Source organism: Cupressus sempervirens, chromosome 4 (assembly GCF_028749045.1).
Source record: "Cupressus sempervirens isolate cs-2001-9-10 chromosome 4, ASM2874904v1, whole genome shotgun sequence".
In the NCBI taxonomy this organism is placed as follows: Eukaryota; Viridiplantae; Streptophyta; class Pinopsida; order Cupressales; family Cupressaceae; genus Cupressus; species Cupressus sempervirens.
In genome coordinates this window covers 865577765-865721943 of record NC_143121.1, presented here as the reverse complement: position 1 = coordinate 865721943, position 144179 = coordinate 865577765, and the positions used below count along the sequence as shown (strand labels likewise).

At 36.9% G+C, this 144179-nt stretch overlaps 1 protein-coding gene across 1 annotated transcript; it reads left to right on the top strand.

Moving 5' to 3' along the window:
* The first annotated feature begins 36180 nt into the window (after positions 1-36180).
* On the top strand, positions 36181-121938 carry LOC149564159 (cyclin-dependent kinase-activating kinase assembly factor-related / CDK-activating kinase assembly factor-like protein). Its single transcript, XM_089827221.1, has 5 exons — positions 36181-36467; positions 77302-77375; positions 77791-77894; positions 81041-81109; positions 121267-121938. The coding sequence occupies exons 1-5, from the start codon at positions 36400-36402 to the stop codon at positions 121510-121512; spliced, it is 561 nt and encodes a 186-aa protein (XP_089683347.1). The 5' UTR covers positions 36181-36399; the 3' UTR covers positions 121513-121938.
* The last annotated feature ends 22241 nt before the right edge of the window (positions 121939-144179 follow it).

Here is a 144179-nt window from a genome sequence, read left to right as displayed (position 1 = left end):
AGAAATCTTGAATATTCCTTTAGAGGTATGAATCTTACTCTTAAAACTTGACTTTTTCATTTTTCCTAACTGACATTGTTTGCAGATTACATTGTTAGGTTTCTTCAACTTAGGCAAACCTCTAACTCTTCTCATGTTACTAATACTAACCAAGTTATCAAAATTAACATGACATAACCTCTTGTGCTATAGTCACACATCATCAAATTCTACAACTAAACAAGTAGCATCCTCCATATCAAGATAGAATAGATTACCTCTAGTTTGATTGCCTTTTCCAATTAGTTTTCCTTCAGTGTCATATATCTTAGCAATCTTGTTCTCAAATTCAACCTTACAACCTGAACTATTTAGTTGTGACACACTCAACAAATTATAGTTAAGTCCTTCAACATAATAATCATTGTCACATAAAATCCTTTCTATGAGTTTGATAGAACCTTTTCCTTTTATCAGACAAGGTGCATCATTACCAAACCTTACACTATTTCCATCATAATAATTCAAGGTAATGAACTTAGTTTTATCTCCAGTCATGTGATGTGAACACCCACTATCAATGATCTATTTTCCATTCTTGTTCACACAAGACACTAGTATAGTTGTGTCATCCTCATTCGAATCATCTTTCATTGCAACATACACCACTTCATCATCATGATCATTGAATCCATCTTTAGTTTCCTCTTCAACAATATAGCAAGACTTCTTGCCTTTTTCTTTGTAGTCTTTGTTGTCTTCATCTCTTCTACTTTTGTACTTATCTCCACCTTTTTAATTCTTCTTCTCTGGACATCTAGCAACAATATGACCAACCTCATTGCAATTAAAACATATGATAGATAACTTACCTTTGAATTTTCCTTTACCTTTGTGAAATCTCCTTGCTAGTACTGCTTCGAGTCGTTCTACATCCTCCTCATCTATATCACTATTACTGGAAACATATTTTTCCTTTGTCTTCTTCTTTTCATTAAATTTCTTCAATAACAACTTGGCTTTGAAATTAGATTCAACATTTCATATTTGAATTATCAAAATTAAATAGATCAAAAGTAGTGAGCCTACCTACCAGACACTCGAGAGTTTGATTAGAACATGGTACACATTTCAATTCTTTTATTGCAAAAACTCTAATAGTATAGATGGGTAGCAGTGTTCTAAAAAAAAATTCTTAGTACAGTCCCATCATCTATCTTACCAGTAGCTCCTCTTATTGCATTAACAACATCCTTTATCCTAGAGTAGTATTGAGCAACATTCTCACCTTCTTGCATTCTTATATCATCTAACTTACCTGTAAGATTTTCATATTTGCTTCTCAAAACATTTGGATCACCTCCATAGATGGTGTGTAGAGCATCCTACATTTTCTTTGCACTGTCATAACCCTTGATATTATCGAACTTGGCATAACTTGAGAAGAGGTGATCTCCAACATTGCCTAGTTGTGTTCTTTTTCCTTTTTCAAATCTTCTGTAATTAGGGCTCCAACAGAATCAACATGCTATATAGCTATGATAGATTTTGCATGATATCCAAGAACTCCTAGGTGTGGCTTCATCATAATTTTCTATGCAGGAAATTTATCTCTATTAAGCTTGGGTACCTCTCTTTTTGACATCTTGATCTTTTTCTTTTAGTACCTTCAAACTAATCCTCTTAAGCAGATGGCTCTGATACCAATTGTTGGAATTCTTTAGAACAACTGAGAGGGGGGCTGAATCAGTTATCCAAGGTCTAGATGTACACATAAAAAATTTCACATCTTAGTGAACCCATATCCATAAAACATATTCATCATGCATGCATCCATTAGATCATACAATCACTCAAACTTTCTAGTTTACTATCAAATCAACTTTGCAGAAATGTAAGCATGAAACATAATAGATTCAATAACACATTTGACACAATAATTTTATGTAGATACCCAATTTGGGAAAAACCACCAGTAACATGCTACTCATTCTCACTCTTTTGAAGTGATGGCATGTGAAAGGCCAACCTTGTTAAAGATTGCAATGCACACTGTTAAATGTGACCTAGTTAAAGGATTTTAATTATGTTGTTAGGAGTGAACCTTATTAGAGGACTTTAGATCATTCACTTGGAATGTCACCCAGTTAAAAGATTTACAAATGACTGTTAGGTCAACCTTAATCCAAAGGATTTACCCTAGACTAGTACAATGATTAGAAAGTAACAATAAGGCTTGATCTAATAACATCTTACAACACATTTGTACATTATAGATCTTTGTTTTTAGTCCTCCATTTTGCTTGGCTTTCTCACACTTTAGCTCTGATAAATTGTTCATCCTTCAAGAATCCATACCCTTAAGCCTTCTTTCTTTTCTTTCCAATAGTAATCTCTTCTCTTTGGTCACTAAATGAAGCAATACCCTAGACTCATTGTCTTCCTTAGGTTCTCGCACATGACAACCTTTGCTTCTAACCAGCCATCTCTATAAATAAAAAATTTAGATCTTTTTTATTCATCCTCTATCATCTATTTTAGGGTTAGGTAGGATTAGGTAGGATTCAATGAATCTACCAATATTTTCATTTTATTTCCTTCTACAAAATAAATCCTCTTTTAATTTACCTCAAAATGGTTCATCTTGAATTTTGTGCCACTAGCTCATCAAAGCTTATCTTCCACATGGTTCACACAATCCAATAAATCAAACTTGTCAAAATTCTCTTACTTTTGATGCTCAACACATACTATGATGCTCGACATCCACTATCAAATCACTCAGCACAAACTAAAGTTTACTGGTGCTCGACATCAACTAAACTTTACTTAGCTAACATTGTATCACTCGGCATACAGTGAAATTTGACTAATTTGGGCTCCAACTAATTTTTTGATTGGCTTACACTAATTTTTCTTGACACCTACAATATATATTGTTAAGCTTGGCAAACACAATTCATTTTTCTTGTTCTTTTAAACTTAATCAATGTATCCATCCTTTGCAACCTTAAGTAGATAATCAATACACTATAACTTCATTGTCTTAACTGATTCTTATACTCCTTTTCCATATCAAAACTCAACCTTTCCTTTAGGTGATATTGTTACCTCATTTTATCAAATCCTCTTCATTAATCAAAAAATGATAGTACTCAAATCATCTAAGCAACTGTCTTACCAGTAAGTAGTAGGTTTGACATTAGTGACAAAAAAATGATTGAAATGTATTCTCATACTTGTATCAATCAGTTTTCAACATATACCAATCCAAATCATTACCTTCTAGAGTCAGCTACAATACCAAATTCAATAATCTTCACCAGGTTGGCTCACTACTGAAACTTAGGTTCTGAAGACTGCTTGGGTGATATTCTGACACTCGGCAATAGTGTTAACTCAGCAAGCTCTGGTACTAGGTTGACACTAGTACATGGTCCATATTGATCACTCAGGAGTAGCACAAACTTGGCTAGTACTTGGTGACTCAGTGAACATTGAAGAACTTAGTAGACACTAAAGGGCTTGTTTGATACTGCAACTCGATCAACACTACCTTCATTCTACTTCATTTATACTACTAGCTCAGTAGTTACTGATAAGATCAATTAACTCTAAAGAGATCGATTAACACTACTTCCTACATGGTTTACACTGATGAGCTCGATAGACTCTGTGAAGCTTGGCAGACTCTACTATTTATATGTGAGGCTCGGTAGCAAATGTAAAACTCGGTATACACTGCTATTTGTATCTGAGACTCGATGATGCAAGAAGTTTCAATCCAATCTAAAAATATGCATAATCTTCTATCAGTCTTTATTAACATGGATTAGGGGCTCTCAGTCTTCCTATAATAATAACAATACTTTTTCTAACTATCTTTCTCTAGACATACCATATCGGTTCCTTCAAAATATAATTCAATTTAACATTCTTCCATTTTGGACAGACTCTTACTCAAAGATGCATAACTTTTGAACTAGATTAAAATATCTCAATTGATCTGGTGAAGATGGGCATAATTAGCATTGGAAACATATCCAATTTTGAAGGAAATCCAATGGTTCATTTGAGAGATATGTGTCTCATATTGAGACCATTTTTTTGTCATACATACAACCAAAAATAATAACAACACTTTCCATTAACAAAACCATCTACAGATTACAAAGATGTGGCTCTCTAGCTGCCACCAGAGATCCATTTGGAAAATCTATCTATTCACTCTATTCTCTACTATTCTATTCCTATTGATTCTCTCTATATCTCTCTTATTTCAATCATGTCTATTTAATAGACCATGTTTTGTGGTTACAAACCTTTCAATGACTCTATGACCATTTGTATTCCCATGTTTGGAATCTTGATTACAATTATTATGAAATATCTTTCTCAATACAATAATGTAGATTAATAATCCTATGATCTTTAAAAATAACATAATGATTTAATCTGAATTCTTTGGTGGAGGTGGTGCCCTGCACTACTCAGTAGCAATTGTAAAGCTCAGTAGCAATGGAATCAATCAATCTAATTAATTATTTAGTCACTAACTAACAAATGATTTGACCATAAGGTCAACAATATCTCCCTTTGGCATTAGTAACAAAAACACTTATCATACCAAAATTCTAAATACTCAAAAATATAAGTCAAAACTCCCCCTATCAATATGCTTTAGTCTACAACTCAGTTTTGACTGTTGGAATTGTTGCTTAGTAGACTCTAACTCTATTTTTTTATTTTTCAAATTCATTTTTGTAGCTTTGTTGTACATATTTTCTTCTTCCTCCTTATATATATTTCCTTATGGTATACATTTCCCCCTTGATTTTGACACACAATGGAAAAAAATGCATATTTACAAGGTAACACAAAAATGTGAAAAGAAATCACTATGTATCTTCAAAATTATGGACATGGTTTTGTCCCAATTCTCTTGTAAAACTTTGGAAGCATGCAAAGCTATATGCACTTCAGATAATAATTCCATCATGTGATCAGCAATTGAGAAGTTATTGTCATGGATTAATGTTTTTGCATTACATACATGTTGGGAATTATCAAACTCTAAATCACTGCTAGTGTAGCCCTAATTCTAGCTTCTTCCCTCAACAATTATGCCTACAAGTCTATTAGATACTTGATTTTTACAAAATATGTAGAACTGGTGCAAGGGTCAAGTGACAACTGGTGTGCACTTGCCTTCAAATCAGTATCTATCTATGACAACTTATCCTTTATTTCCTTGTTGAAACTGGTAGTATCACTTAACAAATAAAGAAACAACATTCTTTATAGAATTCTCAAAAGAAATAAGAATTTTGGACAATTCTACTTGATCAATGGAAATCTTTTGTGCCACTTTCTCCAAAACATTATTGTTAAACTTCTTTTCTTCCCTCTGCAATAGTTTTTCATGTCCGCTCAATTATTTATTAAACTTGTGAATTAGGTCAACAAGTTTATCCAAAATGGGTTGCTTCTCATCAACCTCTATACTAAGTGCATCAATAAATATACCTTTAATGTCTTCAAGCACTTGATTTTTCTTCTTTCTTTCTTCTCTAAGCTTCCGTTGTTTTTCCCTTTTCTTCTATAGCTCTCTTAGACTGTCCATTTGATCAGGAATTAGATTGGAGAGATCTCAATCTAGTATAACTATGTCCCCCTCTAGATCAATCTTTTCATTTGAGGCTTCTACCTATTTATCTTTTTCAATCCGAATAGTAGAAGGACTAATTTCCTTTCCTTTACTCAAATCTTCAGTGCTTGGTTGAGGCTTAACCTAACTATCATTGCAATTATTGTTGAAACACTCAATGTAGAAATAATATTTCTCAATTGAGAAATAGTAGTAATAGAAATAAAACTTAATATTCCTTGTTGAGACTCTATTTGGCCTGTTTTTGAGAAGACTGGAGCATGTTGCTCAGTAGATGAAGTCGTGGAAACAACACTCATCATTGCACTCGGTAAAATTTCTCCAATAGTTAATTGGGTTCTTGATGGAACAATGTTTACCTCAATTGACTTGGTAGCAATCTTCTCTAAGCCAGATGGGACTAAGGCTTTGCTCAGAGAGAGTGGGAGGGAGGTCATTACCTCTATTGTTATCTTCTCAAGATCTAAGGCTTGAATGATATGTATTTTAGGAAGATCTCCACTTTTTGCTTGATCCTCCTTATCCTCTTCATCATCTTCTTCTACATTATCTATTTCATCAACTTCATCATCAACTTTCTCCTCATCATCATTTTCATCATTTATTTGTACAACCTCCTCGGTAGGCTTTATCTCATGTAATCCATAGATTTTTTCCAATTAGTTGTAGTGTATTGTACAACTTATTCTATATCATTTGACAAAATTAGGAATGCATTGAACTTAGGGGTATACTTTTGTTCATTCTTGGTCAATGCTTCCTTGACTTCCTTGTCTATCAAATTTGGCATAACCTTTCCCAAGGTTTGCTCCCTGATGTCTAAGATAACACTTACTACATTCTCCCATCTAGGTGCAACTGCCTTCAATATAACATCTAGAACTTGAGCAATTAGCTCACTTAGAGAATACTTCCATTTGGTCATTTTTTCCACTCAGGCATCTTCTATTTGCTTCTTCTCTTCCATTCTCCTAGTATCATACTTAAGAGACTTAAAGTAAGTCATACCTCCACCTTCTAAGAGTCTTTTCAATATTTATTCCAAGGTAGGGTTAAACCTTTTAAAGGTAACTTGCTTCTCTTCTTCATCTTCCTCTTCTTCATTCTACAATTTGAGCTTCTTTCTAGATTTTCTAGGTCTTCTTATGAATACTACAAGGGAGGATCTTATAGGCCTTGTGATTGTTACCTTTCCTTTCTTCTTGGGAGGTTCTTCTTCTTTTGGTTCTTCTTCTTATGCATGTTCCTCTTCTCCTTCCTCTTTTTCTATGTCATCTCCCTTTCCTTCTTTCAGCAAAAGAGGGGAGCTAGATTTCATGCTTCCCTTCTGGATTTTCTCAACCTTCTTTCTTCCTCTCTTGAGGGCTTGACAAAGCTTGAATTCCAAAGAAATATTGGCCTTAGCTTCTCATAAGTACCAAAGTATGGTGCCTTAGGGTCCACTGGCTCATTGACAAGATCCTCAATTATGTCTCTTGTATCATCACTATTCACCTCATATCCAAGAGGTTTCACCCATGCTTTTCTTGGCCTGACTACCTGTATATGCACATTGTCACAATCCACAAGGAAACATATATCTTGTTCATAGTCATCAACTAGTTGTTTAGGTATCTTGAATCCGCTCTGTATTCTCTCCTTGAATGTTTCAAAATATGCATCCATGATACCCTCAAAATTTTATCTCATTACAACTATAAACTAATTTATCTGATATACAACAGGTATATCCTTCTTCCATACCACAGTTCCCTTGGAAGGAAAGAATTTTTTAACATAAAAGAATAGGCAGGTCAAGAGTGATCCAAACTTACAAGGATTATTCTTTGATGCTCAAATTCTCTTCATGTTTTTCCTTAGCTGATTCAATTGTAACTCGGCAAGGTCAAATGACAGATTATTCTTGACCACTTTGAATACTAGGTCAACAGCTTCACAAGGAACACTATTAAGTTGGCTAGAATTGTAGATTTTGTGAGCGATCACATGTATCTCAAACTTAATTTCCTTGTTTATTATACCATTCAACTTCGTTCCTTTGTCATCCCACTCGGCAAGTGTCTTTTTTGCTAGTTCAACCCAACCTAGGGTTTTTGTGGTTTCACCTTGCTGGTCATAGGTAAACTTGTAATCCTATGTATCATCTTCTTTGTGATCTAAATAGGTTTATCAAGCCATAGTTTCATGTCATGACTCGGCTAAGAATAAAACTAATCCACTTTCCTTGAAATTCCCTCGGTATGTGCAAGATATGGGTCAAACCCTTTGTTTCCAAATGCTTGTGGTCAAGTTTCAAATTTTCATCCACACACAGTGCTTCATATGCCTGGTTTAACTCTAGGGTTCCTGATTCCTAAATTGAACAATGATAAAATGACTAGATGTCATGAATTAGGAGTACCTTTGGAGGGATTTGAGATTGTGCTCCAATTGGGTCAAGTTCTTCCGTAATCGTTGGACACAATTTGAATGCTAGGGCTTCTTGTTCAACACCTTAGACCAAGATTTTTGAACCTTTCTTCACCTTGTTGCTAGAGGAAGATTCCATTTCGCTTGGTGATGCAAGGATAAAACTTTGACAAACCTTATATGAATCACTCTGGGGCTCAAGAATGCTCTTCACTCTTTGCTCTAAAATTTGCGATGAAACAATAACCTTAGATTTCTTTCTTTTAAACAAATTTTGTCTTAAAGTCACCATTAAAGCACCATACAATAGTTAGCTGGGTGACAACCTTTCCAACTCAATAGATTCCTTCAAAATTGGTAAGGTCTTCAAGTCATAAAAGTCTTCAACTTGGTAGAGTATCCAACTCGGTTGAGTCTCCAACTCATCATTTGCATCATAGTTTGGTTAGATCATGCAACCAAACTTAGCTCGGTAAGGTCTTGTAACCTGACCTTTCTTAGTAAGGTCTTGCAACCTGACCTGCTTGGTAAGGTCTAAGACATTACTTCAACTATCTTCTTGACTCACTGATCCCAGTGCATCTGAAATGTTGATTTATATCTTCTTGCTTGCTAACTAGAACTGGTAAATGTATTCTTTTGAATCACAGTTCTAGTAATCTCCATTGATAACTAGTTTGAAATGGTTGAGTCACCAAACTCATTGACTTGGGTGTCAACATTTTTAGGACTCTAACTTACACTCTTAGGAGATTTCCTTATCCATTTCTGCCTTATTTGACTTCTGATATTGTCAACTCTTTCTTTCTTTTCATCTTCAACTCTACCTTGCTTCATACAGTTATTGGCAAGATGTTCAAGTTTTGTGCATACAAAACATCTCTTTGTAAGTTATCTCTTCCTCATGTGATTTCTTATACAATTTCCTACAATGTTCCCATACTCACCACAATAGTGACATCTTCACCATGTATCATAATCCCAACCAAATATAGCTTTGGCAATTTGCATTGATGGGTTCCATTTCTTGGTCTTGCATTCTAAAGATTTGTGCCCTTGTTTTTTGTAATTGAAACACTTTCCTCTAAACTTAGATTTCTTTATGCATTTAATTGCACTATGTCCTAGTTTGTTACAATTGTAACACTATCCACTGCACCTTTATTTACCATTTCTCCAACACTTGTTTGATGTATGTCATGTCTTTCCACATTGATTACAAGTGGGCCTTTTTTTCTTGAGCTCCTTGCTGAGATGATTCACCTTCATCTATATAGCCTAATCTTACTTTTCCTTTGTGCCTGAATTGAATTTTCTCATTCAATTGATTCATGCTTTCTTGAGATTTCATCATCCTTTCATTAATTTGTCTTTTTATATTGAGATCATTCTACAATCTCTCATTCTTTATCCTCTAGTTGATAAGCTCTTGATTTGCATCGTTGCTTTGATCAATCAAATCTTCTTGCTGAAGAGATAGTTGATGAATTTCATTGTCCTTTTCATCTATCTTTTCAATTAGTAGTCTCTTCTCTTCTTTTAACATCTTCTTTTGCTCCATGTTTTCACACATTCTAACTAACTAAATTTGTTGCTCTCTTTTCAATTTTCTGACTTCTTCATGTAGAGTGAGATTCTTCTCAAGTAGGTCTTTGATTGTTGCATTAGCTTCATCTAAACTTCTATCTTGGTAATGTCTTCAATTCTCTCTTCTATTTAGAGATTGTTATTTAGTTGTGTTGCAAGATCTTTTATTCTTTTCAAGGATTGAGAGAGTTGCTCCTTCATTTTCTTCAATTGATCCATGGACAATTGTAGATCCAACTTTTCATTCTCAATAGCTTTCTCTAGTCTATACACTTCCATTGCATCTAATATTTTCTCAAGCTACTAAACTTTTGATGTGAGAACCAAAGCTCTAATACCAATTGTTGGAAATGTAGTATAGACTAGGTGATTGATGGGGGGATGAATCATGAACCAAGAAAATTTATACTTTAATTCACCAATTAAACATTCACAATATAATCTCATCTAATTGCATGCATGAAAGACTAAAATAAATAAAACATTCATAACACTTGACACAATATTTGGTAACTCAAGAAAGTAAAATTGGGGTAGGGATGATACATACAAGCTTTAGTACTACAATATAAGTTAGCTTGTTAAAGCTTACAATTGATCACTTCTGGTGATCTACCCTATTAGGAGCAATAAGGACTATTAGGTCCACCTTGTGAAAGGATTTATATAATACAATTAAGTATGCACTTGGTTAGGGGATTTTACACAAGACTGTTAAGTCCACCTTGTTAGAGGATTTGACTGATGCACCTATTAGGATGAATTAGTGGCTAATCTTTGATTTGTAACTAGGTATTTTGAATGAGATTCCTTTAATGTAAACTGATCACCTTGTTGTTATAGATAAGACTCTGCTCTTCCTTATACCACTTGTATCCTTCTTCTAATTCTCACTCATGCTTCTTCTTACTTGTTATTTTCTTTTTCTTTTTATATGACAAGATGTATGACATATATACCAATCCAAATCATTACCTTCTAGAGTTGGCTACAATATTGAATTCAATAATTCACCAAGTTGGCTCATTGCTGAAACTCTAGTTCTGAAGACCAATTAGGTAATGTTCTAACACTCAAAAACATTATCAACTTAGCAAGCTCTTGCACTTGGTTGACACTGGTGCATGGTCCACATTGATCACTCGAGAGTAGCATGAACTTGGTTAGCACTTGGTGACTCAACAAACATTGAAGAACTCGGTAGACACTGAAGGGCTCAGTTGACAATGCAACTTGGTCAATACTACCTTCATTCTACTTTGTTAACATTTCCAATGTGGTAGACATTGATAAGCTCAGTTAACACTACATAGCTTGGTTAACACTACTTCCTACATGGTTTACACTGATGATCTCGATAGGCTTTGCAAAGCTTGGCAAACTCTACTATATGTATGTGAGGCTCGTAGCAATTGTAAAGCTCGGTGTATACTGCTATTTGTATGTGAGGCTTGGTAGCAACTATAAATCTTAGTAGAAATGTAATCAATCAATTTTATTAAGTGTTTAGTCACTAACTGACAAATGATTTGACCATAAGGTCAACATTGTACTCAAGATCTCTCTCCCATGCCTCATGAACCTTGGGATCATGATATCCTTATATACAATTATTGTCCCTCATTTCAAAAGAGATAGGTCTTGTTTAACTATAGGAAGGTTCATGATTTTTTCTTGGAAAAGTTATGTTTTTAAATGGTTGGTATAGTAGAGAAAAGGATTTCATTGGAAGCCTTACAATTGATCCAAATCTATGGTAGTTTGTTCATTCAATTTTCCAAGTTCACATACCTTGGGATAGGTGGTTTTGATGAAGATCCCCTAAGAGTACCTAGATTTTCAATGGACTTATTTGTAACAGCTAAAATTTGTAGGAAACTTCTTGTTGTAACAAAGAAGTTTCTACCTGAAGATAAATTGGATAATTTATTTCCTATGAAGCTTGGTATACTTTTATGCAAAAGTTTAGAAAATTTTATAAATATTTGGGGTGATTTGTGTGGTTTTGATTTTAAGTTTTATCACATGAGGAAGGCATTCAAAAATAAATAATTCACCAAAAAATTCTTGGAGGAAAAAGATCAATTCACACCCTTACCTCACCTAGAGAATTAGTGGGAAGACTACTTGAGCAAAAGAAAGGTTCAAAGGAGAGACAAATCTAGAATGTTATTGTCACAAGTCTCTACTTTCCAATTGAAATTAAAAATTAAAGGATTTTAAGAGGACAATTTGGAGGTTGTTGAACTTTAGTACCTGAAACAACAAGAAATACCCTTACTTCAATTTGATTGGTCAGAATTGGACAAATATGAAATAGTATGGAGGATTGGAAATGTCATTGAATGCACCAAAACCTGGCTTCAATATAAAAATAAGAAGGGCATGCCTTAGGTTCAATCTGAGGACAAATTCCAAGAATTTCCTTCCTCCCCTAATCCTAATATTATCTTTTTCATTAGTTCTACAAGTGATAGGAAGAGTTCAAAACTAGTAGCCAGAGACCTAGCTAAAGAATTAGCCTATTGTGCAGAGGAAAAGGTTGAAGACCAAGTTCAAGAAACAAGACAAAATGACATCTTTAGAACAAGTTCATGTAGGTCTTGATACCAAAAAAGAACATAGCATAGGTTTAATGGATAATGAGAAATAGGTACAATCAACCTTAGACAATATTTCATAGGTTCTTGACTCCCTAAATATGCCATAAAAGGACACAGGAAAGGTTGAACCCTCTTCATCAAAACCAAATTAGATCATGAACTCAATAAGAAAGAAGACAAGCCTTGTACCAGTCTTTGTACCTGTGAAAGATATGGTCAATAAATACATGCTAAAACTCCAAAGCCTAAAAGGATGAAGAGTGATGCTTGGTTAGTTGTAGATGTCAATATAGGGGAGATCATAACTATGGTTTCTTTATGTAAACCTAAAGATGGTTCTACAGACCTGAGCATTGAAGACTTTAAAATCACAAAGATTGGCATCAGTGTACTGAATCGAGGAACCAAATAACATTGGTTAGAATAGTCTTCTCAACATATGATAGCTCAATCTCACTAAGATGCGAAGGAGAAAAAAGGAGTTCAAATAGATAATTAGCATGATGGAAGAGTACATGAACTCTTTGGGTGGTTGTGGTGCTCTACCCCTAGTTTAAGCTCCAAAGAACTTTGAAGCCACTTTGGAAAATATCAAGAAGTTGTTGAATCAAGTCTATCATGGTAAGGCCATAACAATAGCTATGAATAAATACATGGATGGTGTAATTAAGAAAGGAAAAGAGTTCCTTTAGTAGTGTGATATAGTAATTAATGATGTTGATTCTCTATTAAGAGTTGTTCAAACACAACTCTCAACTTGGGAAGCATAAGAGAGAAGGTGGTTTGTTGTTGTTACACAAATCTCAAACATGGAGGAGTATGGTGTAGGAAAGTTCCTGACAAAGTATCCTCTTAAGACAATAGGTATCAATGTGCTATACATAATCAAAAGGAATATAAGTTGGAGGTTTTTAGTTTATAAGTCAGCTATCACTAAGGTATAGGGCATTGAAATAGAGATCAAAGGCATGTACATTAGTTTTATCAAAGACATGTCAATTGTTAGTCTTAATAGTGTATCCCATTGTAATAAAGGGAACATTGACATTGAGCCTCTGATAAAGTCTTCTGTAGAGGACTTGAAAGTTATCAAGGAAGTGACCAACTCTATGGTTGTATATCTCTCAAAGGTGGCATAGATCAAAGCTATGCTAGTCCTTTGCATAAAGCACCTGCTAGACTACATAGAGAAAGTCATCAGGATGAAATGGGATGAAGACATGTGGAAAATGTGATTACTAAGATATACTTATAAATTTTTACCCTTAAGGATTAAAAATCTCTAGTAATAATGAGATTTTCTCCCCTAGACACCTTCTACAAGATTATTAGGGTCTTGCGCTCCAAAAAGGCCGTATAACAGATTTTGTAAAAATGAGGATTTAGGAGGGTTTGAAGGACTGCCTGTTGTCCTCTTGTTTCAAACACCTTCCACAACTCACAAAAACTTTTCCTCTTGTACATATCACCTTTACATCCTACCCTTCATCCTCTCCAAAGGGAAAGTCTTGATCTTACTCTCATTGCTCATGGGAACAAATTCTTTGTTGCTTGCTCCTAGCCGGGCATTGCCTAGCTCACCTAGGGCTTTGTCAAAAAAATGCTTGCACACATTTTCTAGGCCCTTACTTGAAATATGTTACACATTAGGGTCTATAGTCTTGGAATCCAAATGGCCATGGAAATCCCATAGTGAAAACAAAAGCTATAGCCCGTTCATTGCTGAGAACTCAAAATCAGATAGCAAATTGTTACTTTTAAAGAAATTTACTAAAACCTTCCAAAATGTGATAACAGATCTAATCTAATGCATGGATAATGGAGAATATACAAGATAAAACATTTTAAACATGCAAAAAAAATGACAGTAAAAATGTGATTTGCTACCAAACAACACCAAAAACCAATAAAAAATGCATAAAAATCAGTCATAGTTTGTTGTAGCAGTACAATGCTATATAAAACAATGACTTCCAACCCTTGGTTCGGGTTTTTCCAACCTTAAATAGGCTATCCCATGGTTTATGGGTTGAATTAGGGCATTTTTAGTCACTTAAACAAGTTAACTTGCTTTCTAACAAAAGTTGCTCAGTACTTTTACACAAGTGACCAACAACTTAGCAATTTTTATTTCTTTTTTTTTGCTCTTTCTGCAATTCCTTCACCAAGACCATTGTTGGGTCTTCCCAAGGCATTCTTGGGCTTCAAACTCCCCCCAATGCACCATTCCAACATTTTAGGAACACCCTATGCACCTAGGAAGCAAAACATCACAACATGATGATACATTGCCAATCACCTAGACCAAGAGCCTAAACTAGAGCAAAACACACCAAATGAGTTATAAACTCTTATTCTATCTACATACTTCTTAGAAGAAGTTCATCAGACCAAAATTTGATATGGTGGGAGCCTTGACAGGTTGTTCTTGCACCATACTCCCCCTCAACAAAAACTAAGGCACTTTGGGGTCAAGAAGAGTTGGATCAATGTCAAACTTCTTGAATGCCCTTCCTCAACCCTGGTAGCTTTAGATTTAGGTTGATCCTTCCATTTGATCAGGTGTTCCATATACACTTGATGTCGTGTAGTTTTCTTCACCTTGGATTCCAATACTTTCTCTGCTTTGGCTAATTTTTTCTTGGGCATTGCATTAGTGTCAAGGTCTTGTAGGACCCTTGGTGGAGTTGCACTTTGTTGATTGACTTCTCCCTTAAATATGATTAGGTTTGCAACATTGAACACTAGTAAGATAGCTAGGTATGATGGCAAGTCCACTTTGTACCCATTCTCTCCATACTTAGCTAGAACCTTGCATGGGCCAACACTTCACATTTGGAGCTTAGTGGGCATACCTTGTTGCATTCTGGATTTGTTAAGGTGGACTATAACATAGTCCCCAATCTGAAACTGTACTTCCTTCCTCTTCTCATCCATTTTGGACTTGAGCCTTTGAGTAGACTCCAACATAGTTTTCTTCACTTGTTCTTGAACCTCTTTGATAGTTTGGGTAAAATCTTCAACTTGTCCACTTTATAGCTCCATAGGACCTAAATCTCTCAACTCATTCACTCCTCTAGCATGTCTTCCATACACTATCTCAAAAGGACTCATTCCTGTGGTTTTGTTAACACTATCATTATAAGCATATTCAGCCTGAGATATAAAAAGATCCCAAGTCTTCCCATATTCCTTTGTTAAGTACCTTAGCAAGTTACCAAGCACCCTATTGATGACCTCAGTTTGACCATCAGTTTGAGGATGGTATGCTGAACTAAAAGAAAGATTAGTTCCCAGCCTTTTCCATAAGGTTTGCCAAAAATGACCCATGAACTTGCTATCCCTATCAGACACAATACTCAAAGCAAGTCCATGAATCTGAGCTATCTCCTTAAAGAAGAGATGTGCTACATAACTTGCATCATGAGTAGTCTTACATGGAATAAAATGACTCATTTTAGAGAACCTGTCTACCACAACATAAATGATGTCCATACCTAATTTTTTTTTGGGAATTCCAACCACAAAATCCATACTTACACATTCCCAAGGCCTATTTGTAACTGGAAAGGGTTGATAGAGTCTTACATTGCTTGAGCTCCCTTTAGCTCTTTGACATATTCCACGTTGCTCAACATATCTTCGTACATCCCTTGCTAACTTAGGCCAAAAGAAGTATCTCTATACCAACTCAAATGTCTTGTTTATACCAAAATTTCCACTCAAGCTGTCATTATGCTTCTCTTGAATTAGATTTTCCCTCATGGATCCCTTAGGTATGCATAGCTGATTACCTTTAAATAACAATCCATTTTGAAGGTATAATCTGCAAAATCACTATGAAAATGATTCTCAAACTCTAGGCACACTTTGTAGGCTTGGGAGAAGTCTTCATCCTCTTCATACAAGTCTTTAAAACCTTCTATTCCAATGCTTTTCAGCCGCACTTCTTGGACAGTCAAAACTTTCCTACTCAAGGCATTTGCTACCTTGTTGAGTTGTCCCTTCTTGTGTTTGATTGTGAATGTAAAAGATTATAGATACTCCATCCACTTCAAATGTCTATTACTAAGATTCTCTTGAGTGTTTATATAACTCAAAGTCTGATTATCTGTAAAGACAACAAATTCTTTGGGTAGGAGGTAATTTCTCCACTTCTTGAGAGATTGTACTAATGCATACAACTCCAAGACATAAGTTGAATATTTCTTCTTTGCCTCATTGAGTTTCTCACTGAAGAATGCCACAGGTCTTCCTTCTTGACTGAAGACACCCCCTACTACTATATTACTTGCATCACATTCAAGAGTGAATAATTTATCAAAAGTAGGTAAGATTAAAATGGGTTTTATAGCTAACTCTTGTTTCAATGTTTGAAATTCTTTCTCTGCTACCTTAGTCCATTTGAACTTTTTTTTCAGCCCTCCTTTGATGGTGTCTAATATCAGTGCACAAATCCCACTGAAGTTCCTCACAAACTTTTTATAAAATTGTGCCAGGCCATGAAAACTTCTCACTTCAATCCCTGTTCTAGGAGTAGACCAATCCAAGATTGCCTCCACTTTGGTTGGGTCCATTATCAGATTAACCTTGGACACTACAAAGCCCAAATAAACCAATTCTTGCTACATAAATACACACTTTTCCAGATTAATGGCTAGTTGCTCTTCTTGGAGTCTCTTTAGGACCAACCTTACATGTTCCAAGTGCTCCTCTTTTGTCTTGCTATAGATGAGTATATCATCTAGATACACAACCACAAATCTTCCTATGAAGTCCTTCAAGACCTCATTCGTTAATCTCATGAAAGTGCTTGGGGCATTTTTGAGCCCAAATGGCATTACAAGCCATTTATACAACCCATCTATGGTTTTAAAAGCGGTCTTCCATTAATCACCCTCCTTGATTCTAATTTGGTGATAACCACTACTTAAATCCAACTTAGTAAAGTTCATAGCACCTCCTAAACAATCCATCAAGTCCTCTATTCTTGGAATAGGGAATCTATACCTGATAGTGATTCAGTTAATAGCCCTTAAATCTATACAAAGCCTCCATTTTCCTCCTTTCTTTGCTGCTAAGACCATTGGGACTGCACATGGACTAATGCTCTTCTTAATCAACCCTTGATCCAATAATTCTTGCACTTGTCTTGCCACTTCCTTATTCTAATTCGGAGTAAGCTTATAAGCTACTTTGTTAGGCAAAGAAGCACCGAGTACAAATTAATTTGATGGTTGATTGCTCTTTTAGGTGGTAGTACTGTCGGTGTACCATCTAAAATAATATCTTTGAAATCATCAAGAATTTGTTGCACTTCAAGAGGTATTGGCTGCAACTTCGTATCTTCTTCCTTTGGTTTCACCATAATTGCACATCCTATGGTTTCCTCACCCTGTAAAGCTTGCAAGAAATCTTTACCACTACTAAGTAATACACTAGGTGTCTTAGAGGCTTCCCCTTCATTCTCTATTATGGACTAAATTTTGAAAGTCCTTTCATCTTTCTTGAAAGAGATGGCATTTTCTTCTCCATCATAGATCACCTTCCTATCAAATTGCCATGGTTGACCCAATAGAAGATGGCATGCATCCATGGGTAAGACATCACAAAGTACTTTGTCTTTATAGGCTCTAATAGAAAACTCAACCCATGTCTACTCATTAAGAAGTACACCAACCAAGTCACCTTATGGGGATTTTCATGGGGGACCTTTGTAAGTTTCAGCTTCTTTGCTACCTCCTCTAATATAATGTTATTTGTAGATCCTGAATCCACTATAACCTTGCAAGCTTTGCCTTGAATCTTGCATTTGACTCTAAAAAGAGCCCTTCTCTACTTGGGTTCACACTGATTGGACTGCCTTATAATACCTTACTAATAATCAAATTCTCACCCATTTTTTATTCTAATTTGTTGACTTTATTAGTACATGAGTTGCTACTATCTTCTTGGGCATAAGCTACCCACTTCTCACTATTTGAGGCTGATGGCTTATCAGAACACCTGTAGGCTGGGTGTCCAAGTTGTCCACATTGATAACATTTCATGGTGGCAAAGTAGGAGTTGCTTCTTCCTGCTCCTCTCCCTCTATTACTTTGAGATCCTCTTCCTCTACCAAAAGATTCCCTTGTGCTGGTTTCAGAACTTTGTTCCAAGCGTTTGCTCTCCCTTGGGTTTCTTGGAAGTACGGTCCTACTTTCTTTTTCCTTTCTCTTCCACCTTTAGGGCCATTTGATAGCATTGGTGAACTATTTTAGGAGTGACAAGGCTCATATCTTCTTGGATAGACCATTTGAGTCCATTTAGATATCTTGCCAACTTGATACTTTCATCTTCCACCACTTTAGACCTCAAGCATAACTTCTAGAGTTCTTCAGTATAAGAATGCACATCCATGTCTTTTTGCCTTAGATTTTGTCTCCTCCTATGCAGCTATATTTTATAGTCTTTAGTAATGTAGGCTTGTTTGATTTTAGCCACCATTCCCTTCCAAGTAGCAATAGGACCTTTTCTTTCTTTTTCCCTCTCTATTTGTACAAATTTCCACCCAGTTAGAGTAGTACCTCTCAACCTCAACGTCACCACCTTGACCTTCTAAGAATCAAAGACACCATCACATTCAAATTGGTTCTACATTCCTTAAATCCATTCCATGATGAGATTAGGATACATCTTGCCATTGAATAGAGGAATGCCTTCTAAGGCTTTGTTGTTTATTGCCTTGATTGCCTTCAAGAAAGGCTCTTCTGATAAAATAGATTCTGGTATTGGAGTTTCTTCTTCCAACTCAATGTCTTTCTCTTTGGCCTCCTTCTCTTCTTTCTTCTCTATCTTGTCCTTAACTTTATTAGCTGTGTCTTGGACCTCGCTCAACAACTGTTCAAGCTATGCCAATCTTTCTCTCAAAGACCTGTTGTCCTCTTCTTGCTCTTCTACATTTCTTTCTTGTTCGTTAACCTTCTTGGCCAATTCAACATTGGTTACCATTATATTAGAATCATTGGATTCACTAGGTGACAATATTCACCTTGCTTTTCACTTGCTTTGTCCCACAACTTTACAAGCTTTGATACCAATATGATGGGGTAGGCTAGGATAGACTAGCTAGTCTATGCTTCTCACCCAATAATAAGATCTTGGTGTTTTCTCTAAACCTATGTGGTCTATAGGATCTCTTTCTACTTATAACATCCCTTGACCTTTCCCAACCTCCTCACCAAGTTAATTGATCCAAACTTGCAATGTCATTCCCTTACTCTTCTAGGAACGCTATCCCTCCAAAGGTTTTATAGGTCTACTAGGGTACCAAAACACTCCCCAGTCCAACCAAGGTTTCCATGATGTCTTAATATGTTCTTAGAACATTTTCACTATGCTTGAATGGATAACAACAATGGGTTTGTACCCAATTTCAAGATTTCTTCACAAAAAGGCTACTAAAAGAGCCCCAAATTAGGCCTCCACCCAAATTTGTAGGGTTTATAACTTTTTACCCTTAAGGATTCAAAATCTCTAGTAATAAGGACATTTTCTCCCATAGACACATTCTACAAGATTATTAGGGTCTTGGGCTCCAAAAAGGTCATACAATATATTTTGTAAAAATGAGGATTTAGGAGGGTTTGAAGGACTGCCTGTTGTCCTCTTGTTTTGAATGCCTTCCACAACTCACACAAACTTCTCCTCTTGTACATAGTACCTTTACATACTCCTATTCATCCTCTCCAAAGGGAAATTCTTGATCTTACTCCCATTGCTCATGATAACAAATTCTTTGATGCTTGGTCCTTGTCGGACATTGCCTAGCTCGCCTAGGGCTCTGTCAAACAAATGCTTGCACACATTTTTTGGGCCCTTTCTTTCAATATGTTACACATTAGGGTCTATATTCTTGTAATCCACATGGCCATGGAAATCCCATGGTGGAAACAAGAGCTACAACTCGTTCATTGCTGAGAATTCAAAATCGGACAACAAACTGTTACTTTTAAAGAAATTTACTAAAACCTTTCCAAAACGTTATTATAGATCTAATCTAATGCATGAATAATGGATAATATATAAGATAAATACTAGAACATGCAAAAAAATGATAGTAAAAATGTGATTTTCTGCCAAACAACACCAAAAACTAGTAAAAATGTATAAAAATCAGTCATAGTTTGCTATACAAAACAATGACTTCCAACCCTTGGTTCGGGTTTTTCCAACCTTAAATAGGCTATCCCATTGTGTATGGGTTGAGTTAGGGCATTTTTAGCCACTTTAACAAGTTAACTTGCTTTCTAACAAAAGTTGCTTAGTACTTTTACACAAGTGACTAGCAACTTAGCAAATTTTTTTTTTGCTCTTTTTGTAATTCCTTCACCAAGACCATTGTTGGGTCTTCCTAAGGCATTCTTGGGCTTCAAACTTCCCCCAATACACCATTCCAACATTTTAGGAACACCCTATGAACCTAGGAAGCAAAACATCACAACATGACAATACATTGCCAAACACTTAGACCAAGAGCCTAAACTAGAGCAAAACACACCAAATGAGTTAGAAACTCTTATTCTATCTACATATATCGTGAGCCCAAATTTAAGGATATATGATTATTTGAATAACATATTATACAATGATAATAATTAAGAATAATAATGAATAGATAATAAAAAATATTATAATTACATTATGAAACCAAAGAAGATTATTATATATCTAAATATTATCACATTTGGATATACATATTATTAATAACTAATGATAATAAATTGATTAATAAATTAATCAATATAATGTATATATTAAAAGACATAAGAATTAATATAAATGTTAATACAATATGGTATTATATTTACATAACATATATTTAAATATGTTATAATAACATGCAATATTATATAACTATTTAATAATAACATAAATTGATATTTGGTTAAATACCTTAATTATGTAATCTATATACATATATCATTTAATATTAATACAATTAATTGAGATTGATTTGATTATAAAATTGATTGATTTATCAAATACATTAAATACTTTTCAAATTAGATATATCTCTTATAAACTATACTCACCCATATTCAAGCTGCGACCCTTCATAAATATGTAAACAACGTATGTTAAAGCAATCAGGGGCCACGTCACATCAACCGTGCCCTTCCAAATAGGTACTTATAAGAGTGAAGATAGAGTCGACAAGGGATGGATGAAAAATAGCAAGTCAAAAGGCAATTTGCAGAAGGAAGATTAAGGAAGGGCAACCAATCACATTCAAGAAATTACCATTGCATACGTACTCCATCAAAATATGTAACAAGGTCAATCCACTAGATCACATTGGATACAAAGGACGTGGGATAGAAGGAACGAACAACACGAAATAGAGAGAGATAGCATGGTCGAAGCTATTGACAAACATTGAATGCAAAATATACCAAGTCAGAGTGAACAACGGGTACAAACACGTTAAGTCAAATAGTACATGGGTGATATCGTCGCAACAGAATAACATAGAGGATCGGCCGCGTTGGATAATATGTGGGTACTAAGTGACATTCAGAAAGGGCACTCAAATTCTGTATAAGGGAGTATCAACATACGATACGTGTTCATAGCATGCAATCAAATAGTAAAAACGTGAATGGAAAATATTAATATAATAAAGATAACTTACCAATAAAAGAAGGAATAGAGAATTAAGTTTAGAGGATTGAATCACCAATTAAGAAAAGGGGTCATTAAGCTATAAATAAGTGAAGATAGGCTATTAGAAGAGATCTCCTAAAATCAAATATATTTTTACCCCATATACCAATTTGTTATCTCATGCATATATACATATAGTTCAAGCAATTGGAAGAGAAGAGAAATTTAAGGTATATTAAAAAAAAGGGTCATTACATTTGGTATCAGAGCTTAAATCTTGCCATCTTGTGCAGTTTTTAATTGAACTACTCATTGCTTTTGTGCTTGGTATTACACCAAAATCCTAGTATCAGCAAGAGCCAAGAGTAACAGCTCGGGTCACATCAAAACACCTAATGGTAGTTACAATTATGCTGCTCTATTTCATCAGTTGTGCGGACTACTTCCTTTCAATTAGACCTTTAATATGAAATAACAATAATAGAAAACAAACACAATACACATGAAGCCGGTGAACATGATTGATTCCACAATGTTATAACCTAATGACACATAAAAAATGACAATAATTGTCATGAAGGAATTATTTTTGTTCCAATGCTTGACAGTAAACAATAGGAAGTTGTAGGTGAACCAATCAATCAGACATCACAATTGAAGAGTCAATGAGAATAAGAGACCTCCACAATACAGCCCTTGCAGGTCACAGATAATGAGAACATGGTTTAGCATAACAAAACAGTTCTCAAGTCAATTACAAATAATAGATCCTAAAGCTACTAAAGCATTAACAAGGTGGATATCAAGAGAACAAAAGAATCTCAAATACCAACCGTTTGACACATTGATGAATATAGACTCATGTACCTGACAACGCTCTCTATAGCATTCAACCATCCATCAAACTTTATGTCAATAATGATTGGAAATACTTTAGTCCACCATTATAACAATGGAACAATGGTTCCACAAGTGACCTTACTTGACTTGAATTTTTTTTTTTGGCTAGAATCAATACTAGGGCAACAGAAAAAAAAAAACCATAGTTTGTTTTGAGGACAACAATCTGCAAAGCATCTATTTCTACTTTAGATGGGCTTTTACAATGGAGATGTAAGCTCAGATTTCATATTTACTTCAAAAATCCACACTTCTATGTCCAATAGGGGCTTTGATCTTGATGCCACAAGTATTGGAGCTACGTTTTTAATCAAAAATAGGATTTTAATAAGTGAATAAATACATAACGGCCTTTGCAAATCACATTACAAGCCAAGCACTATTGTTTTTGACTAAAGACTAGTTTTAAACCTCAAATCGTGAGTCTAAAATGATACTATTTCCATAGTCACCGGCTTTTGATGGCCAAAAACACATTGTTGGGGTTTCTTTTGAGTATAGGCGAGCTTTCTAGAAGCCAAAACAAACCAAAATGGTGCCCTTTGAACAATCACAGACTTTGGAAAGCCACGTACAAAGAAAAAAGAGCCTTTGGATACGTTTAGTACATAAAAATGATGCCTTCTACAGCCAAGGGTAGGTCTTTGATTGTATATTACATATTAAAGTCTATAGTTTTGCTCTTGCAAGCCAATGACATGCTTTAAAAAAAGACTTCCCAATTCCATACGGGCTTTGTAATTTGTTTTACAAGTTAAAAACTATCATTTTAGAAAAAATGATGGGCGTCACCATTACATATGCAAGTCAAAGATGCTCTTTTAATAGCAGTAGAGTTATTGGTATGCTGAAATTTGATAACTTGCCATGTGTTTAAGACATTGGACATCCCGTGGAAGGATTAGAGAAGCCATCATACACAGCCATTATATAGAAGGCGAAGATCCCTTAAGAGGTGATACCTGATTCTAGAAAGGTAGGTAAGATGTTTAATATGTTATTTAAAACGTGTTATTTAAATTCTTTTGATATTATCATCATATATATATGTTAAGGTTCTCATATTATTAATATGTTAATATATATGATAGACATTTAAATATGAGAACATAAGTATATGAAAATCTAATGGAATATATATATGTCTAAATTAATATAGATTTAAGGAATTTAGTGATCATAAATATGAAACTATTTAATTCGGAGGAAATATAGCATTTGTATAATAATGAAATAGATATGGAATTCTACATATATTAGAATACATGGGATGTTAATATCATCTATCTGTGTGTAGATATCAATATATAAACATGAAAATTAGATATTATATCTAATGTTATTAGAAGTTACTCACATATGTAGTATATATAGATTTTGTGAATTCATAATTAGAAATTATTAATGGAAATGATGAAAAAGTAAAGTTTATATTATATTATATAGTAAAGTGTGGATTGGAATACAATAATATTTATGACTCTATAATAGATCACTCTCATTCTCTATTAGTAAATTCTACGTGAAGAAAGTGGAGCTATTATCATTTAAATCTCTACAATTTTTTGTGAATTTATAATACATAGATTTAACCAATTTTAATAAGCCATTGTATTCTTGAGTAGATGACAAGTTGTCGATGCTTAAGAATAGCTGTGTTGATGTTGGACTTCATTTTTATGAGTCTAATATTATAAGTTGTATTAGCTATCTACTTGATATCTTAGGGATTGTCCATGAGATGTTAAGCTTCCATTATAGGAGCCAGTGGGAAATTTTCCTTGAGGTGTGATCAGTCATGGGTGATGTAAGAAGTCTACATTCCTTTGGAGAGCTTAGAAGTGCAAGGGTTTTTGTAAGCCTTTAAGTCACAAATGAATAGATGTTTTCAAGTTTGAAAAGTCATTATTCTTGTTAGATACCTCATTTCTAAGATCAAGAACCTTGAATAGAGTCTAGGTCAATTAGTAACCTTGAGTTAGTATTGATGTGGAAGAGTTTTTATATGAAACCCTGAACTATAAGTGGGGAGAAGATTTAGTATCATAACATTATTATATCAAATTAAGTAGATACATGTATAATATATAAGGATCATGTATGACCAGATCTTAGTAAGTACCAAGTGAACTATTAAACACCATGGAAAATATATGAAATGAGGTACAGTGACCTATCATAGTTTAGTAACTACTAGTTTTGCACCTGACATTACAAAAGAGTAAATACATGTCCATAGAGCAGTGCATATTCCCAACAAGAAAAAATTTAACCAATTATGATAGAAGGGAAATACATGTGATTAGATAGTACATAGGGGTCTATTTCTCATCCACATTATGATCTCTTGAGATAGGGAGTTGGTGGAGGGAGAGGCAGAGTAAATTCGAGCACTTGGTGGATATCCTCCAGGGAACTGCTTGTAGCTTATTTCATGCGCCCTTTGCACCGTCAATCTACCATCTCAAGATGATCATAATAAGGAGAGAGAAAGATTCCTATTCATTAGATTAACATTCATTTTCTCATCCATATTATGATCTCCTAAGATAGGGAGTTGGTGGAGGGAGAGGCGGAGTAAATTCGAGCATTTGATGGATATCCTCCAGGGAACCGCTTGTAGCTTGTTTCACACGCCCTTTGCACTGTCAATCTACCATCTCAAGATGATCAGGAGAGAGAAAGATTCATGTGAAAAAAAAACTATGTTCATTAGATTAATCTTCTCATCCACATTATGATATCCTAAGGTAGGGAGTGGGTGGAGGGAGAGGCAAAGTAAATTCGAGCACATGACGGATATCCTCCAGGGAACCGCTTCTAGCTTGTTTCACGTGCCCTTTGCACCATAAATCTACCATCTTATGATGATCGTAATAAGGAGAGAGAGAAAGATTCCTTCCAAAGGATTATGTAAATAAGAAAAGGGAACCCTACCACTTTCCTATGGAGTCTGCAATCAGGAGAAAACACCCTATTGTAGTGCTAGTTAAGGGAAAGATAGTAATGACTCCTTTTCACAAGAACCTTTCTAGCCAAACAAGCAATCCACTAAGTATACCACCTCGTGTGGATGCCTAACACCCACCACCGAGGCCAAGGGGGCCAAAGTTTCGCTCTTGGGCTTACTATGGAACTGGCTTGGATTAAATTATTATTATTATTTGAATTTCTTTAAAGCTTATATATATTTATATACATGTACTGATGCTTATTTTGTGGTTGTAGGGTTTATAAGCCTAACGAAGAAGTATAGTCATTGTGCATTATTAATTTTAGGATCTAATCAAGGTTATGTATGATGTGACTACATCGTGTCTACTTTGTGTCTTCATGCATCAATGTGTATGCTTCATGTTTTCTTCGTGTCTTCATACATTCATATGTATCCTTTGCATTCAAATGCATACTACATGTGTGACTCTTTATAGAATAGAATGAAGTAATCTTATAAGTAAAAAATTGAATGGGATCTAGTAGTCAATTTTGTTATATAAGGTGAAACAAATATGAAAATGATTATTGCTTGAGGACAAGCAAATTCAAGAGGGGCGGACTTGTCATGAGCCCAAATTTAAGGATATATGAATATTTGAATAACATATTATACAATGATAATAATTAAGAATAATAATGAATAGATAATAAAAAATATTATAATTACATTATGAAACCAAAGAAGATTATTATATATCTAAATATTATCACATTTGGATATACATATTATTAATAACTAATGATAATAAATTGATTAATAAATTAATCAATATAATGTATATATTAAAAGACATAAGAATTAATATAAATGTTAATACAATATGGTATTATATTTACATAACATATATTTAAATATGTTATAATAACATACAATACTATATAACTATTTAATAATAACATAAATTGATATTTGGTTAAATACCTTAATTATGTAATCTATATACATATATCATTTAATATTAATACAATTAATTGAGATTTATTTGATTATAAAATTGATTGATTTATCAAATACATTAAATACTTTTCAAATTAGATATATATCTTATAAACTATACTCACCCATATTCAAGCTGCGACCCTTAATAAATACATAAACAACATATGTTAAAGCAATCAGGGGCCACGTCACATCAATCGTGCCCTTCCAAATAGGTATTTATAGCCCGTGGCTAAATAGCAGAATATTTGCACCCGACATGACGTGTTTTTAAATTTATTAATTAATTTAAAGTGACAAAACAGTGGTTCTGTAACTTTTAAATTAATTAATAAATTTCAAAAAACGTCACGTTCGGTGCAAATATTCTACTGCGTAGACATTGCCTGTATTTATTGTTGGCATAAAGTTATTTGCCATTAGTGACAACACTTTTCTCACAGTATTAACCGAGTAAAAGGGAACTTAGTATTAACCGAGTTCAGTCGGTTAACATAGAACTTAGTATTAACCGAGTTCAGTCGGTTAACTAAGAACTCAGCATTAACCAAGTTCGGTCGGAACTCAATATTAACCGAGTAAAGATGGATACAGTGTTAACCGAGTTCGGTCGGTTAACATAGGACTCAGTGATAACCGAGCTTAGTCGGTAAACAAGGAGTTTGTTCTACCGAGTTTGTTTTGCTATTCGGCCGACTCAGTTAAATTTTGTCTACTTTTATTCAGCCGACCATTGCATGTAATTTTAACCAGGATGGTATATATATGTAATGTATTGTATCATTCTGTATATATGAAAAAATATATGAAGCATGTGAAGAATGTGTGCGAAAGCAAGTAAGCTGAATTTTGAAGGTTTTCAGCAAAGTCAGCATTGGAGCAGAAAAGTTTTATCTGTCATATCAAGGACAATCAGAGCGTAGCGGATCTTATCAGCAATCAATTGTATTCAGATCCACTGTTTCATTCTAACAGGTGAATCGGTTTTTATAAATCCTTTAACAGGGTAGACTTAACAGTCTTTGTACTAAATCTCCTAACAGAGTGCATACTTATGAAGTATGTTTCAAATCCTTTAACAAGGTGGATATAACAATCCCTTATGCTCCTAACAGGGCAGATCACCAGAAGTGATCATTGTATGCCTTAACCGGCTAACTTCCTACTGCAGTAAAGAAGATTTGTGGGTTTCATCCCCACCCCAGTTTTACTTTCTATTTTGGAAGGTTTCTGGGTCACCAAAATCTCTGTGCTTATGTGTTATGAATGTTTACATACTGCAGATTAGATGATTAAATATTTTACTAGTTAATATGAATTGATTTAAGATTTTAAGTTTACTGATTCACCCCTCCCCTCTCAGTAAACTGTTATATCTTGAATATTTCCAACAATTGGTATCAGAGCTAACTTGGTTCTCAGGACAAAGCCTAACAGCTTGAGCAAAGATCAAAGTCAATGGAGATATTCAGATTGGAGAAAGTTATAGAAAATGAAAAGTTAGATCTTGAAATGGCCATGGTTCAACTTAAAGAAGCAAAGGAACATCTTTCTCAATCCCTAAAAAGAAGAAAGGATCTTGCAAAACAAATGAATGATCATCAGTATGTTGAAGTGAAGATTGAAGACCTGTTACCATCAAGCAATTCAGAAGAAGCTGACCAAGCAATCAAAGAACTTCTAGAAAAGAATGGATCTCTGCAAGAAGAGGTAAGAAAGCTTAAGAGAGAACAAGAAATACAATCAATCAGGCTATGTGAAGCTTTGGATCAAAGAAACAAAGCACAAGAAGAACTGGGAGATAGAAGTCATGAAATCCGCAATCAAACTCATCAGTATGAAGATCTCATAGACCAACTCACCAATGCAAATGAAGAAATCAGGATTCTCAGAGCACAAAATGAAAGAATAAGGAATGATTTGAACATTGAAAAGCAAATCAATGAAAGTCTATAGAATGACTTGAGATCAGAAAGACAAATCAATGAAAGCTTGAAAAATGACCTAATCTCTGAAAGGCAAGTCAATGAAAGGATGATGAAATCTCAGGTAGACGTAAATCAATTGAATGAGCAGAATCTTCAAAGACAAACAAGCAAAGCTAGCCTTGGATACAAAGAAGCTGGTGAATCCTCCAAACAAGGTGAACAAAGGAATAAAAGATCCACTTGTAATCATTGTGGCAAGATAGGTCATACATCAAATAAATGCTGGAGCAATGGGAAAGCAAAATTCAATGGTAAGTGCTTCAACTGCAATCAGCATGGTCACAAGGCAAATGAGTGTAAAGAAAAACCAAAATTTGAAGGCAATTGTTACAAATGCAAAAAGCATGGTCACAAGGCATTCCAGTGCAAATCCAAATCATTCAATCCAGCTGAACAACTTGTCAAAGCCATATTCGGATGGGACTACAACACCTGGTGCAGATGTCACTATTGTGGAGAGTATGGACATACTGGCATGAATTGTGCCAGACATCACCTAAGAAAAAAAGACACAACTGTAAGGTGCTATACATGTACAGAACTCGGTCATATAGCCAAAAATTACATGAATATCAAAAGAATTGAAGATGAAAAGAAAATCAAAGCAGATAACATTCGAAAGCAAATGAAGCAGCAATGGATTCCAAAATCTACCGAACAAGATAAGTCAGATAGGAGTGTCACTCAAGAGGTGGGTGACTCTACCATTTCCAATTAGTATTCATATAAGAAACATTGGAACTGCATCTTCCAAGATTTATCCTATGCAGCTCCAAAGGAAGAAGATGGATCAAATTAGTATTGTAGATACACTCTGACTCCACGACGGTTCAATACTTTACCAAGTTTGGTTTGGATGTAACAAAGCTTCATTAACCGAGTAGCAGTTACCGAGTTGAGTCGGTAAGAGATTTTGCCGAGTTCGGTCGGTCACAACTAAGTTTCATTGACCATGTTGTGTCAACCGAGCAAGGTTGGTTCGTGACTCAACCGAGCAAGGTCGGTTCGTGACCCAACCGAGTAAGGTCGGTACTTCAATATTTTCTTTCAATCGCCGAGTTAATAATATCTACCGAACTAGTGGATGACAACCTGTTATTTCTTCTGCCATCGTACCAAAACATTTATGGCAAATTTTTTATCAAAAGGGGCAAAATTTGATCTAAATTTTTACTGTGAACAAAGAGCTAAGGTATTTTCTGCAATTTCAGAGCGAGCTTAAAGACATTTTCGAGTGAATTTTTCAAAAGAGCGAAAGAATCAATTCAGAATTTTTCTACACCTACCAAGTGACAATGGCATCCGGAAGTGGAAGCTCTAAGACTAAGAAAGGCTCAGAAATGCTGGTTAGAGGAGAGGAATGGAAGGCGTCGAACTTCAAATTAGCACCAGCTATTGCAAAATCACTGGACCCTAATGGTGCTCAATCTCAAATTCCTTCAAAGGTACTTCTTGTCAATGATATACGATTTCATTTTAAATGCTCTATTCAAGAACTTGGAAACCTAGAAATTGATAATGCCCTAGGTGAAATGAGCATAAATGGAAACCTAAAACCCGAAAATAAGCATCTTGAAACAAAAGGGTTAACCCACATTTCGCACTTACCAAGGAAATTTCAAGTTAAATGGGTTAGGTATGTACTCAGTCGAGTTCACAATGGCCAATTGTGGTTAGAGCAACCAGTGCTCATCACAAAGAAAATGATTAACAAAATTACTGGACTCCCCATGCTGAGCAAAGCCAAGGCTACCAAAACCCTAGGTCGGGAGGAATTGCAGAAATTGACCCAAGCAGAATGGGATGGTAGGGGACTTAAGCTGAATACTGTAGCTGACGTCGAATTGAGATTTGGCAATCACGTCATTGCTCACAAAATCTATAGTTCAAGCCGTCCAAACAGTGTACCCTGTGAAGCTGTGGATCTGGCGTACAAAATAGTGAAGAAGAATTTAGAATTTGATTTATCAGAATTACTTTTATCCCAATTCAATAAGAATATGGAAAGCATTAGAACCTCCAAGAACAATCCCTGCAAATTCGGTTCGCTTTTGATTTGTTTATTCTTCTATATTCAGAAATCTTTTCCATCAAAGGGATTAGTAGTATGGAGAAAAGATATACCAATTCTTTATTAGATAAACGAGTTCATTGCAGAACTAGGTGAAAATTTTGATATTATTTTGGATAACTATTTTGAAGAATTTAAGGAAAAGATGAATCATAGGTTCCGAATTCCACCCAAACTGGTTGAAGAATACAAGGAAGACATATGCTTCATGGTAGATTGCGACAAGGTATACATTCAGGCAACCAGGCCTCGAGTAGCATGGGTGAAACCTCTTCCCTATGAGGTAAAAATTGACGAAGCCAGGGATATCATAGAAGCACTGGTGAATGAACCAGTAGACCCAAGGCAACCAATTTTTGGAACATATGATCAAGCTAAGGCCAGAATTGAGCTCCAAATTAAAATCCCTCAGGCCATTAGCAAAGGAAAGAGAAGAATAACCCAACTGATAACAGAAGGCAAAGGAGAAGACGAAGAAGAAGAAGAGGAAACCGAGTCAGACAAGGAAAAGGAGCCTCAACAAAAGAAAGGCAAGGTGATCATCACCAAACCTAAAAGGCAAGCCTCTACAGTCTTCTCCAGGAGAACAAGACAAGGAAAGAAAGAACCTGTGCTTGTTAAGCCTCCACCCACATTTGAGGATAGATTGAAGCAATTAGAAGCGGGTGCTAGCTTCACAAACTTCAAAGCATTGAAGTTTGAAACCAGAACAGAACAAGAAAAGATGCAGATTGAGGAACTGGTACTGAACAAGATGGGTAAATGGAAATACTCACCGGACCAGATAGCCTCCCAGATCTCCAAAGAACTATTGGAGAGGTTGCAAATCAGATGGGAAGCTGCAACCAAGACTATAAAAGACATCTATGAGCAGACACTGAAGAATCTCCTGCCGAGTTTCACTAATGCTGAAGTGAAAGCATCACTGAAAGATCACGAAGGTAATATGATGATTAGATTCCACACCTGTTTGATACTTGTCAAAGACATTGAGCATGTGGTAAATGATGCAACAAACATGTGAAAAAACATCTATCATCTACACAAATCCAGTGATGACATGGTTGAAATCAATGACATTGACAACAGTGATGATGATGAAGATGATGATGATATTGAAGATATTCCAGAGGATCTTCATTCAATCATGTTAGAAGTGGAAGAAGAGGCTAAGAAAGAATTAGAGGAAGAAGAAGCTGAAAAAGAAATGGAGGAGAAAGAAGAACAAGCAAGGGTGGAAGAAGATCCAGTACAAATTGCAGCTGAACTCATTGCATCTCCTCCACACTCTCCATCCAAAACAGTTACATCAACTATGGAAATAGCTTCTACTGGTAAGTCCTCTTAGCTCCATGTACCATCTATGCAAGTGCCAATCACTTCATTAACCGAGCTGCAGCCACCTTCATTAACCGAGCCTCCATCAGTCTCTGCAGTAAGTTCATCATGCACATCAACCTCTACTGCAGAATGTATAATAAGTGTACCTACAGATACTACAATTTTGACTTCTCTTAATCAAAATTTGGCAACTATTAGCTCTTCCACTCCATCATGTACATCAACATCAATTTTTGATACCATTTGCACATCTCTTAGTCTTCCTATACATAGTCCTATTCCAGTCTTATCAGCCAGCCCTGCCTCATCAACTATAGTCTCAGTTCACAAGGGTCAAGATGAAGTCTTTGCTGGAAAAGCAAAAAGATACATGTTTTCTAGCAAGACAATGGATGAGGAAATTGATTTGGATAAGGACATTATCCTTCCTAAAATAGATCTTGATACAGCATCAGTTGATGAAATGAGAATGCTCAGTCAGCTATTAGAGCAGAAGGCTAGGCAGAAACAGCTACGACATGAAAGAGATCTGGAATATAGCATCATTGAGAGTGCTAAAAATATTATAACAGAGGCTATAGGTGTTGAAGTAGATTCTACTCAACACATTTTGATTCAGTTGGAAGAGGCTGTAAACAAATTCAATGAGGATACCTCCGGCCAAGAAAAGTTGATTGAAAAGGCAGAGAAGAAATTTGACAATAAGGTGCTTGAGCACATTGCTCAGCATATTGCATTAAATCAGGTAGAATTGTCTACAATTTTGAATAATTTTGAGAATTCTTTTAATAATGTAACTTCACTTTTTGGAAAACTCTGTGATGTTACTAAGTATACCAAGGATATAAAAGAAAAGTTGAATAAAATTGATGAGGATATGAAGGTCAATGCCCAAGTACTGCAATCTGACCTCAGTACAAGTTCATCCCATCATCATAAAATAAGATTTTTGTCGGAGAAACAGGCAGAATTGCTGAGAGAGGAAGCAAGAATCAGGTCTACTCTCATAGATATCCAGAATATGATTCTTCCTGTCATGACTTCAATGCAAAAGCATATTGCTCATTCCAGAACATTAATTCATGACAACAATTTCTTAGTTGCAGATCATATGATTGAACTCTCTGCAGAAATTCAAATTGCACTCTCCTCCAGCAAAATTTTGCAAGAAAATTGGGATAAGACTTTGGCTCTTATTCTCAAGGTACATTCAGAATTTCTTTCTCATTTTGAAATCTCAGTGTAAATTATTTGGCATTATTGTCAAAAAGGGGGAGACAGAACTTTAGAACTTCAGAGCTATCCGTGCAAAGATATATGCATTGATCTATAAATACTGTACATATTGTATGGGGGAGACATACATCTAATAAGATCTACAATTTTGGAAACTTTTTGAAATGTATGTCAATTTCTGTACATAAACTTTGATACATAATTGTTTTTGTCACTAATGCCAAAGGGGGAGATTGTTGGCATAAAGTTATTTGCCATTAGTGACAACACTTTTCTCACAGTATTAACCGAGTAAAAGGGAACTTAGTATTAACCGAGTTCAGTCGGTTAACATAGAACTTAGTATTAACCGAGTTCAGTCGGTTAACTAAGAACTCAGCATTAACCGAGTTCGGTCGGAACTCAGTATTAACCGATTAAAGACGGATACAGTGTTAACCGAGTTCGGTCGGTTAACATAGGACTCAGTGATAACCGAGCTCAGTCGGTAAACAAGGAGTTTGTTCTACCGAGTTTGTTTTGCTATTCGGCCGACTCAGTTAAATTTTGTCTACTTTTATTCAGCCGACCATTGCATGTAATTTTAACCAGGATGGTATATATATGTAATGTATTGTATCATTCTGTATATATGAAAAAATATATGAAGCATGCGAAGAATGTGTGTGAAAGCAAGTAAGCTGAATTTTGAAGGTTTTCAGCAAAGTCAGCATTGGAGCAGAAAAGTTTTATTTGTCATATCAAGGACAATCAGAGCGTAGCGGATCTTATCAGCAATCAGTTGTATTCAGATCCACTGTTTCATTCTAACAGGTGAATCAGTTTTTATAAATCCTTTAACAGGGTAGACTTAACAGTCTTTGTACTAAATCTCCTAACAGAGTGCATACTTATGAAGTATGTTTCAAATCCTTTAACAAGGTGGATATAACAATCCCTTATGCTCCTAACAGGGCAGATCACCAGAAGTGATCATTGTATGCCTTAACCGGCTAACTTCCTACTGCAGTAAAGAAGATTTGTGGGTTTCATCCCCACCCCAGTTTTACTTTCTATTTTGGAAGGTTTCTGGGTCACCAAAATCTCTGTGCTTATGTGTTATGAATGTTTACATACTGCAGATTAGATGATTAAATATTTTACTGGTTAATATGAATTGATTTAAGATTTTTAAGTTTACTGATTCACCCCTCCCCTCTCAGTAAACTGTTATATCTTGAATATTTCCAACAATTTATAAGAGTGAAGATAGAGTCGACAAGGGATGGATGAAAAATAGCAAGTCAAAAGGCAATTTGTGGAAGGAAGATTAAGGAAGGGCAGCGAATCACATTCAAGAAATTACCATTGCATACGTACTCCATCAAAATCTGTATCAAGGTCAATCCACTGGATCACATTGGATACAAAGGACGTGGGATAGAAGGAACGAACAACACGAAATAGAGAGAGATAGCGTGGTCGAAGCTATTGACGAACATTGAATGCAAAATATACCAAGTCAGAGTGAACATCGGGTACAAACACGTTAAGTCAAACAGTACATGGGTGATATCGTTGCAGCAGACTAACATAGAGGACCAGCCACGTTGGATAATACGTGGGTACTGAGTGACATTCAAAAAGGGCACTCGGATTCTATATAAGGGAGTGTCAACATACGATACGTGTTCATAGCATGCAATCAAATAGTAAAAACGTGAATGGAAAAGATTAATATAATAAAGATAACTTACCAATAAAAGAAGGAATAGAGAATTAAGTTTAGAGGATTGAATCACCAATTAAGAAAAGGGGTCATCAAGCTATAAATAAGTGAAGATAGGCTATTAGAAGAGATCTCCTAAAATCAAATATATTTTTACCCCATATACCAATTCGTTATCTCATGCATATATACATATAGTTCAAGAAATTGGAAGAGAAGAGCAATTTAAGGTATATTAAAAAAAGGGTCATTACAACATACTTCTTAGAAGAAGTTCATCACACCAAAAAATTGATATGGTGGGAGCCTTGAAAGGGTGCTCCTGCACCAAATGTGCTGGAGAATGAAGCCAAACATGAATGGTTTGGAATGCATTTTTTAATATAGGGAGAATGAAAGACACCAAACCCATGTTACACCACATGAATTCTCTCTCAATTGACACGTTTGCCGCTCTGCAAAGCACCAAATCTTTTTCTTTGTAATTTTTGAAACACTAAATTAAAAAGACTACTAGGAAAATGTTCATTGGCTAATGAGAGATGAACATTATACAATTGAAAAATTTAGTTTAATAGGAAAATTGGTAACAACTATAGTTTTAAGCTAAAAAATTAAGTGTGGCACAACTATTGAGGCAACATTAATTAGAAATAAGAAGGTGAAAACATTAGTCTCCACCATAGAGGCAAGGACTAATAAGAACATAATAATCAAAAGAAAAAAACTATGCAACTAACTTTTTTGGAACCGCATTTCTCACCTCCACTCGTCTTCAAACTTCAAAAGGCCTAATGTTCTTACACCCTTTGTTTGAGGTGCGTGTTTTTTTCTAGGTGGACTTATAGAATGCTTTGACCTTTGAACATTATTAAAATCATTCATTTTGCCACCACTTGACTTACACCACCAAACTTAACAAACTAATGTAAAGAACATAGCACTTTGAACCCTTTGTTCTAACTTTATTTCTTCTCCCCATTGAACCCATTCCCATCTTTCCATATTTCCTTATTCCATCATAAAGAGATGGGTGAAAAATATATAAACGAAAATTAATATTAATAAAAAAGTCAAAAAATATACCTGGATTGAACAAAGAAAAAGAAAAAGAAAAAGGAAAAAACAGACACATTCTTAACGGAATAAACACATCGCTATCAAGCGTTTAAAAAAAACTGGGTTTTGGGGGATTTTTCACTCCTGTGTTCACAGGATAAAATGTTACAGAAACAGATTGATTGCATGGAGAATATGAAATAAGGCGTTTCTTGTGTTCTCCATCATCAAAACATTAACATTTCTCTGATTCCACGTCTTCAATACAATGGTGGTGGCTTCCGCAAGCAATTTGTTTGGTAAAGAAGTATCAATTCGAAGGAGAATCGCTAATATGTGAGGAAATTTATTTTGTTTGCTTTCCTTCTGTCTGTATAAATTATTTTTGATCACTGCAGTTGTCTGTAATTTTATTAAATCTATGTTTTAAACCCTAAAAATTTGTGCTGACAAACGACTCACTAGATTTTGGTCCAAAGTTTGTAATTTGCTTTGCATTTTGGTTGATAATGAAGAAGATTGTCTAGAGGATTAGGTCTGAATGCTTTTTATTAGTCTCTTTCCCTTGTATTGCTTGGAAAATTGGCTGGAAAGTTGTGCATTTCTCGATTGAGATAAATCGTCAATGTCTTGTCAAAATGCCCAAGAAAAAAAATGAAATTGATTTTTTTTTTAATCACTGCAGTTGTCTGTAATTTTATTAAATTTATGTTTCAAACCCTAAAAATTTGAGCTGACAAACGACTCACTAGATTTTGGTCCAAAGTTTATAATTTGCCTTTGCATTTTGGTTGATATTGAAGAAGATTGTCTAGAGGATTAGGTTTGAATGCTTTTATATTAGTCTCTTTCCCTTATTTTGCTTGGAAATTTGGTTGGAAAGCTGTGCATTTATTGATTGAGATAAATCGTCAATGTCTTGTCAAAATGCCAAAGAAAAATAAATGAAATAAAATTATTTTTGATCACTGTAGTTGTCTTTAATATTATCAAATTTATATTTCAAACCCTAAAAATTTGTGCTGACAAACGACTCACTAGATTTTGGTCCAAAGTTTGTAATTTGCTTTGCATTTTGGTTGATATTGAAGAAGATTGTCTAGAGGATTAGGTATGAATGCTTTTTATTACTCTCTTTCCCTTGTTTTGCTTGGAAATTTGGCTGGAAAGGTGTGCATTTCTTGATTTAGATAAACTGTCAATGTCTTGTCAAAAGGCCCAAGAAAAAAAATGAAATTTTTTTATTTTTGATCACTGCAGTTGTCTTTTAATTTTATTAAATTTATGTTTCAAACCCTAAAAATGTGCTAACAAACGACTCACTAGATTTTGGTCCGAAGTTTGTAATTTGCTTTGCATTTTGGTTGATGTTGAAGAAGATTGTCTAGAGGATTAGGTCTGAATGCTTTTTATTAGTCTCTTTCCCTTGTTTTGCTTGGAAATTTGGCTGGAAAAGCTGTGCATTTCTTGATTGAGATAAATCGTCAATATCTTGTCAAAATGCCCAAGAAAAAAAAATGAAAAAAACTTATTTTTAATCACTGCAGTTGTCTGTAATTTTATTAAATTTATGTTTCAAACCCTAAAAATTTGTGCTGACAAACTACTCACTAGATTTTGGTCCAAAGTTTGTAATTTGCTTTGCATTTTGGTTGATATTGAAGATGATTGTCTAGAGGATTAGGTCTGAATGCTTTTTATTAGTCTCTTTCCCATGTTTTGCTTGGAAATTTGGCTGGAAAGCTGTGCATTTCTTGATTGAGATAAATTGTCAATGTCTTGTCAAAATGCCCAAGAAAATAAAATGAAATGTGTCAGTATCTGAATAGGGTGCTTTTTACTGTTAAGCATCACCATGAGGTTGAAATCTGGGGATAAAACATTCTTTTGTTTTTTGTTGCATTAACCTGTACTTGTTTTTCTTGGCATAGATTAAATTCTGGGAGTTTGCATTTTTAAAAGGGAACAAACTTCTGTAGAGAAAAACCAATACTTTCATATGATTCTTCCAATTTACATAGATGTAATGGATGCACACAAGCGAATTGACATCTAATGACATAACGAACTGCCCTAGACAAAAGCCAATATCTGTATACGATACTATCAATCTAGATAGATGTAGGTGGATGTACACAAGTGAATTGACAAATTTGGGTTATCTTTTAAGCTTTATCACTATGTTGAGACTAGGGTTGCAAAATATATATTTTTCATTACATTGAACTTGGTTTCCCCAGAAAAGAGCACGGCTGAAGAGTTGTGTTTGTTAACTGGGACAGACGGACAATGACATTATGAAGTGTTCAAAAAAGAAGTTAAACGTGCCAATAGTGGAATACTGTGGTTCCAATCTAGTTAGATGTGGGTGGGTGTACTTGTATGGTTTAGTCAAACTTCGGCATGGACAAAGTTTTAATAATATAATAATATAACGTCATAATGTAAGCCCAATTTACATCCGGATTTAAGATGCCCTAATAAATTACATTAACCTTTTTCGGGCCTTTTTTACTTCTTATATTTTGCCCTTTCATCAAGTAATTTTGCTAGTGTTGGGGTTAATTGTGTTACATTTCTTCCGATAATTCAAAATAGTGGGTTCTTTAGGGGCTTCAGCTCATTCTGAGTGAACACTATGTTAGAACATATAGTCCACCAATATAACTGAGAGAGGGGGGGTGAATTAGTTATCCAACTAATATCACAATTATCAACCTTATTAAACTTTAAAGATATGAGCAATATAATTAGAAACCACAACAAGATACTCATACACAATAACACCATATATGTTAATTAGGGAAACCCTTGATCAGAGGGAAAACCCTGGTGGGGATGGTACCGACAAGATGATGTACTAATATAAATATTCCTTGTTAGAGGATGGACCCTGTTAGGAGTCGATAACAACGTTCAGTACATATCAGTCCCTGTTAGGAGACGTTAAATCCCTTTTAGGAGATTCCAACCCTATTAGGAGTTGTGCCAACCCTTTTAGGAGTTGTGGAAGACAGCTGGACCCATTGCCCAAACAACTTCAAGGGCAAGATCAATGAACCCACTAGGATGTGTCCCCTGGCTTGGAACACCCCCGTCTCCATAGTGTACTGGGAATGCGGGGATAGTTTTTCGATGTTCCCAATCCGTGCCAATTTCATCACCAAAAAGGGAACGTTTCCTTTTGCCAATAATACAAAATTTTCGAAACTCAAGGATGGATTTGGGTACTAAGGACGGTTAGGGGATGTCCTGACCGTCCTTGACTCCCTAGTATCAAGATCTGTCCCCTAATTCCTAGAAATCTAAAAATGCCCACTGACTTGCAAAAGTTCATTTTTTTTTTGGTTATGAATGGGCCCCACGTGGTCTCTAATATCAAATAAAAAATTATAAACCCTATTTTGGACGTTAAAAACGCTAACTCTCTTTCCTTCATTTTATCCATTCTTGGCAAGAAGAAGAAGAAAGAGTAGCAGCAGCAAAATTACCGCTCAGCCTACCCTTACTAGTGACTCAGACCCTGGCTCCTTTAGATTCCTAGAGGTTAGCCATATATTTGGCATATATCATTTGCAGATACATTATTATGTACATATGATTATGGAGTCAAACTTCTTTGTCATAGTTTAGTTTTGCAGTTTTACTGTTTAGTATTTTAGTTGGACTTCTCTTTATGTCATTTTGTTCTCATGAATGAAACTTGAAGCCTTGGACAATTTTGCTATATATATGCCATATATTTATAATAAAAGTGCTTGAATCTTGTTAATTTGCTATGTATTCATTGTATTGAGCATCTAAAATGTCTATGGTGAATGGTTTATCAATATTATGATATGCATATTTGAACTCTCTCTCTCTCTCTATATAATATATATATATTGTTTTTGAAATTCTCCTATTTTTTAATAGCTCTTCCTTGTCATCCCTTAATTTTGGCTTTGAAATGTACCTGTACCAGAAAGGCGTCCCCATCCCTGAAACTCCATGGGGCATAGGTATAGAGATTTATAGTGATAAAAACTGCCTCAAAACACAATGTACTGGCTACTTTTGTTCAGTTTTTATGAGTGCAAATGATTTACATATTACATATGAAAATAAGTAACAGTAAATTTATAAAGTCATCTGATAAAATTATGTTACAGTAAATTTATAAGGTCATTTTCTGTAGCTAGTGTTAACTGACATTTTTTCCTAATATTCAAAAAAGGGGCTTCTTCTGGGGCCTCCACTGTTTCTTACTGAAAATTATACAAGTCCGGTGTGAAATTTTCAGTACTGTGGGTCCTGTATATGAAAAAAATGTGGAAAACTAGAAAGACCTAAGAAAATCTGAGGAAAAAGTTAAGTGATTGTTTAAAAAATGCACAATAATTCTACATTATAGAGGTTTACAGTGATAGACTCGTGGAAACTGCCCCAAAATGAAATCCCTAGCATTGTCTAGATCATTGTTACCAGCCTCGGACACAGCTCGGTCTTGGCAAGCTTAAATCGGGCCCAGACTCGGACTTGGCGGCTGGAACAGACAAATTAAAAAACCCATGAAATTGAAGATTTTTAAGGATTTTAAGTTTTTTTATCATGCATCATTTAGCCAATTAACATCAAGTACACAATAATTGAGATAAATAGAAGCTACTTTGCACTCGTACACAACTTTTAATAGATCTCTCAAGTATAAATGCAAATATTTGATATAAATTACTTAAAGTTAAGCTGAATAACATAATAGAGATATAGTGTAACTGTCAAATATCTACAATATTCATGGAGTAGTCCATGGAATCAAAAGTTTGAGACATATATCAAAATAAAGGCTCATAGTAGAAAGACTCTAGAGCCATCCTCTCTTCCTTCGTGTGAGGTTGAACCTCCGTGACATGCTCATCATGATCATCCTCCTCATCTTCATAACCTGAGTCAGATCCATCACACTCAGCCTCATGGTCTTGCACAGGGTCTCCTAGTGCTCTAGCCTCCTCCACTGCCATCGCCACTGCCACTACCTCTCGGTCCACCTGATCAACCGACCCCAAGTCTTCATCACTGAATACAGGATCATCAACTTCCAATAACAACTTCCAGCTTCAGTTTGACCTCAAATAGCCAAGACAGGTTGTGGGAGATAACATTGCTGAATCCTGGAATCTGGCTAAGCCTGGAATTTTTTGAAAACCCCCAAAATCTAAATTCTACATTTTGACTCCTATGAAGCTGAAACCTATTTCAAACATCCCGACAGTATTTATACAAATATAACTTAAAGTATAAGTAACTTAAATGCTATATTAGTATAAATCATGCTGCCTCTGAGCTGAAAAACCCATGTACTCTCTCTCAAGTCTTCTTTCTCTATCCTTTGTGTTTGCAAGTGATGGAATGACCTTTTTTGGTCTTAGTCATGCATTACAAACCCAAAAAAAAGGAAATACCATTAAAAAAGTTTTTTTTGCCACTTTATAGGCAGCCAAACAGGACATGGCGAGTCAGGTGAGTCTGCCAACTCTGTGAGTCAAGTAAGATTCGGCCAGGACTCAGTCAAGTCTGATTCCAAAGGCAGCCAGCCTTGTTTTGGCCACCTCGCCTCGGGTCTTGCCAAGTCCTACTCAGACTTGCCGAGTCCTGTAACGCTGGTCTAGATCTCCATGTGAAAGTGTGCAATTTATGGGGCCATTATAGACTTCCTGTTTACACACATAACATGGCTTGATTTAGGGCCTCGTCTTTTTAATTTTTCAACTGAAAAACAATATTAACAATGCTCATGTGGGACTTTTAGTATGGTTAGGTCTTAAATATGGAAGAAATATGGTGTACCAGCAGGAACTGATGTGTTTGGAAGAAAGGTAAAATGTTGTTAACATCAGATAATATTTGACTATGTATAATGAAAAAATATAGAATAATTGATTGAACGCACACACATATGCACACATGCAATCATAGAAACTGCTCCAAAATAGACAGCATTATCTAAAGTTACTTATGAAAATATTATCTTCAAATCCTCTCAAATCTGTAGATCCCAATTGCCCTAAATGCATGTCGTTATGGATGGCCATATTTAAACAGGCAACAATCAACTTTATTATGGATGTTTGACACTAACGTAATTAAATATTCAGTTTTTCCTTCATTTTTCCATGTTTCTATGCTCATCCAAAAATATGAAAATCCAAGCTCATGTGACTGTTTCCTTACCCTGCTGAAAACTGTAGTGAAGTTATAAATGATAACGATAGGACAGACCTTGGAAGGAGAAGGGTGAGGTCTGGGGGCAATTGCAGAAAGGAAAAGTTACCTGCTATTTCAAGAGGCTTCATGCTTTCAAACCCCATGTGTCACTGCAGGTTTTTTCAAGAACTGGAACATGGACAAGGTTACGCTTTATGGGGTCACTATGACTATTAATACTGATTTTATAGCTGAAATCATGGGGCTACCGAAGTCTGGGATGAATTTCTTCAAGCAAAGGAAAGTCTCTAAAGCTGCTGTCAAGAAATTTCCTAAACTAAGGAAGAGGAGGAAAGGCTTGTGAAGTTGGAGGATTATTACAAAATTTATCAGATAAAGGGTATTTGGCAGGAATCCTGACCAACATTTTGGCTTATTTCACGCTGGATGGGTGTTCCTCGAGGGCACACAATTATCATCTTGTTCTCCTTAATCATTTTCGTTATAAGAAAAGAATTCCTTTTTCGTTTTTCCTTGTGAATTCTCTGCTTCATGGCCTTAATGTGCACCATAAAAGGCCTATTCTGCATGAAGGCCTTGTTTTGTTAATTGCAAAGTATTGTCAGGCTAGGTCACCTTTAGCCTCTCTCAAATCTTTGAAGGGGAAGACAAAGGTGGAAGGAAATGCTTTTGAGAGTGTTTTTGGAAAGAAGAGTAGGAAGGTTCCCCCCCTGGAAAAGATAGAAAAAGAATTGTGAGATGGAGACTGATTCTAAGTTTGCGTTGGAGGCTTCTATTTTGGAGGCAAAGGAGTCTTCACACAACAATCCTGCTTTGGGCTATGTTACTGATAGTGGTGGCTGTGCTTCTGAGGATTCTGGTGGTTACTCTGTGAGTTCTGAGGACCTTATTACGAAGAAAAGCAAAAGGAAGGCTAAGGGTTCTAAGAGTATATCTGCGATCAATGAGGAGACCACTGTCGGGGATTCTACTGTTGGGATTAACCTGGAGGTGGTCATTGAGAAGGCTGTCAATGTTGAAGGGGAGAAAAATAATATTGTCTCTGTGAGTGTGGATATGGAGACGACTAGGGCCCCTGTAAAGATCAATGATGTCGCATCTCCTACCAATGGTGCCAATAAGGATATGCTGGATGCTAATGTGAAGATGGGTGTCGAAGTTGAGAAGGATAATCTGGAAGTGATTATGAAGGAAGTGGCTGATAGTAATGAAGCCGTGCCTGAGGTCTTGGCCCCTACTCTTGAGGTTCCCACTAAGGAAGAAGCCACTGCTCGTAATGAGGAGAAAGATTTTCTTTCCAATGAGAAGGATAAAGAAATGTCCCTACATCACAATTTTCAGGACATGGAGAGTTTGGATAGCAGACTTGAGTTCCTAAACAAAGCAAAATTTTGAGCGGATAATTCACTTGCCATGGACATCTGTATTAATTATGAACTGAAGACTCTGAAGAACAAAGTTGAGAATCTGCAAGGCTGGTTGGATGAGGAAGTGAATAAAAGGAAGGAGTTGGAATCCAGAGTTGGTAATATTCTGGAAAAGCTCCTGGAATATGAAGGTAACCTTCGTCAACTGCTCAAATCAAGTGTGCAAAATGCCACTACCAGCCTTCTGGAGGTTACTGCCAAGTTGGGCAAAGAGGCTACTGCGGAGGTTCCTGCCAAAGGGTTTCATGCTACTGGAGTTGCTACTGGTGGTCCGAGTAAATGTACAAGGGCCAACACAAGGAAAACAAATTGCGTGCCTACCACCACTACTGTTAAAGGCACTGTTGAGGAGGTTGTTGTGGGAAAGCAACTGGCCAATATCCTCAAGGAGTTGTTCCAGTTTCTTTCACCTGCAGTTTCTTGTTTCAATTGCTGTCTGTTTTAGGTCCAGTTGCTGGTCGCTGGTTGTTCTTGCTGGAATTTTGTCCTGTCCAGCAGATGGTTTTGGTTTTTTGGCACCCGTTGGGGGTGTTTTGGTCTTCTTTGAATATCTTTTGTAATGTGCTGTTTGGGGTTTTGGGTTCCCTCAAATCCTGTCTTTTGGTTCTGATAGGGACAATGTGGTAACTTTGAACATCTTTTGTATCTTGATGTAAGGGGTTTCGGGTCCCCTCAAAACCTATTTTTACCTTAATCCAAATCGCTAGGACAGACTGTTAATATTGTAGCTTCAGTCAGATTAGTTTGAGCCAACTGATATATTTATTTGTTAAACATTATCATTGATTATTAATCATTAGATAATTTACACACACACACCCATATATATATATATATATATATATATATATATATATATATATATATATATATATTGTAGGAGGCAAACTATCTATCTAATGGTTATTAACCGATGATAATTATAAATCATAATTGACCTGATTAAATTAATGATCATTATCGATATGCAGAAATTACTATTGATTTAATGATAGTAATATGTCATCGTGTATTCCAAGATCAAGTGGTTTTTCACTGCATTATTATCACCGATAATCATAATATAGTATCGGCATATATAATGAGTTTTGGCGCTCTATTGAACCGATGCTTATAATAAATAAGAATGTTGTTATGAATTGGTATCTGCAGAAGTTATCGTGCATATCCATGTATGGACATGTCCCTACATGGGTAGAGACATGTATCTACATGGGATGTGCCCTCTAGATTTACAAATATAGTCAGATCTGCACTTGGAAAATACGTACTTTAAAACATTATTATTACAAGTTGCAAAGATCTGATTTACGTATAAGCATTTTACACTCAAGCAAATTCAAAATATACTTGCATGTTGGCTGCTACATATACCTGTACAATTTGCATAAGAAAAATAAGTCAGTCATATCATCAAGGAGTTTTTTTGAGAGATAAGATCCAGCAAAAAAAGGTATTATATCTGATCCTATTTTCTTAACGTGGTATTAGAGCCTACTTAAATAATACCAAGAGCAAATATAATCATAGAAAATCTAAAATACCAACAAAAAGAGATTAGCAATCATGGTGAATGGAATTAGTTTTGAAGATAGACTTGAGGGTGCCACAAACTTTGTCTTATGGAAACTCAAATTAATGATGACACTTAGAGAACAAGAATTAGACTCATTTGTGGAAAATACTGTACCCATACTAGATGATCAGAATGAGAAAACTCAATGGAAAGAGAAGAACAACAAAGCCATGAAGATCCCAGTAGACACAGCTAGGATCATATAGTTCTTGTCATATCAAAATTGGATCCTGCTCATGCCATGTTTACCTTCTTAGAAAACATTTATGAGATAAACAATACTAGTCGAGTTCTTGCACTAATAGGAACAGCTGCCCCATATAAAAATGAATAAGGGTGAAACTATTACATCCTATTTTATGAGAATAACTGAATTAAGGGACCAATTATCTACAATTGGACGTATAATTGACAACAAAGAATTAACGAAGTTGGCTCTCAACGAACTTCCTCCATGGGAATCGTTCATACAAGGAATAAGTGCCGGATCCAAACTTCCAAAATTCGATCGTTGAAAACTGATTGTATTCAAGAAGAGTCAAGACTAATCACTAGAGGGACTGAAATAAATAAACATAGTAAAGAAATTCAAGTATTGAATACAAACTCACCCAAGAAAGGGAAGAGAGTGAACTTTAAATGGAAAAGGGGAAAGACAACAATAAACATTCATCAAAAAGAAAGAAGGATATGTCTAAGGTACAGTGCTATAGATGTGACAAGTATGGACATCTTGCTATAAAATGCTCAGGAAGACTCAAGAACTAGGCTTCACTAGTCGAAGTCAAGGATACAAAAAGAATGATATTAATCTTGGATCTTAGCATTATCAAACAAATTAATGACCAACAAAAATCCTTGGGTCATTGATAGTGGAGCATCCCGTCATATAATCAGATTTAGAGAACAATTGGATAGCCTTGAAGAAAGTTCAAACGAAGAAGTCACTATTGGAGATAACTCCACCCACCCCGTGAAAAGAATTGGGACCTAAACAATTCAATTAAAATCTGGAGGCTCCCTACAACTAATTGGAGTACTATTTGTACCAGGAATCAAAAGAAAATGAGTATCCATCTCAGCCTTGGAAGACAAAGGGTATCGAATCACCTTCTTGGATGGGAAAGTTCTTACTTGGCCTAAGAACACCAACATCAAGAATGCATATACAATAGGAGTTTGAGATGGATGTTTGTACAAACTTTGCAATATTCAAAACCAAGCCTTGACCCATGATGTTTCCACTACAAATGAAATATTGTATAGAAGGTTAGGACATCTTCACTCTTGTACCCTACCTTCCATAGAAAATTGGTTAAAGGACTACCTAAATTAAACCTTGGACATGAGGGAATATGCAAGGGATGTGCATTGGGTTAAAACTCTAAAGGGACCTTTCATTGTTGTGAGCACAAATCTAAAAATGTACTTGAACTCATTCGCACTGATTTATGTGTACCAATGATTGCACCCTTCATAGGAGGATTTTTGTACTCTGTTGTTTTTTTTGATGACTACTTCAGGAAGACTTGGATTTATTTTCTAAAACTTAAAGAATCGAATGAAGGACAAGCAAAATTCAAATAACTTAAAGCCTTAGTTGAAAATATATGATTGAGAAAAGAATCAAACTCGAAGGGTCAGATAATGGGAAAGAGTATATCTCTGAAAACTTAAAAGAATTTTTGTAATACTTTTGGGATTAAGAGGGAGTACAGTGTTCCATATAATCCTCAACAAAACAGGGTAGTAGAAAGGAAGAATGTGACCATAGTAGAAGTTGGTAAAGCTTTGATGCACGATCAAAACCTTCATACCTCATTTTGGGCAGAAGTATCTAACATTGCAGTTTACATACAAAATAGATGTCCTCACTCTAGTCTTGACAATTTAATTTCTAAAAAAGCTTTTATTGGAAACAAGCCTGACTTAAGTCACTTAAAAATATTTGGGTGTCCAATTTATAGTTATATTCCTAAAAAGAAAAGATCCAAACAAGAGCCATCACAAAAGAAAGGGATATTTGTTGGATATAGTGAATCATACAAAGCTATGTTGCCCTGAGTTTCCGTGACGTGGACAGCAGGGGATAGCGGGACAGGTTTTTGGGATGACAAATTTTTTTTTACCGATTTTGGGGAATGGCAAAAGTGACATTTTTTGTTTATTTTAAAAAACTTCCGTGTTCAAAAATTGGGGACGGATGCAAGTCCCCAATGAAGTCCTCGGGCTGTCTACGAAACACTAGCTGTTTTTCGGGGGGATGTGTCCCTGGGGAACATAGATTGAAAGCCTACATATAGGGTATATGGTCCTGGTTAGAAAATAATTGAACTTAGCAACGATGTAACTTTGAGGAAGACATCGCATTTGAAACATCTAAAAACATTACCGAGGTAGATGATGAGTCTCCTCAAGACATGGTAGAGGACCTTGGCACTGAACTTAAGAAGGAGATACTTGTTGAAAATAACGAACCTATGAATTCTACTCTTGAACCTCTTGAACTTGTGAATAATAGAAAATGACCACTTTGGGCAAGGAAAACAATTGAAGGAGAAAACTATGCTGCACCTAAGGGCACATTTAAAAAAAGCAAGAAACCAAAAGGTTATTCAAATTATGTCACTCTTATGAGTGAACTCATTAAGTTTGAGCCTCCAAATGTTGAGGAAGCAGTTCTAAAGGATGTCATGATCAAAGAGTATTAGTCCATTATGAAGAACAATGTCTGGGACATTGTGCCTAGGCCTAAAGGAAAATTAGTTGTTTTATCCAAATGGCTATTTAAAATCAAACATGCAATAGATGGAGTATTGAAAAACACAAAAGCAGATTTGTTGCCAAAGGTTTCTCCCAAAAGGCAGGAATTGATTATAAAGAAACATTTGCACCAGTTGTTAAGTACATTTCTGTAAGGACCAAATTGCTATCGCTGCCTCAAAAGGGTGGAAGATACATCAGATGGATGTAAAGACTGCATTTTTGAATCGTATTATAGAAGAGGAAGTATATGTAGAGCAACTTGAAGGGTTTATTATTCATGATGGTACTTCTCATGTTTGCCGATTGAAGAAAGCTCTCTATGGCCTCTAACAAGCCCCTAGAGCTTGGTATGAAAGGATAGATAATTACCTCACAAAGTTGGGATTCTCTAAGAACGAAGCAAATCCTAATCTCTATTTCAAGGTAACAAATTGTGATATGTTAATCCTAGTTCTTTATGTTGATGATCTACTAAACATAGGTGAAGATCATCTTATCATGAAATGCAAACAAAATCTTGCTTCTTAATTTGATTTAAGGACCTAGGCCTCCTGTATTACTTCTTGGGACTAGAAGCATGACAAGAAGAGAATTTTATCATTTTGAATCAAGGTAAATACACTATTGATATTCTAAACAGATTTGGAATGATGGACAACAAACCTATGTCTATGCTCATGGAAAGCTCGAATGATGGACAACAAACCTATGTCTACGCTCATGGAAAGCTCTACTATCTATAGGGCGAAGTTGACAAATAAAGAAAGAAGCGCCCCCCAGTTTCAAGTAATAGGTGGGATCAGAAGAAGCAAGAGAAGGAGAATACTTATCTGATGGGCCGCTTCATCGAACAACTGCCTCATTGCCCCCCAGAGCAGATGGTAGCGTCTAGTGAAGGAGAAAGAATAGATCTGTGACAATCTCGCAAAAATAGTGAAATATAGATTAGATAGAATATATTAGATATATGAGAACAAAAAAAGCCGAATATATAGAAGAGTGTTGCTTCGCAAACAATCTTTAGAAAGCACAAATCTTGTTACAAACCATGCATGCGTTTCCGGTCCCGACTGGGCCCTACGGGGCAAGATTATTGAAAAAAAACCCCTACCTGGACCCTACCCTTAGAATGGTAGGCGCCCCCCCATTGCACCGGTCGGCCCTTGCTATTCTAAATGCCTACAATTTATGTGGGGATTAGCTAGCTCAAATTCTCGGGGGTAACCCCCCGAGCCGACTACCTTTCCTTACTCTAGCAGGCCCTTGGCCGATTTGGCAGGGCCGTAAAGTGGGTGGGAACTGGAAGGGGTCGAGCGAAGTAGTTCCAAAGCTTGCCCTATACAATGTTTACTATCTTTCTGATTACTATTCCTATGATCAACTAAGATAGAGGGAATCTACCAGGAAATAGAGTCGGTAGGAGCAAGACATGCAAACTTAGCTAGATCATATGAAGCTCGTGGTAAGCAGTTGATTCCAGAAAGAGTACCTTAATTCTCCCGGGAGTACTCTCCATCCACCCTACTAGGGTGGAGGGCTAAAGGTATCACCCTTTGCTTCATCAGAATAATGACAAACATAAACTAAAAGATGTAGCCTTTGAGTCATAATTAGCCGATCCTACTCTCAATCGACAGAGAATTGGATCCTTGATGTATTTGGTGAATACCAGGCCAAACATTTGTTATGCAACAAACACCCTTAGTTAGTTCATGTGTGAACCAAGGAAAATACATCTTGTAGTAGCAAAACATATCATTAGGTATCTAGGTGGAACTATTGAACGAGGATTAAAATATGGAAGTACATCTTGTAGTAGCAAAACATATTATGAGCTATCTACGTAGAATTATTAGACGAGGATTAAAATATGTTAATGTAGATTTACATCTACATGGATATTTCAACTCAGATTGGGCTGGTAGTGTTGTTGATTAAAAATGTACCTCAAGGTGCTATTTTAGCTTAGGATCTGCCTGTTGGTTACCAAAACCGCAGATTGGAAATCCAAGAGCCTACCACTTCTCCGATAGGACTTCTCAATCAATTTTGGCCAGTGAACAGGAATACTACTCGATTCCCCTGCACTTTAGGCTTCGCTACACCTAGGCGGGTAGACCTTCTCCTCAAACCTGTTTTCTTGGTTCAGAGCTTTTCTAAAATGAATATAAATCTTGAGAGTTCTCCAGCTAGCAAAGTCCTCAAACTCGATCAAAATGAAATTGGATGCTGAATAATGGTTAGATGTTTTGTATAATTGAATAATAATTAATTTGATGCTTGCAGGAAGGGAATTGTAGATTTTCTAACTTAAATAATAAAATGACCAATGCCTCCGCTCATCCGGGCAATAGAGTCAACTGCAGTGAATTTTCACGTACAACTTTATAATGTTTTACACACTTTACTGCCAACAATTAAATAATCAAGATGCGACAGATCAATTATTACACAATCTTTAAATTAGTCCAGATTGAATTTTAACTCCTCTGGGAGACAAATTGGACATAGATACGGAAACAATTAAATATCTCACAGTATTTGTGATGATCGAATTTAAATGCTAAATGACCTTGTCCACTTATCCAATATTTAAATTGTATACAAAATTCCAAAAAATAATTACAAAGGACAATTCGCCTGCAGTTTAAATCTCCACGCTTTTAATAATAATAAAAAAAACATTTTATTTTATTATTAAAATAATAGAATTTGTATTACAAAGTCATAATGAGCCCCTTATTCCTCCATACAATAAAAAATATGAAATGCTTTCTCCAGAGAGAATATAAATGTTCGAATATGTCTTCCTTTTTTTGAATGTATAGCCCTTATTTATATCTTTGTATTTTAAGGATGTGACTTTTCTCAAAAGTCATCACTTAAATAACATCCTTTCAATAACAATTCCTTTTTAGTTTAATTACACCTTTGGTTTAGTTTAATCAATTTCCTAGTCACATCTTTACGATTCTCATGGTCCTTCAAGACTCCTTAATTATATTTTTATGAGCCTTATAACGTAACTTATATTACTTGATCTGTCTATTGATAAACTTCATTATTTCTTTACCGTGTGAATCGAGATGGCTTAAAGTTCTGATATTATATTTTATTGCTTCTACCATTTCATTATTTTTCTTCTGTCATTGACGACATTGATAGGAGTCATATACATATTGTTAATTGTATCCATAGCAGAACTTTTGCACTCTGTGCCCTCACGTCTTCATGTGGTAAATCCTATTTTGTGCGATTAAAATCACGGGGGCAAGTAGTTGCATAAACATTTAATTATTTTTTGCATCAACCGAGTACTCTAAAGTAATCCTGACTTCATTTGAGTGTACTTCTGAAGAGTTTGAATTGTCATTGTTCTCTACTTTATGATATGATGATGTTTGCCACTGGGAATAGTTTCTCTTTCTTCTGCACTCCGGAGCATCTTTATTAAATATAAATATTATAATTTCATTTCAAATATAAGGGCGATGTTGAAGGTGTGCAATGGAATTTTCTGTACTGCTGTTTTATATCTTTCACAAGTTTGGAAACCATTTTTAGGTTTGCAATTTTTCTCTCGCAGGAAATAGACTCCACAAAACTAGATTGCTCTGGTTTTGCCTGCTGGTTCCTGTATGGTCTGGTCTCCTACTCTCTCTGTCTTAACATTATGTTAAAACATGATAAGCTGGACAAGTTGATGATCTCTTTATAGGATCACACGTTGTGTATCATCATGATTATCCTTCCTGAATCTCAATGAAGTTCAATCATTGGGAAGCTGCAACAAGATTACTGAGGCTGGGCATTATCTAGAGTGAATAGTGCAGGCCTGAGATATATTTTGGTAGATAATGCTGGAAGAGTTTCTGAGTGGAGATTTGTGCAATGGCATTTGAAGAGTCTGCCTTTTGGAGTATGCATTGCTAGTATAAATTTACTAAACGATACACATTCATATTCAGTGTGGCATTGTTCTTTAACTGTATCATATTTTGATCTATGTATCTCGTGTTCTAATTGGGAAATGAAATACTCATAATGTATTCTGTAGTCAGTAATCAGATTTGAACATGCCAGAAGTAATGGCATAGTTATCACTTATGTTCTTTTTCTAACTGACTTTTACTGACGTCTCATTAAATGCACACCATTCAAGTACAACAAAGTGTATAACTTCATAATCTTTATATGACAATACTTTATCCCCTTGAAACTTTGGTATTATTACTTAAATGGAGGTCAAAATTTTGCAAGAAAATTGGAGCTCCATTAGTGGCTCTGATTGGGGACATATGCTTCTTGTGAGCACAATGAGATTCCAGCTATCTCTGGAAGAGCAGACCGAGCATCCATGCTTAACATTGATGCACGGGTGAAATTGGGTGGCTCTAGGCCTCCCAAAAAATGGACATAGGTCTTTCCTCTATCAAACACTTGATTATGATCATGTAACACCTCCTTTCTTCTAGTCATGATATGCTTTCCTTTCATCATTTTGATCTGCTGCCCATATATCAAGCTTGTATTAGGTGCATTGTGGTTTTTGCTTCTTCGAGAATTCTTTTGCATTTGATCAGTTATACCAGCATCTATATCAATTCTTTTTGTTTGGGTATCTACTTGTACACAATCTGACCCCTCTTTACAAAAAGAATTCGAAGATAATTCTCATTCAGGAGATATAGCTTCACTTTGATCGAGTGGGATGCTTGGAAAATTTTCAAAACTACTCAATCCATTCTTCTCATTATGCATGGCTGATACCATCGCTCCTTCACGTATTTTCTGTAAACTCCTGTTCATGAATTGAAAGAAGTTGCATCTTCTGAATACACTTCATGAGTTTCATCAATTTCAAAATCAGACCTGCTATCTTCATCATGGTGCTGATGGACTAGGCTGCATGGAAAATCTTCCTCAAACAAATGGATTTGAAAACATAGTGAACTCAAACATATCCCTTTCTGCTTGCTCTTCAAACAATGGGTTTAGGTACATGGAGAATTCAGGCATACTATCATGAGAACTTTCATCTGAATCAGCAAATGTTTCATCAAATAGTGTACTAATTTCATCCTTCTGGAAATCATCATCTTCTTGGCCAGTAAGATAGATATCTTCATCAACAATATATCCTAAGACTTCTTCATGTTCATATGCCGTATGCAATTCTATATCATCTTCACTATATGATTCTTTAGAATGATCATTTCTTTCATCCAATACCACTTTAGAATGTACTGATTCATCACCTTGCTCACCATGGTGATTTGAGAAAAAAATTGGACCATTTTTCTCAACACGCTTTTGATATTCTAAATCTAACAAGGCTGAAATCTCCTCCACACTAAAGAGAATCCTTTTCCTCATTTTCACATTCACTGTCATCTATAGGCATACAAGTATCATCATGGGTTGATTCTCCTTCAGAATGTTCCAACTTTTTATCTCCATTTGAATTTGAAATTTCATTTGACTCATATGTTACTTTAGTCTCGCATTCATTTTCCTCTACAACTAGCTCATTATCCATAAGTTTGAGAAAATTAATAAATTAATGATCATATAAGAGGCCTAATTCCCGCATCCTGTAGAGGAGATCAGATGATAGAGGTTTGTATTCTGAAGGTATTTCTTGATAAGCATTAAACATTCTCATGAAGAATTTTGTTGTAGATTCACCTTCTTGCTTTTCTAAATTCAAATATGCATCCAAAGGAGATATATAACTCGGACTCTCATCCAATATTTGGAAGAGAAGCATCAAATTAGGATCTTTTGGCAAGATTCCCAACTCACTAAACTTTCTTATCAATTCCTTGCGTGAAGGCATGATGTCTGAAGGTACTTCCCGAAAAAAATTCACCATCCTTATAAACAAATGTGCCGATGTCTTGCCTTCATATCTTTCTAAATTAGAAAACGCATCTAAAGGGTGTATGTATTCTTCCTCCATGGCATAACATAGATCCACCTCTTGGTCATAGTATACTTTCTCCATGTTAGGTAATCAAATCATTTCCTTTTGAGTTTTCTCCCTCAACAGAGTTACCAATTGAAACTTTATTCAATAGATTCGCCACCTCTTTCGAGGAATGTATTGATCTTCCAGGTTCTTATTTCCAGCAGAGTACACCTCCAAACAAACTGATACAACTTTTGATACTAATCTACGAACTTAGAAATTCTGGGTAACTTTGCAATATGTATTGCGAGCAACTCTCCACAGTAGAGTCGCCAATCTATTGGTTCCCAAAACTACAGATTGGAAATCCAAGGGCCTGCCACTTCTCCGATAGGACTTCTCAATCAGTTTTGGCCAATGAACGGAAATACTACTCGATTCCCCTGCACTTCAGGCTCCGGTACACCTAGGTGGGTAGACCTTCTCTTCGAACTTGTTTACTTGGTTCAGAGCTTTTCTAAAGCGAATTTAAACCTTGAGAGTTCTCTAGTTGGCAAAGTCCTCGAACTCAATCAAAATGAAACTGGATGCTGAATAATGGTTGGATGTTTTGTATAATTGAATAATAATTAATTTGATGCTTGCAAGAAGGAAATTATAGATTTTCTGACTTCAATAATAAAAAGAGCAGTGCCTCTACTCCTCCGGGCAATAGAGTCAACTTCAATGAATTTTCACGTACAACTTCATAATGTTTGACACACTTTACTGCCAACAATTAAATAATCAAGATGTGACAGATCAATTATTACACAATCTTTAAATTAGTCCAGATTGAATTTTAACTCCTCTGGGAGACAAACTGGACATAGATATGGAAACAATTAAATATTTCATAGTTTTTGTGATGATTGAATTTAAATGCTAAATGACCTTGTCCACTTATCCGATATTTAAATTGTATGCAAAATTCCAAAAAATAGTTACAAAGGACGATTCGCCTGTAGTTTAAATCTCCACGCCTTTGATAATAATAAAAAAAAAATATTTTATTTTATTATTAAATAAAATAATAGAATTTGTATTACAAAGTCATAATGAGCCCCTTATTCCTCCATACACAAAAAAATATGAAATACTTTCTCCTAAGAGAATATAGATGTTCAGATATGTCTTCCTTTTTTTGAATGTATAGCCCTTATTTATATCTTTGTATTTTAAGGATGTGACTTTACTAAAAAGTCATCACTTAAATAACATCCTTTCAATAACAATTCCTTTTTATTTTAATTACACCTTTGGTTTAGTTTAATCAATTTCCTACTCACATCTTTACGATTCTCGGGGTCCTTTAAAACTCCTTAATTATATTTTTATGAGCCTTATAACGTAACTTATATTACTTGATTTGTCTATTGATAAACTTCATTTTTTCTTTGCCATGTGAATCGAGATGGCTTCAAGTTCTGATATTATATTTTACTGCCTTTACCATTTCATTATTTTTCTTCTATCACAGACGATGTTGATAGGAGTCATATACATATTGTTAATCACATCCATAGCAGAACTTTTGCACTCTGTGCCCTCCCGTCTTCATGTGGTAAATCCTATTCTGTGCGATTAAAATCATGGGGGCAGATAGTTGCATAAACATTTAATTATTTTTTGCATCAACCAAGCACTCTAAAGTAATCCCGACTTCATTTGAGTGTACTTCTGAAGAGTTTGAATTGTCATGGTTCTCTACTTTATGATATGATGATGTTTGCCACTGGGAATAGTTTCTCTTTCTTCCACACTCCCGAGCATCTTTATTAAATATAAATATTATAATCTCATTTCAAATATAAGGGCGATGTTGAAGGTGTGCAATGGAATTTTCTGTACTGCTGTTTTATATCTTTCACAAGTTTGGAAGCCATTTTTAGGTTTGCAATTTTCCTCTCACAGGAAATAGACTCCACAAAACTAGATTGCTCTGGTTTTGCCTGCTGGTTCCTGTATGGTCTGGTCTCCTACTCTCTCTGTCTTAACATTATGTTAAAACATGATAAGCTGGACAAGTTGATGATCTCTTTATAGGATCACACGTTGTGTATCATCATGATTATCCTTCCTGAATCTCAATGAAGTTCAATCATTGGGAAGCTGCAACAAGATTACTGAGGCTGGGCATTATCTAGAGTGAATAGTGCAGGCCGGAGATATATTTTGGTAGATAACGCTGGAAGAGTTTCTGAGTGGAGATCTGTGCAATGACATTTGAAGAGTCTGCCTTTTGGAGTATGCATTGGTAGTATAAATTTACTAAACCATACACATTCATATTCAGTGTGGCATTGTTCTTTAACTGTATCATATTTTGATCTATGTATCTCGAGAACACTGGGAAATGAAATACTCATAATGTATTCTGTAGTCAGTAATCAGATTCGAAAATGCCAGAAGTAATGGCATAGTTATCACTTATGTTCTTTTTCTGACTGACTTTCACTGACCTCTCATTAAATGCACACCATTCAAGTACAACAAAGTGTATAACTTCATAGTCTTTAAATGACAATACTTTACTCCCTTGAAACTCTGGTATTATTACTTAAATGGAGGTCAAAATTTTACAAGAAAATTTGAGCTCCATCACTACCGTGATATCCTGGTTACACAAAAAGCAATCTTCTGCCGCATAAAGTTGTAGTGAAGCCGTGTACATTGCAGCATCCATTGGAGCTTGAGAAGCAATATGGTTGAGGATTTTACTGGTAGGATTGCTTGGACAATCCATGGATGCCACTATTATACATTGTGATAGTCAAAGTTGTATAAAACTTTCAGTGAATCCAGTATTTCAGAACAAATCAAAATATATTGAGATCCCGTACCATTATGTTAGGGACATAGTGGAAAGAAATGTCATACAATTGAGATATATTAGCATAGATGAGCAAATTGCTAACATTCTAACCAAGCCCCTCTCAAAACTAAAAGTGGATCACTTCAGAGGTAAACTTGGTATGATTAAAATGTAATTATAATTTCCGACATTGAGTCTTAGTTAAGTTTAATTAAAGGGTATATGTGTATACTTTTTCTTTCTATTCATGTGAGTTACTACATGATTATGTGAAAACATCTTGAAAGATGTCGATCTTTCATTGATGTTCGATTATGGTTACTATTGCAAGGTGACGATCTTAACAATAGCTTAACTTGCTATCATGATGGATGTCATATGGTTGATGTCTATGGAGATCATGATAGTGCCTATCTTTTATGTAAATAACCCAAGTAGTGTTCAACTACTATAAGTTATATTACTAAGATATGAAACAGTGGATACTGTGAGACGTTGTAGCAGTGGAGACACCATGTGCATATAATTTATTCGGTAGGCAGCATGAGACTTGATGCCAGTGCACATACCAAGGAGGATAAAAGTATGGTGAATATCTTATGGCTGATATTCTAGATACACCATACTTTGATGATACTGTAAGGTAACATCTAAATGATGGATATATGTTACTATCCTGATTCCTTACACATACCATTTTTGAATATTCTACTGAGATGATATTCCTCTCTCACAATTTGAGAGTACAATGTGTTGATCAGACAATCTATCCTCCCTAGCTAAGAGGGAGTGTTAATGTTGTAGCTTTGGTCAGATTAATTTGATCTAACTGATATATTTATCTGTTAAACAATATCACTGATTAATAATCATTAGATAATTTACACGCACACACATATTGTTGTAGGCAAATTATCTATCTAATGGGTAATAACCAATGATAATCATTGATCATATTCGACCTGATGAAATTAATGATCATTGTCAGTATGCAGAAATTACAATTGATTTAATGATAGTAATATGTCATGGTATATTCCAAGATCGAGTGATTTTATCTCTGCATTATTATCATCGATAATCATAATACAGTATCGGCATATACAATGAGTTCTGGCCCTGTATTGAACTGGTGCTTATAATAAATAAGAAAGTTGTTGTGAATTGGTATCTTCAAAAGTTATCGGCCATGTCCATGTAGGGACATGTCCCGATGTGGCCAGGACTACGTAGAGACATGTCTCTACATGGGACGTGCCCTCTAGATTTATGCAAGTATATATTCAGATCTGCACTTGGAAAATACATACATTACAACAGCATTATTACAAGTTGCAGAGATCTGATTTACATATAAGCATTCTACATTCTAGCAAATTTAAAATATACTTACAGGTCGACAGCTACATGTACCTGTACAATTTGCATAAGAAAAATAAGTCAGTCATGTCATCAAGGAGATCTTTTGAGAGATAAGACTCAGCAGATCAAATTAAAAAAGGTATTATATTTGATCATATTTCCTTGACACAGACTGTATAAACCATAGTTCAAATTCTCCCCGATATATCAGCGATAAATCAATTTCTCGTGAGAAGTTCCAGTCAGCGAAAAATGTTGCAATTTTATTGCTGTTTTTGGTGGACGAGATTTTGAACTTCTCACAGCGAGAAGTTGGCAATAACTCGGCGATATATCGCTATTTCTTGGGATAACTTGCTGACTTCTCGCGGGCAGCATGCCAGTAAATACCTACGCATGAAAACATCATTTTATTATTTTGTTTGCTGCATTCAGCTTCTTGGGTGGAGGAGAAGGGTTTTGGAGCAGCACCTAAGTGTTTGGCATTGATTTGTAGCGATTTCCAGTGGATTAGGAGCGGATTCGAAGGTCTTTCCAAGCAAATCCGGATCCACAAGTAAGTTTCTCAATTTTTTGTTCTTTTTGAGTTGAAGTTCTTTTTGTCTTCCCATACTTGCATAACTTGCATCTAACTTAATTAAGACTCTAGGAATACCTTTTGTAATGTTCTCTAATACGTTTTAGAGTGTAATGACAAAGACCTAACACCATCTTTTTGCAATTTTTCCAAAACAATCAAGTTTTAAAGCTAATACATTTTTTGTTTTATTCTCTGATTTTCCAGCAAATATGGCTTCCTCTACATCTGGGACAGTTGCAGCATCTCCCAATGGTCACGTAGCATGTCCATTTGGATTCATAGGCACACACTCTAAAGGGACTAGAGTCTTTGCATGGAAATATGCCTTTGAAGGAACAGAGTATAATAGTGTCGTATGCATGAAATGTGAAAAACAAATCCGTGGAGGCATATTTCGTTTGAAGTACCACCTTGCTGGTATAAAAAGTGTGACACAAGGGTTTGTGATGCGACTACGGAGGAAATAAAAAGGGAGATGATTGCTTTGCTTAGTGCCCAAGAAGAGAAGAAGTTGAAAAGGGAAAGGACAAAATTGGCCATGAGGGCATCCATTTATGAATCGCAAGATATGTTTCCTTCTAAGAATCATTTATTATTTTCTAATCATGACTAATGATTGTGCTAAAACAATTATCATGATTCATAATGAAATGATGTGGGTTGTGACTAGGTATCCTAGTCACTCTTGATGAAGAAGAAACACTTGAGGGGATAGTGGGCTCTTTTTTGTGGCCTAGGGATCTGCACACATAACACATCTACTAGTGGCAGGTCCTCGGGCTCAACTTCCACATTTGCTGGTTCTAGTGGACCACAAAACTCTTGTATTGATGGCTATTTGTGCATAGAAACACACCTGGAGCACAACCATCATTGGAGGGTACTGGATGGAATTGTGATGTGCATGAGCAACTTGACATTCAATGTGCTGATTTTTGGTTTTTTAACAAGCTCTTTTTCAATGTTACAGCAAGTTCATATTTTCTAAATTTTGTGACTGGTTGTACAGTAGCGGGAAAATACTACAAGCCACCTACTCCTGCAGCCTTGAGTGGGATGTAGTTCGCTTGTTTCAAACTTTAGTACTTTTACAGTCTTACAGTTTACTTGTTTTATTGAAAGTAGTTTTTTTTAATCAAAGTTGTGTACCTAAAGTTAATCTCATTTTTTATTTTGTGCTTGTAGATTGTTGAAAGATGTTGTTTCTAGGGGTAAAGATGTGGTTGAGGAGCAAAAGTTACAATGGAAATAGTATGGTTGCACCATAATTTCAGATGGATGGAAGAAATCGTACCATCATCAACTGTTTAGTTTCTTGCAAGGATCAAGTAGTCTTTCTTAAATCCTTGGATGCCTCAGACATGATAAAGATGTCTGAGACTTTGGCTCTAATGCTAGAGAATATTGTGATGGAGATTGGGGCTGAAAATGTGGTGCAAATCATAACTGACAATGTAGTGGCATATGAGACAGCGGGTAGGATCTTACAACAAAAGCATAACTCATTCTTTTGGTCTCCTTGTGCAGTGCATGTTATTGACCTTCTTTTAGAGGATATAGGGAAATTGGATTGGGTGAAACCGGTTGTAGAGGAAGCAAGGAAGATAGCAAAATATATCTACAATCACCCTTGGGTCCTTTGCTTGATGAGAGACTACACCGAAGACAAGGAGTTGGTTAGACCCGCGGTCACAAGACATGCAATGATTTTTTTAACGTTGTGAAGTGTTCATCATATGAATCCTTTGAGGCAGAGGTTTGTGTGTCCAAAATGGCTACAATCGAGTTATTCAAAGAGGGTCGATGGATAGAGTGTTGCACACATTGTGTTTGACATCCAGTTTTTTGATTGAGCTACAAAAATTGTGGAGGTGACTTGGAAACTTCAAAATTTGATTTTTCTTTTCTACTTATTAATCAAGTCTTTCATTATTAATTTATAACCCTACTCTCTGATTAATAATTGTTTTCTACTTTTCAATTGTAGGTGGTGAAGCCCTTGGTTAGAGTTCTCCATTTGGTAGATGGGGAACAAACCCCAATGGGGTCCCTTTATTTTGTTCTTGTAGATAGTTGAAAGATGTTGTTTCTAGGGGTAAAGATGTGGTTGAAGAGCAAAAGTTACAATGGAAATAGTATAGCTGCACCATACTTTCAGTTGGATGGACAGATGGAAGAAAGCGTACCATCATCAACTTTTTAGTTTCTTGCAAGGATCAAGTAATCTTTCTTAAATCCTTGGATGCCTCGAAGGTGATAAAGACAGTTGAGACTTTACCTCTAATGCTATAGAATGTTGTGGAGGTTGGGGCTGAAAATGTGGTGCAAATCATAACCGACAATGCAACGGCATATGTGGTAGCGGGTAGGATTTTACAAGAAAAGCATAACACACTCTTTTGATCTCCTTGTGTAGGGCATGTTATTGACCTTCTTTTGGAGGATATAGGGAAATTGGATTGGGTGAAACCGGTTGTAGAGGAAGCAAGGAAGATAACAAAATATATCTACAATACCCTTGGGTCCTTCGCTTGATGAGAGACTACATTGAAGACAAGGAGTTGGTTAGACCTACAATCACAAGATTTGCAACAATTTTTTTAACGTTGCAAAGTGTTCTTCATCATATGAATCCTTTGAGGCAAATGATTGTGTGTCCAAAATGGCTACAGTCAAGTTATTCAAAGAAGGTTGATGGATAGAGTGTTGCACGCAGTGTTTGACATTCAGTTTTTTGATCGAGCTATAGAAATTGTGGAGGTAACTTGGAAACTTCAAAATTTGATTTTTTTTTGTACTTATTAATCAAGTCTTTCATTATTAATTTATAACCCTACTCTCTGATTAATAATTATTTTCTACTTTCAATTGTAGGTGGTGAAGCCCTTCATTAGAGTTCTACTTTTCAAGACTACCACAAGCTCCAACTCGTCTTTGATCGTAGGCTTTTTTGATACTTTCACCTCCGAGACTGCAAGTTTGCAAACCAATATACGTTCCATTATCGCGCAACTTGAGGGGCTTGTTACCATCAAAGAGGAACAATCTGTTATAGCAGCAAAGCATTCTTCTCTCTGAAATTGAACAGAAAGTTAAGTCATGGGCCTCCCTTTGCAAAAACACAGATACTATGCCTCTTGCTACTTTTGACAAGATGGTTCAAGGGAAGATTGAAGATAAGTGTGTGAGGTGGGTTCGTGAGCTCAATCTACGAGTTCGTGGATTCCCTCCTACATCTAATCCTCTCTCAACTAGACGCTCTTTCCTTTGTGATCAGCTTGGTCTCTTCGACATCACATTGGATAAGTGCTGTTTTGGTCATGGTGACGTCTTGTTTATCCGATTTCTTACACTTGCAGATAGGCTCCGTGCTCTCAGAGCTAAGAGGAAGTTCTCTCTTCCTTCTAAGATTTTCCTAGATGAAGATCTCATGAAGGCTTAGGTTGCAGAGCTGAAATAGGCTTGTGGTATTGTGGCAGAGGCTAGACGGGTAGGTAAATGGGCAGTTTTTAGAAATCTCAAAGCAGTTATTCGAGATTCTCCCCCCAGTGGATGGGAAGCGAAATAGGCATCCAAGACCAAATGACGGTCCTGCCAGCAGTCGGACAAGAGGGAGACCCCCACTTGCTCCCTTCTTGTTAACTGCTAGAATGGTAATGGCTCTTTATGGTCATTAGCTAGTCTTTTGCGTGATGTTGTGGGGTCTGCGGATATACTTGTCATTACCAAGACTCATGAGAGTCCTGTACGTCCTCTTCCGGGGTTTACAGGTGATCAGTGGTTATCTGTTTGTAGAGAGGAGGTTCGTGCTTCTGGTGGGGTTAGTGGATCGGGTGTCATGGCCTTCTTGATTAGAGATGATTTTTTCATCCGTACTTATATTGTCCACTTTGATACATTTGCCAGATTTTTGTGGGTTTGCATTGATTGTAAGAGTCACTGTTAGAGAGATTTCTTTATTGCTGTTTGTTATTTCCCACTAGCTTCCTCCCATTATGCTATACATGGTATTGAGGACAGTGACCCTTTTGTCGACCTTAGCGAGAGTGTTTCTCAGTTTGCTGCTTTAGGAGACATCATTATTCTCGGTGATTTCAATGTGAGGATTACGCAACTCAAGACTCCGCTCTATGACCGTAGCCTTGATTCCAGCTGCTCCACTGAGATTGCTCCGGCTACTTTGGGGCTTCAACGTATTTCTGATGATGCTCTTGGACTAGTTTCTTGTTATGGTTGCCATCTTCTGTAACTTTGTGAGTCCTCTGGACTTGTGATCTTAAACGGTCTTTCCAACTTTCCTGGATCTGAGCTCTTCATTTGCTGGCCTCACTGTGGGGGTGCTAGCGTTGTTGATTATGCTCTCACCTCTCTCTCCTTCATCCCCTTCATCTACAACTTCACCATCTTATGCCCTTTCTCTTGCGGACTATACTCTCCTTAGTATTCGTACTTGCATCTCTCCTCTTGCTTCGCCTCCCCTTCACTCACCTCATCTCTCTCCTACCACTGCTTGGTCTCCCATTCGCTTCTGCTTCCTTGACGGTGATAGTGAGCTCCTTTCCTCTCATCTTTCAAGACTTCTCAATCCTACGTGTTTTACTGACTCTTGTGAGACATCCTCCATGTTTGACTTGCTTGCGATGACCATTTGGGAGTCCGCCATCCTTTCCATACCTCACTATCCTTCACTTCCCCTCTACAACAAACGTCGTAATACTTGTCCTATGAACCAATGGTTCGATGTTCACTGCAAAGATTTTCAGCACTTAGTGTGTTCTGCTTTCTAGGCCCACTCTCTCGACCTTGCTCACCTTCATTTATCTTACCTTCGTTTTCTTCGCTATAAGAATAGTCCTTTACCGCTTCCCAGTGCAAATCCCTTTGCTCCACGTTGATCCGCAACCCCTAGCTTTTTTGGCGCACCCTTTTTCCCCACTGTTCCCCTCTGTCCTCCACCCTAGACTTGCGCTCCTTTACCTCTCACACCACGACTCTTTATGACATCCCTGGGCAGCCTTCTATTCATCCCATTCTGCCTCCTTTCTACTACTTGTTCACCCCCTCTTACATTTATGAGGCCATCAGATCAATGAGATGTAGCAGAGTTGCGGATGATGAGGGGTTCTGGGCTGAACTCTTCGAGTTTGGTGCCTTGGTTTTGGGCTCCTATCTATCAATACCAAAGTAACAAGACTCGGACTCGACAAGGGTAACTCGATTCGTGACCCGGCTCGAACTCGGTAGTGACTCGACAAAGTGATAAAACCATTGAAATTTAGAGATTTTTTTGGATTTAAATTAATTCCATGCACCAATTATTGAATAAAGATTAAAGACACTAACATCATAAAATAGAAGGTAATTTGATCACATACATAACATATATCAATTACATAACTACAAAGGCAAAAAAAAAAAAAATCGGTCGAGTCAGATGAGTCAGCCGAGTTACCTAGGTATGTCGGCTGAGTCACCTTGCCGAGTTAGCTCAGTTGACCCGTTGAGTCAGGGTCACGGGTCATTTTGACCTGGCTGAGGCAACTTGACTCGCCGACTCGGACGACTTGCCCAACTCGCGGCGAGTCTCATTACTATGATCTATGCTCTTCAATAGAGTGATTTGCACCGGGTTCTTGACTTCTTGGTCCAAGCATTTGATTTACTCTATTCACAAGACTGGTCCTATCTTTGATCTTGGGAATTACAAAACCATTATGATTGGGCACATGTTTGCCAAACTTTATGTGACAGCTCTTAATGTTATGTTATCTAGTGAGCTTAACAGGAAAGGTTGTAGAGCTAGAGGGCAGGCTGGTTTTCGGGCCAACTATCAAACCATGGACCATATTTTTACTTTACGGGTTTTTATTGAGGAGGCTAGACACAGATCGACGAAGGTTTACTGCTGCTTTGTGGATTTTTGCAAGGCTTTTGATTCTGTTCCCAGGATGGCTCTTTTTGAGAGGCTTCGGGAGATTGGGGTTTCTGAGCTGCTACTTACGACTATTATGAGATTATATGAGATTGTGGTGGGTAGATTCAAGACCCTTGAGGGTTTCTTAGGGCCGATCCATAGCTCCATTGGGGTCAAAAAGGGCTGCCCTCGCTCCCCTACTTTGTTCGGTTTATATATTGATGAGCTTGAGGACTTCCTTTTGAAGTCATCGCTCCCAGGGGACGGTTGTTACTTACACAAGGTTTTGATCTCCATTCTTCTTTTCGCGGATGATGTGGTTCTTTTTGCTTCTTCTCCAGAGGGTTTACAAAGGCTGCTTGATGGTTTGGCTTCCTTTTGTGATCAGCGATAGCTTGTGGTTAATTTGGGTAAGGCTCGGGTCATGATCTTTAATTTCTTAAAGACTTCTCACCTTCACTTCTTTTTTCAGGGACGCGAGATTGAGATTACTTCCTCTCACATGTATCTGGGGGTGAAGTTTTTTGGACCTCGGTTTAGTATGAGACCGACGATTTAGTCCAGAGTTAATAAGGGTATGGGTTCTCTTGCTATGCTTGAGAAACAATGTTTTAGATACCACTTTCAAGATACCTCGTCCAGGTTATCCCTCTTGGACTCCCTTGTTTGGCCGACGGTTCTTTATGGCTCTATGGTTTGGGGCCCATCTCTCCTTGGTTCTGATTGGGCCTCGATCGAAAGGGTTCAGAATTTGCTCTTATGACGCATCATCAGATGTCACAGGTTTACTCCTCATAGTATCATTCTTACTGAGTTCGACGCTCATCCTTTCAGTCTTGCGGCCATTTTTGACTTGGTTTGGTTCCTTCATCATCTATGTGGTTTTGCAGATTCGGTTGGTGACGTGATAGATACTCCTACTTGGCATATTGCTCTTGTGTTGCTATTGCGAGCTTTGATACACGTTCTCGAGCTTGTTGTTGGTATGCACAGGCTTCTTCTCTACTGAGATCGATTGGGATTGATATTGACCGCCTCTCTCCTTACCAGTTCTCGCTGAATGCCTCTGCTCATCTCCTTCCCTTATGACAGGAATTGAATGAGCATGTCAGACTAGATATTTATAGATAATACATTATCAGTACTCGGACTAACCCGTTTGGTGGTTTACGTCTGAGGATGACTTTCTATTCGGAGCACTTTTTGGAGATCTGTGATGGGATTATTGTTCATCCTAGTTACTTATCTTGGCGGTGGTCTCATGCCCTGCGTACCTCCCTAGGGTCCTTTAGAGTTGGTTCTCACCATATTCGAGCTCAAACCGACAATCATATTGATAGTAGCGAGCATATTTGTAAGCTGCGTACTTTAGAATAGGTCGAGATAGAGACTCGCTTTATTTTCCATTGCCCTATCTATTATGAGATCAGAGGGAGATTTTACTATCTATTCCGGGATTTTTTTCTCTTTCAGACTTCTTCAGTTACGATGACCAGCGGTGTTTTGCGCTCTATCTTCAGGAGGCTACCCCGCTCTGTGATAGTACTTTATAGTCACTACTTCCTCATCGTCGTTCATCTACTTAGCTTATTACTGCCAAGTTTTCATACCCTTATCTCCCTTATGTGGTGTGAAAAGGTCGTCTAGCTCTACCAACTCTTTTGATTATTTTAGGTCTGTCAGACCCTGGGCTGGCTTCTTGCACCAATGACACTTTTACAAGATCACAGAGACAAATTAGAGCTTCTATCCATCCATAGTAGTCTTCTTTTGTGACTGATTTCTTCTTGCGTAGAGAGGACTCCTAGTTGTTGTCTTCGCCTCTCTCTGTTTCTGTATCTTTTTTTCTTATTTTTGTTGTTCGTTTGTTTCGGACACTGTTTGGTGCTCCTATTGTTGTCAGCTCTCTTGTTGTAATCCTCCAGTCCCATAGACCTTTTAGTGGTTTTTTATTGGACATTAATATTATTATCTTATTTAATCTTATCTCTACTTGGTAGATGGGCAACAAACTCCGATGGGGTCCCTTTATGAGGCCATGGATAGGGCGAAAGAGGCTGTAAGAAATAAGTACAGGGGAGAGAGCCTAAAATTTCAGGTCATATGGGATGTTATTGATAGGAGATGAAGCAATCAGCTCCACCAACCCATTCATGTAGCGGGGTATTTCCTCAACCCTTGTTACCTCTTCACTCCATCATATGCAAATCCCAATGGAGAGGTCAAGGAGGGCTTTAGTGAATGCATGCAGAGGATGGAACTTGACATTGCAGTGAGAGACCTCATTGTGGCCAAGATGGAAGTGTATCAAAATGCAATGGGCAAACTATTCTCCTCAACCTTGGCAAAGAGAGGTAGACACACTCACACCCTAGGTACAATATTTGGAATTTGGAGTCTCTCACATGCATGATAAGTAGATAAATACTAAGTTACACAAACTTGCCCTCATCTTGCTTTCTAACTCTTTAATATTTATCTTGTAGATGCTTGGTGGCGAAATTGGGGTGGCAATGTCTCAAATCTGCAAAAGCTTGCTCTTCGCATCTTACGTCAGCCTTGTAGCTCATCCAGTTGTGAGCGTAATTGGAGCTTGTTCGAATCAATTCACACAAAGAAGAGGAACAAGTTGGCACAAAAATGCTTAAATGACCTTGTCTCAAGTTGTGCATAAGAAAGGTAATTTTAGTAGCTACCAAGCCACTTGATCTGGATGACATAGATCCTTTTAGAGATTGGACAGCACAGGAGCAGCCTTCATTGTTCATCGAGGATGAAATATATGAGTTGGAGAGGGTGGTTTTGCAGTGGGATGAGACGACATTTAGGAGGAGGGTAGTGAGAGTGAGGATAGTGACAGTGAGCACAGTGATAGTGAGCCAGGGCCAACACCAACACCACCATAGATGACTGCTACGGCTAGAGCTGCTAGACTTCCTCCCATAGTTTTTACTAGAACTACTGGGAAGGGGAAGAGGAAGATGTGGACTAGTTTCATATTGAACTTGACATTTGTATTTGCTCATATTTTGACAAAGACAATTCAGTATTTGTAGCTTGCTTCAGAGTTCAGAGTTGTGACTACATTGACATTCCACATGAGGATGCGATTTTGTTACTTATTGCATTTATATATATCTAGATCAGCTTGTTTGGTTTGTTTATTCATTTACTGACTCAATACATGCATCTACTTACTGAATTTTGTGAAAAAAATGCATTTTTAATTAAAAGTTGTTTTTAAAATTCTCGATAGTTTTCCCGAGAAGTTGCTGATTTCTCTCCAATATTTGCTGAAAATTTCTTTTTTTTGGCCTCGCCGAGAAGTGGCCGAGAACGAGATTTTGAATAATGGTATAAACGTTTAAACATATACTTCTAAAATGCCCTAAGAGAAGGGCAATACTAATGAAGACTTACCATATTCAAAGATATGAAAGGATATGGCCCCAAACAAAATTATCATTCCAGCTAGGACTAGTTTTTTTTGCAGAGCTTCATCCCTGAAAAGTTCATGTGAAGGTTTTGGGAATCTAGGAATTTCAATCTTCATATTTAATCAGGCATCCATGATGCTCAACCAAGCCTGAGTTATCTGTTCTTTTTATGGTTTTATCACCTGTAGCAGAAGTTATCGCATCTTTTTAAGCTTCAAATAGGAGGTACAAGAACTCTTTATGAATTGGAATTAGATTGGTTATACCAATGCACAAATCATCAAAACTGATGTCAATTACATATGGTTGAATTTATGAAATATTACTGTTTTTATGTGCTTTGTATATTAAGTTGCTTTAACATAGAGTGAGAGTGATTTATGAATTTGTGGGAGTGAAAGAAAACAAGACAGAAATGAAACAAAAACAATCAAAATAAGATGACTACAACATGCACATCACTGTGAACATAAAGTAGTCCCTTAAACAAGCTGCCCGTGATGAGAACGTCATCAAAGATGTGGCTGAGCCACCGTTCAACTTGTCAAACTTCCAAAATTACAAGATAATGTCAACTATGGAGCTTACCAAGACTAATATGGGACATTAACATCTCCTCTACTATGAACTCTGCATTTGCTTTGCAATGTGACACTATTGCACTCCGCCTCCACCCTGCTTAAGGTTTTACAGAACATTTGAGGATACAACATATTTCAGCAGTGAGGGTTGGAATCATTCCATCTTACATTCTGGGAAGTTTTTCCATAAAGTTGTATTTTGATGGATTCAACAACTGGGAATCCATTCTGGTTGACAGATTTGGCATTTGATAAATCCATAGTAAGTAATTGTGATGGATTTGGCAGTTGATGCAGCTGCTTTCTCCAGACTGGGCCAGAAGGAAATGGTTTTCTGGGCTCTGCCTTATCTGTTTTATTGCCCCTTTGTGTAAAGGGGCTATAGAGGGTTCAGACGTTCCTTTGGGCCTTTCCCTTGGTCAAGTTTTACTGTTTTACCTTTGTCACCAATTGTCTTTATCCCCTATACTTCCAGTCTTAATGGTTGATCTTTAACTAACAGTTTAGAGTGTGAATACATTCTTTTGAGTGCAAGTGTCTTTCACCATGGCTTCTAGGCTTAACTGATTCATATTGGATAAGTACCATTGCAATGAAATTCTCTGTAGCAATCATGGCTTGCATATTCTGAATGGCTGTAGTCCACTCCCAAGGAATCACTTCATTGAAGATTTATCATAGCAACTCTCATCAAGATGTTAAAAATCAGCTCATGTTATGCAGAGCCTAAAATCAGTGATAAACAAACTAACAAAAGCTCCTAATTCAAGAACAAAACCTGTGCCTAAACGGCAGTCAAAAAAACTAAAAAGAGATTTTGATTTCCTGTTGTTCAGCAGGTAGAATCAATCACTCAAATTAAGGTATGATTTATCCTAGTTGCCGGTCCACCAGAACACTTCCTGACTGATCCCTAGACAAAGCTAGCAAACGAGGCATTGAGGAGAATAACATGACCACAGCCACCAGTAGACATTTTATTCTTTTGAAAGTGTTGCCATTAAACCTGAATCTACTTGAAATCTCCATACCCGAGATAACACCAATCAGATCCTTATCCCATGTCAGAATCTTCATGGAAAGCCACTAAACCAGAGCTAAAACGTCCATACCTGAGACAACAACAATCTGATCCTGATCCTGTTCAGAGTCTTCATGGAAATGTACTGCATCCTTTGATGACATTTCTTGAATGAAATTCCCTTCAGACTTTTTTGATATTTTAAATCATCAACCATATCATGCTTTGTGAATTTTGTGTTTATTTTCAAATTTTATTGCTGATCATGCACATAAAAGTAATATTATGGTTACTTTTAATGTTTTATCTACAAACATATATAAGACTGACCTGCCGTCCCCTGTCATCCCTACAGATCAGGAAGATATTTTCCATCTCTGAAATCTTGTCACTGGCCTTTCCATGGTTCCAGAAACTCCAAGAAACTGTGATTTTAATTTTATTTGTTGAATTAATGTAGCCTGATCTATTTTAAAATGCATCATATTTAGAGAGTCATCTTGATCTTTCAAGGTGCTAATTCCAGTCTTTTATCATTGATATTATGTAGGATTGGTGGGAGAGGCTGAAGGTGGCAAGTCGAAGCAATAGGGAGTGACCACCAAGTAGTTTAAAAATAGTAAATGCATTTTTCGTTGTAGGATAATGACATTTCAGCATTCCATCCACTATAATTAAACTTAGTTTATTAACCTAAACAAGCTTAATAAAACTGTATGAAAAATCTAGGATAGGAAAACTAAATAACCCACTAGAAAAATAAAACCTAACCTGTTGTGTCCCCCAATAGCTTGGGCGACTGAAAAGATGGATCTTGAGAAGTAAAGTCTGACAAGATACCAACGTACAAATATACATCCCTTAAAGAGAAGAAGCGGACAATTGTTGCTCCCCTAACAAAGCTCTCAAATAAAGGAACTTGCTTGCAGTTGAGGGTTTGGTGAAGATGTTTGTGATTTTCTTTGATGTTGATGGAAAGCTATGTCACAAGGTTCGAACTTGAATTCGAGTTCGTCCATCATAAAATTCAAATGAAATTCGGCAAGGGTAAAAATTTGGGAAAAAAACGACTTTAAATTTAGGTTATATATATTTATGTACTTTAAAATATTAGTAATACATCCACAAAATTGTCAAAATAGTTTAACATTGCTAAATAATTTCACTAAATAACTCAATATCATTTTAAAATAAATTAAAATTATATTCAATAACGGTATTATATTAAATATTATAAAATTTGGATGAAGTTCAGAAAGGGTAAAAATTTGCTGAAATTCAATGTATCCTGTGACTTAGATGGAAAGTATTGAAGATTAATGATGTGATCATAAATCAGCTAGCTGATGTAGTGCATATGTATCTCAATGTGTTGGGTCCTTTGATGATGGATTGGATTTTTTGAGATTTCTATTGCACTCTGATTATCACAAAAAATGAATGGGCATTCAAAATGGAATACTTAACTCTGTAGAATATTTTTAAGTCAAATGGCCTTTAATAGCAGCATCAATTCTCTTTGATACATTATCCGTTGTAGCTGAAAGAGCAATTGCAGACTACTTCTTGCTTGACTAGCAAACTAGATCAGAACCAAGTGAGAAGCAATATCCTATCGATCCAATTTAGATTTGTGTGTCCCACCAAGTCGAAATTTGTGTCTTGTATATAGAGTCCCATAGCTGAGTACCTTGAATGAAGTGGAGGATCCACTTAACTGCTTTCCAGTAGCCCATGTGGCTCTTGCATGAATTGAGAGGCCATGCCTACATAAGGATGTTGCCAGGATAACTCACCAGCAAAATGAGAGACTTGCAAATATTAATAACTCCTTTTTGATTTTCTAGGTTGTACAAAATGCAAGAGAAGAGCTTACAGGAGTTTTCAAGATTATACAATAAACTCTAATATCAAAGTAAAAAAGATTTAAAAATCAAACTCTTAAAAAAAAAGCTTTTACATTGTGTTAGAAATTTGAAACAGATGCATAAATGCTAACTTTTTAATAGAGAAAATAAGCTATGAGATTGTTAATTTAAATCTCAAATACAAACTAGGGATTCTGAGACATAATTGCTAAAAATCAAACTCTTAAAAACAAAGCTTTTATATTGTGTTAGAAATTTGAAACAGATGCATAAATGCTAACTCTTTAATAGAGAAAATAAGCTATGAGATTGTTAATTTAAATCTCAAATACAAACTAGGGATTTTGAGACATAATTGCATAAAGAGCTCACAAAGAGAAATTGCATCAACGAGTAGAAGTGGCAAGGCCAACTGTTAGAGTAACTAATTAATTTACTAATTATTTTTTCTATTTACTTAAGCTTACTTAGGTAAATGCATTTATTTATTAGTTGTAATCTAGGAGTTTGTTATAAGTTGTTGACAATACGGGAGTTTGTTCTCTCCTAAGTCATACTTATCTTCTGACATTGTTCGAGGACTTTCCACCTTATGTGGATGTATGCTTAGTTGTCACACTTATCTCCTAGCGTTTTCTAGCTTGTTCTAGGTGATTCTTGGAGCTTTTTATATTCGGGCTCCCTCATTGTATTTTCACATCACTTCTCATTGTAAATACATATTTTCTTGTGTTGCAATATTCTCTCTCTCATGTCCGTTTAGAGTTTTTCCCTTGCTCCACGCTCTTACTTCCTTGGCTTCCCTTTGACAGGTTTTTGCATGCAAGTGATCTTGGGCGTCTTCGGAGTTGGATTTCATCAACTCCAACATGGTATCAGAGCCTCCTTGCTGCTTCTTGTTCGAAGGATTTTTGAAGCTGTGATTTGGAGTCACAAACTCTAGTTTGTTTGTGCATTTTTCTTCAAATCAGGGGAACAACGAATTTTCAGAGCACTTTCAACCCAAACGGACGTTGCCATTGGATTCAGAAGGCGCTTTTCAGCTAGGATCCATATAAAATTTGTCGATTTTGGAGACAGAGCTCCGGGAGGCAAAATTATTTTGGTTGCAGGAGGTTCTGTACGACTATACAGACGATTTCAGGCTTTAAAAATTAAAAAAATAAAATAGGCGGGCACCACCGCGGAGTTGCCATTGCGCCACCCGCGTGCGGCCCGCAGCGGCCATAGCAGGCAACGCCGCCCTGGGCATCGCCTCCGACAGGTTCTGCGTCGATCCCACCGCCTTCGCACCGCTGAAGACAGCGACGCCACCTCCGCCGGCGCTTTGCCAGGGAGCCACCAATCCTTTGCTCCAAATAGGTGGCGCCCCCTCTCCGCCTAGCTCCTCCTCCGCTTAGCCTGGTTTCGCAGCTCCCTCTCCGCTCTGCTCTGCAGGGACAGCACAACGACAGGTTAGTAGTACAGGCACCGCGTGGAGTTGGCACGTGGCATGGGTGCCACGTGGACCCTGCCACATCACCTGCCACGCTGGATTTCTGCCAGGCCATGTGGCATCTTTTTTTGCCGCGATGGCTAACAAGCCGTCAATTTTAAACGAGTGAAATGTTGACATCAGCATGACTTCAGCACTGCATCAGCTGCCTTCTTGCACTCTCCAAGGTCTTTTCTGACCTGCTTGCGATTTTTTGGCCATAACTTGAGCATACGGAATTATTTTTCCAATCTGAAAGAAGAGCTGGAAAGCTGGTTCAGAGACGGAGACATTGGTGCAGGTATTTTTAGGTTTTGATGTTTTTTTATTGCTTGTTTTTTCAGTTGAAGTCCGAAGTTCAGTTTTTGACTCCGGCAAGCTTTTCTTTTGCGTCCCATGTCAGTTTTTTGAAAACTTTATATTTTTGGAAAGTTGGTTCTGTCACCTTTTCAGAAATGTGGTCCTTTTTCTTAGTTTTTGGCCCATGCTCTTTCTATCATATTTTTTTGCGTTTTTGCTATATGGTGGATATCTTGAGTGTTTTAGGCCCGAGGATCGTTTTTCTGGCATGGTTTCCTTTTTTTTAGGTTGTACTATGTTTTGTATTAGCTTGTTTTCAGTTTTGATCATTGTAGCTATCATTTTGAAGCATTTTTATGTATATGCACTGAGATAAAGTGCCACTCTTGCATTTTGGGGGTCATAAACGTTGTTTTGAGTCAGTTGTACATGCACTATTTTCATAAAGCACCATGGGGGGGATAGTTGTTTGTTGTTTTAGGCATTCTCCCTTTGTCAAGTGAGTGCCCCTTCCATGACATTAGCCCCATGTAGCGTCAGTGTAACTGTGTCTTTATAGGTGTTTGTACCTCTTCCTCTCTCGTCGTTCTTGGTTAGTCTGCAGGAGACTTTGGCCCACTTTTTCAGTTTCTTGTCATCACACCCCGTCTGCATTAAGGGGGGGTTATGCTGTTGTTCTAATGCATCTGTGGTTCGATGGTTCGTTAGTGTGAGCTATGTATTAAGTGGTTGATCCTATATACAAGGCGATTGCAGTGGCTGGCTAACTATGCATTTCGGTGAGATGGATCATCTACCATATAGACACGCTCGGTTCGTGCCATCTTCTTCCTTGGAGATTCTTCAAATCAGCAGTTTTCTTCTTGATGACAGATTTGCGGCTTCTTCTTGCTTCAGTGATGCTCTTCATGATCACTCCTTGTGCTTGTTTTAGGGGACATTTCCCTAGTTGGAGGCTTCTTCAGTTCTTCACTAGGTTCTTACCTCTTTTTGGAGGAGGGTTTTTCCCACGTGGTTTTCTCTCTTTCCCCGTTTTCAAAGGTTGCATTTTGGTGCATTGTTCATGGGTACCTAACATGGCCTCGTTGCCGGGACCCATTATGCATTATACATTCTGCATTTCATCTTAGTTTTGTGAGCTTAAGGCATTTCCCTAAGTTGCACTTAAGGGGGGGGTGTTAGAGTAAATAATTAATTTACTAATTATTTATTCTATTTACTTAAGCTTACTTAGGTAAATGCATTCATTTATTAGTTGTAGTTTAGGAGTTTGTTATAAGTTGTTGACAATACGGGAATTTGTTCTCTCCTAAGTCATATTTATCCTCTCACATTGTTCGAGGACTTTCCACCTTATGTGGATGTATGCTTAGTTGTCACACTTATCACCTAGCGTCTTCTAGCTTGTTCTAGGAGATTCCTGGAGCTCTTTATATTTGGGCTCCCTCATTGTATTTTCACATCACTTCTCATTGTAAATACATATTTTCTTGTGTTGCAATATTCTCTCTTTCATGTCCGTTTAGAGTTTTTCCCTTGCTCCACGCTCTTCCTTCCTTGGCTTCCCTTTGACAGGTTTTCGCATGTAGGTGATCTTGGGCGTCTTCGGAGTGGGATTTCATCAACTCCAACACCAACGATTGGGAGTGATCACAAAGTAGACTGAAAATAGGAAATTCAACTACCTTGTAGGATGATGATACCTCAACAATACATTCTCAAATTAAACCCACTTTGTTAACCAAAACAAGCTTAATATAACCGTAGGAAGAACCTTGAACATTAGGAAAAATCTGCACTAACATGAACAAATTCCTCTCTTTCTTGGCACCATAGTTGTCCCAAAATACCACTGCTATACTATTTTTTTCTCGTGTGAATATTTAAGTGTTTTTTAAATTGTTAGTCTTTTCTTGCTTTTATGTTTTTAACCAGTTAATTGAATTTCATTTACACTTGGGTTTTGGCATGCCAATGCTATGTAAATGGAATGCTACCTTGGATACTAATCAGTGTTACCAGCCTCAGACTCAACTTGGACTTGGCAAGCCCAAATTGGGCTCAGACTTGGACTTGGCAACCAGACTCGGCAAATTAAAAAAACCCATGAAATTCAATTTTTTTAAAGGATTTCAAGTTTTTTTCATGCATCATTTAACTGATTAACTTTAAATACACAATAATTGAGATAAATAGAAGCTACTTTGCACACATACACAACTTTTAGTAGATCACTTAAGTATAAATGCAAATTTTTGAAAGAAATTACTGAAAGTTAAACTGAATAACATAATAGAAATATAGTGTAATTGTCAAATGTCTACAATATTCATGGAATATGCTATCCATGGAATCAAAAGTTTAAAACATATATTAAAATAAAGGCTCAAAGTAGCCCAAGTCCTCTTACAAGTAAGCCTAAGATAGGTCATGGAAGACTCTAGAGCCATCCTCTCTCCCTTCGTGTGAGGTTGAACCTCAGTGACATGCTCGTCATGATCATCCTCCTCATCCTCATAACCCAAGTCAGATCCATCATTCTCGGCCTCAGGGTCCTGCATAGGGTCTCCTCGTGCTCTAGCCTCCTCCACTGCCATCGCTATTGCTTTTGCCACTCGATCCACTTGATTAATCAACTCCAAGTCTTCATCATTGAAAACAAGATTATCAACTTCCAGCTTCAATTTGACCTCAAATAGCCAAGACAGGTTGTGGAAGATAATATTGTTGAAGGCATGTTGAATCTTGAAATCTGGCCAAGCCTGGAATTTTTTGAAAACTCCCAAAATCTAGAATCTGCAGTTTGACTCCTATGACGCTGAAACCTATCTCAAACATCTTGACAGTTTTTATACAAATATAACTTAAAGTATAAGCAACTTATACTTAAATGTTATATATGTATAAATCATCTTGCCCCTGAGTTGAAAAACCCCAATACTCTTCTCTCAAATCTTCTTTCTCTATTCTTTGTGTTTGTAAGTGATAAAATGACCTTTTTTGGTCTTAGTCATGCACTCCAAACCAAAAAAATTATTTTTCATCACTTTATGGGCGTTGGCTGCCAGCTGAGGCAGCCTGACGGGACTCGGCAGGTCATCCGAGACTGCTGACTCGGCGAGTCAAGCAAGACCTGGCCAAGACTCAGCCAAGTCCAAGCCTAGAGGCAGCCAACATCGTTTTGGCCACCTCACCTTGGAACTCACTGAGTCCTGCTCAGACTCGCCCAGTCTTGTAATGCTTATACTAACAGAAAACTTTGTGTTATTGTATGGTGGTTGTAATTGTGTTTTTTAAAGTTATAACGAGTGACTTCTCATAGACCTACCTTACATACGCTGAAAGCATCCAATCATTTCCTGCAATAAGATAATGTGAAATTCATAGTCATGACTCAGCATATTCCTAGCCTGGTTGTACTTGTGGTTCATTTTAATTTCAACATGAAAGTGGTGCTGATAACATGCTGCCAGGGCCAAGCAATTCAACTTTTAATTAATTACTTTTTTAGAAGGTGACTAAATAATATTTTTTGATATGGAAATGACTATCTCTATCTCATTGTCAATTCCTGAATTCCTTTTAGCACCATGGATAGTAAAAGCAATGAGGAAATTTATATAAATGTTATCACAGATAAAATCGTTGCACTAAAGTATACGATCATTGATCGATAATGTATTGCTAGTATTTTATTTGCAATAATTTCTAAATTCCTTTTTAAATGTTGCACCATCTATAGTAAAAGCAATGAGGAAATTTATATAAACATTACCCTGGAATTCATCTTACACTAAAGTATACAATCATTGATCAGAAATGTATTGCTACTATTGTATTCGTAACTGAAATTCATGAGTTGTTTTTCTAAGGTTGTTGTTTATTGTGGATACAGATATAATAAGAGAGAAGAAGACTTCCCATCACTGAGGGAGTATAATGACTATCTGGAGGAGGTTGAGGACATGAGTAAGTTATAATTCTTTGTCAGTTGTAATTTATTTATTGATATTAGTTAAATTTGTAAAGTTTATAATGATACCTTTGGAGCCTCTAAATTTTAATGCATAGCATTTAATAGCTGGTAATCACTTGTAATTTTATGTGAGCATTGTGTTGGTATCTTATTTTTTATTTAGCTTTGAAATTCTTACTTGTTTTTTTTTTTAAATCTTGGACATTACATGTAGGGGGCATACTAAAGCATTGAAATGATTTTATGGCAATGTTACAAGCGTGATAGCACTACGAAAACTATGAAAAGTAATCTTTCAGCGTGATGCTGATGTATTCTTAAGAACACTTTCTACAGTACACATATCTGTCTTATATATAAGAACACTACAGTTATTGAGCTAATATGTATCCTAATTGATTTTTGCAGCATTTAAATTAGTGGAGGGAACAGATGTCCAGGCCATTGAAGAGAAGATTGCAAAATATCAGGAAGAAAATGCTGAACAGATAATAAATTCTCGAGCCCGAAGGGTATTTACATTTCATCCTTTTGTGAATTTTCATTAAGATTTGGCCTATCACATGCCAGCTATTCTGCAATGGCTTTTCTTGGTCAATTGTGAATCCTGGATACATCTTTTATTGAATATGTAGCATTGTTATTTTGTACTAAATCCGTCAACCAATTATGTAATACCGAATTATATGATATTTGTGATGCATCTATTTTCCTTCCAGAAGTTCTTGGCATTAACCCATAGCATTTTCATTTTGAATTGCATTGTAATATTTAGGCATTTCTAGAGTAAATGTGATGCAGAGCATCTTTCAAAACCATCAAACCTTTCAGGATCTTACTGATCCATCCTTCATTTCATCACGAGAATAACTTATCAGAGGCAAAATAACATCATTGAACATACAACATGTAAGATAGGTTCTTCAATTCTATCATCTCAACATTGCATAACTCAAGTATTCAATCAAGTTATTCAAACAACTTTCTAGGTCATTCTTCCATATTAGATGTATCACTTAAACAATCACCCTGTCAAGCTTTACAAGAGTACCATTTAGCATTCCAACACAATGCTTCCAAAGAACACTTGAATCTGTAAACCAAATAATCCTTCAAACCAAAGCAACTCAAACTGAAACATTCATTCATTCAGTCTACTTTGTTTTTTTATTTTGAAAACTAGTATATAATGAAGCTTGAGCATTTCATTTTCATCCATCAATCGATCAAGCTATCCATCCACACACATTGTCAACCATACACATGTACATGAGACTTCGAGAAAGCATTTTGAAGCATCAACCTGGAAAATCAAAAAGGATTTATTAAGATACTCTTCACCATAGTTCATCAACCTTGTCCATACCATCATCAACCTTGTCAATCCAAGGTTTCAGCGTACCTTCACCATAGTTCACTATTTTAGTATTTAGAGACCCTGCTTTTCCTGATCACAGTCTTATGTCTGATTGCACACAATCAAAAAGTTAAGAGATTCTGATCACGAAACAGTATACTACCCATTCACGTCTGTATACCACGTCTAGTGAATGCAATGTACTTGTTACTCAGTCATCCATTAGTCCTGATTAACAAGTGACTTCTTCACACATTAGCTTTCTATTCTCCAATCAACCAAGTCATTGTCTCTGTAACAGGGAAGTACCTTTTGTCCCCATATGAATACAGTTAAAAAAAATGGTGTTCATACTATACTCACAGATAAAAAGGTCCCTTATAAGATCCACATTCCAACACAACCAATCCCTATGCAGTCACATTCCCTATATCCTGACCATAATGCCTATTTGACAAACAGTATTCACTGATAACAGATTACAATAGTTCCTTCTTGCAATTGGCATTTAACACCACAGCTAACCTAGTTTAGATTGAAAAAATCCACTTAACAATCATCATTCATATCTTGGTTGCAGACCAAAACAAGAAACAACCTCTTACCTAATCTGAAACTGCTATCAAGTAATTATCAACTGTTTAAATTGCGACCACTTGCTTCAAGCATTCTTAGAATTGCTTCATCATGCAGGTACAGGGGTCACTGAGGTTGTCACAACATTATCCAACTATTACAGTACTTGGGAACCCTTAAACATTAACAAATTGATGGGATAATTCAAGTTATTGGTAAAACCATGAAAATTTACTGTCCCTGCCCACTAGAGCATCACTTTACCTTGCATGTGTTGCAACCATTTAACACAGGACCAATTTCATTTGAGAGATACATGAACCTACTTGTGTACACCTAACTTTCAGAATTTTTGATTGGTTGCATTTAAAGTTATCATTAAACCCTTGTAGCAGACTCTTTAGATGAGGGTTTTACAGAGTTTTAAGAAAATCTATTGGAACTTCTTCCAAGATCCACAGGAAAAGCCCTAACTTGATCCAAAGCAAAGGGAATTCATCATACATCAGTTCCGCATGAGTTTCCACAATCATTCAACCGCTTAGCATATGTGCATATGAAGAAATACATTCAAACACGACAGTAGCAGAAAAAATGGAGAAGCCTGGGACTAATTAGCAGATTTATTCCTTGATCTTCCAAAATAGAATATTTACGCCTGTCCCTCACGACATCTGCTTCCTTCCACTAACTTTCATTAATCACTACATAAAGGAACTGCCTCAAAATGGCAATAAGTTCCATGACTGTCACCAAATGTCTGCAGATTTACATGACATTCAGAGTGATTAAAGGGTATAACCTTACAAACCTTCCTCCAATCTGCCTCCCCCCTTTCATGCTCAACCATTCACATCTTTATATAATAATTGTCATAGTTACAAACTGTTCTAACTATCTTTGGACCAACTACTTTATCACGTGCAACATTTTGGTGCAATATTGCACTTTTTGTAATTTCTTGACACTATTGACACATTTTAACAAAATGACCTTATAACTTTATGTAAACCTTTCTAGCATATTCAAATGGACTGAAATAACACCTTTACATCATTTGCACCCTTTCATGGGTCTCTTTACATAGTTTTTACCTTTTCACTAATCTAGGCCATGAATGGACAATTGTGGCAAACTATACGACTTGATTACAATTTGCTTTATATATAGACTCAATGTGACTCAAATGATTCTAATACATCATGAAGGACCCAAAAACTCATACACTTTTGTATTGACCTCTTGGAATGTGCTTGTGCTTGGTGCTTGTGCACCAAAATCATTCAACCAATTTTGTAATACCTCATTGTATGATACTTGTGATGCATCTAGATTCCTTACAGAAATTCATGGCATTCTTTATTTACAGGTTTATTCTATTCTTTTTTGTATATGACTTGAGTGGGAGAATAATACCACAGGTGAATATTGTAGCATTGCGAATTTAATGCTAGGATAACCAGAGGTTGTTGATTGAAAGGCTTCCTCTCTGAGTGAACCAATGAAATTAGTTAAAATGAATGAATGATATGGTTTGAAAAGATTTTCCATTGTTTTTTATTGAAATTTGAAACCAATGTAATTAATTACACGTTCTCTGTTTTATATCCCCATTCAGTAGTTGTATTGTGCAAACTATATTTGAAGTCTTTAAGCTCTACGAGTCAGTAAGAGCTGAAACTTTGTTTCCATCCAAGCTCAGCCTCTCAGATGTTTTTTGTGTAGGCTGAAGAAGTGGCAAGATCTCTGAGAGAACACCAGGAACAACCAATAGCTAGTGCTCCAAATGACATGGTAAGATGTGTTGAGTTTGGTGAAAATGTTTTGAATTCTAGTCTAGAAATTTTATTAACGTGAAGGAACGCTTGAAATTAGTTACTTGGTATCAGGACTGAAGTTGCTTGTTTCCAGAAGAAAGTTTGGCACCTCATCCTAAAAGCTGAGAAGTGTGTTTTCTGATAAAGAAATAATTGTATCAATTAAAGAGAGAAATTGCAAAGAAGAGGAAAATAAACAAGATTAGACCATCTTCATGAAATGAGTGGTCAGAAGATAAAAGAGTGAATGGAGTTCTGCTGAAGAAAACCAATTAAGAAGAGCTTCACATAAAAGCCAACCATTAATACTAAAAAAACAACTGCCTTTGATAGGTCTCTGTAAAAGACTTTTAAAATCTTTTAGCAGTCTTGTGCTTCCATTTAATTGTTAAGTCAGGGTTTGCATTTTAAAACCATCAGATTACTCTTTGCCCTCTCTTCTCCTTGGTACAATTTTATCTTTCTGATAGGAAAGTCTACATTTATCATTTGAAACTGTGAAAATGTTATTGCTTGGTTTGGGTTTCTCTCACAAGAACATTCAAGCCTAGTTGCTTGTTCAGTCGTCCATTAATAATATTTGAGCTACATGTACTCTTTGCTTTCTCTTCTCCTTGGTACAATTTCATCTTTCTGATAGGGAAAGTCTACATTTATCATTTAAAACTGTGAAAATGTTATTGCTTGGTTTGGCTTTCTCTCACAAGAACATTGAAGACTAATTGCTTGTTCAGTCGTCCACTAATAATATTTGAGCTACATGATTGTATGGCTTTTAAATAAGTCTGGTCAAGATTAACATTCCACTTCAAAACTCTTGTCCCAACTTTGTTGTTGTATGAGTTTATTTTAATTTCTTATTTGTTTAAATTATAATTATCTAATATTCAATAGTTGATCCTGGTCTAACATCATAATCCTTTCTTTGATTTTCTATGTTGCTAATATCATGATTATTTTTCTCACGGTTACCAAGAAACTCAGTTTCAGGGATGGCACGCCTATATCTGTGTAGCCAACATATCTAGGTGACTATTCTAAACGTGAATAGGCAAATGCCTTTGTTGACACCTTCCTGTACCTGTAGCTGTCCTTGGCCTCATGTCACATGCTTCCTTATATTTCTGAAAACCCTGCTGCCTCTGGTAGCAGTCTTGCATTATGACGTCACAGCCATCCTAAAATGTCAATTCAAATGCATTTAAGCTGATGTTCAAGCATGATTATATGGAGAAGAAATCCTCTTGAAGGAAATTTGGGAGCCTTATTGAGATCTATGAGTCTACTGTTGGTAGCAACTATAAGCAGCGTTAGTGACTTAAAAATGGGATTATGCATTGACTGCAATAAATTGGCTGGACTTAAAAATCATTTTGGACTTATTTTTTGCTGCTGTATTATTTTCTTATTGTTTTGGCGTGTATTATTACTGGAACTGTTGAAGACTCTATTTGTGTCGGCCTTTGAGCATAGATGTTGAATATTACCTTCTGGCTGTAGCACTGATTCATTATACTGGAAAGGATTGAGGGCCTAAGAGACCAGCAGGACCAAAATACAAATAACCATGAAGGGATAGAAAACAGGAAAAGAGAGCAGAAGTAATATTCAATTACTTCGTAAATTTTTAACAATTCATAATAATTATGCATTTGCAATTGTTAGCATAATTATATCATACCTTCACTTTTTTGATATTTTGTGGCCATTTATTTGGTTTTTATTTTATCATATTATTATCATATATTTATTATTTTAAATTTAGTTATATATTATTTAATAATTAGAATCCCACATTATTTTTTCATCATATTTTTCAACCTTTTCTTTATTTTGTGATTCTTTTTTGTGCTACTTCATTTTTTCTTTTTTCTCCCTCATTTTTATGTCAGACCCTCCTGTACTATTTAGTGTCTGCATCTGCATTTCATTCATCTCTCTTCTCTTGCTCTATATCCTGATGATGGATCATGGAGTTTGATCAGAGGACCAAATCGTTTATTCAAAAAATTGACACAGTTAATCCAGAAGCCTTAAAGCAACATCATTAGGAACTGTAGAAACAGAATTTCTTATATTGAACTGTTAGTCACCTATCACGCACTTGTTGAAAACATGAATAACAAGCGGTGCAAGTGTCAAGGTTCCTGCCTTTAATGTGTGGTGAGTTTGGGGGTAAGAGTTGAGTAAAGTTGTACATTTAATTGCTAACTTGAAATAGAATGTTGGATGCCATGGAGGGCTTCCAATTCATGAAGACCAACTGCATCAAATTTACTTTTATAAGTTTTAAAAATCTATAAATGTCAATATAGATTTGTCAGTCTATGATTTGACATTCGATGTTCACTTTTTCCATTCTTCTTAAAAGGATTTTACATCTATATAATTTTGTTATCTATTGTGTTGGCATGCATGTACCTGAACTAAAAGGTGGAACCAACAGCCAGATGTCTACACGAGGCCTGGTCTATGCTGGGACTTTGATGGGACATAAACTCCACTTTTAACACTTGTGGGGTCAATATCCATATCCCCAGATAGAGTGCATGTCTTCCACATTTTGTTAACACATCCTCTATATGGCATTTGGAAAATGTGTTCGACCACACAGATACACATATACTTGACCCAGTTTACAATTGGCAGCATCATCACCGTGCATGTGCAAAATGGGAGTCCATACCTTGTTCCCAAGCTCCCATTTTAGCACAGGTAAGAAGCATGCTAAAAACATTGTGAAAAGTTTCCTGACAGTTACCAATTCCATTATTTTACAAGTTTGAACAACCTATATTTAATCTATATATTAACTGCATATCCCACAATCATGGATTTCCATGACATGACATCTCTTTAAAGCATTCTGTGAAAGAATAATGTACCTTGTCTATTCTTCTGTAGTTTGCATACGTATCAACCAAATGCATTTCGAACTATAATTTTTTTGTGACAATAATAGTCTTTTCATTATGCTTTCATGGATGTCCACGACCAACCCTAAAGCTCCCCTTTTGGCCTAGGCGGGGAGGATGCTGACAAAGGTCGCTTAACTTGGCTTTATAGAATCAATTAAATTTTTTTGAAAGTTTTTCAAGTCTTTTCGGCAAATTTAATTTTTGAATACGCAGCTCCCATTTCGGCCTCCCCAAGGAGGATTCTCACCAAAAAGATCTCATGTTTCAAAGAAAACTAAATCGATGGTGATGGCTGCAGAGAAATCAGCTAGCAATCCAGGGTCGACCTTTGTAAATAGAGGATACTTCTCTACTAGAGCTTTGTGGTTCTCTTAAATACTTAGCAAAGCAACCTAAGAAGCGACTGAGCTAGGTGCTCAGTGAAGCAAAACATTTTGGACCATGTTTTATGTTTAGTGGAGTCGAGCAGTATTTAACAATGCCTCACAAAATTTGTAGCTTAGATGATATCCCTTGCTAGATATAAACATAATTGTCTACAATCGGTAACAAGAAGTAGATGTTATAGATAATAATAGGTCCTTCAATCATAGCCATACTTTTCTAAATAATTCTAGCATTGATGACAAGACCAGTTTTGTAAGAATTAAAGAGTCATTAGTCAATATTTAATGCTCGTCCCTTGCAATTTAACTTCTCCATGAAAATTTTGCTAAAAAACAACCAAATCTCAGTGAGGGAACATACTATATGTTGTATGGGAACATATTAAAAACAAGTTTATTTTGGGAAATCGGTTCAAGAATGTTATTTCCAAAGACTGGATGGATTTAGGGGTGGGCTGCCAATCTTGTTTTAGTGGAATTATGAAATTAGATTACAGTATTTGCAATATTGGATATCAATGACTCATTTGGTGGTGGAAATTGTGGTATTTGCAGGTGGATGAACAGTTATATTTCTCTTGCTTGTGGATTCCCTAGCTAAAACCATTTTGTTGATGGATTTGTGGCATATTCACTGTAGACTTCTCAACTTGTGTGATCATTCAATGAAAGTCATTCAAAATAAAGTCAAGATAGTTTCTTCAAGATGAAGTTATATTTTATGAATAAAAACAACCTAAATTAAATTTTGATTTAAATTTATTAAGAATAAAAAGATACAAAAGATAAAGGGAGAAGGATGAAATCACAAAAAGAAGAAAAGAAAAATATTAAGATGGCCTTGAAACCATGTAAAGTCATCGATGAAACATTTAGTATCTATGTAAAGAGAATGTATTTCATCGAAATACAAAATCTTATAAAAAATGGGATATGATGAATGCAACTCATTTACAAAAGACAAATAGTTTCATCGAAACAAAATAAAGATCTGCAAATGAGTTTGAGGTTTTTAAAGAATATAAATTGGATAAAATTGTGGGCGTACTCTACTCATCCTCATGGACCATCAATGAAATTGGAGTATCTATGAAACAAGAGGAATGCTTTATCAAAACATATAATTTCATCGATAGAAAGGATTCCATTCCCTAACCTTACCAAATAGATTAAGTTTTTCAGTAACCATTTCAGTATGAATTGAAATGTTCAACGCTCGAACAAGGGTTTGATGGAATCGTCCGTTGGTTTTCCCAACCAGCCGACCATTATATAAGAACTTTGGAATATGCAGGATGTACTCATGTTTTTGGTAATCACTAAAGTATTAATATTTCCTCGCCATTTGGTATTCTGGTAATGAATGTTTTGTTGGTACTATTGAATCCATGTTATATTATTCTGTATATTGTGCATTGATAACCATTCTACATTTTGGCGCCATTGCCTAAGTCCAAACTTGGAGGTCGTCGACTAGGCAGGATGGAGTAATGAGAAGACCCTTCCTACCATGCATACAAGCAACGAACAGTGACAGAGAAGAGGAGGAAATAACAAGAGAAGATCAGGTGACACACGATATGGTGGTAGCTTGTGAAGTTTCAATCGACTAGTATGTGCAAAAGGAAGCGCAAGAGAGAGCGGTTCCAAAGAGCACGGTGTGAGACGAGCTTACGATACCACCAACTGTGTACGATCTATTTGGACAAATTCCTCGACTATTGGCAAGAAATTTGGTACATGTGGAGGAAGAAAGAGCTGAAACGGAAAGAGAACGAAGAAGGCAACAAGTGCTCCAATAGTTCGCCAAGAGGACACGAGAACTGGAGGAGCGTGACAATCAGGGAAGATAACCAGGCAGTAAAACAATTCATGCCTCTGCTTCCAAATAAATATCTTAGGCGAGTGCCAAAGGAAGAAACCGAGGAAGATGCTGCCTTGCGAACTTTGCATCTCCACCAAGAGGAAAGACGTTGCAACTTAAGAGTATTGGTGAACCACCCTTGGAGTACGAATCTGATTGAAGAAAGGTTGATTGAAAACACAATAGAAGGTATAGCCAACTAGGCTATTTCGGAAACATCATGAAGGAAGGAAGGGTGGAAGAATCTTGAAACCCCCACAAGAAGAGAACATTGCTAGGAACAAAGTTCTAGCCACATAGAAGGAGAATTGTAGGGAGAGGGAGATATTACTGGACCAAGAACCCAAGATTCGAGCCCACCAGGAGGGGACATCCCAGTAGGAGGGAGCATCTCGGTAGGAGGAGGCATCTCGAAAGGAGGAGGCATCTCGACAGGAGGGAAGAGTGGTAGGAGAATGGTGTCAAATAAACAAAAACTCCCTAGATTTAATGGGGAAGGATTAGAGGACCCCACACATCATTGTAAAACGTGTATAACTATATGTCAGGCCAATGGAGAAAATGATGCCAATGAATGGTTAAAAGCATTTCCAGCCACGCTAAGAGGTATAAGTGTTGACTCGTATACAAACTTGGAGGCCGCGAAGACCACATGGAAGGACCTTTGGGATGCCTTTGAGGAGGAATTTAGGCTGATACGTGATGATGACGAGTCATGAAAATTTATAATACATAGCAAGGGAAAAATAATCTGTGAGAGCATATCGCAGGGGACTCAAGGAATTGATAAGGGAGCTAGACAACAAACTTGCAGATGGATTGAAGAAAAGGTTGGTTCATTGAAGGGCTAACCTCATCTTTAAGAAGAAAAATGAAAATTGCACCACCATCATCCTTAGTCGACGGGTGTGTCCGCGCAATGGATATAAAAAATGAGAACAAAACCTCCAAAGTGAGAGACATGGAAGTGGGAGTGAAATTTTAGAAGAAAGTGGGGATGAATATAAGACCATCCAAGCCCTGAGGAAAGATATGATGAGGCTAATGAAGTAACAAGAAGTAAGGAGGAAAAAAGAGAAGGGAGGGAACTATGGTGCACTGATTGTAAAAAAAGATGCAAAAGGAACATGCTTGCGTAAAGTTTTCTGTGACATATATCAGGGGTTAGGCCACACAATCAAGGATTGTCCCTGCAATCTATAGGCACAGAATGCTCAAATATTCTTCACCCAAGGAGAACAATCCACACGACCTTTCACCCCTCCACGAAACACAAATACAGAAGCCTTATCTGGAGGGTATAGAAACAATAGGTTGGGAAGCAATAACAACACACCCAGGAGAGCAATCTAGTATGACTCTAAAGGAAGACACATGATTCAATGTAGGCAATGCAATGAATGGGGGCATTTTGCATGGGACTGCCAGAACAGTGGAGGACAGAATGGAGGAATGTTGTGTAAATGGTGCGAACTGGGTAATCATGAAGATGCCAATTGCCCTAGACAAAAAGGGGTGAACATGATTGACATTGCAGAGCCAGAAAGCGAAGTCTTAACTATCACAAGAATGCAAGCTAGGAAACTTGTATATCCGGGTGTAGCTATAAAGAAAGAAAGATTTCAAGAAGCCAGAAAGGACATTAGAGATAACATGACAAAGGAAGGGGAAGCGTGTATGGCTAAACTCCCAAATAATCGGCTGGTACCAAACATAATGAAGCAAGTATTGGAGACCACCATTCCCATGAAAATTGCGGATCTATTAGAAATTTTACCTCAGTTGCGGGTAGCAATAACACAAGGAGCAAGTATCAAAGGGGTACCCTCCAAGGAGGAGAAGAAAGAGGAAGCACAAGCCGTAAAAGAGACCAACACCCTGTTCACCGTAGGAATGGGGAGGACACCCATAGTGGTCGAAATGTCGAAATGGAGATAATGGGATGTAAACTATCAAATACTATCGTCGACGAAGGTTCTGGTGTGAATGTCCTACCTAAGGAGACTTGAAAGGCACTAGGGAAACCTACACTCTGGCCATCCACATTCCAGCTAGTGGGAGCAGACTAGCACAAAATTAAACCAATAGGAACCTTGATGGGGAAAAAGGTAGTAATTGGTACACAATAGTTTCTTCTTGACTTTGTGGTGATTACCCTTGAGAAGAAAGGGTATGATGCATTGTTGGGGAGAGGATGGCTAGTCACTGCGAAGGGCACCCATAATTGGAAGAGAAATACCCTGTCCATAGAGGTAGACGACAAAAAGTATACAATAGATCTAAGGAACTAGTTTGTAAGTTAGGATCTAGCATCCGATTCAGAGGCAGAGGGAGAAGACGGGGGGGGGGGGGGGGAGTGCCCTGGCTTGGGGAGTGCCCAAAAGACGAAACAGGCTCCCTTAATGGGTTGTTCCACTGGCAGATGGGAGACTATGAAGTATTCCAGCTTCAATGCAATATATTGCAAATCCAAAAGTTCGAATCACAAGACAAAAGGCATTCAAAGGGATATAAGGAGTACAGGGAGGGTACAACCACTCTCAATAGTAAACCAACACATATTTAGCCTCAGTTACCGGGTTATGTTATTTAGGCTTGGGTCCTGGTATTGGTACAGTTTTGGTACTGGTTCTTCTGGGGTACTTTATAGGTTCTTTGTGGGTCCTTCTGTGAAGGACCTATAGTGGACCTGGGCACCTAGGAAGTACCCCAGGGTGGTAGGTCAGTGTATGTATGTAATTCTGATTTGTTCATCAGCATGGTCTTTCCATCAGTTTTAGATACTGTCTTGCAACAACTTGGTAATATTATTCAAGCCAAATTTGTTCTATGTAATGCCCATAGTTTATGATAGTAGTGAACAGCAACCTACTTTGATTCATTTGAAGGTCAGGGATTGATTTTTTTTTAATTTGTAGATCTAAGGACATGGCTGTTGATAGATTTGTAAAAGCCAGCCAATAGTTATGTTTGTTGATCATGTTCATATTGATGTCAATTGCCAATGCGTGTAATTTGAAACTATATCAGTATTACATACATGCATACATATACGGACAAACCCGAACCCGGGAGGAAAAAATGTCGTACCCATGTACCCGAATTTTGTACCGAACCGGAACCGGAGCTCGAATTGGCAACTTAGTATTTAGCAAAAACAAGAAAGTGGAATACGAGGATGCCAAGTTGCAGACTATGAACCTTAAAAGGATCAACCCAAGGAGATCCTCATAGGAGATGACTGGGATCTAGTATTGAAGACCGGGATCTAGTATTGAAGGCAGCAGCCTTCAAGATCTTTATGGAATACAAAGATGTATTTGCATGGATGTCTATATAGGGACCTAAAAGGAGTACCACCGAAGTTGTGCATCTACCGAATATTGCTTATCCCAGGAGCAAGACCGGTGTGCAAATGGCCGTATTGGATGAACAAGAACTATGCAACCAAGGTGCAGGAAGAAATCACAAAAATGCTTTAAGCAAGAATCATATTCAAATTACAAACCAGCGAGTGGTTATCTCCTATAGTTATATCACTGAAGAAGGACGGGAACCAAATTTGGATATGCGTGGACTTCAGAGGCTTGAATGCAGTAACTATAAAAGGCCTCTTCCCAATCCCTTTTACTGATAGTATCCTAGAAGAGGTGGCCGGCCATGAAATGTACTCCTTCGTGGACGGATTTTCAGGTTATAACCAAATCAACATTGCTAAGGAGGATAAGACAAAAACCACATTTGTAGTTGAAGACAGGGTGTATGCTTATAACAGGATGTCATTTGGGTTGTGTAATGTTCCAACCACCTTTGAAAGGATCATATTGCATATCTTCGATGGTTTGGCTATAGGGAATTACAAAGCCTTCCTGGATGAGTGGTCAGTTTATAGTGGAAAGGAGCACCACCTCAAGGTCATTGGTGAATGCATGAATCAATGTCGAAGGGCAAGGATGGCCTTGAATCCCAAGAAATGCAGATTTATGGTTCCACAAGGCAGACTTTTTGGCCATATAGTATGTGAAAAAGGGTTGAGAATAGATCCCGACAAGATCAGGGTCATTCTAGATATGAAAGCTCCATCAGATGTAACTGATGTGAAGTCCTTGGGGAATGGGGTACTACAAAAGATTTATAAAAGGATTTGCGGAAGTATCTCTACCCTTAGAGAAACTAACTAGAAAAGGAGAACGATTTTGTTGGGAGGAAGAACAGGAGGAGGCTTTTTAGGAGCTAAAGAAGAGATTAGTGGCTGCTTCGATTCTCTTATACCCTAATTGGAACAAAGAATTCCATGCCCATGTAGATGCATCTAAGTATGCAATAGGCACTACCCTGACACAAACTAGAAAGGAATGATTGGACCATCTAGTGTACTTTAAGAGCAGGCTACTATCAAAAGCAAAGCGGAATTACAGTGCCACTGAAAGAGAAGCACTAGGTATGGTTTTTGTAGTTAAAAAATCCAGAGATTACTTATTAGCTTCTCCCCTTACATTTTCTGTTGATCATCAAGCACTTATGTATCTGGTGATCAAGCCTGTGATTCAAGGAAGAGCGAGTAGGTGGCTAATTCTGTTACAAGAATCTACTTTCAAAATCATAGCTTGGCCAAGGAAAAGTCATAATTGTAGACCAGCTGTCAAGAATCAAGTCAGGAGAAGCCTCTGAAGCAGGGTGAATGAGGACTTTCCTGATACCTATTTATTTCAAATTGCCATACTACCTCGGTGGTACGAAGGGATCGGGTAGTACTTGTTCACTGCTACTTTTTCGAGGGAAATGCCAGCAATAGGGAGGAGAAAATTGCTTTCAAGAGTAGGACATTCTAGTTGATCGAGGGATTGTTGTAAAGATGGGGCTTGACAATGTATTAAGTAGATGCGTCATGGAGGAAGAAATTTTGGAAGTTTTGAGAGCATCCCACGAAGGGTTGGCAGGAGGCCATATGGGATTGAATGCTACAACTCAGAAGGAATTATTGGTTGGACTATGGTGGCCCACACTGCATGCAGATGCTCGAGAATGGGTCTTCAGCTGTCATGCATGCCAAATGGTAGGCAAGCCCCTAAAAAAGAGATTTCATGCCATTGTTTTCGTCTCAACCACAAGAATTGTTCAAACTATTGGGGTTGGATTTTGTTGGGCTTTTGCCTACTAGTGGGACTTACAGATGCAAATACATAGTGATGGCAACTGAATACCTTACAAAATGGGTAGAAGCACGAGCCCTCTTGGACAACACAACTCTTAGTATGACCAAATTTCTTTATGAGCAAATAGTAACAAGGTTCCATATACCATTGCAATTGACAAGCAACAGAGGGGTGCACTTTGTAAATCAAGCAATCAGAACTATTATGACAAGCGAGTATAATTTTTTTCACTCTTTTTCTAGTCCTTACTATCCAAGGGCAAATGGTTAGGCAGAATTGACAGACAAAATATTGGTAACAATTTTATACAAGACATGTGGAGTTGAGAAGGGAGATTGGGAAGAGAGACTTCTAGCAATTCTATGGGCTTATAGGACCACCTATAAGGCCACCATTGGACAAACTCCCTTTCAATTAATGTATGGACAGGAGGCTGTGATACCAGTGGAATATGCGGTACTTAGTCTAAGAATAGCAGTTGAGCACAGGTTGGGGGATATAGAGAGTTTAAAAGAAAGACTGAATACCTTAATAAAATTAGATGGAAGGAGAACTATGGCTCAATGGCTATTGAAGTGGCACAAAGTAGACAAAAATTTTGGCATGACAAATATCTTTGAAGAGAATGAACTTCAAATAGGGGTTGTTGGTATAACGGCAAAAATAAAATAAAGCCAGGTAAATTCAAATATGTTGGTTGGGGCCATACAGGATACTGGAAGTAAAGGAAAATGGAGCAATCAAATTGTTTACCTTGGGTAATAACCCCTTAGAGGACCTCGTCAATGGGTCTAAATTAAAACCATATAAAGTAAGGGAGGAGGAATGCTTTATTTATTCAATAGGCATTAAAAGGGAAAATGAAGACATAACAAAAGGGAGGACTAGGGAAAAAAAACAATAATACAACCAAAAAGAAAAACTGACTGTACGGAAAGAGCCTTCCTTATATGAAGTCGAGGGCTAACTTTAAAAGGGAAGGATTCATAATAACTCAAAGAACAGTACTAGGCATACGAACTCAAATTGCGTATGAGTTTGGAAAAGAGGGAGCACAGAGTGGAGAAAACAAGACTCCATGCGTACAAACTCTTTAGCAGAGTCACAATGTATGAAGAGCAGGGGGATTGTACGGTACAATGGTGAAGGAGCAGTCAACATTCGACAAAACCAAGTGTGGCCGAGTGGAGAACATGCGAACATTCCCAAAAAGTACGAACTTGTGGTATATGGTTCGAGGAAATAAAGGGAACCGTACAGGCTGTTGATAGGAGGTTCATACAAGGGCAAGAAGAGAGAAACCTTACAGGGGTTGTGCAAGTATAGAGGGGTCTACAGATATGGGTTGCAAAAGGGCTGTACGAACATCATACATCAATTGGGCCGTATGAACATCATTCTTCAATTGGTTGTACGGACATCATATCTATGTTGGGCCCTATGAACATTTTTCAATTGGGCCATACGAAAAACATCCCATAGAATCAAAAACACTGGTTGCCATACAGTTAAGGAGGAACTGTTTTTCTCCAACATCAGGACAATCAATCTGTGCGACAAACAGGTGGCAATTGACGGTTGCAAGAGAAGTAACCAAGTAAGGGGTTTAGGCTCAAGCACGATTAACAGTATTGAGAGAATGGTAAAGATAAGTGTTGGGAACCCCAACAGAGGGAAAATCATCGATTCCAAAAAGAAACATTCAGTATTGCAGGCTAGCAAGGTGGTGAAGAAGATGTCTAGTAAGGGCAAAACTCTAGAAAAGACTGGGGCTGCTAATGCCACTTTTGAAAGTGTAATGAGAAGTGAATGTCACACTTGGTTGGAGAATACTGAGGACAATCACCTTTGAAAGAGGTGCTGCGTAGAGCACTAGTAGACATAATAATTTTCATGCCAATCTTTGATTTGAAGGAGTTTGAAGCTACATTGCGAACTATGGTGGTTGGCTATAATAAGGAAGCTCATGCATCGGTAATCTAATATTTGCAGCAAACTCTAACAATTTCCTATTTTGCTAACGATATAAGTAAGGTTTTCAAAATTCCTAAAGGAGGATAGGAGTTGACAATGTAAGAATTTGCCTTAGGGCAAAATCACACCAAGATCAAGAAGCTCAAGCACTAGCACAATATGGACCAATAAAGTATGATCAGAATAACAATAATGAGAATATGATTCTGTACATACACACTAGAAGTGCCTGTATATAAAGGCCTCTAGAATGACTAGGAGTTAGCAAAATGATAAGCCTCACAACTAAGCACATGACCACCAAGAGTGGATTATCCTCCATTGAGCACAAAAGTTAGTGCGATGATGAGAGGATAAGCGTACATAGGTGTGTCACGTAAAAAGATGTTGTAGATACCATGTGCTTAATTAGAGTGCGAACAACTGTGTTGTCTACATGACAACTCAGTTGATTATGCAAACTCTTGTTGTAGACACCATGTGCTAAAATAAGTTGCTAACTCCCGTGTTGTCAACAAGACAACTCATATGAGTATGCATACTCCTAGGTGTGTAACTAATAAATAATAACATAATGCATTTAACCTAAGTAAACCTAAGTAAAGTGTAATAATAATTAATTATTTACACTAACACCCCCCCTTAAGTGCAACTTAGGGGAATGCACTTAAGCTTACGAAAGTTATAATGAAAATGCATGATGGGTCCCGGTTACTAGGCCATGTTAGGTACCCATGTACAAATACAATGCAATTTCTTTGAAAATGGAGAAAGAGGGAACACCTCATGGGAAAAACCCTCCCCTAAAAAGAGAGATGAAAAAACAAGATGCATGGATGGATGGAGTAATTAAGACCCCCCCATTACACCATACACCATGTATATACAATAGAGAAGTATGAGACAGACAAAACCCCATAAGAGGAAAATGTCCCCCCCATAAGAGGAAAATGTTCCCCCCCATAAGAGAGAAGAAGAAGAAGAAAGGAGACAAGGTAGTCCCCCCCCAAATGTAGAATGCCGATTAGTGATAGCTTCTCTGAGATGAATGTAGAAGCTGATCCATGATTGCTGAATAATGTTCCTCCCTTTAGGAAGAAGCAATATCATAGGTACATATGAGATGCTTCCCCAATTTGTAGAAAGACTCCTAAAGATGAATGGTGCCTCTGAAAATTGCTCAACTGTCCTTGTGTTGATACTGACGATCGCCCCTTCCAACAATACTGAAAATAACATGTTTGGATCTAGCAAGGATGAATGTAGAACATATCCCAAAGAACCGTTTCCTCAAATGATAAAGAGACCTTCTGCAACTGCTGTACATAAGGATCCACAATCATATCAACCTTGTAAGACTGATCATGTAGAGAATGGACAAGAGGGTCAGAGTGTTCCCTCGCAACAATTGAAGAAGGATCTTCTTCATGAAAGAGAAGATGTATATCATCAATAATATCTCCCAGATTTGCTATGTAGGACTTCACAAACAAACCTGAAATATCTGTCATGTAGTCATCCCCTGATGCTGGAACGGGAAGACAAGGTGTACCCAACTGTACTGAATTACATGGACCTATCACTATAGCAATGTATGCATGTGGAATTTTTTGATGTTGTGGCTTTGTCTGCATTTGTCAAAAGGATTCCTCACATGTGAACCTGTTGAATCATTATCACTGTTGTCACTATCAGTTTCCACAATGTATGAAGTATGGAGAGGATTAGAGGATAAGCTAAGTGAACTTTCCTCAAAGTGAACATTCCTCTCAATGAATATCTCATGAGTCTCAGAATCCATAAGTTTATATACCTTAACACTGTCTTCATATCCAATGAAAGTAGAAGGCCTTGGTGGTGGTGCCTTGCATTCCCTTGAAGATATGTGTGCCCATGCTGGACAACCAAAAACTCTGAAGTGTTTCACAACTGGTTTTCTTCCGCACCATGCCTCAAAAGGAGTCATTCCATCTGAGACATTATGAGGAGATCTATTAAGGATGTGAATGACACTACTTATAGCTTCTACTTCAAGTGATGGATCAAGAGACTTAGCTTGAATCATGCAACTTGCCATTGACTTAAGAGTTCTAATCCTCATTGCTGCAATACTTGTCTTTTGTGCACTAAATGCTACAGGATTTTGAAGATTAATACCCTCAAGTTCACAAAAGTCTCGAAGTCTTGAGTTCACATATCTATTTTCATTGTCCATACGAAGAACCTTGATGGCTTTACTTGATTGCTTCTCAACATGACTCTTGAAGGCTAGAAACTTATCAAACACTTCATTCTTGTGATTAAGAAAGTAGACCCATGTGTAGCGTGAAAAGTCATCAATGAAAGTGAGGACATAGCGACCCTTGCTAACTGATGTCACTGAAAAAGGGCCTGCTAGAACCATGTGAAACAACTCAAGAACAACTGATGCTCTCCAAGACTTCCTTTTGTCAAACTTCTCTTCGAGATGCATATCCATTGAAGAAGTTGAACATTCACCCTTAGAAAAGTTGATTGTAGGTAGACCTTTGACCATAATTTTTGAGCTAAGTTGATGAAGATAGCGGAAGGGAAGATGTCCATACCGCTCATGCCATAATTGACTTTGTGATTGTGATTGTGTCAACAAGGCATGTGAAGGAGACTTAGTCACAAAGTGGCAAAAAGAATAAAGCCTTGTGTCATGATTAACTTTACCCACTGCAACCAATAAATCATCCTTAAGATTTCACACCATTACTGAATCAGGAAGGAACTCAACTTTATTGCCACCTCCATAGTGAGTGATTTGGTAAATTGAAAGGAGATTAGTGCTAAGGTTAGTAACATAGAGAACATCTTTGAACTCTCCATTTTTCCATCTCAACTTGTCCTTTCCCATCAACTTCCACTTGTGTATCATTCCCTACAAAGATGTGAGGTACCTTAGATTGCTTCAATGAAGAAAAGTTTCCTTTTGAAGAACCCATATGATGTGAGGCACTTGAGTCAAGAATCCATTCCCCTGAAGAACTTGAACTTGCCATAAATGCTTGCCCTTTTCCCTGTGAAGTGGATGGATTTAAATCCTTGGAAGCATTTGACACATTGATTTTGTTCTTCCTAAGTAAGTTTTCCAACTCATCTATTCTCTTAGTCTTGCAATGATGCTCATCATGATTTGGTTTCTTGCAATATGCACAAAATAGTTTATCGTTCTTGTTGTTGTTTCCCTTCTTGTTGGAAGAAGAATTGCCTTGTTGTGAGGAGGAAGATTGTTGCGTCTCTGATTGTGATCTTGGCTTCCACTGCTTTTTCTTGTTGTTGGCAAAACTTTTTCCACCTTGATTTGATTTGACTTGAGAATTCCCATAACTATCAACTTGGATTGTTCCAACATCAGCATTTTTACAAATGCATCAAATGAAGGCTTAGTGAAGGCACTTCCCATGGTCAACCTGTGAGTGTTGTAGCACGAAACAAAAGATGCATACTTTGAAGGTAGCTTCTTCAAGATGTGATGAATCAATCTATCATCCTTCATGGGATTACCACAATCCTTAAGTAGTGCTCTCAATTCATTGGCTTTGTTGACATAGTCTTGAATTGTGTCAAAATTCTTAGGATCCAATAGAAGTAGATCGTCCTTAATTTGGAATCCCTTTTCCTCATCCACCTTACCATACAACTCTTAAAGTTTCTCCCAAGCACCCTTGGCATCCTTAAAGTTGGAAATGTGGAAGAAGAGATCTCTATGAACACAACTCCTAATAATTCCTAAAGCTTGGGTGTCTTTAACTTGCCAGTCAACTTGTGCATCAGCATCAGTGGGTTTTACAATTGTACCATCGACATATAGATTTAAACCTTTTTTCGTTAGTCTACTCCATACAATATTTTTCCATGTAGTATAATTGTGTGAAGTTAAAAGTGGAGTTTTAGTTGAACCCATGATGCAAAAAATTAAAAGAGCATAAGAGAGAGAGACACACAAGAACACAAGACACCCACCCCATTCACTCAATCAAAGACGACCCCCCCCCCCCCCCCGCCCCCCCCCCCCCAAAAGTGATGCTTTTGGCACTTTATATGTAGTGCATGTACAATAGGCCACTTGTCAAAATGGACAAAAGTGGGCATATGATTTTGCTGTTTACAACCTCCTTTGGAGTTCAACTCTGGTACTTAGCAATGTAGCTCAGATATTCAACAATTTTGAAGTTTAATCAAAGCAATACAATGCAAAAAAGACCTGTCTCTGAAAGTGGTATTTCTATTGACACAAGCCTATAATTTGATTGCAAATTTGGAAAGTGGACGAAAAAATATGCACTTTCAAAAAAAATGGAACCTGAAAATGTGTCCAGATGAGCTCCTAACGAGCATTTGAAATTGCAAAATGTAGGATTGGACAGGTACAATCGTCAAAAATTGAAATTTTTGACAAATTCTTGCCCCAAAACTAGAAAATAATAGCACCACTAAAAAGTTTAGGAAATTTTAGCCTAAATAAAAGAAAATTGCACCTAATTTGGAGTCCAGATGATTGAGATATGGCTTCCCGAAGTTGGATTGTCAAATCAAAACTGCATATGGAGAGGGGTTTGCTAAGCAAATGGCAAAGTTAAATTTGTCGTCCAAATAGCCGCCGTGCCAGTGCAATCTGGCCTGTTGGTGATGGTCAAATGACCGTCAAATTTAGGCTTGTGAAATGTTGACGTCAGCGAAAAAGGCCCTCATGGCTAATGTGGCAGTCCGTACTATTGACGTGGCAGAGCCATACGGTGAGGTGGTATGTATGGATTTGATGTGGCTTGTACGGTTGATGATGTGGCCCTGTTGACTTCTCCGTTGACGTGTCACCTGATGTGGCATTGATTGTAATCTGCGTGGGCCCTCGGTAGTTGTTGATGGGGCAAGGGTGACTGGAGGCCGAAAAAAATCGCTGACGGTAGTGGACTCGGTCGGCATCGAGAACAAAGTCGCCGTGTGGAGGAGGTACTTGCCGTCAAGGTTGCTGAGCTGGCACCGACGGAGTGGTTGGCCGGCGGCGGTGGTGGTTTGATTTTTCACAGTGCAGAGAAATTTCAAAAATGTGTGAAAAATCATGTGATCCTTGTATCCTGCAGATTAGGGTTTTTTTTCTTATCATTTTTCAAAATTTTGTGTTACCCTAGTCATGCCCTGATCTCTATGTTGTTTGAATTTTATTAAATTCTCAAGGTTTTTCATCAACAGTCATTAAAATGTCCTAAGTATATTAAAACCCTAGGTTTTTCATGAGTTTCGAAAGGGTTTGCAAAAATCCTGAGTTCTCTTATGGTTCTACGGTGATCGGGCTGCCTGTAGGAGCGTTGTGCTCTCTTTCTTTTGTTTTTGTGCTCACTTTTTGCTGAATGGCATAAGAGCTTAAAGGAATTTTTGGCTTATGGGTATACGGTTGTGTAACTCGTAACAACAAAGCGATGAACTTTGAAGTTTTTTGGTCATACGATTGATCCTTTGGCGAAGGTGCGTAAAAGGTTTTCATATATTGTAAGTTTTGACTTACGGTTCCACGGTGATGAGTTAGCCCGGATGAACGAAAGCTTTTTCATTAAGGTACCTTTGGCTATACGTTTTTCTTTTTAAGCGTATGAGCATAATAAGGTTTAAAGTGGTCATGTTTATTGACTTACGGGGGTATGAGTAACAAGTTGAGTGGATGGGCGGAAAGGTGTATTGGTTTGATTTACACTCATGTTTTGCTGAATGGCACAAGGGCGTAAAGGCCCGTGATGGCGTAAAGGATATCTCACGAAAATATTAAATGGGTTTTACGGTTCTATGCACAAGGGAAACTCGTAAGAGCGAAGTGATGTTTGATTTCTTTTACGTGCCTTCGTTGTTTTGGCTTGCGGGCAACCGTAAAGTGTTGTCATAAGGAGGAACGTGTTATGTGGGACCTGACAAATTGCCTCTTGGGCCCTGAGAAGAGCGAATCAGGTTGCGACATGTCACATATGTCAGATGGGCCTGGCCCGCATAGAGGATAACTTAAGTCATTCATTTTGCATGTGCTTAAATCAACGGCGATGTTTTTTTTGAGATCTGATTTGGGTCGTTGATTTGTTGAGAAAAGTTTTCCATTACGCTCTTATGTTTGCAAGGATACTGTGTGGACGAAGAGGTGCTTCCTGTCTTTCTCCGTGGATACGAGATTGGTTTAGCGTATGAGCGTAAAAGATAAAATGAGGAATGAAATGAATGCTTTACACTGGTACGAGATGTGTTGAAGCGTAAGCACGTAAAGGTACGTTGAGAGGGTTTGAGATCTTATGATAAAAGGGGCCATGTAGGAGAGTAAAATGAATTGCAAGGCCATGCTTAAAGAACCCTAACGTTTCTACGCTTGAAGTTTTCCAAAGCACCACCAGATTGTTTGGTGTTTCTCTTAAGAGTGGACTTGGCATTAATAGGAAAATTTTCTTTTTCACAAATACATGAGCCTGTGGTCTTTGTCAATTCAGAGGAAGATTTTCTTGTTTTCAAAGAAGATATCAATAGGGAACCAAAAAACATATGTGGACGAAGATATTGGTGCCATGTACATAGTCTCATATATTCAGAGTCTACTTGCCCATCTTGCCAAGACACCATTGACTTGGTCAAGTTTCAATTGGGTTGGTATGAGGAAATATTAGTGGGGGGTGGTAAATTTTTTTTTTCAACTTCTAAGTTGGACACCAAAGAATGAAGAGGGTGGGATATATCAAGATGATATGGTCGATTCTATTGTTCAAGATAACCGAGTGGATGTACCTTCACACATTATATCACGAGGTGGAGATGTTGACAAGAAAATCAAGGAAACAATTGGATTTATCCAAGAGAGAGAAAAGATGGTAGGTGAAAGTCAACATGTGAAGGCACGTGAAGAACTACAGGTAAAACATCAAAAAATGGACGAAAAGGAAATCTTTGGTGACCCTTCATACATAATTCAAGGGTGACCCTTGAGGATGGATTGCAAGAAGTTTCAAATATCCTTAAAGAGGAAGATAATCAAGTGGGTGAGTTGAATAAGGAATTACAAGATATCACAAGAGAGTTCAAATATGAGGAAAATATAAATAAACCAATACAAGGTGCTATCTCCACCACATTCTTTGGGGGGATGCTTGAAGATACTATATAAGAAATACAAAAGGAGTCATTGCCCAAAGCATTTCAAAGTGATCAAGTTGTTGCAAGTGGCATGATTCACCATCAACTTCGACCTCCAAAAATCTTGCCACTTGAAATGGAAGCTGATGGGCGACTTACAAAGACGTATGATGGTTCTCCTATCAATCTTGAAGGTGCTATGTTTGGTGAGAGTCTATATAAAGAATGACAAGATGTTCCTGAAGAGAGTTCAAAGGAAAATTACATGCTAGATGATGAAGCTTCTATTGACGAGGATATGCAAGGATTGTTGAGTGGTGATCAAGTTGCTCCTATAGAAAAGGAAAGCAAAGAACAATTTGGGTTGATGCTACAGTTGGATATTGTGTTTGAGCAACTTGGAGAGATGTTTGATGGGGAGAATATCAAGGAATCCTTAATTTTTGAGGATACACTTGAAGAGATTCACAAGTATTCCTGCCCCTGGTTCACTGTTCATAGGGACAAGCCCCCAAAGACGATATTTCATGAGCTTGATTCCAAGATTGATCCTGCTTGGACTACAATGAGTTCGATGTTGATGTTATTGGGATGGTTCAACACCAACTTCAACCTCCTAAGGCCGTGGAGAATTTTCAGGTTCCATTCAAATTTGAGGCACACCAGGTTGTTTCTTTCCCTACTCTTAAGGATAAAAGGCTTGAAAGTTTTTATTTTGATTATGGAAATTTAGGAGAAACAACTTGTATTTGGATTAATCATGGACCCTATGAGTTGCCTCAATTGTTGATCTTGCATGATAATTTTCTAGAGTTTGAGTTTGAGGGGACCAAATTTTTTTCAAAGTATAAGGATGAGTTTGCGAGATTGAGAACTATCACCCAAACCTTGTTACTTTTGAACATCCTGAGAAACCATGTTAGATCCAGTGTATATATTAGATCGGTTAACGTTGTCCCTTTAGAGTCTTGTACATAGTTAGGATAGGTTTGTCTTGGACCATTTGGTTCAAGAGAGTAGATTAAGTTTCCTTTCAGTTGGGTAGATTAAAGTTTCCCTTTCAGTTGGTTAGAGTAGATTTCTTTTAGTTGTTTAGTTTAGATGTTGTGAGGGAGCTCAAGTTTGATTTGTATCAAGTCTTTTGACTTGAAATCTTTTAGCTTACTTTAGTTGGAGAGTAGTTTGGTTTTGGGTCTTTGCAAGTGTAAAGGGGGTCCATGTTATCACTCGTGCGCGAGGTTTGTAGATTTTTACATTTTTGGTGACAAAACGGAGTCTGTTTTATTCTAAAGGGTGTGCTTAGTTGTTGGTCTATGGTAGGACTTGTACTAAATTTGGGTTAGACTCGATAGAGGTTCTTAAGTTATCTCTGACATGGTTACAACATTCTACTCACACTTAATTGCTCTGAGTTCTTGATGTTTTGAAGTGAAATTGGACTTAGTAAAAAATCATACACTTGCTTCAGTGCCATTGTGGTCTTCCAAACCCTCCGCAAGCTTCATTGCCTGCAAACCAAACAAAAGATTGAAGTGAAGAAAAGGAGAAAATATCATGAGAAAAAAGCAAAAAGCAATATCAAAGTGAAAATAAAGATGAGATTTGGTTTAAGGGTGTGCAATCATCTCTACCGGTGCTATAAAAATAATCACTAAAGGTAGAACCATGATTGTGGTGCCATAGCGATAACTCCGTCGGGGCTATAGACGCTTGGCTAGCAGTGGGGCTCTATCTAGGTTGCTTTTGAAGTAAGGATATTATAATAAGCTAAGTTTAATGGATCTGAGAAATTATCGAGTTCTTGTCGAGCGGGGAATAAATCATTTGCACACACGTGGGTAACTTATGTTCAGATGCTTAGGATCAACTTGAGAGTTATTTCCTTGTTGAGTGCTTGTCGTCAAGTAGATTTTCGGATAGGCCATCTTGAGATTTCGTTCTAAGTTATTTTATTCCTTGAAGTGTTCAAGAACATTTCTTTGGGTTGATGCTAGATGTTGTGAGGTTCTCACACCATCGCTCCAAAACTTTGGGGATCCCTCGTTTTTTTAAATCACCTTGGCAAATTTTTGGATTGTCCAACAATTTTGATTTGATTTTTTTTTGAGATTTTTTTGGACACCTTCAGGCCAATGGGAGAGGCTTAGCTTATTTTCACCCGGTTCCAACTTGATTTTCCTGAACGACCAATTTCATCCTTAGGCCGGACAAAATTTTCAAAAACAACATTTGGCAGGACAAAATTGTAAAATTTGTACTTAGACAATTTCCTTTGAAAATTTGGATATAATTGTGTAAATTTGGATAATTTTCAAAAAATGAAATTTTGTTAGATTTGAACTTTTTTGGAAAATCTTGAAAAATTTTCGATGAGAAAATGAATTTTTGTTATGATGAAAGCAAATTGCAAAATTGATTTTAGACTTTAGAGAAATAATTTTATTTGTATTAAAAAATAAAATTGCTTAGCAAAATCGATTTGAATGGAATTGCAAAAAAATGGCTTTAATGGATTAAATTTGCCTTGAATTTTAAAAAAAAAAACTTAGTGAAATTGGTAATTTAATATTGAAAAATGGCTTTTGGCTAGCCAAAATCCGATTCTAATGACATATTAATTACTAAATCGTCATTAAATGGAAAAATTTACCATCTCCAAGGCATTATTTATTTTCTTTTTGCAATTTTGGTCTAATTGGCAATTTTAAAAAATAAATTTCATCTTGACAAAGTTAATATTTATCTAAGCATTTAATTGGGGGCCATAATTGTGCATTAATTAATATTTTTTTTGCTCCCAAGGTCCCAGTCGGCCAGCTAAGGAGAGTATAAGAATTGGGTATAAGAGGAAACTCTTTCCCCTTTTCTCCTCATTCCTCACTCCTCTTTGGTGCTTAGACGATTTTTGGCTAAGGGCAGATTTCTTCTTCCTTGGACAATTTTTACAAGGGCAAATTTCTTCTTCCTTAGACAATTTTTGCAAGGGTAGATTGGTATTTTCCTTGGATGATTTTTTTTGCAAGAGCAGATTTGCACTCTTCTTCCTTGGCGAATTTTGTGGGAGCCGAATTTTGTGAAAGGCAAATTTTGTGAGAGCCGAATTTTGTGGAAGACAAATTTTGTGGGAGCTGAATTTTGAGGGAGCTGAATTTTGTGGGAGCCGAAATTTGTGGAAGATAAAATTTTGATTGTCAAGGGAGGCTGCGATTTTCTCCTAGAGCCAAGGCCTCAAGATTTGCAAGGGGTTTGAAATTCTCGAAGTCTGATCCTAAATTCCAAAAAGAAGATCCGACTATTGGTAAAAGTAATTTCAAATCATTTAGAGTTGAAAGGGGTCATTAAGCTGGTTTATTCCTTTCGTTCTTGTCTAGATATTGTCCCTCTTGGTTCTTCTTGCATTCATTGTCCACCACTTTACCATCCCGTAATAGGGCGACGAGATGGAGGATGGTAGTGCAAGCAAGAATCCTAAGGGAACAAACACTAAGAAAAACAAAGAGGATATGATGCCCAAAACAACTTTCTTCTTGAAAATGAGGCGAATAGCAGATCCGGCTATTGGTAGAGGTGACTTTTAATTATTTAGAGTTGAAAGGGGTCCTTAGGCTGACTTTCTTTTTTTGTTTTAGTCTAAGGATTGCCTCCCTTAGTTCTGCTAGTCTAATTGTCCAGCACTTTACCATCCCGTAATAGGGTGACGAGATGGAGGATGTTAGTACAAGCAAGAATCCTAAGGGGACAAACACTAAGAAAGACAAAGAGGATATGATGCCCAAAACACCTTTCTTCTCGAAAATGAAGCGAATAACCGACACCAATATCGGTATAGTAGACATGATACGGGTAAAGGATAGACTAAAGGAAGGACAATCCCCCTTGGCAAAGAAGATATATAGAAGGTGGTTGCACATCACAGCCCAGGTGTCGATACTTCCATAACAACCATGATGAGCGACATCGGAGCAGCACTCGATTTTGAAGATATCAGAGAAGAGGACATCAATGAAGCAAAGCTTGGATCGAGATTGGATGAGGTAGGAAAGGTTACTATCAAGAAGAGACATTTGAACACCCTTTCCTCTCTCAATGCTTTCATTATTCGCAAAAGAGTATGAGAAGGATCATGAGAAGACACTACAAACAGAAAACAGTGTGATGAAATCGGCAGAGCTCAAGGTAAAGCACACACCATGTCCTCCCATGGAAGAAATCAACGAAAGGCTAGCTAGGTTCATTGCCTTAGCTAAAAGAATGAAAGAAAAAGGGAGAGTCATATTAGAAGATCATTTAATGTAAGCCCAAGTGGCAATTTCTCTTTCTTCTAGAATAGGACAAGTGTCTTTCTGATTGGCCACCATTTTGGTGCCTTCTCATTGGTTGCAACTTTTACACTTTTTTCATTGGTCCATTGACGAGGTGGCATATTCTCATTGGTCAATGGGGTGGCAACCCTAATTAGGGTTTCTAGTATTCAATCTGGATTGTTGGTTTTGCCTTTTTATCTCTACTGTCAGTTGTAATTTCGGCCTCTATACAAGGCCATTTGCTCTCATTTGTAAGGGTCGGAGAAAATTGTTGCATAAGATAATGCCAAAATCGCTTTCTTTCTCGTTGTTGTGACTTGCATGGTGATTAAGAGCCTTTGGTATTATTGCATGGTTTCTACTTCCAAATAGTTAGAGTAACATTTGTGATGGAGTTATGTTGGAGGATTGTTGCCAGAATACTATCAAAATTGTTCTCTGTTCATTGTTGTGACTTGCATGGTGGATATACATGATCATTTTGGTGTATTACATGGTTCTTCTCATCTCTAAAATTAAAGTAGGATTTCATTTCATGTTGTTAGAGTAGAAGTAGATAGCTAATTGTATGGTGATGTTAGTGAATTGATAGGGATCAATACTAGACCACTAGCATCCTAGCGGCTTGTTGGGAAGCCTTGTGTGGCAAACTAGTTCATTTTTCCTTTGAATCATTGCATCTGTGAAGGTGGGGCCACTGGTTAGCTTTCATTAGATTCGATCCCCGTCCATTTGCTAACCTTTCCATTCATAGGTGTAGAATAGTGAGTAGTTGAAGGAGGAGTAGAATACTAAGTAGTTGGGTAGTCAAATTTCACTTTAAGAAAACTAGGAAGGTAGAAGTCATTAGAACCATTTTTGCCTCCACACAATCAACATTATCTGGTGTTGCATCCTCTACCATCACTGTTACCATCAATATCACCTGGCATTCATGCAAAATCATCACCATCTCACCAAAAACCCAAGTCATCCTTGAATGAATAGTGTAAGGCCGCGTACGTGATTACCAGCAAATCACATTGATAAAACTAAGCGAGTATCCACAAGAGTAAGGAACATTGGAGTTATTCTCATATCCCATGAGCAATAACTTTTCAAGAGAGGAATTGTATGTTTGATACTTCGTATCAGATATTCAATTACTAATATGTTATGTAAGTGATACAAAATTTGCATCAACAGTGCATAGAAGTGGGATGATTCTAATACCAAGATGGGACATTGAAAGGGCCTTTGTACTTGACCAAATTAGGAGGCAAGACAAGGCAATCAGTTATGAAGCAAGCAGCAGTGAAGGCTTGAAAAGAGGGTCAGGTTTTAGTATAGATGGTATAGATACTAAGACCCTAGCTGTGTGGAGTGTTGCCCCTGACACTAATAAATCTAAAATGATGAATGTAGAGGAGACCGCTCAGGGCAATATGATTGTTTGGGCATTGGACAATACTACAGGCAAGGAAATTTCCAGCATGGTTAAACACTTCGCATTCATGAATGAGGCAAAGATGGAATAGATTGAGGATAGACTTGCTGCTGCCTATAATGAATGCTTGGATGTTAGAAAGCTGTATGAAGAAGAGCTTAAAACAAGCTATGTGCAAAAACATAGAATAGAAGAGTTGGAGGGAATAGTTCAGAGCCTGGAAGAGGAAGTTACATCCCTGAAGGACCAACTCAAAACTGCAGCAGAGGCAGAACATGCACAAGGGAATGTGGAGGAGGTTAGGCAAACTGTTGAAGCAGAGGTCCAAATAGAGGATAGACCCATAGGGGTAACAGTGCCAGTGCCAGTGGTAAGTGTGGAAGGTGAGGTTCCTCAATCTGATAGTGCACCAAAAAGGGGTGTAATGCTGAGTATGCTAAATCACAGGAAAGGCATCTTGAAGAGAATCTCTCAAGATGCATATAATGCATTCACCAACTTGCAAGCTGCTGAGCAAATGTGCAAAGAAGCAGTAGGTTGGCTTGACCTCATTTTCCAGCAATGGGGACTTTATATGCAATTTTTTGATAGATTGATACCTCTGTTAGCTAAGAAGCCAGACCTTCCTGATAAGGTCATTTCTGTTAAAGAGGGCATGGATAAAGTAAAGGATTTGTTACAGTTCTTTACAAGAAAATTGGCAATTATTTAGAATAAGATGAAAGTGTTGATTAATGGTTTTTATTCCTTAATCCTTTCAATCCTCAGTTTTGATAGCCAAATAAAAGATTGGAATGAATGGTCTAGTTCTTTTGACCATGTTGTAGACTTGCCACAGGTGGTATCCATTTTTGAAAGTGACACTGATGAGTTTGCTTTCAATGAACTCATTGATACTCTGTTCAAGATTGAAACTGAAATGAATAGATTCATCACGAAGGGGAAGGCAGTTACAGATGTGTTGCCTCACTTTTCACCATGTACCAATTTTGCAAAGTGGAGATTAACTTGTATTGTATTTAGTTGGGTCAAGTCGGTCCTTTCTTCCTCAAGTGATAAGTATCTCCATCGGGTTTTCATCTTTTCCCTTCTCTTGCATTGTATGGCCGGATGGGTTTTCTTTATCATCACGAGTCTTTTGGGTAGTTTAGGACCTTGCTCAATGGAGATCCTTGAATTATGTTACTTCAGATGAACTACTTGCAGTTCATTTTGTTCTGGACATGAAGAAAGTTGAAATGGTGAAAAATCTAGTTTCGTCTTCTCTTTGGTGGGTTTTTGCACTTCGAAGGTGAAACTCCGCCAAGATTCACAAATGTGGTTTGCGAGTTTAAATGAAGGGAGACAAATTATTTTATGGATAGATTATTCAAGTATTGCCATGTTTTCGCTGCGGGAATCATTCAAAACTCACTAAGATGATTAAAAAAGCATTGGCGGAAAACTAAGAAATAGCTTTTCCTTGGCAGGTTTCGAACCAAGAAGTCAGTTTTCCGAAAAGGCATTTGTGAAAAGCTAAAGCGAGTCAGTGGGTCCCATCTTTCACTTGCAAAGCCAGTTTTATATTTTCCGGAGGCTTAATGTAAAGTGATTAGGGCAGAGAAGGTAAAACGAGAGTGCAAGCGGAAAAGTGGAAATTGCCTTCTCCTCCGTGGGCTTTCTACCCTTAATGGCAATTTTCCGCAAGCAATAGAAAATCGTTCCTGCAAGTATAGTAATTGTGTAAATTGATCATGGGATGTTTTGGGAAAATTGTTTAAAGCAAATTAGTTGAGTTTGTGAAGGTATTTTAAATAGAATCCAGTCAGGCGGATTTCTTCCCATGGAGTACTCCGTTTCTATTTCTCCGAAACAGGGTAAAAAATGGGAAAGTAAGTCTGTTATTAAAGAAAGTTACCGTTGGGCCAACGGGAATAGTGAAAAGACAGGGAAAAATCCGTTAGAACCCTCACATTTACTAATTCAACGAATTTATTCTTAAATTTGCTTGTGTGGCGCAGATCATGAAAATCAATGGACAGATTAAGGGTTCTTATATAAAGACAAACATAACAGATTTTCAAATTACCGTTTTCTTTATTAAACTGTTATGCCGTTGTATTGAATAGTGCTCTCAAAAATTTCCAGAGTTATAGGGTTTACTCTTGGCACTATTCGCAATTGTTGAGTTTCAGTTCACCTCAAAATATCAAACAAATGGCCACAAGATTTGCTGGTTTTGATGAGCTGGGTGGAGTTAAGTCAACATGGCAGAATATCATAGACACTTCACTTCGTTTCTTTGACATGCAAGAATTTCAAAGAAGACTAAGGACGGAGCCAATTCACCCCATAATGGAGAGACTTCAAGGAAGTGGATTAGTAGAGGCAGCCGGATTTCCAGTAGCAGTACAAGCTCCAGAGTTGATTATTGAATGCATCAATCACTACAATCCGGATACAAAACAAATCTTACTACTAGATCAAACAGTGCTAATCTCAATTTATAGGCAAACGGTAGTGAATTGCTTGTGGATTCCAGAACGAGAGGAGTTCTCTGAATTAACGATTGGAGGAGCCTTGTCTGAATTCTCTCTGAAGAAGATGGTGTGGCAAAAAGAGATCATGAGTTCTTGGTTCCAAAAGCCAAGGGGAGTTAAGAGTAAGGTTCCTAAAACCCTTTTCGGCACTGATCTCAAGTCCGAGATTGTGGACATTCTGGTCCTCTTGCATCGACTTAAAGGTGAGGTAGAAGCCCTTAATTTTGTAGAACAATACTTCTTTTTGGTGCAAATTATTCGCTTGGATACACAATATGTTGACTGGGCGTATGAGGTAAGTGAACATCTGTCTAGGGCTCTCAGTGCGGCTAAGTTCTACAATTCATTTTATATGTCTTCTTTCTTGATATATAAGTTGGCTTCCCTACAATTGTGGCCGGGACTCCCTAGATTAGAGAATTTCCCTAATGACGTGAAAAGCTATGAATTTTATCCATGCCTGCAACTGCAGAATAGTTACGCGGAGTATAGCCGAGTAAATGATGCTTTCACAATGAGAATATGCAGGGAACTCCAAGGATGCCCAGAGCGCAGATTCAACCCAGAGGCAATGGCGGTCATTAGTCAAATTGGAAGTTATTTCATTCAATTCTCATCCTTTTCTTATTTGCGTCTTGCAGTGTTTGATGGATTTCCTTTGAAGCTGCCTAGATACCCGAACGACATGATTGTACTCATTGAGATCATGAGGCAAGCGATTTAGGTGAACGTGTTGAGCGCCAGTTTGAGGAAGAAGGGGTATGAATTCCCTATGAAAGTTGGGGCCTATAGTTGTGAGACTCGATCAGATGCTAAAAACATGCTTAAGACATTTGAGAACAAGTACAAGTTAGAAGAGTATGAAGTGGTGAGGCCTGTGTTTGACCCAAATGGGTATGCTAGAGATAGTGCTTCAAATTGGAAGTGTAATCAAGCATGTTACTACTGTGGAGGATTATTGGGCAGATATGAGTTGGAAAGCCGAGATCAGGCTTTTGCTAGATTGATAGTGGATCAAATAAAGACATATGGCATTAACTTAGATGTGGAAGGGCTAGAAGATGATGGGCAAAATATGTATAGTAATACATATTTGACCAAATTGAGAAATACTCCAATCAGTTCTGAGCCATATGTGGATATGGAAGAAGACCTTGATGTCATGATGGCCCGGATCATCAAGAGAATCGGAAAATGGGTCGAGTGGACAGCAAAAAAGGGCCGGAGTAAGGGCAGGACTACTCAAGCTTCTCCAGCCGCTGCTACTCCCACTTCTTCCCAGAGTGCTACACCAAGTGTTACAACTACAGCCGCTCAAGGGCTTGCTCAATCTGCAGGAGGAGGTGACCAACCCTCGGAGAAAAACATTTCAATAGCTCCAACTTGCCAGGGCGGTACTCTTCCAGTTATTGGAGCCCAAGCTAGCATCGAAGAAAAGAGGACTGAAGAGCTGAAAGATGGTGTTACTGTTCCAGTCTCATGTCCTCATGTTACTATTCCAGTCTCACCTCCTCACATTACTCCAACTCCATCTCCTCATCATAGCCCTGGTCCATCTGCAAGCGCTCCCCTTTTGAAGCCAACTAGTTCCCCCATTCAGATAGTAGCGATCGGGGATGAACAGAGCAGTAGCAGCGAGTCCACTGAATCTGACGAAGCTGCAAGGAAAACTCAAGAGGAAGAGAAAGACCTGAGTTCATCTAGGCTTTTGTTTCAAGATCCAAAGAATCCTTTTTCTGCAACTACAGTGACAGTGACTCTGGTGAAGAAGAAAATGTTTAGTATAGAGTCACTTGGGGCTGCTTCTAAAGTGATTAGTACAGAGTCTTGGCTAGAAGACAACTTAGAAAGGAAGAGAAAGAGGAAAGAGGAGCATCTCTGCAAAAAATATTGTGTCTCAAGCAGTTCGCTCTGGGTCTACAATAGTGAAAGCTAAGAAGCATAAGGCTTTATCAATACTTGGGCAAGATCCAGAATCATGACACTTAAGAATGGAGGTAGCAAAGCCAAACAAAGCAGGGAGAATTGAGGACATGACACCCGATGATTTCACTCTGCATTCAATTGATCTTGGAGAGGCTAGACATGATACAAAGGTGGGCCTATGGAGATCAAGTAATGAGGTGATAGAAGAACAATTGGAGAACCTCAAATTTTCAAAAATCAAGATGAAGGCCGAGATTGAAGAATTGAAAAGATTTATCAGGCAGTTAGTTGTTCCATTGGCAACCATTACTGGTGTGCCTGCTACTGAGAACCCCACAGCAGAAGAAGTGCAAGCTTTCATCTCACAGCTTCAGAAAGATAGGCATTTTGGTCAGATCGGAAGAGAATGGATTGAGAAACTCAATGCAGATGGAATTGCTCTGATCGATCAAATTGGAAATGTTATGCTTCGATTGGAAATTGAGAAGGATAATATCATATCTAATCATGATTCTCTGGCCGCGGACAAGGCAAGATGTGATGAGTGCATTTCCCTCCTGAAAATGATCATCCAAATGAAGGCAAAGGAGGCGGTTGAAGTGAAAATTTTGAAGAAAGGGATTGAGCCTCTGTTCGAATGGCTTCAAAGCATGCAATTTAAGCTGGAGATGATTCAAGAGGCTAAAGAGGGACTTAAAGAAACAGGGGAAAAATTGAGGAAGACCCAAGACAAAGCATTCGAACTCATGCGAGGATTACACACTGACCCACAAACCAGTGGGCAAGGGAAAGCTCTTATTGGAGTAGAAGTAATGAAAAACAACTTCTCCACATACTTGAGTAATCTATCTGGAATGACTTCAAGCAGTCAAAACAGAGTGGTAGAGTTGCAGACGCTTGGTGGATACGTACACGTGACTGCTGGAGAGTTGACAAGTCACTTAAAGAAACAGGGGAAAAATTGAGGAAGACCCAAGACAGAGCATTCGAACTCATGCGAGGATTACACACTGACCCACAAACCAATGGGCAAGGGAAAGCTCTTATTGGAGTAGAAGTAATGAAAAACAACTTCTCCACATACTTGAGTAATCTATCTGGAATGACTTCAAGCAGTCAAAACAGAGTGGTAGAGTTGCAGACGGTTGGTGGATACGTACACGTGACTGCTGGAGAGTTGACAAGTCAGCTAAATGCAGTAAAGGAGCTGGTCCGAGAGCATTCGAAGTGGCTCCTAAGATTCACTAATGTACATGTGCCTAACCACGAAGAAATGATTCCAATTATAGTTGCTGCTAAAGCTTTTAGAGCGAAAACTGAAAAAGGGAAGAAGCTCAAGTGATTCAGTTGACACCCCCTTTTCATTTTCAGTTGAAGTCTTTGCAATTTTTTTAAAATTTTGTAATATGACAAACTGACATCTTGCCATTTGTCATCCTTAGAAGATGAACCGATTAAAATTCTTATTGTAACGGTCATCTCTCAAACTCTATATGTATGAAGTTGAATGATTAATAAAAAGGGTCGGCAAATTTTGGTGTAGGATACTTGATGTTGCAGAGTCAATTGAAGAGTATTTTATGTCAATTATTTCTTGTTCCAGTAAGTTGATAGTTGTTAATTAGTTGATTCTTTCTCTTAAACTAAGTTACAGTAGGAAGGAAAGGATTGTTTCATTCCTTTGTTTCGAGGTTGTGAATAAACCCAGTAGGATGTGCTGTGAAATATTCGGAGAAGGACTCATTAGACCTTTTTTCATTATTCCATTTACATCTCTGTTAATAGTTGCTGTAGATTAGTTGAATGCTGAGTGTATGAATTCATAGGATGTGTGAGTTCTATCATTTGGTTCATAGACTAGAAAGTTTACCTTGCTTGGATTAAGTTCTGCTTAGGCTTAATTCGGTTTGCCTCTTCTGCTCTCGGGTTAAGAGCATACCCTGTGTTAGTTTTAGGATCAAAACATAATTCATTGCGTATTATTCTATAAGGGAGTTGTACCTACCAATTCAAAGAAAAGCCAATAATCAGAGAACGGCTTTTCAACTGTTATAACTAAATATTGTTCATGATTTGGGCACTAAAAGAGTCATATTCTTAAGAAACAAGAAAGGACAAATCTGTTTACCAACAAGATGCTAGGTGGCAAAAGTTTGTTGGTGAGTTAACAACAATCAAAGCATGTGAGTGGCCAACAAAAAGAGAAGTTATTGTATGGGAGGCAATCGCTGAAATAAAGGCTCTATCGACAGGGGGCAGTTGAAGATGACAAAAAATTGAAGATTTGATGCTCCAGCTGTCATATGCAACCATTTCTGTTGTTTCTTTTTGTGATTAAGGGTTCAAAGATATTTTGATAGTTTGTTGTATTCCTTGTTTGAAAAAGAACACCTATCAGTCACATTTTGCCCTTTGCTTGTTGCAACTCATGCTTATGTAAATGAGTTTTCAAGGCATTGTGACAGGTCCGAAGGCTTGTATAACTTTTGTTTATTATCAAAGAAAAGTACAGTCGGTCCAGTTGTATGTAGTTGTTTTGAGTTTACTTTCAATTGTGTACTCTTTGATAATATATAAAAATGACAGAATCAACAAGATATTCTAGGCTTTTCATTGAGTTTTTATTGGTCATTGTATCAATCATCTAAAAGGATAATACAAAGGGGTACTTACATCATATCTGTGTCACCAATTTCTATCTCCATTTTATGAGTCTGTTGACTTTGAAGTCATTTGAATAAGGTTTAATTGATTGAATGCAGTCTGGATGGGTTGTATATTGGTTCTATTGTTGCTTTTAATTCAAGGAATTATGTAAATGCTTCAGTAAATCAGTAGAGTTTATGATTTTATGAAATGGATATTTCATAAAAATGGAAATGGGTGATTACGATTGATAGATTCATTTACAAGTTATTTGAACTAGATCTCCTGCCAATAGTTACCCTTTTGCCCAATGGATAAGACACTGGTCACATAAATCAGAAGTGAGTAAAAGTAAATTCTACCATTACATATCAAATCAATTATAAAATCAAAATCATTTTCATTCCATTTTGTTCAAGGTTATAAATGCTGGTCAGCACTTGTTTATATCTAATTTCTGAGTCTTAGTTAGCTGCTATTTCCAGAAATATTTGTAAATCCAAGGAGAATTGTGACCAAATTTGCTTATAAGGGATCTATATGAATCTAAGAATGTCAAGAAATGGATAAACTATGTATGTGTTTGAACTTTGAAGATAGAAGATGAGAATCAGAATGAAACTAATATAATTCTCATACAATAGTATGCATTTGAATCATCCCCTAGGTATACCCACCTTGGTTCTGCAGAGCCTAAAGAGTAGAAAACCATCGTTGGTTTTGTTGAAGTTGGATCCAAGTGGTTTGCACATGTAATTGTTAATACGAAGTGGCTAATCCTTAGGTTATGTGAGTATTATCACTTTGGTATTGAGCATTTTGTTGTTCAGTAGTGTTAAACACCAATAGGTGGTTAGGTGTCGCCCAGGGGGAAAGAGAGGGCCGGCGGGTCGGGGTAGTGAGTTTTAGTCCCACATGCACCTAGAGTTGGTGCTTCGCTGTGTTTAAAAAAAATGGCCACGAACAGTGTTGTGGCTTAGAGGCCGCTGATCCAAAACATTGTGTGTTTGGCTTGTGATTTCCATTGGTTGGGTTGATGTGGCTGGTTTTTGTGTGGAATCCACCGGTTATGATGGTAGATGCCGGATTCTATAAGCCACCGGTTGTAATGGAATATGCCTTGGAATATTCTGCGGGCGTTGGGATTTGACCACCCGATTAGCCTGCAAAAAAATGCTTCTCTACAGGCCTAATAGGCCAAAATTTTCCGAACAAAATGCAGATCCGAAAAATGCAAAGACGTAGAGACGAAAATAAAATACAGATCTGAAAATAAATTACACAGATCTAAAAATGATCATACCAATTTTGCAGATCGGGCCTTCAGGTTCCAGTTTGCAAAATTTTTTTGGCTCAAATTTAACTATGGCCTAGGGTAGGCAAATTGATAGTCAAAATTCACCGAATCGACGCTCCGAACGCAATGGTGAGGTCTGCTTTGCCTCTAGATGCTCCCAATGACTGTAGATACTCTGGATCTGAATCGAGGTCCTCTGAGAGACAAAGCAAAAATGGTCTCCAATGGCTGTGAAATACTCCTATGGCTCTAATACCATGTAAGAATTTGCCTTAGGGAAAAATCACACCAAGATCAAGAAGCTCAAGCACTAGCACAATATGGACTAATAAAGTATGATCAGAATAACAATAATGAGAATATCATTGTGTACATACTACTAGAAGTGCCTTTATATAAAAGGCCTCTAGAATGACTAGGAGTTAGCGAAATGATAAGTCTCACAACTAAGCACATGTCCACCAAGAGTGGATTATCCTCCATTGAGCACAGAAGTTAGTGCAATGATGAGAGGATAAACTTAAATAGGTGTGTTACGTAAAAGATGTTGTAGACACCATGTGCTTAATTAGAGTGCGAACAACTGTGTTGTCTACGTGACAACTCAGTTGATTATGCAAACTCCTGTGTTGTAGACACCATGTGCTAAAATGAGTTGCTAACTCTTGTGTTGTCAACAAGACAACTCATATGAGTACGCATACTCCTAGGTGTCTAACTAATAAATAATAAAATATTGCATTTAACCTAAGTAAACTTAAGTAAAGTGTAATAATAATTAATTATTTACACTAATAGACAAAAACCCTAATGACAATGGAGGAGAAAAAGAAGTGGCTGAGGTTAATGTGTAGGAAGGACCTCACAAAACAGGATTGGGAGAGCATTCTCAGCAAAAAGAATAGTCAGGGTCTAAAGAGAATTTTCATAGCTATTGAAGAATGGCATTGCATTGTTGACTTGGTTAGAAGAAAACTTATAGCCAGAAGTCGCACATTAAATATTGCTCTATGGATGTCACTTGTAGTTGATGGGTTGCATAGGGGACAGGTGTATAATTGGTTGTAGTTTCTCTTAGAGAGATTACATGAATTCATGGAGTTGAAGCATAAGGCAATCTACATGCCACACCATGCGATAGCCTTATTTCTGGAAGCGATTCGTACTCAGGTGGCCGCTGGGCATAGAGGGGCGTTGGTTCTAGCAAACAAAGTAGAACCTTGCAAACTGGCAATGACATATTGGGTTCACATGGACACCTTCAGAGCAACGACATGTGGAGGAGAGCCATGCAAAAAAGAAACCAAAATAGGTAGTTGCACAGGTACAACAAGTTGCATTTGTTGAGAGTTCAAGTCATTACGAGATTGGAGAGGACAATTTAGAAGAGGATGAGACTAGCACAGACACATCTTCAGACTTTCAGGGGGCAGAAATCTGTCTGAGCCACTTAAGGGCACGCTTGGAGATATCACTTTTCTGCCAACAACAAAAGGACTATTTCCAAAGGGGGTACTTGAGTATTCTTGGATTCACCAATCTGAGATCAAGAATGCTGAAGTTCAGAGTACTGTGGAAGACTATGCCTAGTACGTCAGAGGGATATAGCACTAGTACGGAGAAAAGTGTCTGTGCTGGGCCTAGTATGGAGGAAGATGTGGGGGTTTGTACTGTGGCGAAGAACCAGAGTAGACAGCAACGAGATTCCTCAATGGGGGGCAACAAGACTGTCATTACCAGGAGTGGCAAATTTGGTTCCTATAGATCAACAGACTCAAACTAAGGTGATTGATCTTAGGTGTTAGAAAAAGTGTGGGCACAAGGTGAGGCTGCAAACATCGTAGGGTATGGAAGTGGTCCACCTTGTTGTTTTGGTGGTGCAACCGATAGGAAAAATGGAATGCATAGAAGAAGCAGGCAGAAGAAACCAGAATTGGAGAGGACATACCGATTGAGGACACAGTATTAGAGAAGGTTGATAAATTGCTTAAAGAAGAGGGGATGGTATCTCCACCTTTACCGACCCCCTAGAGGTAGAAGAAGACAAAACATAAATACAAAGTGAGAGCGGGGGACCTTTGGAGGTGTTTTCGTTAAAGGATAAGGCAGAAAGATTTCTCAAAGAACTACAAGATATGGAACATACTACCAAGGAAATTATAAAGCAGGCTAAAAATCAGAATTTGGGGGCCATAGTGAGAGCAGCCGAATCCTTGGTAGCATTCATGAAGAAGGATTGCGATACAGATTGGGGGTTACTTCAGCACGATCGATACAAGCAAGAGGAAATAGTTGCAGAGTGGACAACTTGATATACCATACCTCTAGCCACGAAACAACTACCTAACCTGCACGCACTTACAGAAATGGGAGTAGCATTTTGAAGGACATACTTGGAATTTCAGTAGAAAAAGGAATTGGTAGGATGATTGGCAAGGGACTGGGAGGTCGAAAAACCCGCTCTAGAAGAAAAGTGGAAGGTAGAAAAAGATGCCCTAGAAGAAAAATGGCTGATAGAGAAAGCTGCCTTGGAAGAGAAATTCACAACAGACGCAAAAAAAATGGATACATTGTGTGTTTTGCTGGGAGTTCCTGCCAAACAGAAGGCAGCTGAACGTGATCTTCTACGCCTCCATGGGGCCTCGAGTCCAGGGATGTCTTCACAATCTTCATGAAATCTGATTTTTTTTTGTTTTGTTGGGTAGACGACTTCTTTTTTTTGGTGGATATATTTAGTACGTAATAAAGTAATGTTGTAATTAGAACTAGTTAAGCTTTGTTGGGTTGGGTAGTTAGGAAGTGAGGGAATGCGTCTGTTGGTCTTCCCAACCAACCGACACTATATAAGAACTTTGGAATATGCAGGATGTACTCATGTTTTTGGTAATCAATAAAGTAATAATATTTCCTCGCCATTTGGTATTCTGGTAATGAATGTTTTGTTGGTACTATTGAATCCATGTTATGTTATTCTTTATATTGTGCATTGATAACCATTTTACACTAGTGGAGGCAGTACATTGAAGGAGGCAAGAACAATAGAAGAAGAGTTCACTTAATGGTGATCTTAAGGAACTTAAAATGAGGTTTTATATAGAATTCCATTATTATAATGTGCACTTGTAAGTTGCTCAATGATCAGCAGCTGTGTTATCGCATTTCAGATTTTTTCTAGCATCTCCTTCCGTCGCAGCAATAGAGAAGCCATATGACCCAATTGGGAGCTATAAAGTAGTGGATGGATAGCCTTCAAGGCATGAAAGATTAGAAATAATGTTTAAGAATTTCCTGTAAGACGTGACTTTAAAATATGTAAGCATGCATATGAGACGTGAATAACTGAAAGAATGATTTAAAGAAATATGCTTTGATGAACATTAATAAATGAGGATTTGCACAAAAAAAGATTTTATTGAAAAGGTATTAGAAGTGCAAGAAAATGTAACTAGTAGATGCAAAGTCGGTGAACAGCTGCAATATGTAGATTCCACATTGAGTTTGCATCAACAAAATTTTTTAGCCTGCTTTTCAGGCTATTTTAAAATTTCAGATTTGAGAACAAAAATGGCAAATCCTTAATTTTTGTTGCTATATAATACTATCTTGGCAACATTATAATTGAAGATTTTGATATTGATTGTAATAACAAAAATTAAGTGCTGGGGGGAAGGCAGCTGGAACCATAACTGAAATGTGGCATTTTTCTTGACAGTTGACATGGCTTGCTATGCTTAACTTTACAGGCATCCCTGTTAGAAACAGAGATCATAGCAAGCCAGCACAAATTTGTCCCCAAATTTGTAGGAGGAAGTTTTTCTGAAACATAACAATATCTTCGTCTCTCTTGGAAGCCCTGTTTTTATCACGGTACTGTCTGGCATATGGAAATGTTACCAGTTCTTTTTTTTCTTCCAAAAAGGCATGGTTCATTCCTCTATCTGTTTTCTGCTTCATATCTATGATGCTCTCAACCAAGGGCTCTCTAAATATTTTGGGTGTAGGTTCATCTTTAAGATTCTAGCTCTGCACAGAATGAGAAAAAGAGAAACATGAGAGAAGAAACTTGGGCAGGTGGGAATGAAATAGCAGCATCAGATACATTCCGTATTTTTTCGTTTACTTGCGGCTAGGAGCGTGTGAGAACTTGATTCTCATAGCTCAAATTGGTATCGGAATGGATCTTGTAAATTTTTTCAGGGTATTAAAGAGATTGGATTTCATATGCTGGTTCAACATTGCTTCTCAAGTTTTTGTTTTGAAAACTACTTGCATGCAAATCTCTTGTGTGTATGTCTCCATACTTTTTAACTCCTGTGCTTTGTTCTGTCAAGCCTGGTGCAACACATTGAAAACTGTAATGCCGCTTAAAAAGTTCAGAGTCTACAGATAATAGCAAAAATAAAGACACATTTCTTTCCAGTCTTGGATTTGGCAGTCTCAGGGTTTGGAAAGGGCATGCACTCTTACACCAAAAAAAGCCCCTTCTCTTTTACAAAAGGAAGCCCCAAATATTACAGCTGACGGATATGTTGCCGCTAATGTCAGAGACAATTGAGGCACTGCCGTTTCTGATCCTTCCAAGGGTTGGGATCTGGATTAGCTTACAGAACTTAATGTGCACTTCTGAATCCTCCTGTGTTCTCACCTAAATCTTAAAGCTTTGTTGAGCTACTCTGTTTCTGCAGTTTCATAAGCCTTGGGTTCAAATATCTGTCTTTGCAGTTTTTTAAGTTCTGTTCATATGTTATGTGTTAAAAACTCTGTATTTACAGCTTAAAATTGAATACCCAATAAACTAATTTTGATTCCATTCAAATCCTTGAGCAACCAAATAAAGAACAATTTTGAGCTGGAACTGAAGGGAGTGAAGAGGACAGGGAGAGGGCTATAGGCTAGGGCATATATATATGTTTTTTGGGCATGCATACATTGTGCATGTACATTTTTACATGGCCTGTGGCTCAGGGTCAGAGTATACACTAAATGAATATATGAATGCCATGAAATGGGTGTGTTGTACAGATGGGCCAGGTGATTGCATTTGTGCTGATAGAAAGTCATCCCAAAAAGATTGGTGCCACAAATTGTGCTACTCAAATGTGTCAAGGGCTAAGGGCGTAATTGATGGTGTTTTTGCATAGATTTTTTGTAGTTTCAAGGGGTACACATACTATTTCTGCACAGATTTTCTTTCAAGCCCGGATAAGCATCGGGTGATTGCGTGAGAGAAGGAATATTTTTGGGCATGGACGACATGGCTGTCCTTGTGATAATAAAAACGGCAGGGAGAAAAAGAAGATGAAGAAACAACAAAGCGGGATCAGAATCTTCTTCTGAGAAAGCGCACTTTGATTTTATTATAATTTTTTAATTGCTGATTGCTTCTGGGGGTTTGTAAGCAGCACTACTGGAGATTGGCAGGGCAGGCAGGTGGAGAGGGCTTTTCATATCAGATCATGTTGTCCTGAGTTGTCAAAGTGGATAGCATTATTTTTATAACAACAGAGTTGTCAGCGGTGGAGATAATGGCCCTGGAATCTCCGCAGTTGACTACCACAAACTGCCTGCTGCTCATCACAGCAACCACAAATTTTGATCCTACAGTGTCCAGGGCCCTGGCTTTAGAACACTTCAGAGTGTTCTGAAGTTCCAGTGTGTGCTTCTGCCTTTAGAGAGGACTTGTGACTGGTCTAGATTTTTCTATATTAGAATCACCACTTTGGCCATTCCTTTCTAGATTTTTCTAGACCAAGCTTATAAATTTTGGTATGGTAATGTTTATTTATTTTTTCTTAACAAAAGTGATTTTTTTCATTGCTCTTAGCAAGGAGAAATCAAAGAATCACATTTTTAAATTCGTCAAAATAAAAAATATTAATGAACTATAATAGTTTTGTCCGTTAAATTTTAATAGTTTCATTTGATTGGTTGGTTGACCAGTCTAATAAGAAAATGTGGACCTAAAAATTCCATAAGTTACCTGCCTATGGCAGGAACTAATAATGGCCCATGAGGAAGCCCATAGGCAAAACTATTAGGAAAGCGGCAAGCCATTGGAGGTTTTTATCATTTTGTTTGTCAGTTGAGGATCGTTGAGGTTGGGTATCAGTTGACCGAATTTGGGGACCCATGATGTGATTCACAAAGAAAGTTAAGGGATGCCCACACATGGATATGGCTTTGATCATCGACTAAGCTTCTATGCTTCCTTGTTTCTGAATATTGCTAATATTTTTTGTGCTCTCTGTTATCTGAGTCATATCATGCTGCCTTGAACCATATATGTGCACAACTTTGCTTATAGAAGTTCATCTCTTATCCACAAATTTGCTATGCTGCCATTGAAGACATTGTTATTTAAGATATTATGTATTGTTTGCTTTGGAATTAATTTATTGATAGCAAATGATTTTCTCATTTTTGAGAATGAAGAGTTGAATATTTGTTTCTAAGAACAGCTAGCTATTGTCCACTTCCACATGGTATGCGTGATTACAATTTGAAAGAAAATTGGCTGTAACATGGAGTGCAAGACCAGTTGCTTTCTTATGATTTTGGCTATATGATCATTAACCACTACATACATTTTACAGGGTGTACCACAATCTTCTCAGGCATCTGGAGTTGGACAGTACAATCCAATGTTTATGCAGCCGAGGCCAACAGGGGCTGCATTGCAACCAGTGCCTATAGGTGGCAATAATGTACATGGCATGCCAGAGGATGAGGCATCTCAAAGACAACGAGCTGAAAGAGCAGCTAGAGCAGGAGGGTGGAGTTTTGAAATATGTAGAAAGAGGGCATTTGAAGAAGCTTTCAGTAGCTTATGGATTTCTTAAGTTTCTTTTGGTGTCCCATCATGATTTTGTGTGGCAACTTGTCGAGCTAGGTGCTTAGCTCTTACTGTGTCTTCTAAGAACATGACAATGCACGGCTGTATAAAAACAGGGGAGTATCATAATGCAAGAGTTCCTGCTTTAACATCTTTGACCAGCATGTATAGGAGACAGACCTTGTTGGGGGCCAGCTGTCAGAGAGAAGTAATAGTGTTTTCCTTGATTCTATGCGAGAAGCTTCTTTGTATCTTAGGCACATTTTTGATGACATTTACCATTTTGATCAAGGCACTAATCTTGCTTACCGTTTTCCATGTCTATGGGTTAAGGCCACAATCAGATCTACATCTGATAAAATTTGTTATCTATATATATTATGTATCATGTTTTAGAGAATTCTAAAATGATATAGTTGGTTAATTACTTGCAGTTTTGGTTCCTATGCTTTCTGCAAGTGCATTGTAGGAATATTGCATTTACCATTAAAAATGGTCCTCTCATAACTGAAAAATGTTATGGGGACTGACCTTTATGCAATGTACTTATCAGTAATTTCCTTCAATTTTAAGTAGGAATCAGGAATCAAACAATTAAAAATATTGTGCTATTTGGTATGACAGTGCAAATGTAGAACTAGACTCCTTGTTAACATAAATGATGAAAAGATGCTACACAAACACTTTTCATCTTGGGAAGACCCAATGTAAAAAGAAATCTACAAAGAGAGATAAAAGAGAGAATTACCATGAAAAGGAAAATAAACAAAATTAAACCATCTGCATGAAATGAGTGAAATGAGTGATCAGAAGATAGATGGAATTCTGCTAAGAGAACCAATTGAGAAGAGCTTCATATAAATAATAATAGCCAACCAGTAATAGAAAAAAAGTGGCTGTCTTGGGTAGCTCTCTTGAAAAGCTTTTTAGAATCTTTTAGCAGTCTTGTGCTTCCTTTAATTGCTAAGTCAGGTTTTGCATTTAAAATGAGCACAAATATATCATATCAGATTTGTCCAAGTCTGCTGTCCACTTTCTGCTTGCTCATCACCATCTTGTTACAACTTTAATAGTTCTTTTATACTGGTGTTTTAGGAGGTTTTGAAACATGGGATAGACTCTTAGACATTGGATGATATGAGGCTTTGATGTACAGAAGGAAGAAATTAGAAAAATTAATGTTTTGTTTTTGTAGAGAAATTACTGTTTGTAATAGGGAGTAGAAACAAAATCGCTTGGGCTTAAATTTAAAAAAAAATGCACTAGGGGGCAAATAGGAAATGGTTTAGACACTATCAGTTTGTGCAGGCCATTAAACCCCACTGCAACGAATCAGCCTTTGCTGATAGTCATTGGTTTAGTGAGCCACTAGTTCTGCATTGCCAGCCCCTAGGAGGGGAGGGCCTAATCTTCACCAACTCGCACGAGGGGAAATGAAAAAACATTTCACCATTTCTGATCTCACCATTGAGCCCGGTGGTAACATGTCAAAATGGTTAACAAGTTTTTTGCTTAGTCCACTGACTTTGCCTGCCAACAACTCGATCGCTGCCCATTGACCTGATATGTATGCTCAACCATATGGCCATTGTGTGAACACTTTTCTTGCCCTTTAAAATGGGTATAACTTTCACCCACAATATAGGCTTTTCAACTTGTAGTAGCTAATGAAAAGTTCTCTTGAACCGCTATACCATAGTTCAAAATCTCGTTCTTGGCCACTTCTTGGCGGGGCCAAAAAATAAAATTCTCGGCAAATATCGTAGAGAAATTGGCAACTTCTTGGGAAAATATCAGGAATTTTAAAAATGACTATAATTTAATTAAAAATGCATTTTTTTCACAAAATTCAATAAGTAGATGCTTGTATTGAGTCAGTAAATGAGTAAATAAACCAAACAAGTTGATCTAGATATATATAAATATAATAAGTAACAAAATTGCATCCTCATGTGGAATGTTGATGTCGTCACACTCTGAACTCTGAAGCAAGCTACAAATACTGAATTGTTTTTGTCAAAATATAAGCAAATACAAATGTCAAGTTTAATATGAAACTAGTCTACATCTTCCTCTTCCCCTTCCAATAGTTTTAGTGAAAACTATCGGAGAGGGAGGGGGTCTAGCAGCTTTAGCCATAGAAGTTGTATGTAAAAACTATGGGAGAGGGAGGAGGTCTAGTAGCTCTAGCCATAGCAGTCGTATGTGGTGGTGCTGGTGTTGGCCCTGGTAATGACTTATCCTCATCCTCATCCTCATCCTCACTGTCACTGCCCTCCTTCTAAATGTTATCTAGTCCCATTGCAAAACCACCATCCTCCATAGCCTCCATCTCCAACTCATATATTTCATCCTCAGTTAACAGTGAAGGCTGCTCTTGTGCTGTCCAATTGCCAACATAATCTATGTCATTTAGATCAAGTGGCTCAGTTGTTGCTGACATTACCTTTCTTATGCGCAAACTTGAGGTTATAATGCACAAAGACAAGGTCATTTAGGCGTTTTTGTGCCAACTTGTTCCTCTTCTTTGTGTGAATAGATTTGAACAAGCTCCAATTACGCTCACAACTAGATGAGCTACAAGGCTGACATAAGATGCGAAGAGCAAGCTTTTGCAGATTTGGGACATTGCCACCCCAATTTTGCCACCAAGCATCTGCAAGATAAATATAAAAGAGTTAGAAAGCAAGATGAGGAAAAGTTTTTGGAGCTTAGTATTTATCTACTTACAATACATGTGAGAGACTCCAAACTTCAAATATTGTACCTGAGTGTGTTTGCCTCTCTTTGCCAAGGCTGAGGAGAATAGTTTTCCCATTGCATTTTGATACACTTCCATCTCGGCCACAATGAGGACTCTCACTGCAATATTATGTACCATCCTCTGCATGCATTCACTAAAGCCCTCCCCGACCTCTCCATTGGGATCCACATATGATGAAGAGAAGAGGTAACAAGGGTTGAGGAAATACCCCGCTGCATGAATGGGTTGGTGGAGTTGATTGCTCCATCTCCTATCAATAATATCCCATATGGGCTGAAATTTTAGGCTCTCTCTCTTGTACTTATTTCTTACAATCTCTTTCGCCCTATCCATGGCCTAATAAAGGGACCCCATTGGGGTTTGTTCCCCATCTACCAAGCAGAGAACTCTAACCAAGGGCTTCACTACGTATAATTGAAAAGTAGAAAACAATTATTAATTAGAGAGTAAGGTTATAAATTAATAATGAAAGACTTGATTAATAAGTACAAAAAAAAATCAAAATTTGAAGTTTCCAAGTTATCTCCACAATTTCTGTAGCTTGATGAAAAAAATGGATGTCAAACACAATGCGTGCAACACTCTGTTCATCAACCTTCTTTGAAAAACTTGACTATAGCCATTTTGGACACACAAACATCTGCTTCGAAGGGTTCATATGATGGACACTTTGCAACGTTAAAAATATCGCTGCAAATCTTGTGACCGCATGTCTAACCAATTTCTTGTCTTCGAAGTTGTCTCTCATCAAGCAAAGGACCCAAGGGTGATTGTAGATATATTTTGTTATCTTCCTTGCTTCCTCTACAACCGGTTTCACCCAATCCAATTTCCTTATATCCTCCAAAAGGTCATTAACATGCGTTGCACAAGGTGACCAAAAGAGGGTGTTATGCTTTTCTTGTAAGATCCTACCCGCTACCACATATGCCGCTGCATTGTTAGTTATAATTTGCACCACATTTTCAGCCCCAACCTCCATCATAGCATTTTCTAGCATTAGAGCCAAAGTCTCAGCCATCTTTATCTTGTCCGAGGCATCCAAGGATTTAAGAAAGACTACTTGACCTTGCAAGAAACTAAAGAGTTGATGATGGTATGGTTTCTTCCATCTGTCCATCCATCTGAAAGTATGGTGCAACCATACTGTTTCCATTGTAAATTTTCTCTTCAATCACATTTTTACACCTATAGACAACATCTTTCAACAATCTACAAGCACAAAAAAAAAGAAAGAGATTAACTTGAAGTACACAACTTTGATTAAGAAAAAATGCTTTCAACAAAAACAAATAAATCGTAAAATTGTAAAAGTATTAAAGTTTGAAACAAGTGAACTACCTCCCACTCAAGGTTGTAGGAGTAGGTTGCTTGTAGCCCTTTCCCACTACCATACACCTAGTGACAAAATTCAGAAATAATAGACTTGCTCCAACATTGAAGGAGAGCTTGCTAAAAAACCAAAAACCAACACATTGAATGTCAAGTTGCTCATGCACATCATGGTTCCATCCAATACCCTCTAATGATGGTTGTGCTCCATGTGTGCTTCTATGCACACAATAACCATCAATAGAAGAGTTTTGTGGTCTACTACAGCTAGCAGATGTGGAAGTTGAGCGTGAGGACTTGCCACGGGTAGGTGTGTTTTGTGCACAGATCCATGGGCTACGAAAAGAGCCTACTATCCCCTCAAGTGCTTCTTCTTCTTCATCAAGTGACAACCCACATCACTTCATTATGAATCATAATAATTGTTTTAGCACAATCATTAGTCATGATTAGGAAATAATAAATGATTCTTAAAAGGATAAATACCTTGCAATTTGTAAATGGATGCCCTCATGGCCAATTTTTTCTTTCCCTTTTTAACTTCTCTTCTTGGGCACTTAGCAAAACAATTATCTCCTCTTTTATTTCCTCCGTAGTCGCATGACAAACCCTTGTGTCATGCTTTTCTATACTAGCAAGGTCGTACTTCAAACGAGATATGTCTCCATGGATTTGTTTTTCACATTTCATGCATATGGCACTATTATACTCTTTTCCTTCAAAAACATATTTCCATGCAAAGTCTCTAGCCCCTTTAGGGTGTGTGCCTATGAATCCAGATGGACATGCTACGTGACCATTAGGAGATGTTGCAACTGACCCATATGTAGAGGAAGCCATATTTGCTGGAAAATCAGAGAATAAAAAAAAATGTATTAGCCTTTAGGTTTTGAAATTAATGATAAAAACTTGACTGGTTTTGGAAAAAATTGTAAAAAGATGTTGTTAAGTCTTTGTCATTACACTCTAAAACGTATTAGAGAACATTACAAATGGTATTCCTAGAGTCTTAATTAAGTTAGATGCAAAATATGCAAGTATGAGAAAACAAAAAGAACTTTAACTCAAAAGAACAAAAAATTGAGAAACTTATTTGTGGATCCAGATTTGCTTGGAAAGAGCTTCGAGTCCACTCCTATTCCACTAGAAATAACTAGAAATCAATGCTAAAAACTTAACTGCTACTCCAAAACCCTTCCCATTCACCCAAGAAGTTGAACGCAACAAACAAAATAATACAATTATGTTTTCGTGCATAGTTATTTACTGCTGGCCGTGAGACATCAGCAAGTTATCACAAGAAATTACGATATATCGCAAACTTCTTGCCATGAGAAGTTCAAATCTCATCCACCAAAAATGGTGACAAAATCTCAACATTTCTTGCCGACTAGAACTTCTCGTGAGAAATTGATTTATTGCCGATATATCGGAGAGAATTTGAACTATGCACTACACAATGGTATATGTTTGATTCCATGAATTTTTTCTACCTATTCAATTTTTGAGGCCATGAAATTAGATATTTATTTAAAAAATATTTTTGGTCATAACATTTGCTCAAGGAATTGGAATCTTGATAGGGAATATTTGAAATGTATTACATAGTAGATCCTCTAGATTTAAAGTTTGGGGTAGAGAGGACTGTATTTGGTTGATCACTTGTAGATGTGTAGTTCAGTTTCAGGGATAAGATTGTGTGAGAATTTTTAGGATCAACATTCAAATCATACTCCATGATCCATCATCAGGATGAGAATGCAAGAATGCAAAATGATGGATCATGGAGTATGATCTGAAACGTTGATGCTAAAAATTCTCACACAATCTTATCTAGAAATTGAACTACACATTTCATGGATTGTGGAGATCTTTCATCGACACTTGTAGATGCTCAAAATTTGATGTGTGATTTTGTGAGTATCCAACAGATTATCAAGTTTGATAGTTTTTGATATAAATTTATAGGTGGACTCAAATTTTGGATTTTGACAGTGACAAATGCAGAATTTGTTTTCTGATTTGAGGATATAGTTGACATGTTGGGAGAGTTGAAGTTTTCGTATAATGAGTTTAGAGTATAGGCACTGTTGATTCCTAAGAGGCTCATGCCTAGAAACAAACACAATATAAGATCCTATTTATCAATTGACATAAATAGCTCTTATAGTGGTTGAAAGAAAAAGAGTTCATATCATATATGTGATCTTCTTGAGGAGTAGACTGCAAGCAATACAATTCATCCTTTGTGCTAGATGCATTGTGACGAGAGAGAAATTTTCATGCTTGCAAGTGCACTTGAACAAACAAAAATAAATTGCACCAACAAACAAATTGGATAAAGCTCGTAACAGTGAAGGCAATGAACATGTTGTCCACATGATTTATTAAGAGCAAACATGTCAAAGCAAGAGAGTTTTTTTCTAGAAAATAAATGTTATAGTATGCCCCTATGGTCAACAAGCCACGGGGTCTTGTTCTAAAAAACCTAAAAAACTGTACAAATAATTCAAGGAACTTCTAGACCTATTAAACATAAGTTCAATATTTCAACCTCTCCTTTTACAAGTCCCTGAGGTTTTATGGTACAACCCTTGGCTAACATGATCAAAACATGATTGCAAAGGTCCTTGAGGTTTTATAGAACAATGCTCAACTTGATCAAAGGATAATTATAGTTAGTTACAATCAATTGATACGTAGAAGAATTTGGCATGGATTACTTGATTTCTTATGTTGCTAGCAAATGTGTCCTCTTGATTGGTTAATTGTAGCATGCTCACCAATTGGGATCAAAAGAATAAATTGTGGCAACTTAATTAAGGAATGCCCATGCTTGCACAAGCCAAGTGAAAAGAGTTCTTGAGGTAACTGTTAAAAATGCCATTGGTCATGGGAGTTTTTTCTTTTGACAAGTGATAGATTTTATTAATATTTAAAAAAGGATTACATTGCAAAACAAATAGGCTTGCCAACCCTGATTTTCATATACCTCCCTTACAATGTAGCCATGATGAGGCCTTCATGCCTAGGTTTTTAATTCCCGCCCATTACAAACTAGTGTAACAACATCATCGAACCCCAACAAGCATGGGCATTAACACCCAATCCACCCACTAGAGCAAAGACACCCACAAAGAACAAAGACCAAAAGACTAACAGAGACACAACACCAAACAAACTTGAAAGATATATGCCCTACTACTAAAAATGGGCTGCCGAGTGTGAACTAGAAGATGGATCATCCATTCCTCCGGTGGGCCATTCCCTTGACTCAGTAACAGTGGGGCATTCCCTCGACTCAGTCATCATCACTCCTCCCAGTGTAGGCATCTTTCCCATCTTCTGATCCAACACCGGAGGCAACACATCTCTTGCCATTTCCCCTGTGTCCCTTTCCTTGACCTTGCTTGGATTTTAGAATCTGCTTCCTCTCCTCTTCCATACACTTTTTGTCTTCTTCCCATTTAGCTAAATACTGGAGAAGATTCATCCAGGCAGCGAGAACCTCACCCCTCTTCCAAATTGGGACTGAAGAGCTGAATATGAGGAATGGTTGCAGTCCTTGCGGTCCTTCCATATGTCGCCACACACCCTCAACAGTTTGGAAGCCAAGATCTACTTCCACCATATCAAGCCACCTCTGATATCCTTGACACCAATCAGGTTCTAGACACATTTCAATAATCTTTGTAGCCTCCTTGTTCTGGGCCAAAAGGAAAGCCGACACATAGAAAAGGGATGAGATGTCCAAGTTTGTTCTTGTGCGGAAATCCTTACCCATAAATTCCTTGCCTAAAAACCGCTCAATAAGAATCACAAATTCATCATCCTGAATGTGAAAACCTCACCCAAGCGGTGTGGCATGATCTCACTGCTAAAACCTTGAGTTTGTTTCTTCTTAGGGGTCGACAAGTAAAAATTTGCCTCAATTTTCTCTTTAATCCTTGAACCATCTCATTGTGGAAAGACATTGACATTTGGAAAAATGAAATATAACTTTTTCCCATCTCTGGAAAGTTTGTCAGTCCTCTACGTCACCATAATTAGCGCCTTCTCTATGCGAATTCTATTCACTATCTCTGTAGCCTCTACACGTGCCAAATGGCAGAACATCGACTACCAACATACCACCTCACTTCTCCATCATTGCAATGTCCTTTCATTTGTTTGATTAGCTTGGGGGTTATGAATTTTTAATAGAACAATATTAGTAAAGTCCTCTACTATCTCTTGATGCTTGCCAAGATTAACACTTACGTTGGCTATTTTGTCTACTGACTCATTGCCTCCCCTTATAGTGCGGGAAACACAAAAGCTCTCAAAGCCATCTAGCAATCTTCAGATCCTATTAATGTATCTATCCAGAGTCCAAGCCTCCATTTTACCCTTTATTATACCAATGATCACTATTTGTGAATTAACAACTAGATGTACCTTCTTTCCTCCATGTTTCTTAGCAACACTGAGAACAAAGATTGTCGCTTGGCATTCTGCGACATTTTTCCTCCACTCCAATAAATACTTTGCTCCTAGAACCGAGACATTATTGTCTGCATCCAAGATTGCGCAACCATCTCCTACCTTCCCTGGTTGTCTTTAGAAGCCTTATCAAAATGAACTCTAATCCAACCTTCCTCCATCTTCTACTCAATTTACCTAGAATTTGCCTCTGAGGAAAAAGGATCAGCCCTTGAAAGCTCATTAATAGGTTGGTCATGGGAGTCTTTATGTGAGCTATACTCCTTAAATATGCATCAGTGGGTCCATTTGAGAATGGGTGTCCGTGGTGGACATATGACGTGTTATTGGAGCTTTAAGGAAAGTCATTTTCTAGGGAGTCATTTAATCGGGTTGACATGTGCGAACCCTCGTCATGAGCTTTTGTTATTGTGAACGAGCTCCGTTTGTGTATGCAACCAAAATATGAACACAAAAGGTGCTAAGCCCAATAGTCTATGAGTCTATATTTTTTGGCAACTTTCAGAAGATCTTAATTTGCCAAGAATGAAACTTGAATCTTTCGTTGTCCAATCCAAAATCCTATTTTTTTTTTGGCTAGAGAGTACATTGAGTTGGTAGAAATTCCATTGTGTTGGAAATACTTAAAGTATAAAATGAAGTTGAGGTTTCCTTTGGGAAGAAAAAAAAATTAATCAAACATCACAAGCCAAATTCGAGGGTCTGGGGTGCGGAAAATGCTGTGAGAAGAGAACCAAAAAAGAGAAGACAAGGAATAATAGTATGACAAAAGTTAGTCAAAAGTAGCCATTGATCTTATTCAATAATTAAACAAACTAGCTCAACAAACTAGATAGTTGTAGAGGAAAGAGGTACACCAAGGTCTGGAGCAAGTAAATGCGTTATCTTTTGGTTTCATAAGGAAATTTTATGTTTTGTTCCCCCAATTAACAACAAAATCAATCAAGCATTAGATTAACATGTCAAAAGATGAGATTAGATTGTCCACAGATTTTGTGTATGCAAGGAGTTAATCCTTCCCCTTATATTTAAGATGATGAAATGCTTCTCTTGCTTTCTAGGATACATAGGTGAGATTTTCTCCATTACCATTTGGATAGAGCCTTGCTACCAGTAGGGTGTCTATATCCCCAATAAGATTATTGCCTTGACAATCGATAATATTTCTCTACTGCTAGTTAGGTGTCAATAGCCTTGGTAGAGTTGTTAGCATGTCTAGAATTTATACTTTTTGCATTTTCACTTTCAATCTTCTTTTACTTTTTGCCTCTTTAGTTATTAGGTTTAAGAAGGAAACTTTACAACTTGAGGAGATTCATGGCTTACAGGAAGGAAAGGCGAAAGTTTGATGGTGAGAACTATGATAGTTTGAAGGATAAGATGCTAGCACACTTGATCTACATGTGAACTGAATATTGGTTGATTATAAAGATATAAGTCGAAGTTAAGAAAGAAAGCAACCTATCTTCAATCATGGATGAAGAAACTAATATTTTCCAATATAATATGATTGCAAGGGAAGAACTAATTAACAAGATTTTAGAGGCTGAATTCATTGAGGTATAAGGTCTTGATCTTGCTTATGATATTTGGACTAGGTTAGAAATATTATATGAGGGTGATGAACACATAAAGAAAGTAAAATTGGAAATCTAAGTTAGAGAATTCTAGAATGCAAGAAGATGAAACCATTAGAATATATGTTCAAAGCATTACTAAGATTGTTACAGGGGTAAAATCTCTAGAGAAACCATATCAAGGGATGAATTTTGTTCAAAGATTATGAGATAATTGACCCCTTCTTATGACAACAAGGTATATGCTATTGAAGAAGTTATTCCTCTTATGAAAGGTTTAAATAGAGAAATATTGATTTGCAAATTGCAAGATTTTGAAACTAGTATACTGAAAGCTGATTTTCATAGAGTTGAGATTGTTTTTAGAGCTAGTACATGCAAGGTTAAAAGCGTATAACAAAGAATGCAAGCACCAGTGGAAGCTATGGAGATTATGCAAGTTATTATGAAGGTATTTAGGAAAGAGAAGAAGATTGATGAGTTTGTGTCATTGATTGCAAAAAGAGAACTTGAAGTTAAGGGTATTTTTAGAAACAAAGCTCCTTTTGTTTACTGGCATTGCAAACAAATTGGATGCTTTTCTTATAAATGTCCTAAGAGATAACCTAAGGTGACACCCAAACCTTACAAATAGAACATTCCTAAGGAATCTCTAAATGTAAGTGATGATGAAATTGAAGCCAAAGAAATTAATTTCTAGATAGTGATGATGATGGTGAAATTAGATTTATTGATATTAATGAAGAGAGTCTTATTAAAGAAGAAAAAGAACTTGTTTCACATGTACAGAATAAGAAATTAGACTATATTATAGATAGTGGATTCTCACATTATATGAAAAATGGTAGAGATAATTTTTTTGAGTTTAAAAGCTATGATAGAGGTGCAGTCAGAGTTGGTAACAATGAACCTTTTCCTATTAAGGGAAAGGGATCTATTACTCTTGATGGTAAAACTAACCCTAAAGATGTATACTTTGTTGATGGTTTGAAATATAATTTGTTGAGTGTTGGACATCTTGTTGATAAGGGATATCACCAATAGTTCAATGATAAGAAATGTATAATCAAGGATAAGCATGAAATACCTTTTGGAACATGTACATGAACAAGAGGTAATTTATTTCAATTAAAGCCTACTAAGATCAATTATTTGGTTGCAAAAGTTGATGAATCTTGGCTATGACATAGAAGATTTTATCACATAAAATTTGATAACATAGTCAAGTGTTATGGTTCCACAATACACACGCCATTTGTGATTTTGCAAATGGGGAACTCCCTTTTTGATTTTTATCTCACATCCTCCATCTTTTGACATATTAGAATCACGATCTCTTCTAAGGGGCCTCGATGATCAAGAAGCTTTTTGGGTCGCATCCAATGGGTGTCTGCATTAGTTCCTTAGGGTTCTTTCTATTTTTGATTTAGTTTCTATTGTACTTGTAGAGATGTGCAATTGTACACCTCTGTAGGTGCAAAGTTCCCTTTTGGAACATTTGTTAGTTTTCAGTTTTGTCTAACTCTTCTGTGCACCTTACACAGTGGAAAAGTTGCACAACTGTGTAGGTCTGTAGTGTTTGGTAGTCTATTTGGGAGTTAGCATATTAATCAATTGGTTTCCTTGTGCAACTTCACATCTTGCACACTTTCATAGGTTCGATGTTCATCAAGGAGACATTGTCCCTAAGAATGATGTTAGCCTGGTAGGGGCCTATAAAATGGACTAGAGGTCTTATTGGTCATATTTTCTCTCCATTGTTGTAACACTATATCTCTTATCCTCTAAGCTTTGGTCTTTAGGTGGTCTTCAATTATGTGCAATGTGTGTAGCTCTTTAAACCACTTCTTTTGAGTGTCTCTTCATTATTTTTCTAGTCTTTGTAGTTTGTGCAACTTTGCAACCACACAATTGTGTAGTTGTGATAACTCCACTAGAATTTTTCTTGTGTTTCATCATTTGTTTTGTGAAAGTTCATTGTTGCACTCTTCAAAGCTACAAAGCTGGAAGCTCTATAATTCTTCTAGGATATTTCATGTAGTCTGACATCTTGGGGGCTTATAAGTCCCTAATTTCAATATTACTAAGTACACATTGGTGCAACTAGGATGCACACCTTCAGAGATGTGTAGGTGTGATTTTTTCTAGTCTACAATATTATTTTGTACACTTGCGCTAGTATAAACCTGCACAAGGTGTGAAGCCCCAAGGTTTACCTTCTATTTAGTTTGAAGTCTTTTTAAAAAAAATCTTTCTTGTCAACCTATCCTTTTCAAGCATGGGTTTATAACTTGGATATGCTGTTTATGTGGAGATAATCATGACATCCTCATCTATATCCACAACTCAAGAAAATGTTGCATCTTTGTGACATATACAATATAAGTTCAAGGGGGTGCCTTCCAAATCTAATCTTGTTAATTTACACTCTAAGATCAAAGATATTGAGCTCAACAACATTGACTGGAACCGTTTCCTTAGAATATTCAATAAGACCAAGATATATATTGGAAATGTTATATTTTGTGCTAATGGTAGGCTTGGTAAATGATAGATACTTCACATTCAAAATCAGTTCAATCTTTAGAACTTATCATGACATTGGCCAAGCACGATTTTCCTAGTGAACGGGTCAAAAAGAGTGTGTCTAGATAGATTGTGCTAGACATAAGAATAAAAAATATTGATAAGGTGTTCTACCTCTCCATTTTAGATGAATACTATGCCATGTCCTTTGAGAGTGCCTATAGATGGTACAAAAATAATAAGGAAGCCACAAATGAGTTGGCACCAAAAAAGTATTTGATCACCCCAACCTCACATAACAGATATGGTAGAGTAGATTTAAGGAGAGGGTACATGGTGCCATACATTGGGTATTATGTTATTTTTCTTAGCAAGGTTATGTGATTTCTTGCCTCAAGTCACTTGGAGATGTGGACAATCCACTTTATTGAGAATATTATGACAAGGAGAAACAAAATAGATTGGGGTACTATAATCAATGACTCCCTCAATGAGCATCTCACTCTAGTGAAGATAAATTCACACTTATGTGACCTCCTATGTGTTCTACTTATTGGTAGCTTGAGAAAAATACCTGTGATTAACAAGGGAGGGAAACTTGCAAGACATAATGAGTTGGCCATATATTGTGTACCCCCCAACTAGTTTAGAAGAATCTTCCTGATTAGAGCCCAAAATATCAACTTATTAATGATGCATTCATGTTTTTAGTTGCAAGGTTTGTGGAAGGTGACTAGACAAAGAGATCATTTGTTGAAGCAAATTCCCATGATTCAAAAATTGGTGCATAATTAATACAGTTTAAGACTTTCATGTATATTAGAGTGGCTAGAACAATGACATATTCAAAGAAACTCCCATGATATCCTTATGATAGATTGATCTTGTTGGGTATAAGTAGACAATTGAGAACATCATATGACCAATATAGGAAAATCACCAACAGACTTAGGACTATCCCATCTTTGTAGGCCCTTACATAATAAAGGAGTATAAAGACAAACTCTTTTGATCTAGAATGGAAGCAACATCATTTGGAAGATTTCTTAACTTCTCAACCTTATTTTGATCCCATAGGGATGTACACCAATGTGATGGGGTGGGAGTTCACCCCTAATGCAACAATAGAAGAGCACTGGCTCAATTATTGAGATGATTACAGAGTGAGAGTCATAGACTATTTCTAGATGAGTCTACCCCTTGTAGAAGTAACAATTGGCATCCAAATTTTGACAAAGGCCGAGAAAGATTCTCTAGATGTTGTCGATCCCTTGTACAAAATTGATAAGATTTTTGATCGACCCATTGTGAATGTTAGGGTTGACAAAATAGAGAATGATGATATTTGGTTCCAGTACACATGACATGTAATCGAGTTGACAAAGAGGTGGGTAACAAAATAATTTTGTGCTAGATCTAGTAATTAATAGACCATCCTTGCTAACACATTTACAACCAAAGAATGGTTAGGGATTAATGATCACTATTCCTACATGGAAGTCTTCCTCTCAAATTAAGCTAGGTACAATGTATAGACACAAGAGGGATGTATCATACCACTACTAGGTGGAGAAAGGGAAAGGAAATTAAAAAAAGACTCCTATCATAGAGGAAGAAGAACCTTTATAGGAGAAGGTTACTCCGAAGAAGATTGTGCCAAAGAGGAAAAACAAAGTACGAGTAATGATAGAGCCCAAACCTATAAAAGGGGAGGTATATATAATAAAGATGAGAAATTTTGTTCCACCTTTGGTCTTGGAATAAAATTCTTGAGGTAGAAGAAGAGAAGGGTCCAACAGACAATACTACTCTCATTAGAACTCGTGCTGGAAAGGTTGCATAAGATGAGAAAAGAAGAAGAAGCTAGACAAAATGTTCTCCCATGATGAAAGAATACATAATCTAGATTGGTGAGTCCACAAAGCAAGAGAAGGGAGAAGTGTCTGAAAAACTCAGATTAGATGTATTTGATCGGTCAAATTTTGACTTTACACCTATGCAAGGGAGTGTGACAAACACAATGGAGGAGGGAGAAATAAGGGATGAGAAACCCATGGAGGACCCTAAGGAAAATGATTCTAATATTTAGTCTTCTATAAGGACACCTCAACCTTCTCCCAAAATAAAAAAAGTGTCTCCACCACCTCCTGGTAGACCAACCACACCTTCACCTATGCCTCTAGAGAAAGATAAGATAACTATACCTCTACCTTCTCAAAGTGATATAGATCCAAGAGTAGATAAATGGGAGGTGAGTATAAAACATGTAACCCAAGTACCACCATTAGTTTAGATCCCTTCGATGCCATTGCTTGCATCTTTACCTAAAAAGACAAAGATGACATAAGTAATAGAACATAGAATAGTTTAGTGAACGTTAGAATAGAGGAAAAATAAAGGAAAGTAGTCAACCACCATTGCTACTATGTCTTTACAACAATCAAAATCATCACATGAATCAAGGCCAAAGTGGTTATCCAAGGTAATCCAGATGAGGAAGAGAACCTATGCTACAATGGAAGACTTTGACATGTAGGGAATCAATGAGACATTCAAGGTGTCTGTTTCATCCAAGAGCCTCAAAGGCTAACATTTTTGATGCATGATAGGAAAACTAAATGGGTGATATTAAAATCCATACTAATGACCTAAGGGAACATGTCTAATTCAGCCTCCAAATATTATATATTATAGGAGATCATTTTAGGGAAACCTACACATGGTGGAGAATAGGCATTGACTATACTTGGGCTCCACCATGTATTCAATAAGTTGGAAAAAAGTGATGCAAAGATCCAAGTGTTGAAGAATTAGATTGAAGTTCTAAAATAATATGTGAAAGAGATAGTGAGTCCCATTGATCCAACTAATATATAAGTTGTTTTAAAGGCTTCCATTGAGAAACAAGCTTCGATCTAACCATAAAGAGATTTTTTTTTGGATGCATGTTAAAGATGGCATCAAAATTTAGAAGAGATTAGAGTAGAGTGTATAAAAGAAATTATACAATTGCTACATAATTTTTTGGATAATGCAATTAGGATGGATAACATGTTAGAATATATAGTCCACTGATATAACTAAGAGGGGGAGGAGGGGAGGGTGAATCTTTTATGCAACTATTTTCACAATCATTAACCTTAAACAAACTTAACCATGTGAGTAATATAAACTGAAACCACAAGAAGATACTCATGCACAATTAACACCAGATATGTTAACTAAGGAAACCCTTGATCAGAGGGAAAAGTCCAATGGGAATGGTACCCACAAGATGATGTACTAATATAAATATTCCTTGTTAGAGGATAGACCCTGTTGGGAGTTTGTTACAACATTCAGTACATATGAGTCCCTATGAATCCCTGTTAGGAGATTCCAACCTTATTATGAGTTGTGCCAACCCGGTTAGGAGTTGTGGAAGACAGCTAGACCCACTACCCAAACAACTTCAAGGTTAATATCAATGAAACCACTATCCAAATGATCTATGCATTTTTCCTTGTAAAATAATAGAACTGAAATGTACTTCCTTTCTCTCTATCCTGTCAACCATACTTATGCTCCTTTAGATATTGTAAATCTAAGGATCCTTGGGATCACTTACACACATTTAGTAAGTGATCTGCTCCTTCTCGTGCTGTGCACTAATACTTCACATTCCACTTGATCTTCTTCTCCCAAATACCTTACAAATAAAGAAAAAACTTTCTTTTATACTGCATCTTCATAATAATTCCTTGAGTTGGCCTTCAGGCTTTATCAATTAATTAAAATAATATAATTAATTGATTCACAATTGCAATAGCATTGTTGACTCACAATCTATACAAAACTTCACATGTGCGATACCATGGCTTGTGCACACATTGACATCACCACACAACTATCCTCTATCACTATGTGACTTCATATATCTTCATTACATCTCAGATGAAAGATAATGATAGATCATTAAAACACTATTTTCTAGTACTCTATTTCTGCACTACTTCCAGTAAATTAAGTGTAACTTCCGTACACCATTGACTTAGACTTAGTCCTCTTAACCATTTTATTAGGACAATCTCAAGAACACATCATTTTCCATGCATCATCTAAACCTTCGTCAGCTTCTGCACATCATAAGATCTCTGATTGCTATTCTTCTAGTCTTTATAGAATTACTACTATGTTGACATCAATGACAAATATAGTCATGAATGCGACATATCAATACTCTCCAATGCTTATGATACTCCCCCAATGTAGTATCATCAAAAGTAATGCTAAAAATTTCCCCTTTTAGCATTGATGGAAACATACATGAAAAACATCTAAGTTCCAAGAATACCAAACTATACTCTACTGCTATTGCTGACATCTTCTCAAATCCTCTTCATCAATCTAAAATCTTTTGGCTGCTAGAGATGGCATCAGTTGTTCACAATGAACAAATTATAACACTTTCCTGGTTGCACATCTTTCCCATAGAGATATTCTTCTACGCACTTACATTTCATGTAGCGTACTAACATATTCTTCTGTACACTAACATTTAATTTTGTGCACTAACATTTCCTTCTGCACACTAACATGAATCTTTCTAAATCTGCCTAAATAGATAAAACTCCCCTATTTACATCTCAATAGGTGCCTCTTTCATATTTTCTCTCCCCATTGCCTAGGAGATATTTTTCATGTACACATTCTCTCCCTCATTGACATCAATGTTAGAGGTGTCAATATAAGTACACAATACCAATTGCTACCAATTGTTAGAATATACTTCTTCCAACTCTTCAATCAACTCAAGTGTCAAAAAACACTATTTATCACAAAATAGCAAATACCAAGAGTCCTCAATGACTCAGTACATACTAGATACTCCCCCATACAAGAAGCATCAACATCCAGTCCAGTCTAACCATAGTGCTTAGTACTACTAGACTGATGCACTCTTTACATCATCTACTTTGAAGTACGCAAGGGCATAACCCCTAGCATACCTCTTAGATACTCAAAAATATCCTTAGGAAAAGGCTTCATAAATATATCTACAATATGATCTTTAGTACTTACATATTCTAATCTTATTTCCTTCTCTACTACCTTCTTTCTCAAAATATGATACTTAGTGGATATGTGCTTTGTCTTAGAATGCAATATTGGATTCTTAGATATACTCACTATACTTGTGATATCACAATAAATGATAATAGGTTCTATAAAGTCAATCCCAATATCATTCAAATTTTTTTTCATCCACATAACTTGATTTCAATTATTTGCTCCTGCAACATACTCAACCTCACTTGTACTCTGAGATATACAGTCTTGTTTCTTTCTCAACAAAGAAACAAATCTTCCTCCAAGAAAGAATTCTCCACTACTGGTGCTCTTTCTGTCATCCATACTATCTACCCAATCTACATAAGTATATGCACATAAAGTAAAATCATTTGATCTATCATACTAGATTCCATAATCAGGTGTGCCCTTCAAATATATGAATATTATCTTTACTGATGCATAATGATACTCTTTAGGATCATCTTGAAATCTCACTACAATCCCAACTAGATTTTCTATATTTGATTTGTTGTGAGTTAGATATTGCAATCCTCTAGTCATAGATCTATACTACTTCTACTCAACTATAGGTGTCTCATCTTTACTAGATAACTTGTGACTAGTTATCATGGGTGTACCATTAGGTTTGTAACTTTATAAACCAAATCTTTTCAAAAAGTCTTTCAAATACTTGGGTTGTGAAATGAATATCCCATCTTTGCTCCACACAATCTGTTATCCTAGGAAAAACTTCATTTCTCCTATCATGTTCATTTCAAATTCATTTTTCATCTCTTCAGCAAACTTATCACTTTCTCTATCATTTCCTCCAAGTATTATGTCATCCATAAATATTATAATGATAGAAAACCATCAACAATTTTTCGTAAGTATAGATTACTATCTGCTGTGCCTTTAATAAATCCAAGGTTAGACAAATATCTATCCAACCTTGCATACCAGGTCCTAGGTGCTTGCTTCATACTATACAATGCTTTCTTCAATCTGCATACAAAATATTTTCCTTCTGTTAGAGGGAATCCATCAAGTTGCTCAATTTAGACTTCTTCTTCAAGTTCTCCATTTAGAAAAGATGACTTGATATCCATCTGATAAATCTTGAAATTCTTGCTTTTTGCATAAGCCAAGAACATCTTTACTACTTCTATTCTTGCAACAAGTGCATATGCTTCCTCATAATCTATGCCTTCTGGCTATGAGTAACCTTTGCAAACAAGTCTGGCCTTGTTTCTCACAACTTCTCCTTGCCCATTCATCTTATTTCTAAATACCCACTTGGTTCCTATCACATTCTTGTTTTTAGGTCTAGGAACTAATTTCCATGTCTCATTCTTCATGATATTTTCTAATTCTTCTTTCATTTCTTGCATCTAGTGATTATCCTTACATTCCTCATTTGCACTCTTAGGTTCCATCTGAGAAATCATACATAATTCCTCATTCACTCTATTCCTTGTCATCACACCTTTATCCTTGCTCCCAATTATCTACTCTAGAGGGTGATTCTTTTTCATGTTTCTACTGGAGGTAGGAGTTGACATCTCAACTCTTATCTATTCTCTAGGTTCAAATATCTGTTCTTCTCTATGCTCAATAGATACATCATTATGTAAGTTATTGTTAGTCTCAAAAAGAACAACATTCTGTCTAACAATTTCAGAATTATCCTCTTCTTCATTAGAATTATAATCTACCATCTTTTCTTTAGTACCAAAATTTTCATCAATCCTTACATTTGCACACTCAACTATTGTCCTAGTTCTATATTTGAAACATCTACATGCTTTACTTTTTAATGAGTAACCAATAAACATACCTTCATCACTTCTAGGATCAAACTTACCAATATCATCATCTCTCTTTATGTAACACTTACCTCCAAATATTTTGAAATACTTGACAAATGGTGAATGACCAAACCATAACTCATAGGGTGTCTTGCTTATACCTTTTCTGATACGTGCTCTATTAAGAGCATATACTATAATGTTGACTACTTCTCTCCAAAATGTCTTTGAGACATCATTCTTAAATAAAATCACTCTTGCTTCTTCTACTACAGACTTATTCCTTCTTTTAGCAATCCCATTTTGTTCAGGTGTTCTTGGTGAAGATAACTATCTTTCAATTCCATTCTATTCTCAAAACATGTTGAAATCTCCTCCTCTATCTGATCTCAAACCTTTAATCTTGACACCAGATTCATTTTCAACTCTATTCTTAAATATCTCAAACTTCTTAAAAGCTTTAGACTTCTCTTTAAGAAATCCTACCCACATCATTCTAGTGAAATCATCAACAAAAATCATAAAGTACCATTCACCATAGAATCCTCTGGTTCTTGCAAGACCACTCAAATCTGTGTGAACAATCTCCAATTTCTCTGTATTAGAGAACTTCTTGCTAGCAAAAGATACTTTCCTTTGCTTAGCCAAATTACATTCTTTGCAAACAACATTAGTAGGCTTAATAATCTTAGGTAGATCTCTCATTGAAAATGTACTACTAACCTTCACAATATTATCAAAGTTAATATGATAGAGCCTCCTATGTCATAACCAATTGTTATCAATTTTTGCAACCAAACATGTTATTTCAGTATGATTCAACTGAAATACATTACCTCTAGATCTAGTTCTAGTACTAATCAACTTACCATCTTTATCTTTGATAGTGCAAGTCTTCTCTGTGAAATGCAATAGATATCCCTTGTCTACTAACTATCCAACATTTAACAAATTAATCCCTGTAATATGATAGGATACATTGTTACCAACTCTAACAATACCTCCATCATGATTTATGAACTTAATAAATTTGTTCATATCACTAGTCATGTGATGTGAACATCCACTATCAATTAATGTAATCTAGTTTCTTCTTAACCTGGGTAACTAGAGCTCTCTCTTCTCTAACTTCTCTATCAAGATCATCTTCCCTAATAGCCACAAATCTTAATTCATCATCACTTTCACTTTGATCTCTTTCATTAGATTCTTCACCCTCATTAGCATATAGACAATTTCTATCCTTATCTCTTTTAGGCTTAAATTTGTCTCTAAAATTTTTCTCTCTTTTAGGACATTTAGATGCATAATGACCATATTCATTGCAAGTCCAATACTTAAAGATTTTCTTACCATCTTTTTTTCTTCTTACCAGAAGGGCTATTCCTTCTTCAATCTTCTTATCTTCTTCAGATCTACTACTGGCAAAGTCTCCTCTTGTACTTGCAGTACTTAATAGATTAAGTCAAGTGTTCAAAGAATTGAAAGTTGTCTCAATTCTGGCTAGTTCTCTAGACCATCTCAATTCTTCTCCTACAGACTCTAGCCTTCCAAGAAATGTTTCCTTTGTGAAATCTTTGGTGCAGGGCATTACTGGCTGAATCATATGAGCTGTCTGCTTGAATGGTGGTGTCAAAAATTTCAAGATCTTCCATATAACCTCATCATCTTGTTTAGTTCCACCAAGAGACTGAATATTTGCAACAATTCCTGATATTCTACCAACATAACTTCTTATAGATTCATCTTCTATCATCTTAGCATCTTAAAATGTGTAAATCCAATTTTGCAATCTCATTATTTTTGCATGATCATCACCTTAAAAATTAACTTCTAATGCTTTCCAAATTTCATGAGAAGTTTGAAATGTCTTTACTTGATTTTATTCATTCTCTGGAAGAGCTGACAATAGGACTTCTCTAGCTCTCATGTTACACATGAATAGATCTATTTCTCCCTCACTGCATTTCTCTAGCTTTGATTCTTCAACAGTTGCCTTCTTAGCTTTCGTCAAAAGCCAATACCTTGGGCACATGCATAGCATATGAGTCTTCATCTTTTCATTCCAACTATCATAGTTTTCCCCATCTTTCCTAAACATATTCACCATCGATCTCCCAAAGCTATTAAGCCTTATCTTCAAGCACTTGAGGCTTTGATACCAATTGTTAGAATATATAGTTCACTAATATAATTGATGGGGGGGGGGGGGGGTGGGTGAATCAGTTATCCAACTATTTTCACAATCATTAACTTTAAACAAAAAATAACTATGTGAGTAATATAAACTGAAACCACAAAAAGATACTCATGGAAAATTAACACCATATGTGTTAACTAAGGAAACCCTTGATCAGAGAGAAAACCCTGGTGGGAATGGTACCCACAAGATGATGTACTAATATAAATATTCCTTGTTAGAGGTTAGACCGTATTAGGAGTTTGTTAAAAAATTCAATATATATGAGTCCCTGTTAGGAGATTCCAAACCTATTAGGAGTTTTGCCAACCCTGTTAGGAGTTGTGGAAGACAGTTGGGCCCACTGTGCAAACAACTTCAATGTTAAGATCAATGAACTCACTGTCCAAATGATCTTTGTATTATTCCTTGTAGAATAATAGAACTAAAATGTACTTCCTTCCTCTGTCTTTTTCCTTTCAACCAAACTTATGCTCCGTTAGATCGTGTAACCATTTCTCATAATGTGCATCCAATGACCCCTTGGATCACTTACATGCATTTAGTAAGCATTTTACTCCTTCTTGCACTATGCACTAATACTTTGCATTCTACTTGATCTTCTTCTCCTAGATGCTTTACAAATAAGGAAAACAACTTTCTTTTATACTGTATCTTCATAATAATTCCTTGAGTCAGCCTTGAGGCTTTCCCAATTAATTAAAATAAGATAATTAATTAATTCACAATTGCAATAGCATTTTTGGATCACAGTTTATAAAAAACTTCACACATGTGATACCACATCTTGGACACATGCTGATGTCACCACATGAGTGTCATCTATCACTATGTGACTATGCATCTCTTCATTACATCTTAGATGAAGCGATTGATCATCAAAACATTATTTTCTAGTACTCTATTTTTGCACTACTTCCAATAAATCAAGTG

Coding starts and splice junctions, on each gene's coding strand:
- LOC149564159 (XM_089827221.1), top strand. CDS start 36,400: ATGGTGGTGGCTTCCGCAAGCAATTTGTTTGGTAAAGAAGTATCAATT. Junction 36,468..77,301: donor CGAAGGAGAATCGCTAATAT/GTGAGGAAATTT, acceptor TTGTGGATACAG/ATATAATAAGAGAGAAGAAG. Junction 77,895..81,040: donor TAAATTCTCGAGCCCGAAGG/GTATTTACATTT, acceptor TTTTTTGTGTAG/GCTGAAGAAGTGGCAAGATC.